Below are 131,538 nucleotides of genomic sequence, written 5' to 3'. Positions count from 1 at the left end.
CTTTCCATGATAGTTCCAAGATGTCCTTAGAATGATTATGACTCCCTTCGTTTCCAAAAGGGGATTAAGACAAATTTTGGATATATTCGAAATTGCCCATTTTTGGCAAAATTGCAAGAGGTTGGCTCATCGTTTTTGCCAAAAAATGAAAATTTTCAATCCTCTCTCGTTTTCTCATCATGATAGTCCCAAGATGTCCTTAGAATGATCATGACTCCCGTTCGTTTCCTAAAAGGGAGTAAAGGCAAATTTTGGATATATTCGAAATCGCCCATTTTTTGGCAAAAATTGGCAAGGGGTTAGCTCATCGTTTTTGCCAAAAAAATGAAAATTTTCAATCGTCTCCGTTTTCTCATCATGATAGTCCCAAGATGTCCTTAGAATGATTATGACTCCCGTTCGTTTCCAAAAGGGGATCAAGACAAATTTTGGATATATCCAAATTGCCCATTTTTGGCAAAAATGGCAAGGGGTTAGCTCATCGTTTTGCCAAAAAATGAAAATTTTTCAATCGTCTCCGTTTTCTCATCATGATAGTCCCAAGATGTCCTTAAATGATAATGACTCCCGTTTGTTCCTAAAGGGAGTAAAGGCAAATTTTGGATATATTCAAAATCGCCGCCCATTTTGGCAAAAATGGCAAGGGGTTAGCTCATCGTTTTTGCCAAAAAATGAAAATTTTCAATCCTCTCCGTTTTCTCATCATGATAGTCCCAAGATGTCCTTAGAATGATTATGACTCCCGTTCGTTTCCTAAAGGGGAGTAAGGCAAATTTTGGATATATTCGAAATCGCCATTTTTGGCAAAAATGGCAAGGGTTAGCTCATCGATTTTGCCAAAAAATGAAAATTATCAATCCTCTCCGTTTTCTCATCATGATAGTCCCAAGATGTCCTTAGAATGATTATGACTCCCGTTCGTTTCCTAAAGGGGAGTAAAGGCAAATTTTGGATATATTCGAATCGCCCCATTTTTGCAAAAATGGCAAGGGGTTAGCTCATCGTTTTTGCCAAAAAAATAAAAATTTCAATCGTCTCCGTTTTCTCATCATGATAGTTCCAAGATGTCCTTAGAATGATTATGACTCCCGTTCGTTTCCAAAGGGGATTAAGACAAATTTTGGATATATTCGAAATTGCCCATTTTTTGGCAAAAATGGCAAGGGGTTAGCTCATCGTTTTGCCAAAAATGAAAATTTTCAATCGTCTCCGTTTTCTCATCATGATAGTCCCAAGATGTCCTTAGAATGATTATGACTCCCGTTCGTTTCCTAAAGGGGAGTAAAGGCAAATTTTGGATATATTCCAAAATCGCCCATTTTTGGCAAAAATGGCAAGGGTAAGCTCATCGTTTTTGCCAAAAAATGAAAATTTTCAATCGTCTCCGTTTCTTTCCATGATAGTCCCAAGATGTCCTTAGAACGATTATGACTCCCGTTTGTTCCAAAAGGGGAGTAATAGGCAAATTTTGGATATATTCGAAATCGCCCATTTTTGGCAAAAATTGCAAGGGGTTAGCTCATCGTTTTTGCCAAAAATGAAAATTTATCAATCCTCTCCGTTTTCTCATCATGATATCCCCAAGATGTCCTTAGAATGATTATGACTCCCGTTCGTTTCCTAAGGGGAGTAAAGGCAAATTTTGGATATATTCGAAATCGCCCATTTTTGGCAAAATGGCAAGGGGTTAGCTCATCGTTTTTGCCAAAAAATGAAATTTTCAATCGTCTCCGTTTTCTCATCATGATAGTCCCAAGATGTCCTTAGAATGGTATGACTCCCGTTCGTTTCCAAAAGGGGATTAAGACAATTTTGGATATATTCGAAATTGCCTCTTTTTGGCAAAAATGGCAAGGGGTTAGCTCATCGTTTTTGCCAAAAAATGAAAATTTTCATTCGTCTCCGTTTCATTTCCATGATAGTCCCAAGATGTCCTTAGAACAATTCTGACTCCCGTTTGTTCTAAAAGGGGAGTAAAGGCAAATTTTGGCTATATTCGAAAATCCCTCTTTTTGGGAAAAATGGCTCATCGTTTTTGCCAAAAAATGAAAATTTTCAATCCTCTCCGTTTTCTCATCATGATAGTCCAAGATGTCCTTAGAACGATTATGACTCCCGTTTGTTCCAAAAGGGGAGTAAATAGGCAAATTTTGGATATATTCGAAATCGCCCATTTTTGGCAAAATTGCAAGGGGTTAGCTCATCGTTTTTGCCAAAAAATGAAAATTTTCAATCGTCTCCGTTTTCTCATCATGATAGTCCCAAGATGTCCTTAGAATGATTATGACTCCCGTTCGTTTCCAAAAGGGGATTAAGACAAATTTTGGATATATTCGAAATTGCCCCTTTTTGGCAAAAATGGCAAGGGGTTAGCTCATCGTTATTGCCAAAAAATGAAAATTTTCAATCGTCTCCGTTTTCTCATCATGATAGTCCCAAGATGTCCTTAAAATGATAATGACTCCCGTTTGTTCCTAAAGGGGAGTAAATAGGCAAATTTTGGATATATTCGAAATCGCCCATTTTTGGCAAAAATGGCAAGGGGTTAGCTCATCGTTTTTGCCAAAAAATAAAAATTTTCAATCGTCTCCGTTTTCTCATCATGATAGTCCCAAGATGTCCTTAGAATGATTATGACTCCCGTTCGTTTTCATAAGGGGATTAAGACAAATTTTGGATATATTCGAAATTGCCCATTTTTGGCAAAAATGGCAAGGGGTTAGCTCATCGTTTTTGCCAAAAAATGAAAATTTTCAATCGTCTCCGTTTTCTCATCATGATAGTCCCAAGATGTCCTTAGAATGATTATGACTCCCGTTCGTTTCCTAAAGGGGAGTAAAGGCAAATTTTGGATATATTCAAAAATCGCCCATTTTTGGCAAAAATGGCAAGGGGTAAGCTCATCGTTTTTGCCAAAAAATGAAAATTTTCAATCGTCTCCGTTTTCTTTCCATGATAGTCCCAAGATGTCCTTAGAACGATTTTGACTCCCGTTTGTTCAAAAGGGGAGTAAATAGGCAAATTTTGGATATATTCGAAATCGCCCATTTTGGCAAAAATTGCAAGGGGTTAGCTCATCGTTTTTGCCAAAAAATGAAAATTATCAATCCTCTCCGTTTTCTCATCATGATAGTCCCAAGATGTCCTTAGAATGATTATGACTCCCGTTCGTTTCCTAAAGGGGAGTAAAGGCAAATTTTGGATATATTCGAAATCGCCCATTTTTGGCAAAAATGGCAAGGGGTTAGCTCATCGTTTTTGCCAAAAATGAAAATTTTCAATCGTCTCCGTTTTCTCATCATGATAGTCCCAAGATGTCCTTAGAATGGTTATGACTCCCGTTCGTTTCCAAAAGGGGATTAAGACAAATTTTGGATATATTCGAAATTGCCTCTTTTTGGCAAAAATGGCAAGGGGTTAGCTCATCGTTTTTGCCAAAAAATGAAAATTTTGATTCGTCTCCGTTTTCTTTCCATGATAGTCCCAAGATGTCCTTAAAACAATTATGACTCCCGTTTGTTCCAAAAGGGGAGTAAAGGCAAATTTTGGCTATATTCGAAAATCCCTCTTTTTGGGAAAAATGGCTCATCGTTTTTGCCAAAAAATGAAAATTTTCAATCCTCTCCGTTTTCTCATCATGATAGTCCCAAGATGTCCTTAGAACGATTATGACTCCCGTTTGTTCCAAAAGGGGAGTAAATAGGCAAATTTTGGATATATTCGAAATCGCCCATTTTTGGCAAAATTGCAAGGGGTTAGCTCATCGTTTTTGCCAAAAAATGAAAATTTTCAATCGTCTCCGTTTTCTCATCATGATAGTCCCAAGATGTCCTTAGAATGATTATGACTCCCGTTCGTTTCCAAAAGGGGATTAAGACAAATTTTGGATATATTCGAAATTGCCCTTTTTGGCAAAAATGGCAAGGGGTTAGCTCATCGTTATTGCCAAAAATGAAAATTTTCAATCGTCTCCGTTTTCTCATCATGATAGTCCCAAGATGTCCTTAAAATGATAATGACTCCCGTTTGTTCCTAAAGGGGAGTAAATAGGCAAATTTTGGATATATTCGAAATCGCCCATTTTTGGCAAAAATGGCAAGGGGTTAGCTCATCGTTTTTGCCAAAAAATGAAAATTTTCAATCGTCTCCGTTTTCTCATCATGATAGTCCCAAGATGTCCTTAGAATGATTATGACTCCCGTTCGTTTCCTAAAGGGGAGTAAAGGCAAATTTTGGATATATTCGAAATCGCCCATTTTTGGCAAAAATGGCAAGGGGTTGGCTCATCGTTTTTGCCAAAAAATGAAAATTTTCAATCGTCTCCGTTTTCTCATCATGATAGTCCCAAGATGTCCTTAGAATGATTATGACTCCCGTTCGTTTCCTAAAGGGGAGTAAAGGCAAATTTTGGATATATTCGAAATCGCCCATTTTTGGCAAAAATGGCAAGGGGTTAGCTCATCGTTTTTGCCAAAAAATGAAAATTTTCAATCGTCTCCGTTTTCTCATCATGATAGTCCCAAGATGTCCTTAGAATGATTATGACTCCCGTTCGTTTCCAAAAGGGGATTAAGACAAATTTTGGATATATTCGAAATTGCCCCTTTTTGGCAAAAATGGCAAGGGGTTAGCTCATCGTTTTTGCCAAAAATGAAAATTTTCATTCGTCTCCGTTTTCTTTCCATGATAGTCCCAAGATGTCCTTAAAACGATTATGACTCCCGTTTGTTCCAAAAGGGGAGTAAAGGCAAATTTTGGCTATATTCGAAAATCCCCCTTTTTGGTAAAAATGGCTCATCGTTTTTTTGCCAAAAAATGAAAATTTTCAATCCTCTCCGTTTTCTCATCATGATAGTCCCAAGATGTCCTTAGAACGATTATGACTCCCGTTTGTTCCAAAAGGGGAGTAAATAGGCAAATTTTGGATATATTCGAAATCGCCCATTTTTGGCAAAAATGGCAAGGGGTTAGCTCATCGTTTTTGCCAAAAAATGAAAATTTTCAATCCTCTCCGTTTTCTCATCATGATAGTCCCAAGATGTCCTTAGAATGATAATGACTCCCGTTCGTTTCCTAAAGGGGATTAAGACAAATTTTGGATATATTCGAAATCGCCCATTCTTGGCAAAAATGGCAAGGGGTTAGCTCATCGTTTTTGCCAAAAAATGAAAATTTTCAATCGTCTCCGTTTTCTCATCATGATAGTCCCAAGATGTCCTTAGAATGATTATGACTCCCGTTCGTTTCCAAAAGGGATTAAGAAAAATTTTGGATATATTCGAAATTGCCTTTTTTGGCAAAAATGGCAAGGGGTTAGCTCATCGTTTTTGCCAAAAAATGAAAATTTTCAATCGTCTCCGTTTTCTCATCATGATAGTCCCAAGATGTCCTTAAAATGATAATGACTCCCGTTTGTTCCTAAAGGGGAGTAAATAGGCAAATTTTGGATATATTCGAAAATCGTCCCTTTTGGTAAAAATTGCAAAGGGTTAGCTCATCGTTTTTGCCAAAAAATGAAAATTTTCAATCGTCTCCGTTTTCTCATCATGATAGTCCCAAGATGTCCTTAGAATGATTATGACTCCCGTTCGTTTCCTAAAGGGGAGTAAAGGCAAATTTTGGATATATTCGAAATCGCCCATTTTTGGCAAAAATGGCAAGGGGTTGGCTCATCGTTTTTGCCAAAAAATGAAAATTTTCAATCCTCTCCGTTTTTCTCATAATGATAGTCCCAAGATGTCCTTAGAACGATTATGACTCCCGTTCGTTTCCTAAAGGGGAGTAAAGGCAAATTTTGGATATATTCGAAATCGCCCATTTTTGGCAAAAATGGCAAGGGGTTAGCTCATCGTTTTTGCCAAAAAATTAAAATTATCAATCCTCTCCGTTTTCTCATCATGATAGTCCCAAGATGTCCTTAGAATGATTATGACTCCCGTTCGTTTCCTAAAGGGGAGTAAAGGCAAATTTTGGATATATTCGAAATCGCCCATTTTTGGCAAAAATGGCAAGGGGTTAGCTCATCGTTTTTGCCAAAAAATGAAAATTTTCAATCGTCTCCGTTTTCTCATCATGATAGTCCCAAGATGTCCTTAGAATGGTTATGACTCCCGTTCGTTTCCAAAGGGGATTAAGACAAATTTTGGATATATTCGAAATTGCCCCTTTTTGGCAAAAATGGCAAGGGGTTAGCTCATCGTTTTTGCCAAAAAATGAAAATTTTCATTCGTCTCCGTTTTCTTTCCATGATAGTCCCAAGATGTCCTTAGAACGATTATGACTCCCGTTTGTTTCAAAAGGGGAGTAAAGGCAAATTTTGGCTATATTCGAAAATCCCCCTTTTTGGTATAAATGGCTCATCGTTTTTGCCAAAAAATGAAAATTTTCAATCGTCTCTGTTTTCTCATCATGATAGTCCCAAGATGTCCTTAGAATGATTATGACTCCCGTTCGTTTACTAAAGGGGAGTAAAGGCAAATTTTGGATATATTCGAAATCGCCCATTTTTGGCAAAAATGGCAAGGGGTTAGCTCATCGTTTTTGCCAAAAAATGAAAATTTTCAATCGTCTCCGTTTTCTCATCATGATAGTCCCAAGATGTCCTTAGAATGATTATGACTCCCGTTTGTTCCAAAAGGGGAGTAAAGGCAAATTTTGGCTATATTCGAAAATCCCCCTTTTTGGTAAAAATGGCTCATCGTTTTTGCCAAAAAATGAATATTTTCAATCCTCTCCGTTTTCTGATTGTGATAGTCCCAAGATGTCCTTAGAATGATTATGACTCCCGTTCGTTTCCTAAAGGGGAGTAAAGGCAAATTTTGGATATATTCGAAATTGCCCATTTTTGGCAAAAATGGCAAGGGGTTAGCTCATCGTTTTTGCCAAAAAATGAAAATTTTCAATCGTCTCCGTTTTCTCATCATGATAGTCCCAAGATGTCCTTAGAATGATTATGACTCCCGTTCGTTTCCAAAAGGGGATTAAGACAAATTTTGGATATATTCGAAATTGCCCCTTTTTGGCAAAAATGGCAAGGGGTTAGCTCATCGTTATTGCCAAAAAATGAAAATTTTCAATCGTCTCCGTTTTCTCATCATGATAGTCCCAAGATGTCCTTAAAATGATAATGACTCCCGTTTGTTCCTAAAGGGGAGTAAATAGGCAAATTTTGGATATATTCGAAATCGCCCATTTTTGGCAAAAATGGCAAGGGGTTAGCTCATCGTTTTTGCCAAAAAATGAAAATTTTCAATCGTCTCCGTTTTCTCATCATGATAGTCCCAAGATGTCCTTAGAATGATTATGACTCCCGTTCGTTTCCTAAAGGAGAGTAAAGGCAAATTTTGGATATATTCGAGATCGCCCATTTTTGGCAAAAATGGCAAGGGGTTGGCTCATCGTTATTGCCAAAAAATGAAAATTTTCAATCGTCTCCGTTTTCTCATCATGATAGTCCCAAGATGTCCTTAAAATGATAATGACTCCCGTTTGTTCCTAAAGGGGAGTAAATAGGCAAATTTTGGATATATTCGAAATCGCCCATTTTTGGCAAAAATGGCAAGGGGTTAGCTCATCGTTTTTGCCAAAAAATGAAAATTTTCAATCGTCTCCGTTTTCTCATCATGATAGTCCCAAGATGTCCTTAGAATGATTATGACTCCCGTTCGTTTCCTAAAGGGGAGTAAAGGCAAATTTTGGATATATTCGAAATCGCCCATTTTTGGCAAAAATGGCAAGGGGTTAGCTCATCGTTTTTGCCAAAAAATGAAAATTTTCAATCGTCTCCGTTTTCTTTCCATGATAGTCCCAAGATGTCCTTAGAACGATTATGACCCCCGTTCGTTTCCTAAAGGGGAGTAAATAGGCAAATTTTGGATATATTCGAAATCGCCCATTTTTGGCAAAAATGGCAAGGGGTTAGCTCATCGTTTTTGCCAAAAAATGAAAATTTTCAATCCTCTCCGTTTTCTCATCATGATAGTCCCAAGATGTCCTTAGAATGATAATGACTCCCGTTCGTTTCCAAAAGGGGAGTAAAGGCAAATTTTGGATATATTCGAAATCGCCCATTTTTGGCAAAAATGGCAAGGGGTTAGCTCATCGTTTTTGCCAAAAAATGAAAATTTTCAATCCTCTCCGTTTTCTCATCATGATAGTCCCAAGATGTCCTTAGAATGATTATGACTCCCGTTCGTTTCCTTAAGGGAGTAAAGGCAAATTTTGGATATATTCGAAATTGCCCATTTTTAGCAAAAATGGCAAGGGGTTAGCTCATCGTTTTTGCCAAAAAATGAAAATTGTCAATCCTCTCCTTTTTCTCTCCATGATAGTCCCAAGATGTCCTTAGAATTATTATGACTCCCGTTTGTTTCCTAAAGGGGAGTAAAGGCGAATTTTGGATATATTCGAAATCGCCCATTTTTGGCAAAAATGGCAAGGGGTTAGCTCATCGTTTTTGCCAAAAAATGAAAATTTTCAATCCTCTCCGTTTTCTCATCATGATAGTCCCAAGATGTCCTTAGAATGATAATGACTCCCGTTCGTTTCCAAAATGGGAGTAAAGGCAAATTTTGGATATATTCGAAATCGCCCATTTTTGGCAAAAATGGCAAGGGGTTAGCTCATCGTTTTTGCCAAAAAATGAAAATTTTCAATCCTCTCCGTTTTCTCATCATGATAGTCCCAAGATGTCCTTAGAATGATTATGACTCCCGTTCGTTTCCAAAAGGGGATTAAAGGCAAATTTTGGATATATTCGAAATCGCCCATTTTTGGCAAAAATGGCAAGGGGTTAGCTCATCGTTTTTGCCAAAAAATGAAAATTTTCAATCGTCTCCGTTTTCTTTCCATGATAGTCCCAAGATGTCCTTAGAACGATTATGACCCCCGTTCGTTTCCTAAAGGGGAGTAAATAGGCAAATTTTGGATATATTCGAAATCGCCCATTTTTGGCAAAAATGGCAAGGGGTTAGCTCATCGTTTTTGCCAAAAAATGAAAATTTTCAATCCTCTCCGTTTTCTCATCATGATAGTCCCAAGATGTCCTTAGAATGATAATGACTCCCGTTCGTTTCCAAAAGGGGAGTAAAGGCAAATTTTGGATGTATTCGAAATCGCCCATTTTTGGCAAAAATGGCAAGGGGTTGGCTCATCGTTTTTGCCAAAAAATGAAAATTTTCAATCCTCTCCGTTTTCTCATCATGATAGTCCCAAGATGTCCTTAGAATGATTATGACTCCCGTTCGTTTCCAAAAGGGGATTAAGACAAATTTTGGATATATTCGAAATTGCCCCTTTTTGGCAAAAATGGCAAGGGGTTAAACTCATCGTTATTGCCAAAAATGAAAATTTTCAATCGTCTCCGTTTTCTCATCATGATAGTCCCAAGATGTCCTTAAAATGATAATGACTCCCGTTTGTTCCTAAAGGGGAGTAAATAGGCAAATTTTGGATATATTCGAAATCGCCCATTTTTGGCAAAAATGGCAAGGGGTTAGCTCATCGTTTTTGCCAAAAAATGAAAATTTTCAATCGTCTCCGTTTTCTCATCATGATAGTCCCAAGATGTCCTTAGAATGATTATGACTCCCGTTCGTTTCCTAAAGGGGAGTAAAGGCAAATTTTGGATATATTCGAAATCGCCCATTTTTGGCAAAAATGGCAAGGGGTTAGCTCATCGTTTTTGCCAAAAAATGAAAATTTTCAATCCTCTCCGTTTTCTCATCATGATAGTCCCAAGATGTCCTTAAAATGATAATGACTCCCGTTTGTTCCTAAAGGGGAGTAAATAGGCAAATTTTGGATATATTCGAAATCGCCCATTTTTGGCAAAAAATGGCAAGGGGTTAGCTCATCGTTTTTGCCAAAAAATGAAAATTTTCAATCGTCTCCGTTTTCTCATCATGATAGTCCCAAGATGTCCTTAGAATGATTATGACTCCCGTTCGTTTCCTAAAGGGGAGTAAAGGCAAATTTTGGATATATTCGAAATCGCCCATTTTTGGCAAAAATGGCAAGGGGTTGGCTCATCGTTTTTGCCAAAAAATGAAAATTTTCAATCCTCTCCGTTTTCTCATCATGATAGTCCCAAGATGTCCTTAGAATGATTATGACTCCCGTTCGTTTCCAAAAGGGGATTAAGACAAATTTTGGATATATTCGAAATTGCCCCTTTTTGGCAAAAATGGCAAGGGGTTAGCTCATCGTTATTGCCAAAAAATGAAAATTTTCAATCGTCTCCGTTTTCTCATCATGATAGTCCCAAGATGTCCTTAAAATGATAATGACTCCCGTTTGTTCCTAAAGGGGAGTAAATAGGCAAATTTTGGATATATTCGAGATCGCCCATTTTTGGCAAAAATGGCAAGGGGTTGGCTCATCGTTATTGCCAAAAAATGAAAATTTTCAATCGTCTCCGTTTTCTCATCATGATAGTCCCAAGATGTCCTTAAAATGATAATGACTCCCGTTTGTTCCTAAAGGGGAGTAAATAGGCAAATTTTGGATATATTCGAAATCGCCCATTTTTGGCAAAAATGGCAAGGGGTTAGCTCATCGTTTTTGCCAAAAAATGAAAATTTTCAATCGTCTCCGTTTTCTCATCATGATAGTCCCAAGATGTCCTTAGAATGATTATGACTCCCGTTCGTTTCCTAAAGGGGAGTAAAGGCAAATTTTGGATATATTCGAAATCGCCCATTTTTGGCAAAAATGGCAAGGGGTTGGCTCATCGTTTTTGCCAAAAAATGAAAATTTTCAATCCTCTCCGTTTTCTCATCATGATAGTCCCAAGATGTCCTTAGAATGATTATGACTCCCGTTCGTTTCCAAAAGGGGATTAAGACAAATTTTGGATATATTCGAAATTGCCCCTTTTTGGCAAAAATGGCAAGGGGTTAAACTCATCGTTATTGCCAAAAAATGAAAATTTTCAATCGTCTCCGTTTTCTCATCATGATAGTCCCAAGATGTCCTTAAAATGATAATGACTCCCGTTTGTTCCTAAAGGGGAGTAAATAGGCAAATTTTGGATATATTCGAAATCGCCCATTTTTGGCAAAAATGGCAAGGGGTTAGCTCATCGTTTTTGCCAAAAAATGAAAATTTTCAATCGTCTCCGTTTTCTCATCATGATAGTCCCAAGATGTCCTTAGAATGATTATGACTCCCGTTCGTTTCCTAAAGGGGAGTAAAGGCAAATTTTGGATATATTCGAAATCGCCCATTTTTGGCAAAAATGGCAAGGGGTTAGCTCATCGTTTTTGCCAAAAATGAAAATTTTCAATCCTCTCCGTTTTCTCATCATGATAGTCCCAAGATGTCTGTAGTGACCAAACTCGTTTTTACCATTACAAAACTTGGTTTTTATTTAAGAACACCGTACAGCATATTGGGTGTGTCTAATTTAAAACATACGTGTCAGACCCGAAGCCTCATTACTTTAATGGTCACGTGGGTCTGTGTACTTACGTTAAGGACAAAGTAGTCCCTTGATTATTTATCTATAAATTGTTTATAGGTAAAGTTAAATGGACCGTAATGAAATTATGATATTTTCTCATGTATGTTTTATTGTTCTATCCTAAACTTGATCATTATACTTAGTTCAGAAGGATGTGCATTCATGCTCGAAAAGTAGTCCTTACGAATGCGCGCTATGTCAGGCAAGGCCCTGATGGGTATTTTATATAGCGGACATTCGTTCACTTGTTTTAAGCGATGCTGGTCTGTCTCCATTTACTCCGACACGCTTAAGTTTTGCCGTCAATGTAGCCTGTTTGTGTTGCACCATTTAAACAGGTATGTAGAGATAATTGAATATATTTGATGCTATTGAGTTTTACTTTGCTACCAGTGTTTATGATGCCGTAATATACGAGTCTGTTCATTAATTGTATATTATGTAATGAGATGTTTTATTCACTGTACGGTAGAAACGTACCGAGGCATGTTAAATGTATTCTTCTGTTATTTACGGGATTGATGAGTAGTCTGTAAGCATCAGACTCGGTTTATATATCATGGGGATTTTTACAACAAATACTGATTTAAATGTAAAAGTCCATAGTATATAATTGATGTTTCATGTTTTTTTTCTACTTTAGCCGCTGAGGCGTAAGTTGAGGTTACTGAGGTTACAAACTACGCTACAAAGCTACAATTGACGATGACGTATGATTTTTTCTTACCCGTGTGACATTTAGTCTAGGGTGAGTTGCGTAGGATTATTTATGTTGTGTATGCAATTTATTGTAGTTAAGACTATTTGATATCTATACATGCATTTACAGATAATATTGAATACTATGTATTTTATTTCTTGGTTTCTTAATTGCATTTCGATGTATATGAACTGAACTGAACTGTACTGCATTTTGTCTACAGAAATTTAATCCAAATGATGACTTGCATGATTTAATTATGTGATTATTGTACTTATGATGCTTTTGTTTTATTTTTCTGTACAATGCAGGGGTTTCCGTTTTCCGTTTTTATTTATAAACGAAATAAACTTCATTTGCACTTCACCATGGCGTCTCAACTTCTTCATTTTTGTTGGCTATAATTTAAACCGTGGACCACGCGTCCCACAAATTGGTGATCCCGACGTGATCGAAGACCCGGCACAATCCGGAGAGCCAACGAGCTTCGAAGAACTGATATCATAGCAGACTGACGTTATAGCATGATCACAGCGAGCAGAATCTACGTGATGAGCAACAGCTGCATGCAGATGAACTACACGTGGTGACAGAGCCCCCTACGGAATTCGACGAGAGTGACCAGACTGACTGCCTAGCTGATACCAAGTAACTCCAAGCTGATACCCAGCAACGGCAGATATACGATGGTTATGTAGAACTTTATTGACTGTTATTAGTGAGTGTGCTTATTGTGTTATACCTATTGTGTTAAATATTGATAATTTGTATTTTGTATCTTGAATTTTGGCATTATGACAGAGCCGGGGAAAGAGCAAGCCGGTACCGCGGGAGCGGCAGCGCAGCCCCTGGTAGGCGCGGTTGCAATTAAGCTCCCTCCCTTTTGGAAAGGGGACCCCTTAGTTTGGTTTGCTCAGGCGGAAGCGCAGTTTACTACACGTTCAATTTCTTCCGAAGCAACAAAGTATGCTTATGTTATTGCTGCACTTCCGCAGGAAGTGGCGCAAGATGTCCGTGATATTTTGATCAGTCCCCCGGAGAAGGATGAATATTCTACCCTTAAGGCTAAACTGATTGCGCGTGTGAGCGCGTCAGAACAGCGCAGGGTGCAAATGCTCCTCACGGAGGAAGAGTTAGGTGATCGAAAGCCATCGCAGCTCCTGCGAAGAATGGAACAGTTCTTAGGGGAACAGAAGTTGGAGAAGGGAATACTGAAACAACTTTTTCTCCAACGACTACCGGTTAATGTTCGGCTCATACTCGCTTCTACTAGTGAAGCATTGACGCTCAGCGATTTAGCAGAGTTGGCCGATCGAATTATAGAGGCACAGCCAGACTCTCCCGGCGTCATTTCAGCCATCGCACCGGCAACGGTTGAAAAGGCTAAACCTGCGAGCGCTCTCGAAAGTCAGGTGACCGATCTCGCCAGATTGGTCCGGGAGCTTACGACCGTTGTCGGGCACATGCAACGTAGTCAAAGCAGAAGTCGTAGTCGCAGCCGCCAGCGCAATGTAAATAAACGCGACACGCCATCTGACGCTACGACCGATAGTGACGAACTTTGTTGGTATCATAGCAAGTATGGTGATAACGCGCACCATTGCCGAGCACCTTGCACGCGACAGAACTCGGAAAACTAGTAGACCAGAGGGTTGGGGCGACAAACCCAACTGGTCAGCCAGATAGTCGTCTTTTCTATGTTGTTGACATAAACTCGCGCGTGAAATTTCTGGTTGACACCGGAGCGGCCGTCTCCGTATTCCCTCCTACGAAACAGCAGCGAACTTGTAGATCGACCATAACATTGAAGGCAGCCAATGGCTCCATCATTGCCACTTATGGGCGACGTTCGCTGACTTTGAACTTAGGTCTCCGTCGCAAATGTCAATGGGTATTTGTTATCGCCGATGTATCGGTACCAATACTTGGTGCAGATTTCTTACACCATTTTCGATTACTTGTAGATATGCACCGCCGTAAGTTAATCGACTGCATAACCGGATTACACGTAACGGGCAATCCTTCGAACTGTCCGCGTATTAGCCCCGTGTTTAATACAACCGATAATTCAGATCCGTTTTGCGAACTCCTTCGCACGGAGTATAATGACGTCACTGTACCTATCTACAAAGCGCAAGCATTAAAGCACGATGTAGTCCACTACATCGACACGCGCGGTCCGCCAATCAGCGCAAAGCCTCGCAGACTTTCCCCGGAAAAGTTCAAGATAGCGCGAGATGAATTTCAGCATATGCTCGATTTGGATATTATTCGCCCGTCCAGCAGCCAGTGGTCTTCCCCATTACACATGGTGCCCAAAAAGACGGAAGGGGACTGGCGCCCTTGCGGTGATTACAGAGCGTTGAACCGAGCAACAATTCCCGACCGTTACCCTGTGCCCCATATACAGGATTTCGCAGCGAGTCTCCACGGAATGCAGGTATTCTCGAAGGTAGATTTAGTTCGAGCATATCACCAAATTCCTGTCGCGCCCGATGATGTAAGGAAGACCGCGATATGTACTCCATTCGGTTTATTCGAATTTGTTCGGATGCCATTCGGTTTGAGAAATGCAGCGCAGTCATTTCAACGATTCATAGACGAAGTCATACGAGGTCTGCCGAATGTATACGCTTACATTGACGACCTGTTAGTAGCTAGTAGTAGTAGGGAGGAACATGAATTCCACCTGCGGCAACTATTTGACAGACTCAGAAAGTTTGGTGTCGTAGTTAATCTAAATAAGTGTTTGTTCGGTCAAACAGAGCTAGATTTCTTAGGTCATCGAATTAATGAGGCCGGAGTCAGTCCGCTTCCTGACAAAGTGGCAGCTATTCGCCAATGTAGCGTACCCACTTCCCTGAAAGGTCTACGCGCATTTCTAGGAGTTGTGAACTTTTATCGCAGGTTCATTCCCGACTGCGCACAGATCCTGACGCCGCTCACCGATCTTCTCCGATCTCATCCGAAACGTTCACGGAAACCGCTAGATTGGACACCGGTTTGCGACGCTGCATTTGTCGAGGTCAAGGACAAATTGGCAGAGATTACCCTGTTGGCCTACCCGAATGCCAAGTTTCCTCTTAGTTTGATGGTAGATGCGTCCGATCGCGCTATTGGCGGAGTTGTACAACAACTCAATAATGACGCATGGCAACCGCTAGCCTTTTTCTCGCGTAAACTCTCACCCGCAGAAACGAGATATAGTACATTCGGTCGTGAATTGCTAGCCGTGTACCTTACTATAAAGCACTTCCGCTATATGCTAGATGGTCGAGTTTTCTTTGTGTACACTGATCACAAGCCCTTGACATATTCATTCTTGGCACGGCCGGATCGCCATAGTCCTCGTGAGATTAGGCATCTTGACTTTATCTCGCAATTTACCACCGACCTTCGTTATGTAAAAGGGCAGGATAATGTAGTAGCCGACACATTGTCCAGACCTGATATCAGTGCATTGCATATTGATACTCAGATTGACTTAGATCTTCTTGCTAACGCGCAGGGAGCAGATCCGGAGTTGCAAGCTTTCCTTAAATCCGGATCCGATACTTCTATGGTTCTCGAAACCGTACCGATCTTGATCACCGGTGGCAAAATCATTTGTGATACTTCACACGGTCTCACGCGTCCTTTCGTTCCACAGGATCATAGGCGGGCCGTGTTCAACGCCATTCACGGATTGTCTCACCCAGGTGTACGCGCTACACAGCGTGCTATTGCTTCGCGTTTTATTTGGCCTGGGATGAACAAAACAGTCCGTAAATGGGCTCAGGAATGTCTTCCTTGCCAAAAGTCGAAGATAGTTCGACATGTGAAGGCGCCCCTTGGAACCTTCAGTACGCCCGACGCACGATTTTCGCACGTGCACATTGATCTGGTGGGTCCGTTACCTACTTCGAACGGTAACAAGTATTTACTCACCTGCGTTGACCGATACACGAGATGGCCTGAAGCTATACCGATTGCCGACATCACCGCCGAAACGGTCGCCAAAGCTTTCGTTGACAGATGGATCGCAGTGTTCGGAGCGCCCGACACTATCACCACTGACCGCGGCCGTCAATTCGAATCTCGACTCTTTGCGGAGTTAACCAAACTTTTGGGAACAACCCGCATTCGAACTACCGCATACCACCCAGCTGCAAATGGTTTGGTCGAAAGGTTCCACCGACAACTCAAGGGTTCTTTGAAGGCCCATGAGGATCCGACACATTGGACCGAATATTTGCCTTTGACACTTCTTGGTATTCGTACCACGGTTAAAGAAGACTTGTCATGCTCGCCAGCAGAGTTAGTCTACGGGACTACTCTCCGATTGCCCGGACAATTCGTAGCACCAAAGCGCGTTGAAGTTGACCCTTCCGATTATGTTTCGCGTTTGCGTCAGCACATGTCCTCTTGTACGGCCACACCGACTAGGGCGAGACAAGGCCGAAGTTACGTCCCTCGTGACCTGTTTAAGTGCTCGCATGTTTTCGTTAGAGTAGACGCTGTCCGCAAGCCCTTGCAGCAACCCTACAAAGGGCCATATATGGTGTTGAAGCGCAATGAAAAGTTCTTTACCATCGGTCTTAACGGGAAGCGCGATCAAGTAAGCATTGACCGGTTAAAGGTCGCATATGTGGAAGAGCGCGCTAACCACGAGGTTGTGCAGGAAGACAAGGTCGTTCCACCAGTTCGCCAAACTAGATCTGGACGACACGTCCATTTTCCCAAGCGGTATATTGCAGTATGTTGTTAGATTGGTTAATGTTTTATCTCACTGGTTAGTGATACATGTATTGTAATAAGTATTGTATTGTAATAAGTATTGTATTGTAATATTATATTGTAATAAGTAACACCTGGTTTGAATGCACCCCAGGGAGTAGAGGTTGTACATAATAGTGTGTGCTGGAAAGCACTGAATCCAATGACCAGAATTAATATTTTGTCAAAGATATGTGAGATATAATAAGTGCTATATACAAGCTGAATATTGTTAGTATTATTGTTGATATGTATTGATCGTAAGTAAGTGATTTTTCATGACTTCCTTACTAAGGGGGGATTTAATGTAGTGACCAAACTCGTTTTTACCATTACAAAACTTGGTTTTTTATTTAAGAACACCGTACAGCATATTGGGTGTGTCTAATTTAAAACATACGTGTCAGACCCGAAGCCTCATTACTTTAATGGTCACGTGGGTCTGTGTACTTACGTTAAGGACAAAGTAGTCCCTTGATTATTTATCTATAAATTGTTTGTAGGTAAAGTTAAATGGACCGTAATGAAATTATGATATTTTCTCATGTATGTTTTATTGTTCTATCCTAAACTTGATCATTATACTTAGTTCAGAAGGATGTGCATTCATGCTCGAAAAGTAGTCCTTACGAATGCGCGCTATGTCAGGCAAGGCCCTGATGGGTATTTTATATAGCGGACATTCGTTCACTTGTTTTAAGCGATGCTGGTCTGTCTCCATTTACTCCGACACGCTTAAGTTTTGCCGTCAATGTAGCCTGTTTGTGTTGCACCATTTAAACAGGTATGTAGAGATAATTGAATATATTTGATGCTATTGAGTTTTACTTTGCTACCAGTGTTTATGATGCCGTAATATACGAGTCTGTTCATTAATTGTATATTATGTAATGAGATGTTTTATTCACTGTACGGTAGAAACGTACCGAGGCATGTTAAATGTATTCTTCTGTTATTTACGGGATTGATGAGTAGTCTGTAAGCATCAGACTCGGTTTATATATCATGGGGATTTTTACAACAAATACTGATTTAAATGTAAAAGTCCATAGTATATAATTGATGTTTCATGTTTTTTTTCTACTTTAGCCGCTGAGGCGTAAGTTGAGGTTACTGAGGTTACAAACTACGCTACAAAGCTACAATTGACGATGACGTATGATTTTTTCTTACCCGTGTGACATTTAGTCTAGGGTGAGTTGCGTAGGATTATTTATGTTGTGTATGCAATTTATTGTAGTTAAGACTATTTGATATCTATACATGCATTTACAGATAATATTGAATACTATGTATTTTATTTCTTGGTTTCTTAATTGCATTTCGATGTATATGAACTGAACTGAACTGTACTGCATTTTGTCTACAGAAATTTAATCCAAATGATGACTTGCATGATTTAATTATGTGATTATTGTACTTATGATGCTTTTGTTTTATTTTTCTGTACAATGCAGGGGTTTCCGTTTTCCGTTTTTATTTATAAACGAAATAAACTTCATTTGCACTTCACCATGGCGTCTCAACTTCTTCATTTTTGTTGGCTATAATTTAAACCGTGGACCACGCGTCCCACATGTCCTTAAAATGATAATGACTCCCGTTTGTTCCTAAAGGGGAGTAAATAGGCAAATTTTGGATATATTCGAAATCGCCCATTTTTGGCAAAAAATGGCAAGGGGTTAGCTCATCGTTTTTGCCAAAAATGAAAATTTTCAATCGTCTCCGTTTTCTCATCATGATAGTCCCAAGATGTCCTTAGAATGATTATGACTCCCGTTCGTTTCCTAAAGGGGAGTAAAGGCAAATTTTGGATATATTCGAAATCGCCCATTTTTGGCAAAAATGGCAAGGGGTTGGCTCATCGTTTTTGCCAAAAAATGAAAATTTTCAATCCTCTCCGTTTTCTCATCATGATAGTCCCAAGATGTCCTTAGAATGATTATGACTCCCGTTCGTTTCCAAAAGGGGATTAAGACAAATTTTGGATATATTCGAAATTGCCCCTTTTTGGCAAAAATGGCAAGGGGTTAGCTCATCGTTATTGCCAAAAAATGAAAATTTTCAATCGTCTCCGTTTTCTCATCATGATAGTCCCAAGATGTCCTTAAAATGATAATGACTCCCGTTTGTTCCTAAAGGGGAGTAAATAGGCAAATTTTGGATATATTCGAAATCGCCCATTTTTGGCAAAAATGGCAAGGGGTTAGCTCATCGTTTTTGCCAAAAAATGAAAATTTTCAATCGTCTCCGTTTTCTCACCATGATAGTCCCAAGATGTCCTTAGAATGATTATGACTCCCGTTCGTTTCCTAAAGGGGAGTAAAGGCAAATTTTGGATATATTCGAAATCGCCCATTTTTGGCAAAAATGGCAAGGGGATAGCTCATCGTTTTTGCCAAAAAATGAAAATTATCAATCCTCTCCGTTTTCTCATCATGATAGTCCCAAGATGTCCTTAGAATGATTATGACTCCCGTTCGTTTCCTAAGGGAGTAAAGGCAAATTTTGGATATATTCGAAATCGCCCATTTTTGGCAAAAATGGCTCATCGTTTTTGCCAAAAAATGAATATTTTCAATCCTCTCTGTTTTCTGATTGTGATAGTCCCACCATGTCCTTAGATTTATTATGACTCCCGCTTATTCCCAAAAAGGGCAAATATTGGAGTTTTCGAAAATCCCCACTTCATTTTCTTCAGCAACAAACTTGGGTTTCCTTTTTTCAGGGACATTCTGGTTGGGAATGTAAACAGTAAACAGTAAATTCAGAATTGTAATGGTTATAGTGAACAATGTACTGTAATAAAGGTTACTCTGAAATACAGAGATGCACATTTTGTGTTTTTATTTAATGACTTGGTTGTTACATACAATTTAAACTATCACATTGAAAAAGAATTACATGACTTGAAACCCAACCTTCTGAAGATGGACAGTACATGGCATACCGACAATGTTAACAAATTCCTCTATAATTCCTCAGTTGTAAAGTTAAATTTGAGGATGGACTTAGAAACTCAAGTGCTTTTCATTAAATTCCTTTGTAGGAGGGAGTAACATCAGTTATACAAATGATAATTGATGAATAAATTGAGTTTGAATTAGAATGTTGGTAATGCAGCTAGGGGACATCCAAAGAATATACTACCCAATCAAGAGTGTTTACTTTGTACCAGAAGACCACTGCTCTATTCACTGAACTACTTACTGTTTGTGCAACCACATTTTGAAGAAAATACATGTTATTCCTTTATTCATTATGCTGGAGCATACAAAAAAATGTATATCTTTCCCGAAGGTAAAAACGCATGACCTGATTAAAATATGATCAATGTTACATGTACACCCAGCCTACCCCCCCCCCCCCCCCCTCACCCATAATAGTGACAGAAAATGATTACAGCCTTATGCATAAATAAAAATGTCATGTATCTAGGATGATTTTAAAGATGTGTAAGCCTGTATCATTTTTCTCTTGCTACTATGCTTAATTGCATACTCATTTTGAGATGGTTTGCTATTTTGTCAGGTGTCATTCTGTAATGTTATTCCCAATGTGAATACTTTATCTTCCAAGTAGAAAAGGTCATTCCTATTCCCTTGTGCTTTGGCCTCTAACACTATACTTATTGCCTAATCTAGGTGGAATTAAAATACACGAATGACATGACATAGTTACATAGAGTCTAATATGCAGGGTTCATTTCTTGACACCTGTAACAAGAAATAATTTTGAAATTTTTTGTGGGGAAAAAAATTAATTAACAGGACAGGGTGCTATCTATCTCAACCATAGATGTGTGTTACAGGTTCCCAAACAGAACCTTGTAATTATGATGAGAAAAAGTAATCATATGCTTGATTTCTAAGGTTTCTAAGCAAGGGCAACAATAGCACAGTCCAGGGCACTATGTGGTTGTTGGACACACTGCATCATTTTAATAAGTTAACATGTATGGGTTAACCATACTCCACCCCCCCCCCCCCCCCCAACCCTTCCCCACACCATCCCCCTCTCCTCCTCTCCCATTCAACTAAGATTTTTTTTTGTTAAAACTTTAAAGGTAGAGTCCTTCTGGGGTGCCTTCTGTCTTTCGGTACAAGACATTCTCTTTTGACTTCTTGAAGTCTTCATTGTTCACCTTCATCCTACGCTCACGTAATGCCATGAGACCGGCCTCTGTACATATAGCCTGAAGAAAGATATAAAACAAGATAAAAGCATGTGGGTATGACTGCAAATTTGCAAAATAATACATGACATACAATCCTTTGCTCTGGGAACATTAACATACACATTTTTAATAAATGGAGTAGTTTGTCATTTGAATCAAGTACATTTGAGACACAATAGAACATGCTAGAATATGACAGACAAGGATACACTTCAGATGTTTACACACACAAAGAGATGAATGAAACCTAGTTAGTTGAATGTTCAAAATCTTAAAGACTTCCACAAGGAATTATATGCAATTTTGTGAGTTGCTTAGAGCAAAATACACCATTTAGCAACAAAATACCAAAGCCTCTTTTGGCATTTGATTGAAGTTCACGGCACAGTTTCATTCACAGCATATTCATAAAGAATTCTTTTCTTCATTCATGGATTCTGATGTAAAGAATAGTACCCAGATAAACTAACCTTAATATCAGCTCCTGATAGATCATCCTTGGAGGTGATATACTCATCAAGGTTAACATCGTTAGATAGCGTCATGCGGCTGGTGTGGATGTTGAAAATTCTCCTCTTTGTCTTCTCATCGGGGAGGGGAAATTCGATCTTACGGTCGATACGACCTGACGGGACAAAGAGATAAGGAAGTTTATTAAAGCTGTTCATTGCTGAAAATGTTCAAGCTTTCGGAGGGATAAAAGCCAAAGTTGTCATTAAAATCAAAGATATTAACAAAAATAAGGTACTTCCATGAGAGAAAATGACATTACAGATGAGAAAATTATTAATTATCCTCTACTATTTTTATAATCTGAACTAAAAAAACAACAACAACATTTTGAGACAATTTTTGTTTACATGATGTTAAGGATAAACAGACATATAATGACTTATACTGCTTGAAATTGGGGATATTTTGTTTATTTGTTTACCTGGTCTAATGAGAGCAGGGTCAAGTGTCTCAATCCTATTGGTTGCCATGATGACCTTGACATCACCTCTAGAATCGAACCCATCCAACTGATTGAGTAGTTCTAACATGGTCCTCTGGATTTCACGCTCTCCTCCAGAGTTGGACTCGTACCTGTAGAGATTACAACAATAAAAGTTTCAAGTCTAATTCCAATGCCTTAAAAAACCTATCTATGAGGTTCCTGTAATGAAACTTGGACTCAATTTTCGAATAGTCATTTTGATAACATCATTTTTCAATTAAAAACATTCACATCAGAATTACACATTTGAAGGTAGAACTAATTTTCTCCAACTAACCTGTAATATATATGGTATGACAATTTCTATGATAAACCACATACCGGTATCAAGACTGTTGGCCTCAGATTGGTTGGAACCACAGGCATGAAATTCACTACAGACTGTACATAGTTATAACAACACATAAATAAATGCTGTATAACAATGGGTCAGTTGATATAATAGAAAGACCCGACGACACATGAAGGGTTTCATACCTCTTTGTTCCAATAGCATCGATCTCATCAATGAAGACTATTGATGGAGCATGCTCTTCAGCCACTCTGAACAGCTCCCTTACAAGCTTCGGTCCGTCACCCTAGGAATAATTAAAAAACAAATATTTACAAGATCATGTTCTAATTATTGCCCACATTCGACTGTCTAGCTTTCTCTCTAAGATTTTCGACTTAGAATTTACTTGGAGAAAATGACAAGTAGTTTGTATTTGGAAGTTAATAATTTATTCATGTATTTCGAAAACCTATAACAATAATTGTGATTACAAAGAAAGTAAAATTTAAAAAATAGGGTATGAAACAAGAGCAAAACAAGCACATTTCAGTGATCCGTTAATCATAAGATCTATATATTTTCACTATAATTTGCTAAGACTTACCAAGTATTTCTGGATGAGTTCTGAGCCTACAACACGAAGGAATGTGGCTGATGTTTGATTGGCAACAGCTTTAGCAAGGAGAGTTTTACCTGAAATAATGGGTAGAAAAACAATGTATGAATAACAAAAAGATAGCACTATGCAAACATATCTTGATCAGAAGTTCCTCAGGATGTGTATGTGGGGTATAACTCTTAAATGGATACATATTTATAATTACCTATACATTTCACATACCTTTGCATGGTTTATAAGAACAGGCAATTCCTACTATAATCCTACTATGTTGAATAAACTTTGAATTTCAAAATTTGAACAAGATCAAATGGATCATGTAAAAAAATAATGTTTTACTAGATCAGAACATTGTAAAACAATGGAATATTTAAAGATCACTCAGCACGATATCTTTGTTCCAATCAATATCTTTGTTAGATGCCAAAATTTGTTTACATGTTACTGAATCAATACACATGTGTTATTTTAACGTTGAGGTTGTAATCATATCTTTATACACCATTTGTTGCACACCCATCTTTTAATGGAATAGATATTCAATTACTATTCAGAGTAAACAGGACTATAGCCTGTATATTGAAATGTGGACAAAGTTGAAGATTATCTCACCTGTTCCAGGAGCACCATATAGAATGACACCCTTGGGAGGTCTGATGCCCATCTCTTCATAATACTCAGGATGGGTTAGTGGTAGCTCAACAGATTCCTGCAAAATACAAATAATTCTTCAATTTTCAGTTTTATTGTCGAGTTACTAATCATTCATTAATACCAATTTGATTTATGTATTAAGAAATTTCAGTTTAATCAATAGCAGTATATCAAACAAGTAAAGAAACATACATTTATTAGAGCATGTGAAAGGCAAAGGGATCTACAAAATAATTTAAACGATTCACTAATATGGAAATCCCGTTATACATTACTTTATAGGTCATCAATACATAATAAAATGAGAAATTTCCAATTTAAACTTATTCATAGAAAAATTGCAACACAAAGTTTTCTTTATAAGATAGGTGTAAGTACTTCTTCAATGTGTACTTTACGCGAAAATCATGAACAGACGTTGTCTCATTTATTTGTAAATTGTGAAAAAGTACGATCTTTCTGGAATGTTATATGTGCATGGTTAAAAGAAAAGAACATACAAAAAATTTTGTTCACAGATGAAGAATATTTTTTGGGTACTCTTATAATCAATAATGTTTATTTCGTCAATACAGTTATTATTTTTGCAAAATATTTTATATTCACTTGTAAAATGCAAAACATTATTCCAATATTTCCTTCTTTTCAACGAGCTCTCAAACATTTAGAAAATATGGAACGTATAATTGCTTTCAAGAGAAATTGTCTCGATCTTCATAATAAGAAATGGCAGATATTTTGTTAACTTTTTTTTTTATTGCTGATGAGTTAGCTATTACACTATATTTTTATTATACATATTCTATGTCTATACGAACATGTTATTATTACTATTATTATTATCATGTACTATTACTATTATGAATGAGATTTGTTTTCAATAAATACTTTGAAAAAAAAAAAAAAGAGCATGTGAAATGCACATCTAATGAAATATCCAGATGATTCTGCATATTTCATAGAAAAATATATCAGAAATTTAATCACAAGTTATTACACTGACACAATATACAATGTAATAGAGACAGAAAGGGATTCCTACGACAACTGTACAAACGTACCTTGATCTCTTGAATTTGGGTGTCGAGACCTCCTATGTCCGCGTAGGACTCTTGAGGCGCCTTCTCCAGCTTCATGACAGACACCATGGGGTCTGTGTCATCCCCTAGCACTCCAACAATAGCTAACACCTGCAAAGAAGATAAACATAGAACATTTAGTGCCATGAGCAAGTTGTGTCAGCTAACAAGGGATTCTGATAGCTTCAAAGGAGAATCTTGTAAACATCTGTTAACTCCTTTTATTCTACAAGTGCAAACTATAAAAATTTCTAGATGTCCATCATGATACTTTATCTAGCATTACGACAGAGATATCCAGTAAGAAAACGAGAGTTAAACATTTTATAATTCTGTATCAAACCCACAATGGAGGATTTATGTAATTCAATGTTAAATACCTGTAACAAAAGTCGGGGGCCAACTGGTGTTCACAATCAAACACTACAACTAACTAAATGAATATTAGATACAATCACAAATGAGGGAGAATATAAAATGGTATACTGTAAGCTGTTTAAAACAATATTAAGTAGGTGTCTTATTCACAGGTCAGGGTAAATTAGTAAAAAAAAAGTATGCATTACTATATGAGCAATATCCTTCAGTTCAATGGAATAAGTCTATCTATCTTACCTTGTGATTTAGTAAGACGGTGCAGCCTGGCTCCAACTGATCCTTGTCAACGAAAGACAGGATACTGACGTAGTATTCTGAGCCTACTGAGGCCGAGACAATGGCATGGTTATCATCGATGATCTCCTCCAGAGAACCTACTGACATAGGGGTCCCTCTAAGATCATCCACCTTAGAACGCTCTTCCTGCAAACACAGAACAATACAATACATCTCATTTGCATTCTTGACTCAATTGGTGCCTATCACCAGCTGATATTAATCTACTGCAAAAAATGAACTTAGTGTTGTTTCTTTGGCTGTCCATTTCCATTTTTGTTTGAAAGCGATGGGTGCATGTATACCATTTTCACATTTGTGACCTTTAAAATCATTTCATGCTGGCTATAAAGCCAATGGTCATTATTTGACCCAATGTCTTGAGTTTTGAATGACAAATTTACACTAGCGCCATGTTCAAGATAATTTTACTTTACTTCTAAATACCAGTACTAACAAAAATATATGAATTAACAAAATAAAAATAAAAAGTACCCTCATGTCAACATCCTGGTAACATGCATGGTTATATATATTCAAATTGCAAATATGTATCAAAAAGCTTAAGGAAGCATGAAATCATTTCACTATCAGAAACTTGTTGCAACCAATACCTTTTGAAATCTTATCTGAAAAAGGAATTTTTATCAACTAATTCAACTGCAAATGAACTAGGTGCAGTTACTAACCTCATCTTTCTCTTCTTGTGGCTTGAGTCTCTCCTGATTGCGGATGAATTCTTCCTCCATCAACAAATAATCCTTGATGCGCTCCATCTTGAGAAGGCGAAGTCTGCATTTTGTGTGTGGTGTGACTGCAAACAAGAGAGAATGTAAAGCAAATTAATTATCCTTTCTACAGGTCTTATTCAATCCCTTGCCAAGGAGCATGTACATGTATGACACAAAAGCCTTTTAACATTCTCCACAAACAATGCATGAATCAAAAAGGGGGGAAGGGGGGGCGGGTGATCAAATTAAATGTCATTAAATTAAATGTCATTCATGTCCTGGGCACAGAAATGTCCTCCTACTAATCCACATTATCACCAAATACATGAACTCCAATGGGCAATTTGTCCGACATGAAACAATGTAAGTGTGTACCTTGTGGTAGCTTGCTTGCTGTGTCAGGTCCTTTCGTCCTCCTCTTCTTCTTGCCAACACGGGTGGGAACTGGAGGCTCATACTTCTTCTTCTTGTCCTAGAGAGCCACAAGATTGAAATTCAATAGAAACTGGAGAAACATGCATAAATTGTTTCCTGGTTTATACAACAATAATATCAAATGTACCAATGTGACCTCAAAATTATCTCCCACATTCAAGAACAAAATGAAAAATAGAATTTGTATGATTTTTATTATCTAATTTGGCGGAAACTGGACAAAAGTCCACTGAAATATAGGATAGCAATGAAAAATAGAACAATATTAAACTAACAACTGCAATGGAAAAACGACACTTACCTTGTCATCTTTCTTGTCCCCATTCCTTCCACCCCCGCCAGGTCCTCCTGACTGGTTTTGACCCTGAAAGAGAAAAGTATTGATATTTATCATTTTACCATACCACTCTATATGTCTTAACCATGGTTGTATAACTCTCTTCCTCACTTACTCTATTCCAGATTCAAATGATATGCATGTACCAATTATATTGGTGTATGAAGTCCATTTTTCTATCCCTACGATATCCAGCTGTTTTCTAAACATGTTAAACGACTGACTGAGCTGAGAGTGCCATTTATTGGAGATATAGATTTGGAGTATCTTTCTGCCCAAACAAACCACTGACTAGGGGGATGGTACTTGGTTGGGTAATCCCTTTGGCAGCTCACTCAGGAAGCTATACTGGGATGGTACATGTAGGTGAGGCGAGTAACTACAAGGAGTGTCATGAATTGCAGGAATGGTGTGTGGACAAAGCACTCGTTAATTTACAGTAAAATATGCTAAGTCCAGTGCAATTAAAAACCAAGCTAATAAGCTTATATGACGTGGGAACCAACAGGGGGCTGCATCATTCTGATGGAGGGTAGAGCAGCCTCCTTGAAGTTGGTTATTCCTGTTGCATTAACTGCTGAGCCTGGCAGAGGATTCCAGTTCCTTATTGCTCTTGGGTAGTATGAGAACTTGAAGGAGTCAATAGTTGCAACAGGAATTACATATTTCGGGTTATTGTCGTATCTTCCGAAGTATGTGGTGTGGGAGCCTGTCCCATTAACTTTGTTTCATGTCGTCTTCCCCCTCTCCCTCTCTTTTTTTCTGGCTCTCTGACTTTTTCTTATTCATTCCCCATTTTTTGCCTTTTGATTAAAGAGGGCACACGCATCCTTTCCCATTTGTAGTAATGACACATTATAATATCATTATAGTCACAAGGGTCAAAACTATATTTTTCGCTGTTTTTTTCTTTCTTTAGTACACTAAGGCTGCGACGAGTACTTAAGTAACTGCTACACGATACAATTGCATGTTTTCTGTACTGACGGTGGGGTGCAAGCGCGCGTGTTAAGTTAGCGACTGTAATCTACATGTAAGCAATTCATCATTACGGTCGCCAACTTAACACACGCGCGCACCCGTACCCCCGACAGTCAGTACAGTATGCAATTGTATGGTGCAGCAGAATGCTGTTAATCCCGTGAGGAAGTGTATATTATAAATCTAAGTTTTTAGGAAAAATACTTCAAAAAAGATGAGAAAACTGACACGAAATAGGTAAGAAACGTGACAACTTTTAAATCATGATCATTATTTGAATGATTGGTGAAGATTTAGTCGATTATCGGTATGTTTTAGTAGGGTATCTCCACGCCGAAGATACGGGTCAAAGTCTTGATAGACTTCTGAACTAGTCTAACGCCAAAAAATCAGGTAAAAATTTAAAAATTTTGTTATTGTTAAGTTAGGCACATTCATGGGGCACTAGAGGGCGCTTCGGTCGCGTACGAAAATCTGAATGGCCTTGCTGCGGTGGGTCGGCAATAATCAGCCCAAAACTTGGATATGGGGGGTTGGAAGGATATATCTTTTTTATAATGTTATCCGGTCTTACCCTTAACCATCCTATGTTTAATCTATGTAGGAATAACATGCGAGTATGATAAGAGAAACATCGGGACCATTACTGAAGTAACTTTTAAAATATTAGCCTAGAAATGACCACCAAACGGAAAAAATTGACATTTTTTCCCGACAAATCTTCATATAATCTGATTTATAAACAAGTCACATCTAGGTACACTAATACAAATACGATTTTCAGAAAATTCAGGTATTATTTTTTAAGTTTCTTTCAAGTATATTTCTGCGCATTGCAGCGCCAATGTTCTTCACTGCTTCAAAATCACCCTTGATTTTTTTTTTTGCAACGAATTTGATACGAGGTCCGCGAGTGTTCCCCGTTCCTTGCGTGTTGAAAGTTTGGTAATACATAGTTTGCATTGACTCGCGCACGAAAAAATGGTCAAAAACAAAATGTCAAATGAAGAAATAAACAAGCTTTTGTATAGTTAAAAGAGTTCTACCGAGGTTTCTTTGTCGATTTAATTTATTATATAGTCTCAATTAGAATTCAGAATTATCTCACTGAAAAGTTAAGAAACCGACGATGTTCTCGATCGTAGTTATTTTCATTTTGCCAGCAGCCGATCTAGCGTTGTTTGGGCAAAAAGCTAGGCCGCTGCCTTCCCACCGCGAACCTTTCCGAGTCCCGCTAAAATGGCGCGCTGCGGAGCTCCGAAGCTGCGTTGGTATCGCTGCAAACTCTCAGCCGGCTTGCTCCCCACGACGGACCATTCGCGGTATGGTGAGAGTGTGTGTGTGTACCTATGATTTTGGATTCGAGAACGCACGTAACGCAACCGAGCGCGTCATTAAGAGCTGTCGAATGTGTACGACCAATTTTACATGTACGATTTTTAGTACAGATACTTGGTCAGTTTTCTTCTTATATCTTTGGTTTTACAACATTTAAAAATATAATTTCTTCAAATCTGCTCCTGACTCGGTTCAGACTAATTGTCTGATGTGTTTTCAAGTCAATTTTTTGAATATATTTTTTTGCATGAATTTGCCTAGAGTAAAGTACCCGGTTTTCGGCCACTTAAGACAAAATCCTATTTATTGGACTCTTTACTTCCTATTTATTATCATTTCTTTTTCAAATCATGAAGCAAATATTATTATTATTTAAACAAAAAAAGAATCCCAAAAAAAAATCACGAATTGCCATGACAATATTCATTTCAATTTTCACTGTTTTGGAGCCGGTTATCGGCCGAGCGTTTCAGTTTACGGCCGCATGTACAAAGTCAATAGGAAGCGCTCGCGCGCGCCGTGCGTTTCTGCGCTGATGTATAGCACAAGCGGGCGGAGCAGGTATCCCACGCCGGAGCTCCCGGGTGCTCGCCTGGCCGAATACAGGCACAGCGGTGATCGGAAGTTGGAATCTGAATTAGACAGACATATCGTGTGTGCGTCGCGGTGTGCGGCTGCATTGATTTAATACATGCGATGAGATACTTTTGAGCTTGCGACCAGCACAAAATCGGGCTCTATATCTGAAAAATACTTGAAATAAAGCTCATTTTATGGTACCCATATTTCTTACATACACGCGTAAGAAACTCGATTTTTCAGATTTGGGTAGCGGGACCGCCGATTACATCGCTAAAATGTGATATTTTAGGATATATTTTTCATTGCAAATGTGGTTCTTCAGTGACACTGGCATGGTATGGTATGTGTGGGATATGTGTTATGCTATTATGCGATGTATTTTAAAGTGATTTTACCATGTATCCAACCAATTGGCCGAAAACCGGAGCTGACCGATTACCGGGTACTTTACTCTAGTTAAGTGGCTGAAAACACCACTCTTGCTCTGCTCTGGCCTCTTCAACTCAAGTATTAGTAACCATACCATGTCATATATTCATATTGCATCTTCTCTATAGATATATGTCTATCTTGATTTACACTGTTTTACTAATAAACAGATGAAAACTGAAATCCAGATTCTTCGTCAATTTAATCTCCCTCCGGCTAACATGATTCTGGATAGATGGGACTGACGTCATGTGAGACTGGTAAGTGATAGACTCTAGATGCTCTTCAATAAATTGAACGAATAGACGACTAAACAAAATTACAAAGATAATTACAGATTAAACATTAAAGAATAAATAAAGGCGAAGCATTTTAACAAGTCCATTATTCTTACCATGATTTACACTATTTACTTCTAGCTTGACTTAGCGCTTAGCAGTACCAACGATGACTTCGCCGAATTGTGTTTGCTGGTTCTTTGTCATGCGCTGTGACAGCTCATATCGGGCTAATTTGCTCTTTCTAGGAGCAGCGAAAAATATGCACAAACAAACGTAAACCCAAATCTCGCGGAAGGAGGGGGGGAGCACGGGGAGGAAGAGAAGAAGAAGAAGAAGAAGAAGAAGAAGAAGAAGAAGAAGAAGAAGAAGAAGAAGAAGAAGAAGAAGAAGAAGAAGAAGAAGAAGAAGAAGAAGAAGAAGAAGGAGGAGGAGAAGGAGAAGGAGAAGAAGAAGAAGAAGAAGAAGAAGAAGAAGAAGAAGAAGAACTGAAGAAGAAGAAGAAAAAGATTTTTATAAATTTTAAAACGTTTAACCCTCAAAATCAAGATTGTGATTTCTTTAATTTTTAATTGTTTTGTCATGTAGAAAATAGGCCCAAGTTTTACCTTTGAGTTTAGGCCCTATATTATGCATTCCTGTTTGAGCCATATGAACAATTTCTACAATAGTACAAGACGTAAATTGTATAACATCGATTTTCAGTCCAGTTTAAGCTGGATGGAAACTGAAAAGGTAATCCATATTTTCCGAATTAAGCCCCACTGCACTACTTATGCTGCGTATATAGTGCGCCCTTTATACAGCCAAACAATGCCTAAGCGGTACCACTTGATCCCCGAAGCCCTTTTTCTCATGTTAGTCGTGACCCGTGCAGGGAAGTCTAATCCCTCCACCGTAGTGCAGAGGGGCTTTAAAACAGAACACACCGGAATTAGGGTGGGGGGGGGGGGGTGTTTTCAAAAGGAGGGAATATGCATATGCGTACCCTGAATAACACTGATTTGGGGGGGGGGGTGAGGCTCACTTTATCTATCTTTTCTTGATACATTTTTTTTCAGAGAGGGAAGACGTTGGAAGACGTCTTTGTTTTTGATGAAACTATACTTGCTATTGTGTTGTTCTTCTTTTCAAAATGCTTGATTTTTCTGATTGGAGGGGTCCGGATATTCCACCTTGTTTTTTTTCAATGGAGGATAAAAGTGGTGTGAGTTGTTCAGTACATTTACAAATTTGCAATCAAGGTTATGGTCGTCATATTTGTATGTTTTGTTACACCCTCACGCCATGATAAGATTGATCTTCTGTATATATAGATAGCCTTTCATTGGATTTTTTTTCTTTTATACGTCACTCCGTTCCCTCGAGCATAAAGGGACATACCCACAAGAGCGCACTCTTCAGTAGCGACATCTCTTGACCGTTTCAAAATGCATCAACATATTTTTTGTCCGGCTGAATCTTGTCTGAGTCGTTAAAAAGAATTACATATATATAATTAGCAAAATTGTATCCACTCAGAAAAGTTTCTTTTCTTGAGAGCCCGATGATCTTAAACCTGCATCTGGAGGGGAATTGGTAAGTTGGTCACAAGGGCGCATTTAGGGGGGGGGGATGTTTTAGAAGTTTAAAGACACACTTTATCTGTGTTTTTTCTATGACCCCCCCCCCCCCCCCCGCTTATTCACCGGCTGGCTGATTCGCCGCTAAATATTTTCTCACGAATTGGGCTGCAAAAGGGATAAACTATCTTTAACTAGAGCGGCAAATCAAACAACAACGTTCCATAACTGAAACTGTTCATAAATTCACCATTATATAATAAAAAATATTCAATCACGAGTACATAACTGAAGTGTAAACCACAAAGTTTGTGGTTTACACTTCAGTTATGTACTCATTATATAGTTACAATAACTGCTGAAACATGAGCTTGACTGCGTTATTATAACTGATTTATGTTGACCAATCAAGCGTTGCACGCACCTACCAGAATAAACAACATCATTTATCATGAGGAGAAATTTTTTAGAAAAAATGGACAGTGTAATGTTAGTTGATTGTACAAGCAAAACAACTTTGTTTGAAAGAATGTTTTATACATTATGTACATGATACCAAGTGTGTCTAATTTAAAGACACCCTTAAATGTGTTTTTACTATGCCCCCCCCCCCCCCCGCTTATTCACCGGCTGGCTGATTCAATGCTGAATATTTTCTCACGAATTAAGCAACAACAAAAAAAGTGCTCCTTACCCCCCCCCTACCCCCACCCCCTAACCCCACCCCTTACCCCCACCCCCGCTTATTCACCGGCTGGCTATACATGATTCGCCGCTCAATATTTTCTCTTTAGTTGAAAAAAAAAAAAAATCCTCGATACGCCCTTGGTTGGTCGAAGTCAACAGTAGACGGAGGTGTGAAATTCACAAAATTTAAAAAAAAAAATAAAGGAGGAAGATTGCACTCTCAAAGCTTGATTGATTGCACGTTTCCAGTTTGGACGTGCAGTGATGATGTATAAATCAATGCATGACATGGCACCTACACTGTCGCTCATAAAGTTGGAATATTTTTGTTTTACCCAATTTATTGAATTATTTATTTTAAAAAATTAAAAATGATAGATCTAGATAAAAGTATACATTCTCAGATTTTATTGAATCATAATTTGCCAATGTGTGTTTTGCGTGACTGATAAAGCATGTTTATGGTACTATGCTTATCAAATAGGGGACCTACGCCCTTAAGTCATAAATGACAGTAATGAGGATTAACGCCCCACAAAAGGGCACTAATATAGCAAATTGACCCGGTTTTGATCCTGGGGCCAGTGGCGGATCCAGGGGGGCCCGCCCCCCCCCCCCTTGAGAAAAAAAATCATGTAAATACACGTGATTTTTATCTTTTTGGGGGGTTGGGCCCCCACCCCCTGGCGCTCAAGGGGGGGGGAGTGCAAATTTTAAAATTTTGGAGGACCAAAAAAAAAATGTGCTCACTACCCCCAACTTTTGGTGGGAGTCGTGCGAAGGTAACCATTTTTTCCTATTTGCAAAACTATGAAATTTGGTTGACATGGTTATCGTTATCATGTATTCATACATGTAATGTATCCATTTTTAGCTATCTTGTAAACAACCTAAGTGTATTAGTTAAAGAGCAATTGAATGTAAATATGTATATAACAATTTTGGTAACCCGTGCGTTAGGCTATATCCGATTATTAAATGAACGTTTTTAAAAGTTTGTATTTAATTTGAAAATTCCATTCACCTATTTCTTGTAAATGATCAAGGATGATTCTTGAATGATCAGTTATTTCAAGTGGATACCAATTAATTTGTATTTTACCTATTTATATGCTTGTGTATTAATATCTATTTTGTTTTTGATGCTGTTACTTGTTTTTATTATTACCAAACAGGGCCTCATGGAAGACAACCAAATTGGTGATATGTGCCACCCTGTATAAATATCAGAAATAAATAGAATAAATTAATAAATTTTTAAAAAAGATTAAAAAAAAGCATGATTAATTGCTTCTTGTCTATACGTGACACAGTGTCAGCCGCAGTGCCTCTTCCTCTCAGAGTATAACAAAAAAACATAGTTATATACAAATTAAAAGGAAACTATTTTCATCTTTTATAAGACTTTTGTCCATCTTTTATCTGGTCATCTTAATTCATCTTCACAATTTTCGCTCCTGCGACCTTTTAATCCGGGGTTAATTATAATTTGGATGTGTGTAAAGGTTGCCATTGCATTGGGATATAGTTTAGGTTAGATTTGGGTTGATGTACATCTAGCCTAGTGGTTCCATAGTTGAAGTTGGAAATTCGGTTAGAGTTCAAAAGTGATCGAGTCGATGGGTATGAGTTGCATTAAAAATGGTGGTTAAATTTGACGGTGATTGACTGTTTTTTTTTTTAGGGGGAGGCCGGGGGGGGGGGGGGGGAATTATATTGGGCCCAAAATCAGGGAGGGTGTAGGCCTATACGCCGGTTCTGTCATTTTTTAAGATGCAAATTGACATACCAAAAGAGTTATGGGAACCAAGATGAGATCTTTATGTGAGTGAAGATAAAAAGCAGGTCCATGTAAAAAGGCGCCCAATTTTTTAATTCTATTTTTCTAAAATTAATCTATTATTATTTTTCATCCGAAACCATATAACCCGTTACCTGAGGAATTAAAAAGGGTTTTGGTATCCATGTAAACAATACCAAAATATTGAATTACTAATACTTGCTTAATGTGAGAGCACTGAGAAGAATGATTATGATTGCATCATAGGGCAATTCCACGGTAACGGAAGGACACTCAGACAAGATTTTTGAACTTCAGGTTCATACTAAAAGAACTGTTTTATTAGTATAAGATGTGAAACAGTACAGATATAATACCTATATAAGTGCCTTTAATTCTCCCCCAAAAAATTGTCATTATAGTTAAGTAGTTTAAGAATGTGCATATTAATTATCTCGGTAACGGAAGGACATAAAAATGGACATGGTTTTTCCAGTTAATTAGTGTTTATCCAAACTTTGTGAAGTTGATGAAGCTTTCCACTTGACTGAAACACATTTTGTTCCCCATAGTTTAATACATACTAATAAAACATTTCTTTTAGTATGAACCTGAAGTTCAAAAATCTTGTCTGAGTGTCCTTCCGTTACCGTGGAATTGCCCCATAGTCAAAACATAGTCACGCCCTACAATGTGAAGTATAAGTATTCCACAAAAAAAGGAAACGAGATAACAACAAAGCATTGAGCATGACTCAAACTATTTGCATTTTGGTCGATATCAAATCCGATCAAATGTTTATTCGATCGAGTATCAGGTATCGTTGCTCGCTTGGCCGTCGCGTCGTCGTTACACAGAAACTGTTGTAGGATCTCATAAAAAAATACCAAGAAATTGGAGTTATAAAGTGAGAAGTCAAAGCATAAAATACTGGATAATTTACAGAGGAAGACGTACCGAAGAGTTTCGGTGAATGACGGTAAGTTCAAACCCATTTGTCGCCGTGTTTTGCGGCAGTGTATCGCGTCATAATAATATTTTGAAACAAGTGGTCTGCCATAGTGTACGTGCATGGTTGCTCTCATCACGACGCCGGAGTCTTAGCGGGAGAAGAAGGTGAGTTACAAGTCATCGTTACGCTGGGCTTGGTGCAGGCCAGGTGCATCTGGTGTTTTATGAAATATGAATTATGATATTGATACCAAGCCTTACTTGACGTGCATTTGCCTGTGTGGAGAGCCATGCAAATAAAAATACAATCATGAACGTAATCACATGTTCCCACACAACAAACCTTGCATAGATTCTACATTACAGAAACAGCTTCAGTCAGAGAGTAGTAGAATCCTGGAATAGTCTTCCTAAAATAAGTTACATCTGTCATCTCCTCATCCTCAATCACTTCTTTCAAGATTAGATTGGACAAGCACTGGTCCTCTCAGCACCAAATGCTTCCATAAAATTTATTTGTGCGTCCACCCGCCATGCGAGCAAAAATAGTTAAGGTTCTTTTTCGAACGAAGCACCACTCAATGAAACGACCGGAAGTTTCAACAGGATCACCTCACACTTCCGTATACTGATGCTGATGCTGATGCTGATTACTGCCTTTGTTTGCTGGACTCCTAGCTCCTTGACTTGAGAAAGTTGAGCCTGAGGAGTCTTTTTTCTAATTCTAAATATCTAACTGCGAGTCTTGACTGGAGTGTTATGACACACGTCAAAATCGGTCAAGAATTTAACTAAAAAAAGTAAAAATGTGGAAATTTGTTATCGGAGTGTCAGACCTACCTTTACTTACCATCCACGTGTTTTTGATGATAATGAATTGACGGACACATGTGATTTACATTACATGATAAAAACGATCACCTCGGCTCTGCCGAGAGTTCGCGAAGTTGATCATTGCCTGAAGTGAAATACATAAAATAATTATCAGTGTACGAAAAAGGCTGATTTGGCATTACCTATTTGATGTTGACTTTACGACAGTCATGATTAGTGCAGTAGTGTTGCTAAACTCCTCATGTGTCAATTGGAACATTTTAATTTTAAACTTTTTATTATAAATTTTAAAAAAAAATTCTTCAATTGAAATTGAAAATAATGTTTAGATCTATAAATCACTATTTGTTCAGTAAAATATAAAAATAGAGAAAATTTGAGAATGTTTTTAAAAAACCGTGATATAGAATCTAGATCTAGTCTAGTTCTTTATGGTAATTTTTATTATCTTGAGTTCTGTGAACATTTTTAACAATACTTTTGTCAGGTGTAAATATGTGATATAAAGGAAATCATTGTTAAATTGACACAATGATGGAATTTGCATTTTTGTGCTTTGTAACCATGTAACAAATAATTATGTATGTAATTACAGTGAATATAATTCAAGTAACAAGAACAAAAATGTTAATAGTTTCAATATTTTGAAACATGTACCAAATTTGTGTCCAAAATTAGGGGTGCCCCTCATAGACATGTAGACTATACAGTGTACAGGGGGTGTACTTGATTTTATGTTTTTTTCCCTCAGATAGTCAGATTTATGTGAATAATTGTTCTCAAACATGATATCAGTCATTAAACATGACAATGATGAGTCATGACAACATCTCATCTCATCATTAACAATATATATACAAGAACCCACTATTATTATTATTATTATTTCTTGGGATATTTTCTTGACCAAAAGCCTGGTAATTTCAACTGCGGCTGATGAAGACGCAATTTAACTGGATAATTTGCGATCGGGGTAGTTAAAATAGGTTATTTGGCAAACTAAAGCTTATGAAGACAGGCCTTCTGGAACCTCATAGGAATAAGCTATATGCTATCATTACCTACTTGTCTTTACCAGCGAAACTTATACAAACAAACAAACATCGCAGAGTCACTTCATTGAGGATGATCACTTTATAAAAAAAATGTTGCATGGAATACGATGACAAAAAATGTAGTACAGTTTATGGATTGTAACTTGTTGTGTTTACAAAAATGTACATCTTGTACAGTACATTGGCCTATGTTTTAGGCCTACAGTATGTGTATATTGAATACTGATACCGGTACTTTAAATTCACACATGCAGCCATTGTGTACCGCTTGTATTAAATGCCTGTAAGGGGGTCCAGGATCAATACAGCTGTTATTGATTTCTTTCAATATACGGGTGTGGAATGCCATTGTTAGATTTTTGCAATCATTTGGAGGGATGTACGTAATCATTCTACGTACTAATTTGTAAACCTGTAAAAAATTGTTTTAATTTATTTTAATTTGTTAAAAGATGTTTTGTTTTAATTGATTTTAAAATGAAAATGGAGAATTTGGAACCATATGTTACACATTTCGCATTTAAATAGAACTTTGCTTTTACAATGATCTACAGTGTAAGTACAAAAACATCAGTAGTTTCATGTGAAATGCAAACTAAACCAAGTTTTTGACCAATCATTGAGATGAATTTCAAGGTCGATATTATTATTTGAGTTCAAGGCTATTTAGTTATAATTCAGTGCTTTTTGGCAGAATGCCCATTTGAAATACAGCAAGTGGTAGAACATAAGTTTTAAATATGAGATGAATGGCACCCTTGGATCTAGGAGGAATGAAATGTTGAATTGTTGCATATTCAAATGGACTGTCATACATGCAGGACTTCATGTAAATTTCATCTGAAATGTTGACTTGTGCATGTTGTAGAGATTGGTCTGACCACTTTGTGTATGTTTCAAAGGTCAAACTAAGACTAAGAGGCCTTCAAAAAGGCTTCAATGATTTGATTGATCATGACCTACAAAATGTAATGTTGGTTTATGATTTGAGTCATTCTTGTTTCCAGAATATTAACAATATTGCTTATGATTACTCTGTTTGCTTATTTTCAGATAAAGGTATCCAGAGTCATTGGCAGATAAACATTCTCTGAGGAAAAGAAACAGGAGAGGAGTTGTTATTGTTAACACGGAGAATATAAGGGACCCCTATCTGAGCCATCTCTGCATTTAGGAATTTATATAGTGGATACCTAGCATAGCTGAGCCTGTAAAAGATGAGTGTCTGATAATTGACAAGGAAGTTTTAACGTTCAACCATGGCATGTAATCATCTGCCATTCTCTGCAAAGAACAACACTCAATAGTTTTAGTGCCTTGAATGAGGAGAAGGATAAACAGACTCTAGTGAACTCACAGTTTGTTGTCCATTTCTAGCAAAATGCCTTTTGGTCTTCGACTGAAGAAAACTCGGAGGTATAATGTGTCTGGAAAGAATTCATTTGTTGCCAGGATACAGTTACTAGACAGTGCTGTTTTGGAAATAACCTTAACACCAGAAAGTTTGGGACAGGATTGTCTGGACACCATTGCTCAGAAACTGCAACTGGAAGAGGTAAAGTGATTACAATCATTCATTGTTTGTTTTAAAAGAGAACTCATGTAAAGAATGTTTAATGTTGTAGTTGATAGATATTTTAGATAAAAGATGATAGATATAAATAGATAATGAACACATATTATTTATCTCACTGATAATTCTGACTTCCTGTCAAATTTAAAGAATACTGCATTTCATTTTTGAGTCGTAGATCATTTCACAGACGTACAGTATTAAATGCAACAATCATGCCTTTGTGTACATGTATCTATAGGCCTACTAATATGCATTGGACAACGCTATGTACAAGGTTAAACAAAATTGTTAATCAAGGCAGAAGCCTTGATGTGCATGTATGAATCAGATCACACGCCCACTGCTATTTTTTGTTCTGACTGGTGGAGGTGGGGCTATTTGATGGAATTCCTCATGACATCATCCATAATCAATAGGCCTACATGATGAGCGTAAACTCTATTGTGTAGGTGTACATGTAGGTAAATTGTATGTACTACCGGTACCATATAGTTTTATGTACAGGTACATTGTAGTAGGGCTCTTTCATGCCAATGCTTTAAAATTGTATGCCAAATTGCCAATTAGTGCAAGTAGCTTTCAATTGACAGTGTTTTCCAAAAAGAAATTTTGATTCTCTTTGCTGGCTGAATTGCCCTTGTATTTTTTGGTATTCATCATGTTGTAACTTATGTGTTGATGAAACATCATGTTGCACATAATTCAGTAGATCATTTCATTTCATAAACCCAAGAGAGTAATTTTATCACTCTATCAATGTTCCATTTTACTTACAGGAATAGGAATCATTTTGTATAGCGCAGAAGAAAAAACCGAGGGGGAAAGAGAGAGAGAGAGAGAGGGGGGGGGATGAAGAATATGAGCAATATGGATGAGGGATGATTTATTGTAGAGCACTTTCCACTTGCAAGCATCCTTGTGCCCTCCTTGTATTGTTTGATGCCAAACTCATTCCATTCCTGACCTCAGGGCACCCCTCAACATTCCAGCAGGTTTTCCTGGTAGGCTGCGCGATAATGCCTCTAGTTTTGGGGCATGCAGTGCAGTGCCAGTGGGCAAGTCGGGTTTTTTTTTTTTTTTAAAGGACCAGTGCTCCTACTGCAGTCAAGCATGCTTCCTTCCTTCTGTGAAATCGATCCAAGTCTGGATACCTTAAATCCATAAATACCTTAAATCCATAAATACCTGTCAGTGTCAGGCTGTCTCTATTGTTTATTTAGTATCTTTCTGTGATAGTGTTTTCTGCATTGTAAGCTTTTACATGTACTGTATGTACATGTACTGGGGGCCCGTTTCTCGAAACCGTCATAACTACAAGATCAACGACATCTCGACACTGTCAGCTAAGTGTTTCACGAAGCCGTCTTTGCCAAGATGAGCAACAACTTCCGCGACAATGAGTTGTCTCTGCTCCGAACCCGTCATATCTTTTTAATTGCTGTTAAGCGCCATCACAAGGCAGTTTGTTGCTATTTCATGGGCCGCGAAATGTACGATTAGTTTCACTATCATTTTGAGAAAAATATAGACGAGTTCGGTACGTAATTCTCTGGGATGCGAAATGCAAATGTAAAGAAGTGATAATACAAATTATACAGAAATTTTAAAAAGCTGAATATAAACATTAAATCACAAATCATTAAACTATAACATATAAATAAAAGAGATAAGAATGTTACACACCGTTGTCCATAGTCGATTCATAGTCTTTCTTACAATGTAGGATACCATCATACCTTTGGGGCCTACATGTATGTGCATTATTATTCCCTCTCTAATTACTTCTTCCAAATTATATTTTCAATATCAAATCAATTATATAACGAGTATTTATGAGACTCTAGAATAAAAACTGGCTGAGAAAAGGTATTTTGCCTAAAATTTCTCGTCACAATAAACAAAAAAAGTATGTATTGATAAACTATCACATTACGGTATCCTTCAACTACTTTTGATTTGATTTCCAAGAAAAAAACACTCACCGGTTTTTCTTCAATTTAAGAATCTTTACAGAAATATGCAAATCGTTTGATGATGTACGTTTGATAATGACACTATTTGTTATTTATTTTAGGAGAGTTTATATGTAATTATGTATATGTTTCTTTTTTAACAATTTTAGCCCCAAAACTTGTTTTGGGTTATTCGTGATAAATCAAATGGATTGTGACAAAGACTATGTTCTTGAGCTGCTAGTATCGCGATATATCGATTTCATGTCTGTCATGGCTTTGTGAAACGGTTTATCCACTTCATGACATCTCCGTAGGTCGCCGACAAAGATATGACTGTCATGGAGTTGGTTTCGAGAAACGGCCCCCTGGTGTACATGATTGCTTTACATGCATGTACAATCACAACGCTTTGAGTATATAGACAAGTAGGCTGTACAATGTGGGGCTATACAATTTATAGTTAAAATACACGTTACAGTTACCCTTGCCCCCCCCCCCCCAAAAAAAAAAAACAAAAAAACAACAACAACAACAATGAACAACAAACAAACAAACAAACAAAACAAAACAACAATTTATACAAAAAATACAAAAATAAATAGAAAATATCAAAAAATGATAATAATACTAATTATGATAACAATGTTCACAACATAGAGAAATGTAAATAATAAATAAATGAGTAAATGGATAAATAAATAAAGTTATATATACATGTACATGTACATTGTAAATATTAATTCAAAGTAAAATTTATTAATGTGAATGGGAACCAGAGGCTCCTAAGTACAGGTGTGACACGTATACATTTGTAGGTCTACCATAGATGTACCTACTTGAACATGTACCGTACCTTTATTAATTTATTATTATTATTATTATTACATTTGAAGGTCTACATGTACATATTTTATGTACAGTAGTGAGTAGGGCCTATACAAAATAAAAAATTATGCAGGATTGCAGGTGAAGTAATTTATATTATTATATGTGAACTTTTGTCTTGTGTAGAATATCTACTTTGGCCTCCAGTACAGCAACAAGAATTACAAGCTACGATGGGTGGACCTCGAGAAACCGCTAAAGAAACAATTGGACAAGAATGCCCATGACTCTATGCTCCGTCTAGGTGTCATGCTCTATACAACCAACATACAAACGCTCCGGCATGAAATGACAAGGTAAGGGTGAAAATGAGGCAATCTATTGTGTTGGTATTATGCTCTCATATCTTCTGGCCAATTGGGTTCAATGGGACTGTTGGAGAATTGGTCTGAATTGTTTTTATAATATTTTTCTTACGACCGCAAGTTATAAACTGAATCTGGTTTCATTAACATGTCGTCCCTGATACCAAGATATCCAATACTTCCCTTTTCCATGAAAACCAAAATGAACAACTTCAAGAAGTACATTTGTATGTTGGGGGATGATACATGCATGGACTTTGAACTAATAGATGCGTAGGCCTGAAGTATAGATTTTTGCATGCGATTATGATGAGTCACTAGTAAATCTTGGAAAACGAGGGCATACCATATGGTGAATGTCGTAATGTGTGAATTTGTTGTAGACTTGTCTGTTGACATACAGTGCTAGAATGCATGATCAATAACTTAGGTATGCATGAAGGCGTAGTGCGAACGTTCCATTTTCATATGAATGTGGGAACGTACAATGTACACTGCAGTAATTTTGAAAGTGGTGGGAGAGGAAGTTTTGAACAGTTTGATGGTCTTTGGAAATTAAAAACAAGTAAATTGTACTCCTTATGTAAAACTGAGTTTTTGTTATAATAGCAAACAAAAAGCATTGCAGATTTTGGTACTGTAAAACCAAAAACTTTGAGATAATGGCCCTTGCCTGTGTATTTAGGAAATATTGTCTTAAAATTTGCAAATTAGTATACCTAATGTAGGCCTACACATGGTTGATAGACTAGATTTATATTTATATGAGATTAGCCACGTGAAGCCTACTAGTAGTAGTCAATTAATGATGATAAAAGCATGTTCAGAAATATCATATTTATTATTGATAACATTCCTATTTTCATGAGTACATCATGTACATGAGCAGAATGGAATGCTATGGTCTGCATGCGCTTGTCCTTGAACCATTTACAAAGGCTCAGAACTACATGTAGAAAGTTTTGTTGTGAAATGAGAGGGGAGAAAGGTTAATCGTTGTGCATGCCAGCTGCTTAGCTGTTGAATGTCCTCAAGCTTTCCAGTTCATGGCATTGCAGTCCAGCGTCCGAGTTCCCACACTGATTCAATTTCACCAGAAATATGTGATGAACTTTCTCGGAATTCGGAAAGGCTTGAAGCCTTTGTCAATGAAGAACTTCTTTTCACGCTTTCCTTAAATGACAGAATCATTCTGTTTGGTGATAACTACTGATTTTCTCCCTCTCTATATTTTCATCACTGCAATATTTCATGAAGTACATGTACATGTACATGTAATATAAGTGGGTAGATACGAAACAAATCCATTTTAGTTTTAACTCAGAATTATTTTTAAAAAAACATAAAAGGAGGTTTGTTTTGAGATTTCTTCAACTTGAACAATGGGTGACATATTTTTTGTTGTTGATATCACGTGAATAGCACTTCATGTGGTGTTATTATAAATTTTTATCTTTATTTGTTGGTCTTTCTTCTATTGAGGTTGTACCAAATTATGTAGTAAATTACAACTCAAGTGTATGTTTTTGTAATATGTTTTGTCCCAATGTCTTCATCTATTATGTACATGTACATGCACTTTTGTAGTACTTAGCTAAGTACAGATGATTGTTGAATACAAAATGTATAAGCTCCTTTACCTTGTCCTGCCAGGTTAGATGTATGCTAGGATTATTTCCTTGAAAAGTAATGAAAAGAGTCAACTGTCCATTGCATACCAATCTTTTATTGACGACTCGGGTCACATTCCTTCCTCACAGGTCATTGTGTTCTATCAAGAAGTATTATGTACACGTCAAATCCTGCCCAAAGCACTAATGCACCAAGTGGTGGTAGCATATTACATTGTAGCTTACTGCATTCCTCACTGGTTAGTGGGACCATGGATCTACTATTTGTGCGTTAGTCAAGGAAATATTACATTGACCATCACTACAGTTTGGTGTGTTTTTATTTGTCTATAGTTTTCTTCTTTCCATGAAGAAATGTGCATTTACTCTGGTACTTTATAGGAGGAACTTGAGGAAGGTTCATGTATTCTGTGAAAACTTAGAAATTCAAATAAAAAGCGATAAGCTTCAACACTATCCTACTCAACACTGGAAAAGCCGATTAGAGAATGTAGAATGTAGGTCTTACAATTACTGTTCTCTTTTCATCTCACTATGAAAGTGGATGTGTACAGTACATACATGTATGACCATGTTACTGTACATTATGTACAGGTAGGCCCAAACAATAACATAGATTGCAGTATTGCCAAACATGAATTAAAAATTGCCAAGCGATTTAGAATTTAGATTACAGAGACTTGCTTTTGTTTGAGGCAGTTATTCATACCCTTCTGATGAAGTACATGTAGGACTCACACATTTGGAGGAAAAAGAGAATATGAATGTGAAAACTCTATTAGTTATTGCAGAGCACCTCAGCAATGTTTGTATTTGACAACTAAACCTAACTAAACCTACATGTACATTGTTAACATGTTAGAGATTTAGTGGGAGAAATAAGAACAAACTGTATCTGCATGTACAATGTATTGTTAAGTATGAAAATGTTGTATTCTTACAAGTACGGTATACACACCACATTCCTTCATGTTCTGGTATCATTACAGTGCTCATATACTGAGACAAATGTTTGTTTGAGTAATTTATGAAGAAGTAAAAAGTGCAAAAATGCAAGTTCATTAGGATAAGTTCAAGTTCAAGAATTCAAGTCATATTTTCCAGTTGAAACAATGCAATGTAACTATTCACAGGGGTCATATATATGTCATAAAGTTATACAGTGTGCCTGTTATTATTTGATTCGTATGTGTTGTCTTTATTTCAGATATATGTACTTTTTGCAGTTGAAGAGTGATTTCATAGAGGGTATTTTACCATGCAATGAGGAACAAGCAGTGACTCTAGCCAGCTTTGCATTACAAGGTTTGTAATTTTGTATGTCTCAGTTATGTTTAAAATGATTTATAAATCTTCTACATTTACTTTGCATGCATATACATGTAGCATGAATATAAGAACAGGCATGAATATAAGAACAGGCAGGGAGTGTACAAGCAGAAGATCATTATCTACATGTACATATATGTGTGTAAAATACAAAATACTAGTACATGTATGTATGTACTGTAAAGCTTTGTCAGAAGTCAGAGAACTTTTGGTAAACCTATGTTGGTTTTTGACAAAGTGATATGAAATTTCTTGAACTTTGGCCTTGATAACTCTAACGTATGAATACTTTGTAGCTCCATTATCTTCTTGCATATAGTGTATATTGTGGTAAAAGCAGATTGCTTTGATAAATCAAAATCACACCAAATCAAGACCTTATTCATCAAATTCTCTTAGATTTTAAATTTGAGGGCATTTCAATTCATGTGTCCCCCCGTGAGTCACGATTGGGTTTGCCTTCTCAGTGAAAGTGGTCACAAAATCACCCAAAATATCTAAAAATACTAGACCAAGAACAACATTCCTTCCTGAAAATTAAAACCACTATTCCTTGTCCGATGTGGACTCTTGCTGTGACCTTATTTTGGTGAATGCTATTGCTTTCTAGGGAATGTCTTTCTTGCATGTGACTTAACTTTTATTTTTCTTTCTATCTCTCCCGCTTTCTCTTTCCCCAATGACAGCTGAGATTGGGAATTCTGACCCTGCCAAGCACACTGTGGAATTCTACCAGAATGAGTATGTTCTGCTGCCTAAGGTGAGTTGACCTTAGCTTTGACCTTGATAGTGTCAGGCAATTTATCTGTGTCTCCAGTCCTGTAGGGATAGACCATATGATGAGGAGATGGAGGGAGTGAGGGAGATGGATGGAGCTGTGGGGATGAAAAGTGGTAGATTTTCATCACAATTTATAGATGGGGAAAGTACATGGATGTTGATGTCTTCTCAGTTGTTCATGATCTTCAAGTGCATTCCATAAGTTTGATGTTCATATTTGTCCAGTACCCTTTCCCCATTTCTCTATGTCCCATCTGTTTGTCTGTCTGTAATTTTCTGTTTTCTTCCCCACCCCCCTCTCTCTCTCTCTCTCTCTCTTTTTTCTCTCTCTTTTTTCATTATCGATGTTTCTGTGCCTCTCTGTCTCAGAACTTGAAGTTTTCCCCACATATTTGTATATGTCTGGGTTTCCTCATAGGGGTATAGGTTTCTCTGTCTGTCTGCCTTTTTACTCCTCCGATTCCTGCTCCCTCGGTCCCTCATCCTTTCTCTTTTTTTCTCCCCATTACTGTTCCAATCCGTGACAGGTTGAAGGTTCACAGGTCATCAACTGCTTGTTTTTGCAGCCAGAATGCAAGCAGCTCAATGTAGCACTGAGTTCATGGCATCATGGGTATTATATGGAAATGTATGTGGGGCCTACTGTACATTCGCACAAAAATACATAGGACCTACATGTACTTGCTCAATAGGTATTGTTTTATTAGTGTAATGTGGTTTACCATATTTTCTTTTTCTTTAGCTGAATCAGAAATGTCACCAACCATCGATATTCACTATGAAAATGTATTTAGGTAGGGCTATGTTATAGAGCATAGCATAAACATAGCTTGTCTATTATCACTGGAATAGCATGATGAGCCCATCCACCACCCTTCCCCTTCTTCTGTATGAGTAGACAATGTATTGTACAGTTGTACCTTGGTCCATCTGTTGGCAGATCCATCTCTCTTAAACCATTTTCTCTATTTTAGGTCTTCTCAAAAACTTTTGTTTAAATTTTCGATTTTTAAACAGTGTTTGATTTAAGCTAACTATTGTTGAGTTAATACATGTTGCTCTTGAATTCCAAATTTCTTTGGAGAAATTACTTTGGTGCTTGTAAATCAAGATCTTTATCCCAACAAGGATAATGGGTCAATCAGTACACCGAAAAAGAAGCGAAAGAAAATAATTTGATTTCTTCCTTCCAAAATCCCTTTCTTTGAAGGAATGTTAATATGCTCTTTGAGAGCTATGAAAGTGTAAGATGTCATGTTCTTGTATTCTAAGAAAACTTGATTTGGTATGCTCAATAAATCTGATGGATTTTGGGTAGTGACATTAAAATACAGGCATGTGGATTGCACGTGATTTGCAGAACATCTGTAGGAATAGGAGTCTCTGTAGGCCTGTCATCATCAGCTCAAGTTTGCCAAATAGCCTGCTATTTCTGATTCGGGGAGTTACAAATCGTGTTTTCATCAGCTTGAAACTCTAGGGCTATTCGGCAAACTCAAGCTGATGGGGACTGATGAGGACAGGCCTTGTGAGTAGTAGGATGTAACCCAAGACACGCGTCAGTGTAGGCTAGCAGCACAAGCAGCCAGTGGTTTCCATAGGGAGGCTTGGATTACACGGCTGTGAAACAAAGAAATTAACATAAACCTGGCTGAAACATTCTACCCCAATTTGTTTCTTTCCATACATGTATGCATGCACATAGAAATGTACACATCGGATTACGGGGTGCATAAAGGGTGAGGGATTCTTCCAGAGTGTGTATTGTACAACTTTTGTTATTGTTTTGTTCTATATCTGGGCCAAGACAATACCGGTAAATACCATCTGTTCACCCAACCTCATCCATGATGTAAGGCAAGAGAGTGTTTGTGATTGTTCACCCATCCTACTCATCCTAATCACCTTATCATCAGAGGCTATTTCAAACTTTTATTTGATAATTTTGTTGAATGTAAGGTTTATACCCCTTATTTGTGAGGGGATAAGTTTCCTTAATCTTTTTCAACACAAAAGAGCTGTTTCCTATTCTTTGTACAGTACTGTACATGAAGTTTGGGTTATTATAAAAAGTCCCTCTGTAGAAAAATGTGGAAAAAGTATTTTGTATACAGTAGTAGTATTTGAAGCAGATATCTTTAGTATGACATATTGAGCAAAATATGATTCTATAATTGCTCATGTACTCCCCCTTAAAATATCATTATTTATGTTATCTTTTTCTACAGAACATGACCACAGAAAACGTGAGTTTGTCGGAGTTGCTTCTCAAGGTTATGAATGCACATCAGGCCAAGGTTGGCATGTCAACATGTCAGAGTGAACTTGGGTACATTGAACAGGCTGCTAAACTACAAGGTTATGGACAAGAGAGCTTCCCAGCTAAAGTAAGTCTATTGTGCTTAGAACAATCTTTCCAAAGAGTAATCATTTATTTTTTTGAATAATAACATTTATTTTTAGCAGCCTCTATAGTTCTTACAAGTTTATAAACATGTAAGGTTGCATAAGACATGGTTTTAGTATTGTAGTCATGCTTTGTTTTTCCCCCATTGTTCATTGTGAGAAGAAAACAAATTGTTTTCATAAAAAAATATCACTCTTCACAGTCATGACCCTGTTTTGAATTTCATGGGAAAAAGACTTGCTTTTTTCTTGGTTCAAAAATATAATATACACAGTACAATACTACATGTACAATGTCAACATTTTGGCTGTTGACATAACCTGTGGCAATTAAGAGATAATCCATTTACATTATGACTTGTATCTCTATTTCTTATTAATTATCATTTTGAAGAATTTTTTATCATTCCATTTATTCCATTATTGATTTGTTGCTCTTACACGAAACTAGAAATGTATACATTATCAGATTTTTTTTGTTCAGTATTATTCTTCTGTCGTTAAAATACAGCCTTCTTGCGCAATTTGAATGAGTAATTTTCATGGATTTTTCTATGACATCATATATCCAGCTATGCAATACAAGTGTAATCATTTGTGGTGACTGCATAGTTCTGTATGTATGCAATGCCATTCTTTGTCATGCTACTGCACATCTAAACCACATGTGTTTCTTTCATTGTATTAGGGGATAATTGTTAGAAAAAATATTTAATTTGTTTGGTATTCAACCACAAAATATATGCTAAGAATGTATAGTTGTTGCTACCCATTGCGTTACCAAGTCACTGCATAGTAACGAGAATTGCGTAGATAGAATTCTAGGCCTATTGTTTAATTTTTCAGCCCTGTAATAACATAGTTTTACGCTTGATAATTTCCACTTAACCCTAATTGTTTTACCTAGCTAGCCTCGACTGCAGTTTTGCGTGTAGCATTTTTTTATTGTTCAGAAATTAATGGGTTTTAGGCTTATACAGTTATATTTTTTAAAGTTTATATTTGGTACATCTATCAAACAAAAGTCCAAGAAATACTTGATGGGAGCTGTTCTATGATGACTCAAAACCTAAATACAAATTTAAAAACAGGTATTTTTTAGCTGAAGTAGTAGAAGATGGAGGAAGTTACGTACTGTGTAGTTTGCTATAAACTTTCCCACTGTTTCATTGTGATTTATAAAACTTTGTCTCAGATGTCAAAATCTCTTAGTTTAGAGTTTAACATTTTCAGGGACTCTTGTTGAAGATATGTGATTTGACAATGCCGGAAGTGAAGCTCTTTCAAAAGACCTGTTTTAAAGGATCCTATAAAACTGAACCATTCTATGCTTTTTCCCCCTCCTCCTTCAATATTTAGAGGAACAAAAATAACCAAAATATATTTCTGAAAAGGGCAATGCTTCATTGGTTACCAAATATGCTAAATTATGCTTTATTTAGATTTACTTTGCATTCATGCATTGCATCATTAAGATTACGAAGTGTAATGAAAATAATAATGACCTTGTAATATGGTGTGAGTGTAGTATTTATTTAAGGGATGGTTACACAATTCATTGATTTATTTGTATTACCTGAAATAAATGAATGCATGATTAAAATTGGGGTAATATGACAACACTTTTGTGTATAATTTAGGGACATACATGTAGTATACATAGGGACTTGTCCCTGGTATACACACCAGCATAACACACGCAATTAACATAACAACCAACTCAAACATGAACACCTTTTAACTTGACACCTGTGTGCTGGCCTTGTTTATTAGTAGTATTTATGCCGTAGTAGTTTTCCTACTGGCTTAAATCTAATAAGAATTGCAATTGTGGTCCTGTGAGCTGCATTTCGCCCCAAAAGCAGTTTTGATATCAATGGACCCTTTAGAGTTAATGTAGTGGAACCTGTGCTATTAATATAGCAAAATGTATGTTGATACGTACTGTACACTACAGCCTTCCTCCCCTCACATACAACCTTCATAGATCCATAATGCTTGGACAATGGGTCATGTTGTTTTAATTTTTTCAATATCCATTGTTAAACACAGGCTAAACAAACAATTCAGCAGTGGGGAATGGTCATCCTTGAAAATACTAATTATTATCAAACGATGTTTCCATTGTTTCCAAATACTAGCTTGATAGATTGTGTCAAGCTTGCATTCTCTTTTCCAATATTTATGATTTCTTTCTTGGTAATTTATGACATCATTTGAAGGCAATATTTGTGCAGCCCTAGTAGAAGTCCTCTCTATTAGGGACTTACTGTATTACCCAAGTTAATGCAAAATAATTCAAAGAGCAAATAATTCACATTTGATGGTAAATAAAGTAGTATGTTGTAAATACCGCCTACTGTACATAAATGTAAATGCTTGATTTTCTTCCCATTTCAGGATGATTCCGGAAATGAATTGTTCATCAGTGCATCCTTCTCAGGCCTGAGTGTAAAACATCTGAATAGACAAGAAACCGTTCATTTTGAGTGAGTAAATATTTATTATAGTTATAGGTCACTTCCCCTAGAAAATTCATCAAATGGAGTTTTAAAGTGAGGGATGAAATTTGCAAAATTCTCTCTTGCCACAAGTCATGATAATAAAGCAATAGCATTTTTCACTAATATGTGTATCATTTGAAGTTATTTCAACTACATGTAGATTCAAGTTTCCCATTTAAACATAGTATGAGATATGAATAGTACCTTTAACTGGCTTTAAGTACTTGTAACTAGAAGAGGAAGTTTGTCTGATTCATTTGTTGATTGTTAGCCATTCCAGAGCAGAGTTCACAGTCAATACTGATTGATTTTGTTTAGTGTACCACCATTGCATACCTCTGAGGACAATGAGAGGTGTCAGAGAGGGTCAAAGTCTAAAGCATTCTTCAAGTTTTCAGATCAGACCAAAAGGTTATCCAGACTTTGAGCTGTTTGTCAACAGGGTTGTTGTAAATGAAAGAGAGTCGGGAGAGATGGAATGTAAAGTGATTGTGCAGAGAGTTCTAAAGTGTAAACATATTCTGTATTTTGACATGTCACATCTGTAATGCCGTGAGATAGTGTGTGCAAATAAAGTGCATGCCTTATCTTTAGTGTTGTATGAGTGATAATGTAAACACATGACCAAATTTAGAGATGAGATGATTGTCAATTCGGGTGATAATGTCTGTCTCAAGTTTAAGGTTATTCTTGATGATGTAGGCAAGAAATTCCTTCTTTTCCCCCCTTTATTTGTCTACCCAATGCATTCAATGATGAGTAGTCCTACAACCATTTGTGATTTGAAAATGTCTGGTCGTAAACCGGATATTTTGGTGTGTCATATTTTACAGGTGGAAATGATGATTAAATTCTGTTATAAAATAAAAATGTGTATCCCGGTATATGGGTTGTATGTGGCCACACATTTCTTGGTTGTCTCTCGCCATAATAATGATATTCATACCTATCCCACAAAACAAGCAAGTAATATACATAGATCAAATCCTTGTACAGTGTTGGCTCATAAATCTATTAGACATAATGGCCCGAATTCACAAAGGATGTTTGTCGACAAACCGAGGTATATGTACGTCATATGGCGTTTTTTACAAACCTGGTTTGTAAATAACAAAAGGAGGTTTGTCGACAAACCTCCTTTGTGAATTCGGGCCAATAGCTCTGATGTTTGGAATTTTCTACCTTCTGACATTAGAAATGTATTGACCGTGCATTCCTTCAAAAGGGCAGTTAAGCACCTGCTTATCTCAAAGATGTATTTACTGTATTACATTCAGGAGGTGGTGGGGGAGGGGGGAGGGTAGAGGATAGAGTAGACATTCTGTGGTGATTTTACCTCCTAAGAATTTTTTTTTTTTTTTTTGGGGGGGGGGGGGGGTAGGAGATAGAGTAGACATTCTGTGGTGTTTTTTTCTCCTAAAAATTACTGTAAGTAACACCTTCATAATTCTTATATTTACTCTGATTTTTTTGTTTTTTTTGTTTGAGTCTTTGAGATGCCTAAATCTCTGAACTTGCAAATTCCTAATTCCCAATGTCTATGTTACTCTAAACATTGCTAATGTATATTCATTACTCTTGAAATCCTTATCCTGTTTAGGTGGCATGAGGTTGTCAGCATGGGCCACAATCGGCGTGCCTTTGGAGTGGGGACATCCCGCTCTCACGATGTCCTGCAATTCCAGATGGAAGACGCTGAGACGGCCAAGTATGTGTGCAGGATATGCAGACTCCAGCAGCAGTTCCACAAGTATACTGTTGAAACAGTCAAGTGAGTAAAAAAAAAAAAAAACAATCTCTGTGCATCCTACAGGGCATTCACATGAGAAGAATTTTATTGCAGAAGAGATGGACATGTAGAATGGATTACAATATATAAAGGAATAATTTACAAAGAAATCTTGGAGAGGTCAGCTTTATAGTACACCATATATGTTTATTGTCAGCTAGGGCAAATTTAGATGTTGAGATGAGACAAAATATGTTTTTTATTTGTTATACAATAATTTTTGCTAGTGCAAATGGGGCTATTCCTGTTTATTCACTGAAGTCATGTTTCCTTTGTTGTTGTTGAGGACATGATATTGACCTCTCTTTGACCTCTCCATTTAACTGTAATCAACATTTCATCATGAATTTTCGGAATGCTAGGAATTCTTAATGTTTATTTAAATCACTTTAATCCATCCCTTGGGCTATGACTGAAGAGAATGGATCAAGATATGTAGAAGTTTGTGAGCATGTTATTATTCTGATCCAGTATTGTGGTTGTAAATTCTATTGTGTCATCAGCCACAGTTCTCATACAGGTGTGTACCATAATTGCTTTATTTTGGCACATGTTTTTGTGCAAATATGTTCACTGCACATGCTTGCTTATTCAGGAGTCTGATAATGTTAGGCTCTGAGAGGGCAGGGAATTTGTCATTATTATGATAATTAGGTACTAGATAGAGGTTCCACTGCTCTTTAATTTATTCTGCTTTTAGTTGAATAGAGGGTGCATTGCTAGGAATGCTCCCAGATGTTTTTCTCTTTGCATGTACTGAGCCATGCTGAGTGTGCAGCCACTGCCAGCTCTTGTATGGAGAAGATATACTGAGGGTTAGGCAGCCCTGGGTAAAAACCACACCCAATATCATTACCAAAAGCTAGAAGTGTACACATGTACATTGTACATGGCTGTTTTCCACAGATTCTTCAGTCTTCATACTTTTAGCAACCTGAATATTCATTATCATGATTTTCATTCTCATATATTAGGCTTGGTAGCAGAGAGGTTCTCGTCGATGGCTTTCCGGCAGACAAGCTAATCACTGTGGTAGACCCAGAAAGAAGGCTGTCAATGGATGGACAGCAGATGTCTGGCAAGATGAGGAATAGAGATAGTCTCATATTAGGAGAAGGAGCTTCATCTGAAGGTAAGATGGAAGCAACAATAGCTCAAATTTCACATTGGGGTTGGGCTTAACTTATGATTCAGTTCCAATTCAGTGGGATTAAAAAGGGAATGTTATTTATGGTTTTCAATTTTTTTGGTGGACAGTTGCTAAAAACGATTTTGATTTATCATTATTGATTTACCAATTAGGCTTCTATTGGTAAATAGAACGGCTTCTATTGGTAAATCAATAATGATAAATCAAAATGTTAATGTTATTTATGGTTTCAAAACAGAAAAAGCAAATGATAACTAGTGAGGAAATGACATCACAAAAAGTTCAAGATTGTATAGTGAATTTCATAGTTTTCCATAGTTTTGGTTTTTCATGTCAATTCATAAATCTGATTTTCCTCATTTTTGAAAATATTTTAGTTTGTTGTATCTGCTTTTAAATAATGCAGCTTGTTGTTGGATTGGACCTGCCCTATAAGGCTTTGTTATTTTTGCTTTTGTGTTGACGTTTATTTTGCTATTATGAGCCCTAGCAGATTATTTGCAAGTGGTTTCATCTGACTGGGCATGTAGACAATTACCAATTACAGAGCTGCCAACCTTTCCGTTTTTTCCTCCAAATTCGTTCTTTCTCTTTTTTCTGGTTGTAAGTTTCGTTTTAATGAATTCCTTTTTTTGCTTGAAATTCCTTTTTTTGGGGCCATCATAATGATCATGGTTCCTTTTTTTGGGTCGCACAAGGTTGGCAGCTCTGCAACTAAGTTTGGGTTCCTCAAATAACCGATCACTAGCTTCTGCATCGTATCTGAAATTCACGTTTGGCAGTTCATTTTATATAAAGTGGTGAGATGATAGAGAGAGAGAGAGAGAGAGAGAGAGAGAGAGAGTGAGAGAGAGAGAGAGAGAGAGAGATGAATTTAAATAAGAATTAACTGAAATTGAAATTAGAATATAGCCATGGATGGAAAAAATTATGAATCTCATATTTAATTAAATCATCTCATGATCATTGGTATGAAAACTTAAATTATGTATTTTTTCTTTCCGTGAACAGAGAACCTTCCTCATCACATGATGGCAGATGGCCAGCTTGGTAACCAGCAGTTCATCATCGGCCAAACAGGGAATACCAACTTCACCACATCTCAATTGAGTCTTGACAACCAGCATGCCTATGACATGGGTCCTTTCACTACCTCCCAGCTCAGTCTGGACAGACCTCCCACCGACTACAGCTACTCCAATGGCAACCTGGTCATGCTGGATCAGAACGGCAGTGTGTACAGTGCCCCCAGTGTGAACTCGCTCAATTACGGACTGCACAACCAGGTGTCACCAAACTCTTCCAACCCCAGCCTAACAAACAATGAGAAAGTGCGTGCCCATCTGCAAGCATCGTTGCCAGCATATAGGCAGAGTCCTGACTATGAGGCATTTATCCAGGCCAGGCTGCAGCAGAGGTTGTTAACTGTGAGTGAGCAGAGCCAGAGTGTGGGCAATCTGGGGAAGCAGAATGGGTATGGACATATGGAAAGTGTGCTCTATCCTCAGCCAGAACTGAGGCAACATAATCATAACAATCACTACAGGCAGCAGTTCAGACTCAGCTATGGAGGCACGCCTAACAATTACTACACCGGCAACAACATGGACTACTCTCTGGAATCACTGCAGCATGGCCTGTTGATAAAGACTCCCCATGGGAACATTGTACATACCATTAGTGTGCCTGAGTTGACGTCAGAGCACATTCAAACCACAGAGGAGTATATCACGGCAAAACTGTTGAAAAACAAGTACAAACCACCACCGCCTTATCCAAGAGGAAGTGCTAGTACCCCTAACCTTGCCAGGCAGAGTAATAATTATTTAGTGAGCAGTAGTAGCCCTGATCTGGTGAGTAGGAGGTTACAAGCCATTGAAGCTATGCATGAGGTGAATCTCCATGGAAGCGGGAATGTCAATATTGATGCAGACTTGTCCCAGTCATTACCCATAGAAGCATTCCAACAGATGAGGATACAGGACTATCACGCGCAGGTCGGCATGTACAGCAGACATGTTTCGCAAGGTTATCAACAGCAGTACAGTCCTCAGCAACGGGAGTTCAAACCAGCATTGACTCTAAATCTCACGGACAAAGCCCAACCGTCTGATCTGTCTATGATAGCTGTACCCACAGGGTACGAGGACAATCTGCCTACCCCACCAGACAAGTCGAGGATCATGAGTCCATTCCAGGAATATGCAGGGCCTTTGGTCAGCCCACCAAGTGAATTTGCAGATCACAGTGACATTGACTCTAACATGTCTCCAGGTAGTGTTGGGAGTCCTACGCGCCACTTCCATCTACCTCCTCATGGCATGGGAGACATCTACAACTCGCAACCATCGCTTCCAGAGAACCACTTGACCTATGTGACGGGTGGCTTTGGACAGATGAACGGTACTGGTCAGCTTGGCTCACCCACAAGGGTATACTCAATGCCTCAGCTCCACCCAGAGATGAGGGAAGTCAACCCCAGTCACTACGCCATGCTTCATGTCGATCAGGCCAACTATGTCAATACTGTACAGGGCTTCCATGGGCAACAGCAGCAGCAGCATCACACATCAGAAATAGAAACAATACTGGCAGAGAGGAAAACTAATCAGTCACAAGGCTTTGCCACCTCTATGCATGCTAACCCCAAGGACAATATCACTCAGGAAACTCCTCTGAACGATCACACAACTCAGTCATCCTCCCCCACTCCAGCTCTTCCACAGTCAACAGATGACGTCCACAGCCACAAGCCTAAGCAACCTGAACTAAAAGCCAGTTCTGTATCCTCCAAACCATCCACCAATCCTCCAAGTACTACACAGCAACCTTCCACATCTAAAGCCTCATCCACTCCACCAGCCACTAGCAGCAGCAATCACAAACAAACCGTAGCATCAAAGTCACCCACACTGCCATTGTCTCCTGATTCCGAAGGGAGCGAAGTGCTGGAGGATCTAGGGACTGATAATGGAGGATACATTGGTCCTCTCAAGTTGGCTGCCATGAGTGGGTTAACACTTCTCAGACCAAGGGACATGCCTGCTCAACCAGAGGAAGAAACCAAACATCCCAGAGATGCAAGGGTAAGTACCTCATGCATTGGAATTTTTACCTTAAATAGAATATATGTATATTTGTAGTTTTGTACCCTAATCCTAACCTTATATCATAACTCGATAAAACGTGGAACAAATTTTTCTGGATGTGTTGGGTCACCTATGTACATGTACCTAGTGAGCAGAACCAATTATATCATTTATTGAAGATGATTTATAAAATTTTATCCAGTTAAACTTTAACTTATGTGTATTTACTTTCTTTCTTGAATCACTTGATGGTCGTATGCCCACAATCATACAATTTCCACACAACTGCGCCAGGAGTGTCATTTTGACAGACATGGCGCATTATAAATGTTCACTATTATTATTATATTTAAACCCAATATTCAAAATTGTGTTGGAAAAAAAAATCTTCCATCTCCTCTATTATGTGTAGATCAGTCTTTTTAGTGTCACATCAGTTGATTTGTTTATGCTTAAATTTTTTTCAGGTTTTTTTGATTGGCAGAACTTTTGTTCAAATATTCATCTGCATATGCTGTCATAATATTTGGATAACACTTTATTGAGTTTTGAAAGTAAATTATTTTTTCTTTGATTTAGAAAGAAAATATGGATGAAAGCCAGTTCATTGTTATCATTTTATTCATTTGTCATTTTGTTTATTTAATTTCCAGGAATGTGAACATGAAGATAATATTTACATTGGCAATAGTAAACATGTGAAAATGAAAGCATAACAATAATCAACATGTGGGTAGATTGTTTCAAGAAATATATCTATTTTTAAACGTTCTGAACGTTCATCTCAATACCATGATTAATTGATGTTTCCTTGTGTTTTCTTTTGTAGCGAAAGATCCTTGAGAAGCAACTGAGAGAAGGTCAGGTGTTCACAGAGTATGAGCAGATTACGAAGAAGAGAGAAGGAGCAGTGTGCTATACATCTAAACTACCAGAGAATGTCAGCAGAAACAGATTCAAAGATGTTCTACCGTATGAGGTAACGATCAGTCCTTAAAACTACAACAGATTTCCCAATGCGTATTACAGTTGGTTTTCAAAGGAATGTTCTAGTATGAATGATATTTCTGTAAGGTGTATTGAAATTGCCTATATATGACTTAATATTTCTGAATTGTATCCAAAAGCAGACTTCCTTAATGTTTGTGTATTTTAGATTATATATTTCAAAGTTACAAGAAAGATACTTAATTTACCCAACTTCGCATGATAAATTCTGATAAATCAAAGTGCAATTTTTTCTCTGTGTGATACGTGTACCGGTATATGTTTTAGAAATGTGAAGCTATGACTTTGTAAGTAATCTTTCTATTGGACATCAGGAGGTATGATACTTGTCTGGGGCAAGTGAGAATCAATGCCAATTCTTTCTGCTTTTGCCAAATTGTTGAATTGTTCAATTACCTTGAGTGCATCTGGCAAATGAAAAATATTAATGAAATTAACCACCTGTCTACTTTGATTGACATTGATTGACAGGACTGTAGAGTAGAGCTGTCATCATCCCATCATAACAGCGGAGGCTACATCAACGCCTCGCGAGTCAAGGTACCCGTCGCTGGTGAGCTGCTGCACTACATCGCTGCTCAGGGCCCTATGGAGAACACTGTACAGGACTGGTGGAGGATGGTTTGGGAGAGTGGAACACAGGTCATTGCTATGCTCACTAAACTCAAGGTATGCTTAAAGCCCCACTGTACTACTTGTAGCTACTTGCTACCTCTATATAGAAAACATTGGTGCCTGTTGTTCCCCCATGATCCTCATATTAATTGAGAGCCGAGTTGATGAGATAACGACCTGTCAGTGACCAGCAGGGTGGGCTAATCCCTCCTGGCCAAACTAGTGCAGACGGGCTTTGAATGAGGTGTTTGATATCTCTACTTTGATCTAAAAGGGATCAGACACTCACCCCAAAAATATCTTGCCTTGTGTGTTTGAGATTCCCTGCTGAATATACTTAATTCCAATTATTAGTTTCTTAAACTGTAAAGAGATATTACAAATATGTTTAAAGCGACTGAGTATGAAAGTGTCAAGTGTGCTAACTCTTTCTCAATATAGTACAGAAAGCTTTTTGCTGAGGCAAGAATGCTTCTGCAAAACCAATTTGTTTTAGATGTGTTATGTGTTAAATTTCATTCCCTTTGTTGTGTCTATATTTAGAATACCAACAGACATGGGCCATTGCACATACTCAATTTACCTCAATTAATCATTCATTCATGTACAAGGAAGTTGTTGGGGCATGAATTTGTTATTACTAATTCTGCATTGTTTCCTACATGGAATGTTGTTATTCCAGTTCTAACAAACAACCTTAATTATTAATGATTTTATTTTCAGGAGGATGGCAAAGAGAAGTGCTTCAAATACTGGCCTGATTGTACTTCACCCAAGAAGAATACAGCAGAATTTGGACCAGTAAGCGTGCTCATGTCTTTTGTTTATGACAGTAGCTTAGCTCTTGTTGACAATACTAATTGTTTCACAGCAATGTAGCAAGCATTTTTCTTAAATGATTGTGATGTGAAAGAGAAACACTCAATTACATTTTCATTGTTCTGATAATTGAACTATTTATCTTTTTATTATTTTTTTTTTAAATATTATTTTTTATTTATTTTTTATTTATTAGTTTAATTTTTATTATTATTTTTATTATTATTATTATTATATATATATATATTTTTTTTTTTTTTTTTGGGGGGGGGGGAGGGGGGCTACAGGATGGTCCACATATATTCCCCAATTGCTGACAAAAAAAGATAGCTACATTGCCTCTTTGCATCAGTGCTCATGCAATAAAATTGTGCAATGTAAATTATTAGTCATGAATAGGGGGAAATGGGAAGTAGTAATCAATATTCTCGGTTTGTAATGCCATTCATTTTAACATGGCCTTTTCAAAGTTTATTTACTTTATAGCCCTTATTTATTCACTGAATTCATGTGATCAACTCAGACTAATATTTGACCATTGTTTTTGTATAGTTCCGTGTGATAGCACAGTTCAGCAACGACTCCGGATGTTACATCACCAGTGGACTGACATTACGGCACGTCCCATCAGGTGAACAGAGGACTGTGTGGCATCTACAGTACAATGATTGGCCCAACCAAGGATGCCCCGATGATGTACATGGATTCCTATGTAAGTCTCCCCCATTCCTCTCTAGCATAAAAACAAATTATGGAAAAAGATGTTTTAGATATAGGGGATCCAAATTATGGAATGTAATCGGGAAATCATCATCTGTATACACACTCACAGCTCAACAATTTAAGAAGTACATTATCTCCCTTGACTGGAAACATATCTTTACCCAAATGTACCCATACTGAATTTTTTTTGTTGTTGTATATCTCATGTATTTAATTAATGTAATTGTTTATTTGCTTATTTTTTTGTTGTTGTATATTTCATGTATCTAATTGTTTATTTCTTTGCTTGTTTGTTGATATGATTTGTAACCGTTTTTAAATGTGTGTGGACTCCTTTGAAAATCAACTTAAGTTGAAAGGGCAATCCACCCCACATGTGGAAATAAATAAATTTAAAAAAAAAAAAAGTTTGTAAGATGGTGTGTGGCTAGTTGGTACTCCAGAGACAATAGAGTACCGAAGCTGTGACATCATAAAAATCTATTTTTAGAATTTCTCAGCTAATACTTAACATATTCAATTGGCTTTCGACATTTGGACATGATTTTTAAGCTCTTTTGGAAAATGAAGAAAAAAAATGAGAAATTCTAAAAATGGATTTTTGATGACCTCACATTTCACCACTCAATTGCTCTGTGGTCAGGTTCACTAGGCAAATTCCTAACGTCCACCTTTAGACCCAACACTACACCAAATCTAATCAAACACCCAATTGCAATCTGAACCATATGTAACTTGCCAAAGCAAGTGTAGGATCACCTTCTTTATTGTTCATCCTGGGGACCTGGCAATTGTAGGGGGGAAATTATGTGCTTCATGGTTTTGACTTGTATATCAGGCCTGATAAAAACCCGATTTAAATCGGTTTCCCGATTTTTTTTATTTTTCCCGATTTTTTCCCAATTTTTTTTTTCTTCCTGATTTAAAAAAAAAAAAAAAAAAAAAAAAAAAAAAAAAAAATCCAGATTTTTTTTTTTTTTTTTTTTTTTTTTACCAATTTTTTTTCTTCTTCCCTATTTTATCCTGGTTTCCCGATTTCCCTCTTGTTTTTTCTATTCTTCCCTATTTTGCCCTTTTTTTTTCCTAATTTTGTCCCAATTTTCTTACTCGAAAGGGGGGAATGTTGTTAGATGCCGTTTTTTCCCCGCGAATCCTCTTTTTTTTTTTTACTCAAGGGGGGCGTGGTGGACGGGAAAACAAAAAACCTATTTTTTTTTTAGTGCTCACTATCACCCCTGTATATACTAAGCACATACCTCCCAACCCCTTACGAATAATCCAGAATGTTCTGATTTTCTGGATATTTAGGACCTGAAAATTCAGAATTTGTATTCGCTTTTTGGTGCATTATGACTTCATTATATTTTTTTTGCTATTGAACTGCATGAAATCAATGTGATTTGTGAGAAATCGCAAGGTCTGTCAGAAATAAAGTGCTTAAGACTTTTGTTTTCATTAATCACGCTTTGTGTTTGTTTATGGTGGTCTGCTTCAGTCATATATCGTTTAACGTGAAAATTTATAAAATATTCCACCCTATATTTTTGTCTCATCAGCTTTCCTGGAGGAGTTTCAGTCAGTGTGTCGCCATGCTAACAGCATGAATGAGGTAGAAGTGGGTCCTCCTCCCATCGTACACTGCAGCGCTGGGGTAGGGCGGACTGGAGTCTTACTGCTGGTTGATATCATGATTAGCAGTCTGGAGCACAATGAGGTAGGTTTTGTACAATATGACATTCCAAATAGTATGGCAATGTTTGGGTTTGAATTATTCATGTGAACTAGAATTGGATATTAATACTACCATAATACCCTTGGCATTTTGGCCGAAAAAAGTGGTGTTTAAAAAAATAAAATTTGCCCCTATGCCCCCTTTCATAGCCAGATCTGGTCATTCATTTCGAGGATAAATAGGCTATTCAAATATTTGGGCCAAATGGTGGCGTTTTTCGATTTTTTTTTTTTTTTTTCTTTTCTTCTTGCCGTTTTTGCCAAAAAGTAAGGTTTTTCGAATTTCTATTTAATTTGCCCCTATGCCCCTTTTGATGCCAGATTTGTTCATTACTGATCTCATGGCATAACCCAATCTGGCTTCAAAAGGGGCATCGGGGCAAATTAAATAGAAATTCGAAAAACCCTACTTTTTGGCAAAAACGACAAGGGTATAGTTCAGCTTTTTTGTGAAAAAATTGTAAATATTCGAATTGCCTAATATCCTCGAAATGGATGTGCATATATGCCATGAGATCAGTAATGACCCAATCTGGCTTCAAAAGGGGCATAGGGGCAAATTAAATAGAAATTCGAAAAAACCCTACTTTTTGGCAAAAACGACAAGGGTATATATAGTTCAGCTTTTTTGTGAAAAAAATGTAAATATTCGAATTGCCTTATATCCTCGAAATGAATGTGCATATATGCCATGAGATCAGTCATGAACAAATCTGGCATCAAAAGGGTCATAGGGGCAAATTAAATAGAAATTCGAAAAACGCTACTTTTTGGCAAAAACGGCAAGGGTATAGTTCAGCTTTTTTGTGAAAAAATTGTAAATATTCGAATTGCCTAATATCCTCGAAATGGATGTGCATATATGCCATGAGATCAGTCATGACCAAATCTGGCATCAAAAGGGGCATAGGGGCAAATTAAATAGAAATTCGAAAAACCCTACTTTTTGGCAAAAATGACAAGGGTATAGTTCAGCTTTTTTGTGAAAAAAATGTAAATATTCGAATTGCCTAATATCCTCGAAATGAATGTGCATATATGCCATGAGATCAGTCATGACCAAATCTGGCTTCAAAAGGGGCATAGGGGCAAATTAAATAGAAATTCGAAAAAACCCTACTTTTGGCAAAAAACGGCAAGGGTATAGTTCAGCTTTTTTGTGAAAAAAATGTAAATATTTGAATTGCCTAATAACCTCGAAATGAATTTGCATATATGCCATGAGATCAGTCATGACCAAATCTGGCATCAAAAGGGGCATAGGGGCAAATTAAATAGAAATTCGAAAAACCCTACTTTTTGGCAAAAATGACAAGGGTATAGTTCAGCTTTTTTGTTAAAAAATAGTAAATATTCGAATTGCCTAATATCCTCGAAATGAATGTGCATATATGTCATGAGATCAGTCATGACCAAATCTGGCATCAAAAGGGGCATAGGGGCAAATTAAATAGAAATTAGAAAAACCCTACTTTTTGGCAAAAATGACAAGGGTATAGTTCAGCTTTTTTGTCAAAAAAATGTAAATATTCGAATTGCCTAATATCTTCGAAATGAATGTGCATATATGCCATGAGATCAGTCATGACCAAATCTGGCATCAAAAGGGGCATAGGGGCAAATTAAATAGAAATTAGAAAAACCCTACTTTTTGGCAAAAATGACAAGGGTATAGTTCAGCTTTTTTGTCAAAAAAATGTAAATATTCGAATTGCCTAATATCCTCGAAATGAATGTGCATATATGCCATGAGATCAGTCATGACCAAATCTGGCATCAAAAGGGGCATAGGGGCAAATTAAATAGAAATTCGAAAAACGCTACTTTTTGGCAAAAATGACACGGGTATAGTTCAGCTTTTTTGTTAAAAAATAGTAAATATTCGAATTGCCTAATATCCTCGAAATGAATGTGCATATATGCCATGAGATCAGTCATGACCAAATCTGGCATCAAAAGGGGCATAGGGGCAAATTAAATAGAAATTCGAAAAACCCTACTTTTTGGCAAAAATGACAAGGGTATAGTTCAGCTTTTTTGTCAAAAAAATGTAAATATTCGAATTGCCTAATATCCTCGAAATGAATGTGCATATATGCCATGAGATCAGTCATGACCAAATCTGGCATCAAAAGGGGCATAGGGGCAAATTAAATAGAAATTCGAAAAACGCTACTTTTTGGCAAAAATGACAAGGGTATAGTTCAGCTTTTTTGTCAAAAAAATGTAAATATTCGAATTGCCTAATATCCTCGAAATGAATGTGCATATATGCCATGAGATCAGTCATGACCAAATCTGGCATCAAAAGGGGCATAGGGGCAAATTAAATAGAAATTCGAAAAACGCTACTTTTTGGCAAAAATGACAAGGGTATAGTTCAGCTTTTTTGTCAAAAAAATGTAAATATTCGAATTGCCTAATATCCTCGAAATGAATGTGCATATATGCCATGAGATCAGTCATGACCAAATCTGGCATCAAAAGGGGCATAGGGGCAAATTAAATAGAAATTCGAAAAACCCTACTTTTTGGCAAAAATGACAAGGGTATAGTTCAGCTTTTTTGTTAAAAAATAGTAAATATTCGAATTGCCTAATATCCTCGAAATGAATGTGCATATATGCCATGAGATCAGTCATGGCCAAATCTGGCATCAAAAGGGGCATAGGGGCAAATTAAATAGAAATTCGAAAAACGCTACTTTTTGGCAAAAATGACAAGGGTATAGTTCAGCTTTTTTGTCAAAAAAATGTAAATATTCGAATTGCCTAATATCCTCGAAATGAATGTGCATATATGCCATGAGATCAGTCATGACCAAATCTGGCATCAAAAGGGGCATAGGGGCAAATTAAATAGAAATTCGAAAAACCCTACTTTTTGGCAAAAATGACAAGGGTATAGTTCAGCTTTTTTGTCAAAAAAATGTAAATATTCGAATTGCCTAATATCCTCGAAATGAATGTGCATATATGCAATGAGATCAGTCATGACCAAATCTGGCATCAAAAGGGGCATAGGGGCAAATTAAATAGAAATTCGAAAAACGCTACTTTTTGGCAAAAATGACAAGGGTATATAGTTCAGCTTTTTTGTCAAAAAAATGTAAATATTCGAATTGCCTAATATCCTCGAAATGAATGTGCATATATGCCATGAGATCAGTCATGACCAAATCTGGCATCAAAAGGGGCATAGGGGCAAATTAAATAGAAATTCGAAAAACCCTACTTTTTGGCAAAAATGACAAGGGTATAGTTCAGCTTTTTTGTTAAAAAATAGTAAATATTCGAATTGCCTAATATCCTCGAAATGAATGTGCATATATGCCATGAGATCAGTCATGACCAAATCTGGCATCAAAAGGGGCATAGGGGCAAATTAAATAGAAATTCGAAAAACCCTACTTTTTGGCAAAAATGACAAGGGTATAGTTCAGCTTTTTTGTCAAAAAAATGTAAATATTCGAATTGCCTAATATCTTCGAAATGAATGTGCATATATGCCATGAGATCAGTCATGACCAAATCTGGCATCAAAAGGGGCATAGGGGCAAATTAAATAGAAATTAGAAAAACCCTACTTTTTGGCAAAAATGACAAGGGTATAGTTCAGCTTTTTTGTCAAAAAAATGTAAATATTCGAATTGCCTAATATCCTCGAAATGAATGTGCATATATGCCATGAGATCAGTCATGACCAAATCTGGCATCAAAAGGGGCATAGGGGCAAATTAAATAGAAATTCGAAAAACGCTACTTTTTGGCAAAAATGACATGGGTATAGTTCAGCTTTTTTGTTAAAAAATAGTAAATATTCGAATTGCCTAATATCCTCGAAATGAATGTGCATATATGCCATGAGATCAGTCATGACCAAATCTGGCATCAAAAGGGGCATAGGGGCAAATTAAATAGAAATTCGAAAAACCCTACTTTTTGGCAAAAATGACAAGGGTATAGTTCAGCTTTTTTGTCAAAAAAATGTAAATATTCGAATTGCCTAATATCCTCGAAATGAATGTGCATATATGCCATGAGATCAGTCATGACCAAATCTGGCATCAAAAGGGGCATAGGGGCAAATTAAATAGAAATTCGAAAAACCCTACTTTTTGGCAAAAACGGCAAGGGTATAGTTCAGCTTTTTTGTGAAAAAAATGTAAATATTCGAATTGCCTAATAACCTCGAAATGAATGTGCATATATGCCATGAGATCAGTCATGACCAAATCTGGCACCAAAAGGGGCATAGGGGCAAATTAAATAGAAATTCGAAAAACCCTACTTTTTGGCAAAAATGACAAGGGTATAGTTCAGCTTTTTTGTGAAAAAAATGTAAATATTCGAATTGCCTAATATCCTCGAAATGAATGTGCATATATGCCATGAGATCAGTCATGACCAAATCTGGCATCAAAAGGGGCATAGGGGCAAATTAAATAGAAATTCGAAAAACGCTACTTTTTGGCAAAAATGACAAGGGTATATAGTTCAGCTTTTTTGTCAAAAAAATGTAAATATTCGAATTGCCTAATATCCTCGAAATGAATGTGCATATATGCCATGAGATCAGTCATGACCAAATCTGGCATCAAAAGGGGCATAGGGGCAAATTAAATAGAAATTCGAAAAACCCTACTTTTTGGCAAAAATGACAAGGGTATAGTTCAGCTTTTTTGTTAAAAAATAGTAAATATTCGAATTGCCTAATATCCTCGAAATGAATGTGCATATATGCCATGAGATCAGTCATGACCAAATCTGGCATCAAAAGGGGCATAGGGGCAAATTAAATAGAAATTCGAAAAACCCTACTTTTTGGCAAAAATGACAAGGGTATAGTTCAGCTTTTTTGTTAAAAAATAGTAAATATTCGAATTGCCTAATATCCTCGAAATGAATGTGCATATATGCCATGAGATCAGTCATGACCAAATCTGGCATCAAAAGGGGCATAGGGGCAAATTAAATAGAAATTCGAAAAACCCTACTTTTTGGCAAAAATGACAAGGGTATAGTTCAGCTTTTTTGTTAAAAAATAGTAAATATTCGAATTGCCTAATATCCTCGAAATGAATGTGCATATATGCCATGAGATCAGTCATGACCAAATCTGGCATCAAAAGGGGCATAGGGGCAAATTAAATAGAAATTCGAAAAACCCTACTTTTTGGCAAAAATGACAAGGGTATAGTTCAGCTTTTTTGTTAAAAAATAGTAAATATTCGAATTGCCTAATATCCTCGAAATGAATGTGCATATATGCCATGAGATCAGTCATGACCAAATCTGGCATCAAAAGGGGCATAGGGGCAAATTAAATAGAAATTCGAAAAACCCTACTTTTTGGCAAAAATGACAAGGGTATAGTTCAGCTTTTTTGTTAAAAAATAGTAAATATTCGAATTGCCTAATATCCTCGAAATGAATGTGCATATATGCCATGAGATCAGTCATGACCAAATCTGGCATCAAAAGGGGCATAGGGGCAAATTAAATAGAAATTCGAAAAACCCTACTTTTTGGCAAAAATGACAAGGGTATAGTTCAGCTTTTTTGTTAAAAAATAGTAAATATTCGAATTGCCTAATATCCTCGAAATGAATGTGCATATATGTAGGGGCTCATTTTTTTTGCACATGTTTAGACCCATCTCATGGAATATAGGGACATTTATTTTCAGGATATTAGGCTATTCTAATATTTTTCTTGTCTTGCTTTCTTTGTTACAGGAAATCAACATTCCCAAGATGATGGGTATCTTACGTCAGCAGCGAATGCTGATGGTTCAGACGGTGGGACAGTACACATTTGTTTACAAGGCTCTCATCCAGTCTCTCAAGAACACTCGGCTCATCTGAAGCTCTACCACAACATCTCTTCACCCTGTCCTCTCTTGCTTCTCATTCGACTCTCTGTATACATTCTTAAGGGATGGTCAGACCTTGCTCATAAGGATGAATCACTCCTTTGTATGTAATCAATTGTCAGTCAGAACGACACCAAAATAAAAGACACCCAAAATTGGGGCCCCCATCATCAAGTTCTGACCAAGCCCTTTCGCTGTTCTCTTGCTCATGTATCTCAGTTTTCTCTGCATGGTCACACATTCCACGACTTACTTAATTTTGTATTGAACTTCACCGTCTATCATGCTGTAAACTTAACATATTGGCTGAAGTGCTTGTTCGGATATTTCATGTGCTAAATTTGTGAGGTTCTTTTTCAGAGGAATGAAAGAAGCTCAACTCTGCTGGACAGATTATACAGTTTTATCAAATTATGTATAGTATTCTGAAGTAAACAATTTGTATTCGTTCATGTATCATTTGCTTCTTTTAACTTTGTATTCAAACAAAATGTTCAGTGTTGTCATGTATCAAGTTTGTATTTTCATAAAAGGGATGCATTGATTTCAATTGCAATTCTATAAAATATTGCTGCCATTTTTTAATACTAACTAAGATGGCATCATGAATTCAAGTGCCTCATAGTAGGAAACCAGCCTGTAGGTCCCGTGACCAATCTCTGGGAACAAAGGTTTGAAAGTTTTTTTTGTGTTCCCTGATGAATACCGAACAATTTCGACTTGGGCTGCCTCCTTGAAAATCCCGAGCATTTTCGTGAGGGGTCAAACGGGGGTCGAAATTCATATATATTCAAATCGTGTAGATATGCATGACTGATGGTCAAATTCACCAACACGTCCGATTCTAATGTCTAATAATATGTTTTCTGACATGGCAAATTCAACTATACAACTTTCAAAAGTAAAAGTGCTTACCTTGACCATGAACATTCAAAATGGCTGCCATTTTGGTGACAAACATTTAACAACTTCTTATCCATGGGGGAAATTTCAATGTTATGGCAACCACTTTTGATTTTAAAAGTTGCTTAGTTGAATTTGTAATGTCAGAAAACATATTAGACACTAAAATCATGAGAATCGGACGTCATTGAAGGTCGGAAGTATAGCAAACTATATATATTTGATAAGCATGTCGACACGATTTGAATTTCGAACCCTGTTTGACCCTCACGAAAATGCCCGAGATTTTCAAGGGGACATCCCAAGTCAAAATTGTTCGGTATTCATCAGGGAACACAAAAACACTTTCAAACCTTTGTTCCCAGAGATTGGTCACAGGACCTAGCTGGTCTCCTACTACTCAATATGTAGATGGAACTGCCCATTTCAAGGCCACCAAAACAGTAGATTCCATCCTCGCTCGAATGCCGTTAAGCAGTATTTCACTGAGGGAATATTATGTTTATTACTTTAGGCTTCTTTGCTTTATAAAACCTCTGCAAAGAAACAACTCTGTTCAAAAGATTATTAAATTTCAACTCAATATTGTAAATCTTCTGTATATAAATAAAAACTAATGCAATACATCATACAAAATGTCTCGTATTTTCTTCTATCATTTTATGAGCAAACTTGCAATACAGAGTGCGTCCAAGAATTATCGATGTATCATAACTAATAAATGACACATATTTGTAAAGCTTGGATTCTCTTTCATTTGATGCATGAGTGATTAAAATCAATTTGAAGAAAGGGTACCAAAAAGTCATTTGGCGGACAGTATCTGAATTTCAAAGAGTTCATTTTCTGCCCTTTCAATCAGGAAAAATAAAGTTCTGTTTGTTTAAAGTAATGCTTGCATTTCCATAATTTTATTAAACGAATTTGTTTTTAAACAAACAAAACTTCATTTTTCCTGATTGAAAGGGCAGAAAATGAACTCTTTGAAATTCAGATACTGTCTGCCAAATGACCTTTTGGTACCCTTTCTTCAAATTGATTTTAATGACTCGTGCATGAAATATGCATCATATGGGTTGCATCAAATGAAACAGGAGGATCTCAGCTTTACAAATACGTGTCATTTATCAATCATTATCATGATTAAGTTATGATATAACATTGACTTTTCTGGGACGCACTGTATAGCTGAAGAGGAATGTATATTATCGAGTTGAAAACATAATTGTGCACCACAAAACAAATTACAATTCAAGGTGAATTCCATTTAAAACATAAATAAGAACTTCTTGGTTAATACAGATTTGAATTAAAAAAAACAATTAATCTATCCTGATAATCTTTTTACTGTTTATCTAATCTAATACTGAGGACAAATGAAAGTCACTTGAATTTTCTTATTTATGAAAGTATCCATGATCAACACAAATTTCAAGACTTAATTAACATACTTTGTTTTAAAAAATGGCAATAATCAATATTGCCTTGACATAAAACATAATTTGATGAAATATTTCAATCTAAACAAAAGAAGATCAATTATTCCATTTGATAATTAAAAATACATCTCATCTGATAAGAGTACAAAATAAAATTACTCCTGGTTTTTATATAAAATTGAAAGCATTGGTTAAATCTCGTGTCACTGTTGCTATCATTCTGAAAGACACAAAACCTAAAAGGCATTCATACGCAAAAGAAAGTATATATATTTAGATTATATATGTACATGTATAAATATAAAAAATTGCAGCATTTACATTATATGTACAGCTATACAATTTACAAATCTAGAACAGTATTTTGTCTATTCGTTTACATACAAAAAATACATAATTTGTATAAATATGTAGAATATATGTGCTTATAACTATGTCAAGACAGACATTAGGCAATGATCACCTTATTTTTCAACATGACCATGCTATTAGTTGACGGGAAGGTGACGTCTTGCTGTTCTCCATCATCTGGAAGCATTCCCTGAGCAATCAATCTCCTCTAACAGCTAACTATGATGGTGTCTCGTGATCAAGAGCATATGAGCAGTTAGATTGGACCTTGTCCTAATCGGAACAAGTAGGAATGGTACTCCAAGGCAACCCTGCATAGATCTTCCTCTGATGTACAGGTGTTCTTCGGAATGTTCAGCTATGATTAATGCTGCGCAGATCTCTGCTTCTTCTAATCTATGAGCCATTTTTCACATGGTTGCAGGACAGAAGTGCAGCTCATCTCTGCATAGAGTTTTCTTTACTTTTAAACAGCTGTTGTACAGATGTTTTTTTGAATGTTTAGATAAGCTTGATTTTTCTCCATCAGTTTTTGACAGTTCCACTCATGATTCCATAGATTTTCCTCCAACGTCTCAGGATCGCCATTCACACCGCTGCAGAACAAACTTCTTTCAGAATGTTCCCGTAAACTCCTTCTTGGGACAGTTCCATTCCTCAGTCTGCTGTCTTTCCTTGAGAATGTTCAGGTACGCCTCTATGAGGTTTGACAGTTTAGTCAGCTCATATTCACACAGCTGCAGGACACACCTTCTTCAGAATGTTCCTGTAAACTTCTCCTTGGGACAGTTCCATTCCACAGTCTGCTGTCTTTCCTTGAGAATGTTCAGGTACGCCTCTATGAGGTTTTAAAAGTTCAGTCAGCTCATATTCACACAGCTGCTGGACACACCTCCTTTCAGAATTTTCCCCAAAACTCCTCCTTGGAACGGTTCCATTCGGCAGTCTGCTGTCTTTCCTCGAGAATGTTTAGGTATGCCTCTATGAGGTTTTGAAAGCTTGGCCAGCTCATATTCACACAGCTTCAGAATGTTCCGGTAAACTCCTCCTTGGGACGGTTCCATTTGGCAGTCTGCTGTCTTGCCTCTATGAGGTTTTGAAAGTTCAGTCAGCTCATATTCACACAGCTACTGGACACACCTCCTTTCAGAATGTTCCCGTAAACTCCTCCTTGGGACGGTTCCGTTCCGCAGTCTGCTGTCTTTCCTCGAGAATATTCAGGTATGCCTCTCTATGAGGTTTGGAAAGTTCAGTCCGCTCACATTCACACAGCTGCAGGACACACCTTCTTCAGAATGTTTAGATAAGCTTGATTTTTCTCCACCAGATTGTGACAGTTTCTCTCTGCCGTCTTCTGTCTTTCCTCGGTCAGCTGCAGGGTCCTCTGTAGCTTGGAGTTCTCCACATACAACTCCTTGAGAAGCACGTCATGACGAGTAGTTTTAGCAAGCTGAGGAGGATGAAAAAATGAATTTGTTAATATCACTTTCAAATGCAGAGACTTGATTAGTGTGTAAAAAGTAAATATTTAGTGGAAGAAATACTAAAAAAATATCTGATTATTAATCACTATTGCTTTGAAATGATTTCCTTTATATGGAACAAAAACCAAAAAAAATCAAAATAGGAATCCATAGCAAATACATACAATTCATAAATGTGACGAAAAATGGTGGCATATCAGTATAGTGCAACATTTGACTTTCATCTGGAGGTTATATACAAATTTACTAGGTGTAAAATGTACCTGGTAAGACCTTTTGTTGTACAGTGTATGCTGATACTGCCTGCAGAAGCTAAAGCTAAAGCCCAAGTAATGATATCATCATGAATATTGTTTGTTATGCAATAGCTTTTATCTATAAAAGGCTTTTTCTTTTGAGAAAGCCCCAGAATACAAACAACTTTTATCAGACAATAGCATTACAAACATCATTTAATGAATATTGAAAGCTCACCTGATCTTTGAGTTTCTTCATGTACTCCTCCAACATGGCTCTCATCTTCCTGTACTTCTTCTCTGCCTCCTCCTTCCCTCTCCTCATCTTCCTGACATCTGACCCCTCTGTCTCCTTACCGATGGACAGCGCCCTCTTGAGTTCCTCTGCTTTCTCCTTCATCTGTCTGTTGAGCTCCGCGAGCCTGCCGTCTCTCTGGGCAAGCTCCTCTCTGAGGTGGCCCAGTTCTCCCTGGAACTCTAGAGCCTGCGCCTGTCTGACCCGTTCCATCTCTCTCGAGTGCTGGGAGCTTGCTACGGATATCTGCATCTGCATGTTGATGTACTTTGGTGGAAATGGAAAGCAAGAAAGAAGCACATTACTCATCAATCTTCATTATAAGGGAAACACACTTCCTTGATTTGAGGTTCTTGTGATGTGTTAAGTCATATGCGTGTAATAGTTGTCTCATTTCAATCTATGTACTCGCCATGATCAACTCATTGTTTTATCCTTCAAAAACAAAAAAGTTCTTGAGATATATTGATTTGAAGTGTAATAGGTTTTTCTTGCCATTTTGAAAGATTAAGTAAAGCAAAATAAGACCTCATTTGGAAGTATCAAGTACAACATGCTAAACACAGAGAGAGAGATCATGGCATTGACCCTATGATATGTTTATCAAGGGCTAATTAAATTACGGTTAAGGGATGGGTCAAGGAAACATAAACATACAGAAATGGAATAGCCTTGAAGGCTTGCATGATGGGGAAACCTACCTTTTTGTTGAGATCTTCTAGCTCCCTCTGGAGGTGAGATTTCTCCGTCGCCAGAGCCATAAGCTTCGTCTGCACAGAAAATAAAGAGAAAAGACTTTGTTCCACTTCTACAACCTATGTACTTTTCCTGTGAAAACACCATCACAATTATGTTACAAGACCTACCATTTGAAAAAGTTGTGTGTTCTTTGGACATGTATATATTATTAACCATTTTCAGATATCACAAAAACAGTTTTTCCAAATTATCAATTTGCAGAACACATGTAATGTCTGATTTTACATGTATTTATTGTAATGTTTTTATCAATTTGTAAAAAGTCACTCAATTCAGCATTCGGGCTGCGAGATGATTTTTAATAAAACAAACCATTTATATATATTTATATATATATATACAAGTTGTTGATTTACATATTTCTTCTAGAAAAAGTTCAAAAGCAAACACTTTTAGTCAATTACCAATCCTAGAGCACATAACAGTGTATGTACAAACAAAGCAAACGCTATACTACAGGCAGAAAAGAATAAGACTGCTTGCATAGGATAAGAGATTGTAATTTTTTGCAGAAAGAGAGCCAACCTCAAAGGTATGTAGCTCCTGATTGGCTGAATCTGCCTTTTCTGTCATCATCCGCAACTTCTCCTCCAATCCAGAAAGAGATAGCTTGAGAAGGTCACGCTCAGTAGAAAGTGCATCATAAGAAGCCTAAACACACATAGGGACAGTGAAAGAGAGTGCAAAGAAAGAGACACTAGTTGAAGGGCACAGCAAATGGAAATAATGCTAACATATCATCGTTGCAGAAGGTAGTATACCAGAAACACACAACAAAAGTGAAAAATAACTATAAACAAATATTTTCAAGCACATTAAAATATACATTAAGTATCACAGCAAACAGAATTAGGTTAGAAAATAATCTTAATCATAGCAACGAGTACATGATCAAAAGATAAAGTAAATGTAGTTACCATCCAGGGCCCTGTAGCATTGAACAAAGGTTTGTGATTTAATTTGAATTTGGTGATTGAAAACAATGATTCTGATTGGTCAATATTGAACAATATGTGCAAGAAATGATGACCTTGATTGGCCACTGACATTTTGCAATTGATTGCACACCTTTGTGTTACAGTACGCAGATGATTTCTGAAACAGATAATTATCACCTTGCTTCATATTCTCTTAAAACCATACAAAGATATTAAACAAGTACTTAGTTTCACTTTTTTAAACAGTAATAATATTTTCCCAGTACCGGTATTAGGTACAATAGCATATGTATCATAAACCACAGTTTAATAATCTACCATTACCGGTAAAAACAATTTCAGTTCCACAAACCCTGTTGACTAAAAGCCGTTCCTCTGCCTTCAATATGCGAAATCCTGCCCCGGCCCCCTGTTGAAGCTGTGTATGTCCAAAAGATGTGGGTCCTGACTAAATTCTGTTTTATATTGTTTTTCTACATCATGCATCAGCTATAATCTACATGTATTGCCCAATTGATTTCATGCATGTCTCGAACCATTACAACTACAAAGCCGACAGTAACAAACACCAGGGGGGCGTTTCACAAAGCCTTTGTTCAATGACATATAACAACGAATTGACAAATCTGTTGATAACCGATCATAAGCAAGGATTTCAATAGCTTATAAAAAAAACTGTCATTTGTCACTGATGACAAGTTTTGTGAAACGCCCCCCAGGAACCCATCTTATAAAGAGTTGATATTAAACAACTTATTTGCGATTGATATGAATCGTAACTATGTACATAAGAGATTGGAGGACTTGCAATTGGTTTGGATCAATCGTAACTCTTTATAAGACGGGGCCCAGGAGAGCATGGTGGAGAGTAAAGTCTCATCATGAAAACACCTCCTTTGATCAGAGTCCTTCACAATCCATTGTTACAAAATAGATTACCTCCATCTTCACTAAGAAAATTCATAATTTCACTGGGTAAAAAAAAGTCTAACAATAGCATCTATACTAGGAAGAAATTTACAGCACTTTACAGAGCAGAAAACAGACATGCAGACACAAGAGCATATAGCTATAACTGAGCATTTAAAAAAAAAAAAAAAATTTTGTTGGGGGGTGGGGGGGGGGGGGTACAAATTTTGATCTATCCCACATACCAAAATCTATTACTATACAGTACGTCCCAGAAAAAACGAAACCGAGAATTACCAATGTTTTATCATAACTTAATCACAATTGCAGGAAGTCTTTCGTCTACGGCCGATTGTTAACGAAACGGAGTTAAGTCTTTTGTTAATTCCGTTTGTTGAAATGCAAGCACTACTTTAAACAAACAGAACTTTTTTATTCCTAGCTCATTTTTCCTGATTGAAGTGTCATATGAAAGGGCAGAAACTCAACTTTCTAGAAATGTGATTTTCTCTTTGAAATTCAGATACCGTCCGCCAAATGAATTTTTGGTTTCCTCTCTTCAAATTCATTTAAATCACTCATGCGTGAAATATGCATTATATGAGTTGCATCAAATGAAAGAGGAGAGTCTAAGCTTTCCAAATATGTGTCATTTATTAATTATAATTGTGAATAAGTTATGATAAAACATCGATAATTCTCGGTTTCATTTTTTCTGGGACGCACTGTATAACAAGAGGGTAAACTATATAGGCAGATAATCTACATAGAAATCATTTCTACACTAAATTTCTTCTAATTACATGAAAGAGGTTGAATGTGATTCCAAATATTTGGTAAACTAAATGTAGCACGGTATTCTCCATCATGCAGTAAATTTTTATAAAAAGGACAGAATGAAAGAATAAATTTTGATCATTGAAACAACATAAGATAAACAGTCAACTCATCACTGAATATTAAAAGATATTTGTTAACAAAAAATCTTTCATTCTGAAGTGGATAAATATAGATCAGCATCATAACTAGGCTAATGTTCAAGTTCCTTTAAGGAGCAAACTGTAGATATATATGTATACAGCAGAAATCACACAAAATCACAGCACTGCAAACTCAATAGGGGAAACACAAAGGTGAGAAGTTGCGCTCATTAATAGATACCACATAAACATAAGTGCAGAGAGCTATCAACTTTGCCAAGAAAATATTTTTATCCTTGGTAAAAACATTGATATTTTCTATCTCATCAATGTGCTATTACATAAAGTGCAAGTCAGTCTGACATAACTCTGTCCAGGCACCGCAAAACCACTAAAAAGTTGCATGATTTTCAGTAAGAGCTCAATACAACTTTAAAAAACAGAGTAACATTTTGTATTAATACTTTAGACAAAATCAAGAACATAATGTGCTTAATTTCTATGTAAATTTGATAATCCCGTCACAGAAATTCCAAAAGAGTTCTAATCCTCCATTTGTAATTTTGCACAATACCTATAGAGTAAGAGTAAATAGACTACCATGTTAAATCCATAGTCCCTCTGGCTGTTGGCTTCTTTCTTGTGCATTCACTCTTGCTATTTCAGTCTTTAAATGCCTTTTTCTCTAAAGTAATATTTGGGGGGACTGGATATTCTTCCGTTTTTTGGAATATCCAATTATGATGAGTAATATATTATTTTAAAGCTGAGAGTCTCCTCTATCTATATTAGAAATCATGGTAACTTGTTGGTGGTTTTGTGTTGCTGGGTCACATTTGATGTCTTACAGCTGAAATTTGGAACTTGATTGGCCGATATTTGCAAAGCTTCATTTGATTATGCCAGACATGAAACGGTTGTTAAATGATTCATCCATGTTTGACTACACTACTACTACTACTTACCCTATCTGGCCTTGCTTGCTGCAATGCTGCTTCCTGGGTCTGCATTTGAATCGCTACTACAGCCTCCTCTTTGGCTACTTCAGCCTGTCAATAAAAATTGATTCAAGAAGTTCATTCATTTTTTTTTAAAGATAATATTTCATCCTGAAATCGAAACTACAGAGTTAAATTGAGAATTAAATGACTGTCAAAGGCCTTGTGATACTACAGGTTTTTAAAAACTATATCAAATTCTTGGCAAGAATGAACTGTAGAATGATGGTCAAATATAGTACTCGTCAAGTTCAGAATAAACAACTGATTTTTGGATTATTATTAATTTGGCGTCACCTGTGTCTGACTGATTTATTTAACTTTAACATCAATTTTTTTATTTTTTTTTACTAAAAACCTAGATAGGAGGGGTGAAATATTAGGGTATCCTTCCTTACTTTCAATTGAAAGAAATCAACAAAAATGGGAAATGGAGACAGTAAAATAATTCTTTTCAAAATGATTTCATTGGATACATAACTGATTTCCAAATCAAAAAGAATAGCTTCAGTTCAAGAATCAATGTATGTTGCATGGAAAGATATAGTCATACCATTCTTAGTTTGTTTTGCAGCATTTCATTCTCTGCTATGATCTCTGCTTTTTCATCCTCAAATTCCGTCTTGACTTGGTCCATCTTCTCCTCATACTCCTCAGTTACCTCCTTCTGCAGATGATAGAGAAAACAGAAAACCATGAAACTTCTTACCTGCCAACCTTCCATAGAAACAAAGAAGAATCTCTAAAGGATAAATTAGGACTGCAATCTATTTTAGATGCTAAAAGAGATACATTTAGGGTTCCTAGTATGTAGGCCAAACAATAAGGATCATTCCTCCAAAAAAAGGGGAATGGTTGGCAGCAAGTAAATTTTGTAGTATTAATGTGTTTTTTTCGCTCCATAATATATTCAAATCAAGAGATCAAACACTGGATATACATTAAAATAAAATCAACATTATTTTTTCCTTATTTCAATCCGCCAAAAGATGTTGCGTATACTTCATTTGGCTAGAGATTGGTGAAAAATTTCCTTTGCCTTCCAATAACAGGGAACTTGAATGCAATCCCTAGTATATATATATATATATATATAGTAACTAGCAATTTTCTCAGTAAAATAGCAAACATACTGTCTCCTCACTGTGTCTAAGTCTACAATCTACTTAAAACAAATTGTTTTGCTTGCTCCTCCGGAATTCCTTGCAAGTGGAATCTCACCTCGACATTTCTCTGGACCTCTACCCTGACGGCCATCTCCATCATGTCCCTCTCCCTCTCTGCCTCCTCCGCTGCCTGCTGGAGCTCCTGCTCATGACGACGCTTCAGTTTGGCATTCTCCTCCTCCCATCGCTCCTTGTCCGTCTTCATACGCTCCTCCAGCTTCCTCTTCTCCTTCTCCAGCTTCTCCTCCAGTTTACTCTTCTCCTTCTGGAGTTTATCAATGGCCTGCATGACAGAAAGAAAGCAGGAATAGAAGAAAGTTAATATCGAGGGTTCAGTGACACAAATGCCAAAATGAGTATTTGATATCAAAATGTTCAGAAAAATGTGGGCTTTCCAGGAAACACAAAGACTTAACTCCACCCAACACCCCATTAAAGTCAATGGCTAGTGAAACATTGACTTAACTATTAAGGCCCAAGTGCTCAGTGCTCAAATAAAGCACTTTTTCTCAAAATGGCCAAAATGGAGTTACATCTTTGTGTCACTGACCCCTTGATATACAAAAACAGGTTAAATGAAATAGATTTAACCTTTTAGCTTACTCATGGCATACTATTTATGTGATATGTGATATAGAAAAAGTAACCAATAAGTCTTTACTTGTCTACGTCTTGAACCGGTTTGAATAAGTTACAGATTAACCTGAACTAGAAATAAGGTCATGACCATCAGACAGTAAATGAGTTTCTCTTAATTTGAAGTTGGAAATAAATTTCCAAGGGATACTCCTGTTTTTAATGCAAAAACAGTAGCAATTACCTTTGCATGTTGTTTCTTCAAGTCATCTATGGTTTCCTCATTCATCCTCATCAGATCATCAATCTCTTTACGATGTTTATCAGCCATCTTATTCCTATCTGCCTTGAATCTCTCTTCGGCTTCCTTCCTCTCTCTTTGATGCTTCTCAATCATCTCATCCGTCTCTCTCTGGAAGTGCTCCAGGAGATCAGACTTCTCTCCACTGACAGCGTCTGAAAGTTCGTACTTCTCCCTGTCAAACTCATCCTGCATCCCCTGCCTCTCCTCCTGCAACTGGAGGCTCAGGGCTTCCTTCTCCACCTCCAACTTCTCCAGGAAGTCATTCTCAGTCACCTGCTTGTGCTTGTCGAGGAGGTCAATGAAGTCCTCTTTGAGCTGGCCTTTCAATCCCGCTTCTCCGTACTCCAGGATGCCATCCAGCTCGTTCTGTTTCTCCCGGAGCTGAAGACGGAGATCCTCCCTCGCCTCATCAAACTTGGACTCGATCTCCTCTTTCTCCTCCAGGTGCTGTACTTCCAGCTCCATCTTGAGATTCCTCAGCTTAGACTCACTGTCCTCTCTCACCTGCTGGATATCAGTCACCAACTTGGACTTATCATCTGTGAGGGCGCCCTCTAGAGACAACCTCTCTTCATCAAACCTTGCTGCCTGCTCTGCAAGCCGATCGGCCAACTCTTCTGCAAATTCAGTCTTCAGAGTTTCATCAAGCTCTACTTTCACAATCTCAAAGGCTTGCTCAAGGGCAGCCTTCTCTCCCTCAAACTCTTCCATCAGTTGTCCTTTCTCCTCTTCAAACTGCATTGCAAGTGATAGCTTGTCCTCTTCAGACTCCTTCTCTTTCTCCTGCAGTTCCCTGGCCATCTTTTCACTCTCCTGCTCAAACCTGTTCTCCATCTCCTTCATCTCCTGTCTGTATCGCTTTTCAATCTCTTTGATTTCTGTCTCAAAAGTTTCCTTGGTTTCCTCTATTTCTTCAAGATGTTGCTCCTTTAGAGACTCAATTTTGGCTTCCAGCTTGGCTTCTGCACAATAGACAAGAGGGAGACATTTTTTAGAAAGTAATTAGAAAGTAAAAGCACTGACAAATGAAAATTGAAATAAAGATGGGATCTAGACCATGTATGCGAAATTAATCGTTTTGATTAACAATTATTTTCAATATCAACAACTGCACATAACTAAATATGCTCAGAAGCAACATATTAAGCCAAATAGTAAAAGCTTCTTTGTTTATTCAAGTAACATTTGCCTGCAATAAAATGCACTCCTAGGGAGCACAACAAATATGGTACCCGCATTCTGTGACTGTTGCACAAGATGAAGGTCTATTCTTCCCAGTTGTTTACTTGGGACGTTGACTTACTCTCTTCTTCCAGTCTTTTCTGTATCTCTCCACTGAGCTCATCCTCTTCTTCTTCCTCTGGGATGCCAGTCACATTGGGAAGATGTCTTTTAGACTTGGGATCCAATTCATCTAGCTCAGAATCATTATCTGCAATATAAACAACATTTACTTGATGATTAATTAATATTGTTATGATTAAAGATCCAAACGCTTATACTAGCATACTATCACTATAAATAAACACCACATCATTTTCTTCACATGCAACTTTGATGAGCCATAAATTTATTGTTGCCGAAGGCTCGAGGATTCATCACTTCATTTATATTTTCTTTATGACCAACCATGATAATCATTATTTCATCATACATTTATGATGAGACAAACCAGTGTTCTACTACCATCTTTATTACCCATTCCTTCCTTCCTCCATCACTCACCTGATGAATCGTTGAGGTTCCTCTTCATGACATTTGGTTTATCGGTGTAGTCTGAGAGGACCGAGCCTCCTCTTTTAGGTCCACCCTGTATCTTGCTTCCTTTCCTCCTTACTTTCCTCTCTGATACCTGGTGCTTCAGCAGCTCATTCTCTTGGCTCATCTCGTCCATTTGGTCTTGCATTATCTACAAGAAAGACAAACCATGATTTTTTTTATTGACCTGTTATATCTTACACCAACATTACAACTTTACGCCAAAGATAGCAAATAATCACACATTTTTCATTACTTTTCTGCCCATAATGAAAGAAAGAGGTTGCTCAAGAAAATATCAAGGACAAAATGGCATAGTATTTAAATAAGTTTTATTAGTTTAGGGAACATAATTATAAGTGAGGCTAATGTTTTTACCCATTTTATTTTTTGTGAGGAATATTGTTATTTATAAGAATGATATTATTTTTGGAAGAGAGTAACACATAAATGAGAACTTCACATGGATATCAGAAATGTCCTCATCAGCTAGGATCATGGCGTGAAATATATACTACATGCAACAATTTGAGTTATGCTTTAGTACAGTACAGCACGATTCCGTTTGGGTACATTATGAAGTACAATGACACAGCTAATTAATAAATAAATACTGTTATTTTTTGCCTAGTTGTCTAGGGCTATGTAATCACAACGTAACACTCGTCCTGTAATCATGAAAACTCCAGAATAAGACTTACCCGTTTTTCTTCCTCCATGTCCCTACGTCTTTGTTCATAGAAGACCTCCTGCTGCTTGGAAACCCCGTCTTTGCTCGTCTCCAAATCCGCCAACTACACAAATACAAGAAAGCAATAGGTGAAATTTCCTGATCTATAGATGGCACATTCTCATCATTTCTCATAACATGTTCTCTACATCCTATCCACTTCTTTAAATAATGATTACCAGAAGAAAGTAAAATAAAGTGTTTCAGATATTTAATATGAGAGAACAAGGGAAACACTGTCGGCGGTCTCGCCGGGATTAGGCAATTCGATATGATGAAAAATTGAGATTGGGACATTATTTATATAGGCAAGAAGTCCCATTAGCAAGCCCCCAGAAATGAAATCCTCTCAATATAATCAGCATTTTGAAGTGAATCGGAAGAATTATTTACTATTATTTGTACCAAGATTGATAACTTTAATAAAATATGAAAAAAATAAAAGGGGAAAGGGGGAGGGGGGCTGTGATCCAGACGATACAATGGTCCAAACCTTGAACAGACTATGTGAGAAGGTTGACTGCATGTTTCTTACCCTTTCCTCCAGCTCTGAGAAGCCATCGAGATCTCTCTGTTGTTTGGTGATGGTCTTCTCATACTCCAGGAGCTTCTCCATAGCTTCATTCAGATCTTGCTCAAGGTTATTGTTATCCTGTAGGGATTCAAAAGAGTAGAATTGGGTAAGGATATTTGTGGGTATGTAGAGAACAAAACTTAGTTGGGAGGTTGTGAAGGAAAGAAAAGAAACACTGGGAAAAGGTTTAACAATTAGTTGTGCAGTAAGTTTTGCTTACATGATTGTAGTAGTGAATGTTGTTATTGCCCCTAAATATCAAATTTGTTCACTAATAGTAAACAAAAAATATACAGCAAAATGACCCCGGCGAAAGTTAACTCACTGAAAACTGCTTCTAATTTTCACAGGAGATTGCCTATTGGTCATTTAAAATACATGAAGTTCTTCATATATTTTAGCTTTGTTCCGAATTCCTTCTTGGCAATGAGATTAAACTGACACACACTAACAACACCAAATGAGAATTGACTCGCTAAAATCCCAACATCCTCTCATACATCAATTGCTTTAAAACATCATTTTCCATCAATGACCTATCACAATTAACGTTCAAGTGAACCAAACCTACCTCTACAAGGTTCTGTAACCTCTCTTTGGATAGTGCATCATCACCCCTGAGTTGATCCATCTCATCTAGAAGCTTGGTGGTCTGGTTAGATGCTTGTGATGAGATCATCTCGCGTTCTTTCTCTATCTGAGCCTGGAGTGAGTTGATCTTATCCTGGTACTTCCTCTCCATGTCCCTGCACACACAAAATGGAGGATTTTATTTTCTCAATTTTGGAAGCTTGTATTTTATACGGTAATCGCAAGAAAACTGCACATGAGAATAATTTTTTTTGCTCATGATTGCATGCACTGAAAGAAGTGTTCGTCTGAAAATCACCTTCCTGAGATATTTTGTATTGTACCTGATTGATTGAATAGAGCAAGTGGATTCTGAATTCATGAAACAATCCAGAATTTTTGTCCTGGCAACTTTGGAAACCTACTGACCTACCCTTAAAAACTTCAGTGTCATAATTAACATTTCTTTTTAGAAGTTCTTTCAATTCACAAATATGATTGTAACTGAAAAAAATCAACACTGGGAGTCTTGAGAAATGTATTCCTATGCTGCAAAACCACTACTTGGGCATTGTAAATATTCAAAATGTCAAAATCCTCAACCAAATCTGTAGTTCCCATTGATAGATCTAAAAGATATGCTTGCCCATCAATCCTTCAGCTTACCGCAATTTGTTTTCATTTGTCTTCTCAATGTTGGCATGACGATCATCAATCTCCTGGACTAGAGCTGAGTTCTGACGGTTTGCTTCTGTGATGTCCATCTTGAATTTGTCTCGCTCTGCTGTTAGCTGATCGTTTAAAGATCTGATGCAGACAAACATAAGGAGAGATTATATCAGTTTCTGAACAAAAACTGCAAAAAGTGAATGATGTACATTACAGCATATATAAACTCGAAAAATTTGAATTGAATGGATAAGATCACAATAAAGGATAACATCCATCCAGTGCAGAAGCAGCAATCTGAATGAAGTGTTATCTTTTCTCTCTTCAGCTGCTGGACTTTGAATACAGAGAAAGTCCTTGAATCTTTTACCTTTACATCATTTCTAATTCATAACAAGATTTATCAATGGACATATCGTCAATCGCTGCCAAGAGGACACATGCCTGCATTAAACTTGGTACCTATTTGTGTGCTGGAGGATGAAGGGTTAAATATAGAAAGGTGGAGTGTTTGGTCAATGCTTAGCAAGGTGTAGAACTCCCAACAGAGAGTGGGGAGAGAGAGCGAGAGAAAGAGAGAGAGAGAGAGAGAGAGAGAGAGAGAGAGAGAAAAGAAGAGAGATGAAGGAAAACAATAACGTATGAGGGAAGAGAGGATAAGAGGAAAGGTGAAGAGGTAGTTCATAAATGACTGGTTGATAATTTGTCACCATTGATAGCTTTCTTCCAAATATGAAACCCACGGTGAGCAGGTGACAATTATTGATTCCAGACTGACCTATAGGAAGTGGCATCCATGTATGGGCAACAACTAGATTATTCATACCCATCCATCAATTGCACTTGCAAAGGCTATGGAGACAATAGGACAGGTGATTGCAAACTACATTCTCTCTCACTCTTATTTTTTTTTTCTCTTGCTCTCTTTTCTATCGCTCTCTCTCTCTCTTTTATTTCTCTCTCTCTTTAATTTCTCTCTCTGTATCTGTCAATCTCCATTTCACATTCCTCCCCCCCCCCCCCTCTCTCTCTTATTTTGTTTTTCTATTTTTCTCATCAACTGCACAAGTAAAATTAACAGGAAAAGCACAAAAGGCAATTACAAAATAAATCCTCTCTTGCCTTCTCTTTCCCTTCATTTCTCATTTCTTCTCTCATCCTCTCTCATTCTTGCTCATTCCTCTCATCCTTGCTCATTCCTCTCTCAAATCTCGCTCATTCCTCGCTCATTCCTCCTCCCTCCCTCTCTCTCTCTCTTTCTCTCTCTCTCTCCTTCTCTTTGACTGAAATAAAGTCAGGAGGATACTGGATATCTAAAGAAAGATGTTCTTCTTCCAATATAAATGTCGTACCTGAGGTGTTTGAGTTCACTTTGGTATGAGGTAAGAGCGGCCTGGTAGACACCGTTATTCTCTCCTGTTGTCATCAGGACATTATCCAGGGCCAAGGAAAGATCCTGGAGACTAATCCGCCCACCAGCATCAGGGTACATATCTAAGGCCTGTAAAACAATTAAAACACAGATAAAAGCAACAGTGATAACAACACCTATTCATACCACACTTGATACTAATAAATGGTCTCAAACCACTATACAACATTATATTGGCTGAAAAATTAATGAGTAATTTAATGTTTTCCAAAGCTAAAAAGTATTTTTTTTTAAGTAGAGTACTTATAGAGTACTATTTGTTATCTATATTAGGAAGTTGTATTGTTGAGAAATCTGTCACTGGAAAATGTAAATAATGTATATTTTCTGGATGATGCTGATGCCTGTTTAAAATTTTGGATGGACCAAATTACAAGATCATAAATTTACACACTAAAGTAAACGGATGCAAAGTTCATTTTGAATCTCATTAATTTGGAATTTACTCCAATTTAAATTAAGTATAATACCAAAATAGATGATAATTTCTCAATCTTTACAGCAATCCTCTTATAAGTTTTGGCCATCCTACATAATACATTCCGTGTGATGTTTTACTCAAGAAAATGATAGGGTAAGAATTCTTGGTAGATTTTTGTGTCGATTCTGTATATAAAAGACATATCGACTGCTTTGTTATTCGAGACCTGGCTGTTGGCTCTCAGGGATGTTGCATCCTGCCATGACCCATGGCAGGATGTGCACATTCCCTTGAGCCTATAAAACAGCCAGGCCTCCCCTAGCAGTCGATATCACTATACTATTGATTGCCTACCTCCAATACTTCCTGAGGGTTATAGATGCCTTGTTCCATCAGCTGCTCACTAGCAGCATCCATGGTGGTGAAACTGAAAGATGATTAACAACAATTCATATCAAAATAAGTTACATTCAACACAAACATTGATATCATGAAATAGATCAACATATTTGTCATTGTAGAAAGCAACTAAACCGTCATGTCTTCACTAGACTTCCTATTAACCTTAGTTTAAAAGTTTGATGTCTCAAATTTATAGCAATCACAAATTTTTAAAGTTTGGATTCATGGAAGCATGTAGAATACAGTGTAGTATCCATTATGAATATATTATTTAACTGCGAGTCAACCCCACCATTTCCAAACCTTCCTCATAAATGAAAAAAATAAGTTATTAAAAGGTATGAGAATTTCTTTCGTTCTTTTTTTTGTCATGGGGGGAGGGGCAAATAATATTGCATTTGCTGAAGAAGTTTCAACAATTTTCAAGTTCAACAAATTTACGAGAACAAACATTAGAGGCATTTCTTTCTCACCCTGCATTATTTGGATCTAGTACGCTGAAGAGCTTTGTGATGGGTTGGGCCATGAGGATGGAAGGAGTGGCTGTCCTGTACATGGGCTCATCCATGGCACTACTCATCCCCTGCATGCGTCTCTTAGCTATCTGGGAGGAAAGGAGGCTGGGGGTGGGGGCAAGAGGGGTGAGGGGGGCAGGGGTACGGATACCAGCCGTCCGGAAGAGTCCGTCCAGGAACTCCTCGAACCCCACCTTCCCGTCTTCGTCCCGGTCGAGCTTGATGAACAGATTACCCAGCTCCTGAAGAGGAAAGATAAAGATACCAATTTGATTTTCCATCCCCCAAAATCAAGCTTGAATAGTACAATGAAATCTTTGCTACTTCCAATATTTCAATATTCACCTCCCTGAACAATTATTTAGTGCAAGCATGAAACCTTTGCCAACATTTTCCTTCCTTTAAAAAAAAAAATATTTCAGATACTTCTCTAATACCTGTACCATTTATATTTCCCTATCTAATAACTGGAGGTCAAATAAAATCAGCTAATAAAGTGCCCTTCTACCTCTTCACCCCACCCCAAATGCTATATGTTAATATGTTCATTTGTTTGTAATACTATTGAAATCAGTGTTTCAAAAATAGTGATTCTTCCACTTACATAGAAATTACTGCAGTTTACTTCAAAAATTATCTATATTAACTGCATTGTGAGAGCCAGTATTGAATTTTGAATTAAAAAAAGAATGACAGCAATTACTGAAGCTAATTACTTACTGTTCTATCCATGTCTTCCATGCCAATGTGTTCACACACAACGGCTAGCTCATTGATGTTGAGGAACCCATCCTTGCCTACCCCTACCTCCTCCCAGATGGCCTGTACCTGCTCTGCTTCTGATGGGCCCTGTTCATACACACTCATTGATGCATTCATCTGACCTGTGGGAGAGAGAGAGAGGAGATCATCAAAATATGTCAGGAATGATGCAATCTTGTATTCTACAATGTAAATTCTACTGTATTTAAAGCCCCACTGCACTACTTATAGCTACTTGCGCCCTCCATATAGCAGACAGTGCCTAATCGGTGCCTGTTGGTCCCCATGACCCCCTTTTTCTTATGTTAATTGAGAGCTGGTTTGATGAGATAACCACCTGTCAGCGACCTTGCAGGGAGGTCTAATCCCCCTGGCCAAACTAGTACAGACAGGCTTTAATATGGAAGGTGCAAAGATGTCTTGGTTTGGTTAATTGCAAGTAGTAGACAAATACAGGTTTCCTCTCTCAGCAACTAGAGGGCAGCACATAATATAGTCATCATGTCTTACCAGAAAAAAATTAAAGACAAAAAAATTGCCAGGCTAAACCTAGGCCCGTTGCATAAAACTTACCATTGATGGTAAACTTTGCCATCAATGGCGACCACCATGGTAACAGGGCTCAACAGCCAATCAAAATCAAGGTTTCGATGGTAGTTACCATCAATGGTAAGTTTTGTGCAATGGGGCCCTAGTGTTTTAAATGCCAAATTTCCTGAGTTTCTAATTAAGCTGATCACCAAGCGTTCAGAGAAGCGTTCTTACCTTCTGCTTCAAATGTCTCATTTCGTAATGGTTCAGGTTGGTTAGATTTGTGAGATGCTGAATGTGAGTGAGAGTGAGAGTGAGACCGTCGTTGATCATCATGATCAATGTCTGGAACCTGCAAAATATATGAGAAAGAAGGGTGAAAATATCAGAATAAGCATTTGATATTTTACATACAGGTTTTAAGTGATTATTTTCTTATCTGACTGAAATTCACCTATATGCAATATTCTAGAATCATGCCAAGTTGAAATAATGTAAAAAAATCCAACATCAGCACATGTGTGAAATACATGTGAATATTCTTCACATCTTGCTATGTGGTCAAGACAATATATATATATATATATATATATATTTGTTTAAACCTACCAGATCAACCACTGGTCCATTATGAGCAAGCTATCTGCAAGAGGTCTAAGTCCCCCTGATTAACAATATATTCATTTCTTTGCATAAAGGGGCATCACTAGGCCATCTGGATTGGGATGTGTCGGTCCTCATTTGCAAAAAAATCTGCATGAATTTTCAAACAAAGGAAAGATTACTAGATTTAAAAAACTGCCACACCCAATTTCTAGTGATGCCCTAGCTGTCTATCCTCTACAAAAACTCTAAATCACTTTCACAGAAAGGAGACTCTAAAGTCTACTCACCTCAACTCTCTCATCTGCATAAGACCTGGTCCGCCTATTATCACTCTGCTCAGTACTCTCATGGTACGATTTCATAGGACCTAGCTCTTCGGCCAGGGACTTGGGCTCGTTACTAGTGAGGTCATCGTCCACTTCAGAGAAGTCTGCCGTCGCATCAAAGTCAATCCTGGATCTTCTGCCGTACCGCTTCCCATCCTTGACAAATTTGGGGGATACTTCCTCGATGAGGTCAGCTGAAGAAAAAAAAAAGATTTCGCTTAAACTTCCACTTGAATGCTGTATTCAACTGAATAATTTGTTCCCCCTCATGAGCTGCACTAATGAGGCATTTAGTTTATCTGGTCAAATATTTGAGTAACTTCTTTGTCATGCAACATTTGACATGCATTAGCTTTTGAGTTTGACAATACAGGTAGGCCATTTTTAATACATTCAAATTAGTAGGGCATACCTGTTTGTCAAATGCCCAGTAACAGATTACTGCATTCACCTGTTGTAATTGATTTCAATAGTTGGAATGCAAATTGCATAAATTGGGTGTTGTTGAATGGATAAAATGTTTGCCTGACCTGGCAATATCTAATGTACATTTGCAATATGCAAATATGCATTCTGACTATGGAATCCAATTACTTGTAACAGGTGACACAGCAACAGTTCCTCACTAGGCAAATGTGCATGTACCGGTACATAAATTTGTATACATAGCGACTTAGCATATTCTTCATAATTGACAGAGCTAATAGGCCATTTTCGTAATGTAACCAAATTTGTGAAGTGCCTCAATACAAATTATTTCATTCACCTGATAAGAATAATAGTATTTCAATAGACAGAATCCAAACTGCATACATTAGTTGTTGCCAGGTAGGACAAACATTATGGCTTGACCTACCTAGCAACACTTAATATATGCAGTTTGCATTCTGACTATGGAATTCTATTATTCTTATCAGGTGAATGAAATAACTTGTATTGAGGCAATTAACAAAGGCTTATGCAATAAAATTGGTTACATTAAGAAAATGGCCTATTGCACACATCATTCATGATAATCACCTGTGTGAGATGCCAGGATCACAAGAAGGCAACCATTTTGCAAAGGTGCGTTTGAATTACAATAGCCAATCATCATGCAATACCACATCCCTTGTATACAGGGTTAAATACAGGATATATGCCACTCTAGGCCATTTTTGGAATTCAAATTTGATTCATGCCCCCTTAATTGTTAAATGCCTAGTAAAGACCCTTTGATATTCTATTTGTAATGGGTTTCCATTGTCAGAATGCAGATTACACACATTACATGCAAGTGTTGCTACGTTAGACAAGCTAAAATGTTTACCACACCCTACAATGCCTAAAGTATGCAATCAACCTTCTGATTACTGAGCTACAATCATTCTCATCAAGTGAATGCACATGTAATTGCTTGCCACTAGGCAGACTTGTACAACTTTAAATACATTAAAAAACTGGCACATCCTATGAACATGGTGACCCCTTCCCACTATAGAAGGATGTCAAGAGCAAGGGAAAGGCAAAAGTTCAGAGACATTGTTTCTCTTGTTGAAAACTCAAAAAAGGAAGAGTTTCAAAACTTTTAAAAATAGACTCTCTGTTTTGTATTAGATCTCCCCCCCTCCTTTTCCTTTGTAATTGTTGTTAAAAGGGAACTTCTTAAAGCATCAAAATAGCACATTTTTTTCAACCTCAGAGTTTTTTATTACAATGTTGAATATATACGAGAGATTCTTTTTCAAACTTAGCGATTCAAATGAAGAACATCAAATGGCCTAACTGAGAGGCAAAGGTAAAAGAGGGAAACATTTCGGTCTTGATAGAATTGTCTTCAGCAAAATTACCTGAATCTTGGAAGCTTCCCATACTATACTCCTGATCAATATCAGTCCCTACTTCTACACCATCTAGATCAACAGTAGATGATAGCACCATCACAAAGGCTTCTTTGAAGGTGTCAAAGTCAACCTGTATCAAGTAAAGGTGAACATGAAAAATGATGACTTCATTAAAGGTTCCTGTTAATTCTTGTTTTATTTGGGAGAAGGGGGGGGATAGAGAAGAAACACCTTGGTTTTTACTGTTTTTACTAAGTGTACTTGGGTTTTATCTCACAATTTAATTTAATTAACACCTTGCAAAAATATTACTGAAGAAAGTCTTCCAACTTGATTCATTCATATCTCATTTATACATCTATATGGGACTTGGGTGAAATAACCTGAGTTTGCAGTAACAACATTATAGCTTTACATGAATCATGATAATTTACAACAAAGCAGAGTTTGAAGTCCTACTGATTCCTGTTCCTATATAATTAAACCAGCTGCCCACTAATAAAGACAGGTCTACACTACAAATACATGTATGTTTCCTATGAATGACCATACTGAATCCAACATATCCGGGTTCATTACGTGACACAAAGACGTAACTCCATATTTTGCCAAAAAGAGTATTTGGGCTTTCCAGGAAAGACAAATACTTAACTCGACCCAACACCCCATTGAAGTCAATGGCTAGTGAAACATAGACTTGTCTCCTTAAGGCCCAAGTGCTCAGTGACAAATAAACCACTTTTTCTCAAAATGGCCAAAATGGAGTTCCGTCTTTGTGTCACTGACCCCTCTGGTGTCTTCTTTTTTTACTACATTCTTAATTCATCTACCATTGTTTCTACCATTCACTCACAGTTTTTGAGGTATCATTGCCAAGGAGGTGCTCCAGCAGGAGATCCACCTGCCCCTCCAGCTGGAGCTTGGAGCACAGGTCTGTCAGGGCCGCTGCACCAATGCGACCAGCGCCCTTGGTATCAACACTGGCAAAGAGCTCCTTGAGTTGCGACACATAAACATCCTCATCCGACTCATCCATGGTGGTGATAGATAGTGGAGGTGATGGTGGTGGTGTTGGTGGTGGTGTTGGTGGTAGTGGTGGTAGGGGTGAATCCTTGTACCCTCTTCCAGTAGTGATTTCTTATCTAGAGAGAGAAAAAAATGGTATGAAAGAAAGAAACTTATACAAAAAAAATGAAAGTCACTTTCATATCAAATCCAAGAAGATATAAATACACATTGCATCACCATTCAAATATCTCTATCACTTTTCTACACAAGGAAATTTCATTTTACATGCATGGTTTAGGGTAAGTTTGAAATATGATTGCACTGGTCATTAACAATAAAATTCATAACATAATGTAGATAGCTGGTGCTGAAGTTGTATCACAAAATAGAGCTTTTCCAAACTATCAGACAGCAGTTATGGTGGTTGAAGATTCATATTTACAGATAACAATGTTTGTTACAATGAAACAATCACACAGGGGTCGATCTCTTAAACAAGATACTTGATGCTATCTAACAGACACAAACTTGTGTGGGGCAGAAGAGGCTTGGTTTCTCACTTCTTGTAGATCAATAAATCATTGACCATAGCTTAAGATTGACAAGCATGATTAGGCATTGCTTCTCACAGGAATGCCCCTTTTGTACATTGCAGGATTGCTTTGAGAGTGTTTCTTGTGAACAGCCAAGGGCAGATCAATACATTCATCAAACTCTACTCAAGATTACAATCTAGTTTTTCAATTACAGATTGATCAAGCGATCTATTTAATGGGTGTAAGCTACAAATATGTTTAAACAATTGAAATTTCTCCAAGGGAGCATTAAACAAAATTAAAAAATATGTATTTTATTATTATGTTTAGCATCATGTTTGGGCATATTTAGCCATTTTTGTCACAACACTCAATATCTTACAAGCAATGTCTTAACACTTGATTGAGATTGAGATCAAGCTTGCTTGACTGATCAGAGTAGCATTCTTAAGGCTGAAACTGAGTATGTTCTTTGAACTAGCTTCCATTGATGAATAATAGATGGTGTCTAAACAGCCAATCAATGCAAGGATGTCCTGATCTTAACACACCTATTATACCATCCAGCGTCTATTCAAGGAATATATTGATTGATTTCAGGTGTTTTGTGTACTGAGTCTTTGTTGGATTCATCACAGCGTCTCCTTTAAAATGACTTCTGTTCCAACAACTGAGTTGGTAAATATGTTATCACAACCTAAACTGGAACACCAAGGGGCATCTCATATACATTATTAATGAAAGGAATTCTGTTGTATTTTGATATATCAAAGTAAAACCCTAGCCACAGATTAATTACCAAAAAAGCACAAATTAAAAAAAATATTGTAAGATGTACTCTAAATAAAATTGAAGTACTAGTACATGTAATAACGTGTACAGTTTATGTAATACTGCCAATCCTGGCATTTTCAGTGGAGGGGAAAAAATGGTTAAAAAGGAAAAGAGTTATACTAAGGTAACCATGGCAATTCTTTGCACTTCAGAATGCAGCTACATACCAATTTTATTGTCTGGTGGTAGATCTTCAAAGATCATAAATCACATTTCAAATCACAAACAGTAGATCTCCCTTTGTGAAAGAAATTCACATTATGCTCTGTTGACCAAGATTCGGAGCAGTATCATGGGAAGGGAAAGCAGGGGACCATCTACATGGATCTATTTTCCTTCTGTGCTGCATTCAGTGCTAGTAACAGGAAACAAAAACCAGGACAAGGTTGAGCATCTATTGTGTCGACGTACAGGTATATTCAATTCAGCCCTTAATACAACCTTTTTCACACCAAAGGTATAATGGTAAAGGGATTAATGGTAAAGGGATTAATGGTAAAGGGATTAATAGGGGATTACACTTGAATTATACAGGTAACAGGATGCGCAGGGTCTGGGATTAATGGGATTAAAAAAAGAAGTTTCTACATCCTGTTCAATCAGAGATATGAATGTCTTTTCTCAGGACATGTACATGGATTGAAATGCCATGCATACCATGAGAATCTTTTAATGGTTTAATTAAATCTGACTTTAAACAAGTAGCAATAACCAAGAAGCCCACTTTACAAGTCTGTATAAAATAATATAGCCAGTGCTTTGCAGATTAAAAATTGAATTTGTTAAAAAAAATGAATACATCAATAACCACTGTTTGTTCCGAGAATGATAACATCAGTTTTATAAAACTATTTGAACTATTCAAAAGCTGAAAATGTAATCAATTATTGATTTTTCCTTCTTCATTACCATAAACAAGGCATGGATGCATTATTATGACATGTATACATTTAGTTTCTCTGCTTACTGATACATGTACACTGTACTTTAGAAGCTTATCTACTCTACATCCTCTCCACCCTATTTGAAAGGTTTCCATACTGACCTTGTTGTATATTGAATAATGCTGTTGATAAAAAATCGATTGATTCCAAGGGGGTTGTTTAAATATTTATTCTTCTATGGATTCTTTTCTCTCCGGACAAATGTTTAACAGAGTGTATCCAAAGCTTTCAGTATTTGCACTTTGCTGGTTTTCTTTGCAATATCATGAAGAAGTCAATGAAGTTAACACCTTTCCTCTCTGATCAAGCAAACTAGCCCCTACAGTGTACATGTAAATGCATTAATTGAAACATAGATAAGGTTATCAACAACAGAGAGTGCAGAGAGTTACTGGTATAATAAATCATGTGTGTCCTCAGAAATATGTGATTCACAATTTTTTTTAAATATTATTTTCTTAAGAAATATATAAATCAATAGTCCTTTATTTATAGGTGTAGGAGGAAAATACTTGAATATGATATGCCTATAATATAGATGATTGAGAATAAAAACAAAAATACAAGGAAGGAACTTTTACAGGAAAAGATAATGGTATTACTTTACAAAGAGCTTAAGATTGGACTTTAAAACATAACATAAAATCTTTTGTGAAGCCTCGATATGCTTCTGAACAAACAACACGACTGATATCGGATATTGCTTGGATTTCATGGCTGGGTCCCAAGGATAACTTACAGGTGCTTGGTCATGTGATCACTTTTATGTGCCGATCAGTGAAACATGATCGCCCACCTGAGAAGGTGCTATTGGAAGATGTCAACACCAAGCATCTGATTGCCATGGTGACCAAAAGTCTGACTGGACCACATCTGTGATCTATCCACACACAATTTGGCTAGTTATTTTGTGTTGTTTGAAGTTTTGAAATGAAATATCACAGAAAGCTCTATATTGTCTTTACTCTTTACCTTCATACTGATAACAAAATAGATGTGCATTAAAACATTGTTTGTTGCTAGGATTCTAAATTCTATGCTTACAAAATATAATAAACTGTGCAATTAACTACAAATAAACAATGAGTGGCTTATTAAAAGCTAACAAAAAATGATGATCCTTTGTGTGAATTAAGAGTAAAACATTAGACTTGATTAATATCACTGTACTAGCAATCTCACCTACAGTGTATGAAGCTATATCACCAATTATACAACACCTACGTGGATCCCTGTCATTCGATTGGAGGATTGTTGGTCACATGATATTAAATAGATGGTATATTGCACGGTCGTGCATTTTTGGTTATATGCAGACTGCGTACCTCTCTGCCGTGCGCGCGCGTATCCCTGCGTGTATCTGACGCGAAGGCAATCTGAATGTAATCGAGAAGGCTTGAATCCAACTTGAATTTATCTTTAATATAAGGAGTAAAGCATAATTTGTTGATTAACGTTCTATTAGATCTTCTTCGATATGTTGTATAAAACAAATAATGAATGTTTTTCATTCGTTCAATGGTGCGAATATTTTCATTCGTTGAAAGATTAACATTAATTCTATTCAACTCGGCTGACGCCTCGTTGAATAGAATGTTAATCTTTCAACTCATGAAAATATTCGCACTATTGAACTCATAACCATTCATTATTTGTATACTAACAAGTCCTACTCCACATGGATTCACCCTTGGCTGCATGTGGATATTCAAGTTGAGGATGAAATGCAATAAACTACACATACTCCACAAGTACTCTCACATCCCTTGAAATTGCTTGAACACAAACAACACACACAACCTAATTTCTCAAAACCAAACAAAAGAACACACACACCTGGTTTAAGAACTTTGGTTATTGCCCATTCTATTTGCTGCCTAACTATATCAGACCTGCCAACCTCTGGATTCCAAAACTGTATTTCTTTAATCCCAAAAGTTGTATTTTACTGACAACAATAGGCCATGTTCATAATGTAACCAAATTTAATGCATACATCTTTGTGAAGTGCCTCAATACAAATTATTTCATTCACCTGATAAGAATAATAGTATTTCAATAGACAGAATCCAAACTGCATACATTAGTTGTTGTCAGGTGGGACAAGCATTATGTCTTGACCTACCTAGCAACACTTAATATATACAGTTGCATTCTGACTATTGAAATACTATTATTCCTGTCAGGTGAATGAAATCATTTGTATTGAGGCACTTCACAAACACTTATGCATTAAATTTGGTTACATTACGAAAATGGCCTATTGTATTTTTAAAAAACACAGATCAATGCCTTGAACAGTTCCTACATACAGGAATACATTTTTTTTATGGATCATTGGTTGAATATGCATGAATTCGTCATGACTGGTGTATTCGATGAACCAATGAACATCCCCAAATTGTAAGATGCTTGTAGGATACTTTACAGGACAGAACCATTTGAGATCAAGAGATCTCCAGAGAAGTGAAACATACAACAAGAAACTCATACACTAAATATATTGATAATCTAGCTATGATGTCTGCTGAGAACCCTAAAAGATTTTGGTCATTTGTCAAAGTTAAACAACAAAATTCTAGCACGTGTCGCTTTAATTATAATAGTACTCCTTCATACCCCTTCCAAAACAGCTTACAGTTTGAATAAGTTCTTTTATAACAACTTCTCCACATCGGTAGAGCCATTTACCGATCTAACAAATTTATAAATAATTGTTCTAATCACAAATCACCATTTCATCCCCTTACACACATTAAGATTCAACCCTCAGATGTTCATTAGCGATTAAACACCTTCAGGTATCAAAACCACCTTGCCCAGACAGAATCTCTCCTGCCATCTTAAAATTAGCAGATAAAGCAATTGTCCCTAATCTTACTAAATTGTTTAAAATGAGTACATGTATACAATCTGGGACTGTCCCGCGTGAATGGAAACTGGCTCATGTTATTCCTTTGCACAAAAATGGGGAACAAAGTTCAATCACTATAGGCCTATTTCATTAACCTCTATTCCTTGCAAAATGTTGGAAAGACTCATTGTTAAACGATTACTGTAATTTTCCCAACAAATAAGATAATTCCTGACAGCCAGCATGGATTTGTTCCCAAACGATTGTGCACCACACAATCCACACCTCGGTGCTATATTACACATTGGCAAAAGTTTTAGATTGAACTTTACCTCTCTGCATTGAGACAATATTTTTAGGCAGGGCAAAGGCCTTTAACAAGGTTAATCATTCACTGTTAGTTAAGAAACTACACTATTTGGTATACCGGTATGTATAAATATATTAAAATGAATTAGTTCATTTATCCCAGATCGTAATCAATGTGTCCTTTTTGAAGGGGCTAAGTCAGATTGGTTTCCAGTAACCTCAGGTGTGGCTCAAGGGACTGTTATTGGCCTGGCCCTTTTTGATTTATTAACTGCTGATTTAGAAAATGTTATTTCCCCTCTCGACTCAGCCTTACCTCAATCTTGTATCGCATGATTAAGATTCTTCTGGATAGTTGAAATTTTAGAAATAATCTTGTTTCAACCAGAACCGTTGGAAATCAACGTTAAAGCAAAAAAGTGCTTTCTGTGTATATCGTGCTGGATAAAGATGGTCTCGTTTTTCTCAGAATAGCAACAGCCATTGTATGCAAGAAAACAGTTGCTTAATGTAGAGATGGTTGATTCATGCATTTCAATCCAGTAGCAGAGGATTTCCATAACAAGTACACTCCAAGACATTAGAATGCCATTACCAAATCAAGCATGCCCAAGTCTTGCCAGTATCATTCTTTGAGTATTTAAATAGAGGAACAGCTGAAAAGTCTTTTATCTACTCACACATTGAAAAGTGATTGATAGAACTTCACTGATTGTGCATATATTAAGATGCATGGTGGGAAATCAATTGTTCAGGCAATGATTATTTATCAACTCGTCATGTTTATGCATGAGTCACAAGAAATGTTGGTGAGGAGGGGATAAGTTGTGCTAACTGTCATAAAAACTGTTGGTAAGGTATATTTGGAGGAGACTGCATCTAAACTAAATGTGATGCCATATTCACACGCGGGGCCAAATTATCAGTTGGAGGGTAAATGGGTAGGGTTAAATGGGGTTAAATTATGCTGTATATCTGGCCCTGTTGTCACAGTTGTCTACATAATATATGTAGGTCTTTCTGTCTATATTTCTTTAATATACTTTTTCAAAAAAGTGGGGGGGGGGGGGGGGGGGGGGGGGGGCCCCTGAGCCCTGCCGTTCTGTGGGCCCTGACACGTAGGCCTCTAATTAAGCAGATTTCTTGCCTGACTGTAAATAAAGGAATTTGTCATTTTCAAAAAAACGCAAACAAAAGTATAACTTACTAAATATTGAGAAATATTTTTTGAAAAATATGTCATCTCAGCAACATTTGTAAATCATTAGAAATAAACCATGATCAAATTTTATTTCAGGGAGGGGGCAACTGCCCCCCCCCCCCCCGATTTCCTTCCTTTTTTTTTCTTTCTTTCCTCTTTCCCTTCCCTTCCTTCTCTCTCTTTAAGGTTTGCTTGGGGGACGGCAAGGGCCTTTCGCCCCCCGATCCTAGCGTTGTTGGCAAGATTAATCGCAACTGATATCCCCATCTTTTCACCCTTTGCTTGGCCTCTTTAGCTCTCCTCTTTCCCATTTCCTTCCTTCTCTGTCTTCTTTTTGGCAAGGGCCTTTTGCCCCCCCCCCCCCCCCCCCCCCCCCCCCCCGATCCACATCTTGTTGCCGGAAAAACTGCAACTGATATCCCCCTTCTTTTCTTCTTTATTTTCTTCCCTTTATCTCCTCTGTTACATTTTTCTTTCCCTTTCCTTCCTTCTCTCTTATTTTTTTGATGGGGGGGGGGGGGAGGGGGATGTAACAGCCTGGGGTCAAGGCCCTTTTGCCCCCCCCCCCTCCCCTGATCTCCTCATTTTCTTATATTTCTTTTCTTCCCCTTTCTCTCCTCTTTTCCGTTTCCTTCTTTTCCTTCTCTCTCTCTCTCTTTTTTGCAATGGGGGGGGGGGGTGGGGGTGGAGGGTCCAAGGCCTGCTGGGCCTTCCCTCGATCTGCGCTTGCCTAATTCCCTGTCCTTTTTTCATTTTTTATGCAGATAGAGTCTTTCCACCAATAATACCTTTGACTCTATGCAAGTATTCAGTCCATCTTTTAACACATGCCCCAGGCATAACTTGGTGTATGAATCAAGGAAATAAAATCAATAACAATTATGTGCTTCATGCTTCATGGAAGCCCCCAAAAAGACACATGACCAAACTTAAAATCAATGTATTGGGAGATGCTACACAAAAAACTACACTGAGGTACAAATGAATTATTCCGAAACAAAATACCATTTCTCAGACGAGAATGTTTTCAGTATTGAAGGAAGGAAACCAGAATTAGGTTCTGTATACTTCAAAAGAGAATTTTATTGTTAGGATTTGATTCACTCTATATTTATCAGCATTACTTCAAAGTTCAAGTCCAACACATTAATAGAATACAGACTTGAGCAATTTTTGATATTGGCCAATTAATTGCTGGGTCAACTTTTTTCATTTTTACAAAACTTTTCAAATTACATCAATATTCAATTAAAAGTTACTGAAAATACTATCAGTGTACCGCACTCTCTTTATAAATGTTCACTTGGAGTCATTCATCATTTATGTTGGGGTGAAATAAATGGAAATGTGGTGTAGAGTCTACTTTTATGTTGTGAATATCATCTCTGTATCCAAAGCACTCATGTCTAGTCTCACTCTCAGCAGAAATTACCCCCCGACGAAATAGACTAGATTTTTCTGTGTCCAACCCTTAAACCTTGGCCTGGTCATGGGAGTACAGTAGATTTACAATACATTATCATTATGCACTAAAAATAATCGATGGAGAACATGCCGATTCTTTAGTAGAATCAGTTGTAAAAAAAGCAAATTCTCGTCTGAAATTTTTGTACAGATATCAAAGTTGTATGGATTTAAAAGCAAGACGTACACTCTGTTTTGCTCTTATTCAATGTTTATTTGACTATGCTAACCCTGCATGGTATAGTAACATAAACAAGTCAGATCAAAAGAAGTTGAAGATTATACAGAACAAAATGGTGAGATTTATCAACTGTTCTGGTCCAAGAACTCATGTTGGCTACAGCGAACTTTCTAAAGCTGGTTTTCTTGAAGTCGACCAAAGATCAAAACAACTCGTATTGCATCATGTGCATAAAATATACCATACTAGGTCGAATCATTATATTCGATCCAACTTCGATCTTGTTACTGACGTACATGATTATAATACAAGAAATAGACGATTCAACTTTAACTTACCTGAAAGAGTAGGTAGTATTGGAAATTCGTTTTATTACAATGCCATAAAACATTGGAATTCCCTTCCCAATGGTGTAAAAGAAATAGGAAACTATGATCATTTTAAGAGGAAATTAAAGGAATACCTAATACTTGACAGTCAGAGAAGAGAAGTGAATGACATGTTATATGATTGAAATTTTTATTCTTCTGTCGGTTCATACTTTTTCATGTTGTATATACTTATGTTTTCGTACGTTATAGAATTTCTACAAATTCATCATTATTTTCCTCTTCTTCCTTCTCCTCTTTTTCTTCTTCTCCTTCTTCTTTTTCTTCTTGTACTTAATATCATTTCTATCATCAGTTTAAATGTTGTTATTATTATCTTTAATAAGTAGTTCTTTTAATTTTCTTATCTGTCTGTAAATATTACTATTTTAACTTATTAATTTTATACATGTCTGTAAGGGACCCCACTGGAAATAAGCTCTCGAGCTTTCGTGGGTTATCCTGTTCAAGCTGACTTTTTTTGATCTGTTATTATTGTATATTGTTGTATGTTGGAAGCTTGTCGAATAAAAATCAATCAATCAATCGATGCCTTGGTGGTGGTCACAGGCCAAACCGCTCTACTGTATGCCTCACTCGTACCGCACACATTGCAATGGTTAATCGCTCAAGTCCGCTGTTATCGGAGAAAATTCACACAGTTTACACACTGCAAAAACAAGTTAAAATAGCATAATTTACAAAACTTACCACACAGCTGGATTATTGTTGTTTCAATCCACGGTAATTTGGCGTTTTTTGTTCATTCATATAGCAAGTTTTCCATGTTTCCTAGTATTTTACTGCTCAGACTGTCGCAGTCGTGGTATGTCCATTGGTTGGATGATTCATAGCGTCTGTAGATATTGTTGTTGGCATAGGTCACGTGACAGGGGTCATTGAATAGGCCGTGCACCCAAGCGTAGCTCGATGATGATTTGAAAAGAACACTTCAATGAATGGGATCAGCCCGGGGGATAAGCTCAAGAAGTCCTGGTTTTGTTTGTTACCGTTAGTCTGCACGAGAGGATGTCATGTTCCTTTTCTTGCTTCATAAAATGATGTTCTTCGTACTACTGTAATTAACTAAACTAAAAATGCGTCTTTGGAGGATTTGTATGTTTTTTTAAAAGATGACACTCTTCTGTTTGTATTTTGTATTCATTCATGTTATCATTACTGTCATCACTGTTTGAGGGGGGTGGGTGGGGGGGGGGGGCGGGCGAGGGGAACATAATCTTTCATATCATGGCAACACTACCAGAAGAAGGGTCGATAACAGACTAATTAACAACAAAGTGTGTATCTATATTTATGAACAATTTATGTAAAACAATTTGGGAGGGGTACGTTGGTCGAAAATTGTATATGAATTTGTGATTTGGCCTATAAATATTATCAATAAAAACAAGCACCTGGTAATATATTTGTTATCAAATTCTTTAATTGCTATATCCGCCCTCCCTTGTGCAGCGCACTCACAGTCAAGTTGATTTATTTGTCAATTTTGTCAGGTTTTAACGTTTGATCGAGTGTGAGATAGATTTCAATTCCCAAATGATGCAGTTCAACCACTTTTAACTGGAACATTTTAGTTTCTTTCTCTGATAAAGATTGACAGGGTCTGTACCTTAACTAATCATGTAGACATGCCTGTGTAGATACCTTAGAACAGGGTCAAACATTTTCGCTGACGGTCAGGATCTGAAGGCCATGAAGGTACGAAGCATGGGATGCCATATTCGCGCCAAAATTCTTTGCACCATTCGTATACATGTACTTAAAATGAATTAGAACAATGTACTATTAATTGCTGAAAAGCCGTACACATCTCAAACATTATTCAATTTTGTTTCAGACACAATCTACTCCTAATATTTACAGTACTGATAGTTGTAATACTGAAGAAAATTAAGCTTGTTTTGGGTCTATGTCTGACGTGACCCAAGGAAAAAAGAGTTACAATTAAACAAAAAAAGCAGAGCCTACCAGCCGGTCCGGACTTGGAGAAGCCCTGACCTAGAATAAGGTTTCCCTTTTCCCACTCTATCTCTCCCCTTTCCCTCTCTCTTCTCTACCTCACTCTCTCTCCCTCTCTCTCTCACTCCTTTTTTTCCTTCTCTCTCTTTTTCTCTCCCCTCTCTCTCCCTCTCCTGCTTTCTTCCTCTCTCTTTCTTCCTCTCCCGCTCCTCATCATCCCTTCAGCTCAACTTCCTTCTAATAAAGATGAAATATCAACAACAAATTCTTTTCTTTTTAAAGAAATATGCCCTAATACAAAACAATGTGTGACTACTAACATCAAAATAAAGATTCATAAAATTTCAACTCCAGGTCACCATGCATTTTCAAACTGCAAATTCCATAAAAGGGAGGTTTCCTCGTATTTTACACAATTTAAGGATTTTTGTTAAATGAATAATTGCTTTTAATGAGAGACATTTCTAAAAGCTGTGGGCATGGAGTTACAGACACGATAATGATTTAGGAAGCTTAACAAAATGTTTTGGCGTGAAAAGAAGAGTCTAAAAACGGAAAATGCACAATTATGCAGAAAATCATAATTGTATGGCATAGAGAAAATAAACAAAACATTGGGACATGGAACTGGTTTAAAAGTGTATTAAAAAAACTAGAAAAACTAACTGAATAGTCCAAAATATCATCAAAACTTCAATTATGACTTCTAATTAACCGACAACTATTATGTCTTTTGTGTTCTAGATGCACCTTTTTGTGCCACTATATTCTCCTAAGTTACCTTATTATCATACCGGTACTCATATATAGGATGTTTCAATTGCAAACACCAACCTCAAAGAACAGAAGAAGGGTACCGATAGGTGCAATGTGGTCAAAATAAACTCTTTTTGTTGTTGTAGCTTCCTAATTACTTACATGAGTTATATGTTTAAAAAAGTCCACTGTCCACTTGTACAAGGTATCAACTTCATCAAAGTAAATTCATATTCTAATAGCTTAAAATCAGTTTATGTTGAATCAACATTTCTTAAATGATACAAATCACAAATGACACAGAAGACAAAGTATTCCTTCAGTTTATCAACCAAGTGTTTATTCCCCAGTGAATGAGTAGATAAACAAATTGTGACTTAAGCTGTTCAACATGTATGAGCATTGCAAAAATGTCAACAATACAGGCTTCATAAAACAAAATCAAAATATAAATATCCTGTAAAATTAGTTTTAAAATACCGTTACTGGCAATACTCTGTGCTGCTAATGATTCCCTTTGAATCATACTCAAGGAGAGCCTTAAAACAAGTCTAGGGTACAATTTCCTTATGCATTAAGCTCAAGGGGGGGGGGGGGGAATGACATAGCCCAGCAACAGCAAAGTCCAGTAAATATATTGATCCTTCTGATATGTATGTTTAATAAACAGTACATGAAATTGCAAATGAAAGAAATGATAAAGTGAGCAATTGGGCTTACTTTAAATAAATACTGAACGTTATGACCATTGTTACAGAAGTGAAAGAGCAGATGAGCAAGAATTTTATGATAGACAAGGCCCTCACATGGTAACAGCCTTCTCACTTGCTGCCATTAATAGGAAGTCAGTTATCAAGAAGTGAGCAAACTACTTTTATTGTTTCCCACACAGCAATCCACCAGACCAGCCACAGTATGAAATGAAACTAGGTCAGTGTTTACACATTATGCTATGTCAAAAATCTAAAGAATATATGATTTATTTACAATCTAAATATATAACATACGGGTCATAATGCAAATTGTAAAATAAAAATTCCACTCAAACGTATGTTCAAGTCAGAGTGAGCATTATGAGACTTAAGTGGTATATTAAAGTGGTAGCAACACAGGTGGCAAAATCTTGAAATTTGAACAAATTATATCAAAGTCCATCCATTTATTGACAGTCTGTAAACAGACTAATATAGAGACTAATCCTTGTGTAGGTCAGTAGCATGATTTGAACCTTTTATATTGCACTCTACAGTCTGCTAGCTGGCTTGTAGCACATTTTCCAGCCCAATTATTTTGATACTGGTCGTCTTCCTCATAACTTCATGCCCAATTAAACAACTATTGGTGCAGTGTCCATGTGCTGACTTCAACCACATAAAAACATGTTGTATTCTATTTAAGGCATATCATAGAAAAGTCACAATAAGCTTTAGAAATACTGGGTGGCTTTAGCAAAGCTGCACTATATAATAAAGCATTCCAGGAACCACGCCCTCCCCCCCCCCCCCCCCACTCCGGGAACGGATGGACCGCATTCATGTTCCCAACATCTCTGGTAAAGGGGTACTTTCATGCAAGAAAGTCCAGCTCGTAATACACAAAAAATCGAACCGTATTGACTTTACACACCAGACTTAGGGAGGTGCTTTCAAAGGGAGGGAACATGCATACGCCTACCCTAAAGAACACTGAGTGGGAGACCGGACCAGGAACCTCTTCTGACCAGTTACCTATTCACACCATATACACCATGAGCATGCAGATATTATGCCTCTCTGCAGGCATTTGTTCCGAGCCAGCACAACTTAGAAACCAACCATTTCAACATTGCCTGCACATCCAGTACCACAGTCTTGTCTGGTTGGGCAAGTCAAAATTCATGTTAAGTCATTGGCCTCTCGGCATTTGCTATCTTGAGATATGTTGATATGCTATATGCTATATGATATGCACACATTGAGGAAGACAAATGCAGTGATCACTGTCCACTGCACTTGCTACCTGAAGACAAGTTGTTGTTGTCATCTTGCACATATCCAGATAGACGATAGCAACATGATGATTGATAATATCAATGGCCATGGCATCCAGGAAGATGGTTCAAACAAGAACAGCCATGATGATTAATGTCCGTGTCCATAAAGCATGCTATCTTGTGAGATGCTGATACGCTATCCTGCACACATCCAGGAAGGCAACTGCAATAAGAACAGCCATGATGATTGATACCCAGGGCAAAGGTGCTTTGATTGGTGATGATGATTCTCTGGAAGACAGCTTCTGCATCAAAAGGCATAATAAAGAATGTAGTGTTAAAGAAAGAATTCCAGAAGGAAATATACTAGAAAATAAACTTTATGATAGGGAAATAAATCTTAGCTTAAAGCGCCACTGCACTACTTATAGCTACTTGTGCCCTCTATATAGCAAACAATGCCTAATCAGTGGCTGATGGTCCCCCATGATCCTCTTTTTCTTATGTTAATTGAGAGCTGAGTTGATGAGATCTTTAGCCATCTGTCAGTGACCAACCTGGGTGGTCTAATCCCTCCTGGCCAAACTAGTACAGACGGCCTTGAATAGGAGAACCTACCTGAAAACATACACTACAAACATGGGTCCTTAAATTTGGTTGAGATTTAATTGATCTTATGATGTCAGTGTAACATCCAGCATATAGTTGAATAGAGTGACTATAGCTGCATGAATGTTCCCCCTCAAACTTATGTACTACTGCATTGCATACATAAAACACATCAATGTAAATAATATAGTACATACCTTCGCTGAAGCTCTGTGTATTGATCCTGCTTGTTGGTTCTGTACAGGGATACTTCGAGCAGGCCCGACATCCAGAACTCTACCCATCAAGAAATGCTTTCCAACCGAATCTATCTCTACTTTCAATATCCTACCCAGATACTCCTTGTTATGAGGCACCAGCACCTGCAGCAAAGGAAAGCAAAGAAAATAAGGGGGTCTATTGCATAAAAAGCTGCGTTTAAATCCAACTAAAAAATTAAAGATTTTTCACCAGTCAGGAACACATATTAGAATGACTTGTATGAAAATTCACTATTTTTTAAAGGACCATTAATATGGAATAGTATACCTCAGGAAATTAAAAAATGCGAAACTCTCAATCTTTTTAAAATTAAATATAAACAATTTCTGTTAAACAAGTATAATAATCAGTATCAATAGTATGGGCAAATTTTTTTTATACTCTGATCGTGCATGATAGTAAGTTTTAATATGTTCTTTGTTTTTGTTCTGTTCTTTTGTTCTCGTTTTCCTGTATGTGTGTTTTTAGGGGTAGGCTTTTATATAAGGAACTTCCCTCCTTTCTGCCTATACCAAATGCTCTTATAAATTGCCATTGTATTTGTTATCACTTTCTTGTGTTTTTTTTAAATATTTTTTGATAACTCCATTCTGTATTTGTATATTTTAAATGTTTTTATGAAGAGTGTTGAATAAACTTTGAATTGAATATCTTTGACTGATTGTCAAAAGTACTTGGTACAATAACAAATGGGACAATAATGCACTGAATTGGGAAATACAAAAACTTGGACTTTTACTTATTGTAGTGTAATGAAAAATTACTAAATTATATATGAATCCTTATCAAAACAAATTGTTTGGACAATAGCCCCAAGGAAGAGAAAGTATGACAAAAGAGAACTGTTTTAAAGTGCAATTCACAATTTTTCTATTTTTGCAGTTTAAAATATAATCACCTCTAATATTCTCAATTGAATTGAATTACATTTTGTCTACACATATCTTTATTTCATGTAAATACTGAATACACATATGCCATTCAAGAACAATGCATAAACATTGTTTACTTTCAAACTGACAGAAAATGCATCAAAAGATGAGCAATGAATGAAAGCTCAGATTAAATATACCAACCTGGTCATAAAACTTGTTATGAGCTACTAGATACTGCTTGTCATGTGACACCTCTGTGACAAGAACATCAAACCTCTCGCCCACCTTGTCATCGTATGTCTGGTAGCTCTTGAACAGTACCGTCAGAGCTTTGGTCCGACGCTTTTTCTGTGAACAAAAAGAAATATTCCATTTGGTCAAAGAAACTGTTATAGTCTGTCTGTACTAGTTTGGCCAGGGGGCATTAGACCTCCCTGCAAGGTCACTGATGGGAGGTTGTCTCTTTAAATCAGCTCTCAATTAACATAAGAAAAAGGGGATCATTGGGGTCCAACAGGCACCGATAAGGCATTGTTTGCTTTATAGAGGGCGCAAGTAGCTATAAGTAGTGCAGTGGGGTTAATTGCATAATTTTCTTTGTTGTGAGAACATCGAATACCAGATAACATATGATGAATAATTCTCAATAGCAAAGATGTTGAAATTATAATGTGCTTAAGTACGTAAAATAAAGTTAGTGAAAACAGCAACTTCAGGTGTACATAGATATAATGTGCAAATTGTTGTCTGCTTGTCATAAGGATGCATGTGGATGCAAAGATAACAAATGTATATTTACAGAAATACACATACCAAGGTTTTGACAGTTCTTTTACCACATCTATGTGAAACATTTCGGTCTTAAAATCATCAAATCATTAACAGTGATAGATTATTACTTCAGCATCAAAACTGAAATATTTGGAAGTCTAGATAAAAGAAGCTGTTTATGAAGATTTGACAACAAATTTGTGCTCTGGTTCTTCGGCAGGCACACAACAAAATATGTTGATTGAAAGACTTCAATAAAAATAAAATTTCAATAAACAATATGGTAGAAGTGCCTGTAAGATTCATTGTGAGAGGGGACCCATTACCTCTTGCGCTGGGACTTGAGGCCACTTGGCTGCTGGTGTACCTGGACGAGGGAAGTACTGATTGATGAAGACACTGGGGAATTTGAACTCCTCTATCAAACTCAGAGTTTCCTCAAAGTCCTGAAAAGCAACAATTGTAACAGATAAAATAAAATAATTGAAAATAAAATAATATAATTGAAAACTGATTGATGAAAACACTGGAGAACCAGAACTAATCTCTGAAACTCTGAGTTTTCTCAAAGCTTTGGTTCTTGAAGCAATAAAATCGTAACATAACCCTGTATGACTCAAAAATCTATAAAGGACCAAAGCTAGATAGCTTTTAAAGTGTTAAACTGTGCTTTGCCAGGAATGTTATACTGGGAATGAACAGTACTCTATCAAGCTCAGAGTTTCCTCAAAGTCTTGAAAAGCAACACATTCAAACTTGTATTCTTATAACGTCATGTAAAAGGATGTATGCTTAGAGAACTTGGCATATCTTTTTAATTACTGGGATAGTACTGTATCTCAAATATTAACAAAGAAAACTACTAATTTTTAGACTTCAATGAAGAATTCAGCAGCAATATAGCCCTGTATTCTGGATACTTGCAATGAAATATTAGCATTGTATTGTAGGCCTATATGGGAAAAGATACCTCACCTTTTCACTCTCATGTGGAAATCCGCATATAATGTCTGTTGCTATGGTAACACGAGGCACTCTGAATGGAAAACACAGAAATGCATATATATGGAAATGTTAACCAGCTAGTTTTATCATGGATATTTCAACAGTGCTAAAAAAAGATGGGCCTGTAAGGTTGAACAATCGTAAGATAAATGACAACTAATTTTACCAAAGACAGCAAATAATATTATTCTGCATTATATTTTGATGTATTACTTGTCAACAATATACCTGTTAGTACTGACTGTCAAAAGGCCAATTTATTTTGTCTATTCATGTACATCGTATACGAAAACAGGTTCTCATTTTAATAGACAGTACCAAATCCAAAAACAGCATACCTGGTAATCGTGAATGTCAGATGTTTTAAATACATACACGACAAGTTTAAATGCACTTCTGAGTAGCCAACTAGATGTCGGTCCTAAACTATATCCGACTATGAATGCTAGTTATAATCTTCAAAATCAGGGATTCACTGGAAAGTTTAAATGAGTTAATCTAGCTCTGATTTTAATAGTAAATAGCTGATAAGGATGAGGTACTACCATGAAAATATTCACATTCTCGCCAAAAATAACTCACTCTTTTCTGAGGAACTCTACAATTTTCCTGAAGTCAGCAGTACAGTACTCTCTCTTCATGTCCATAAGAACTGAATCTGAACCCGATTGGATTGGAATGTGAAGGAAGGAGTAAACCCTAGGGTGACGCAGTATCCTGGCAATGCCCTGTGGAAAGATTATATCAATGAAAAAGAGGTGTTACTGTAATACGCGACGTAACACTATCTAAGAAACATATAAATATACTAAGACATAATAACAATATAAAAAATAATAACACTCAGATAATCCTGTTAATAGATATACATTTTTCCATTCATCCTCAGATTTAACAGCAGAAGATCGGATCCCCATACAATTGTTTGAGGTATAGGGTTTGGATTACATGTGTGGTGGGTATTCTGCAGTTGTTCCCATCCTTGTTTCTGCTTGTCAAACCTACCTCTAAATGGTCAAGGATGTAAGGCGGATTGGTCATGCCTATTCTCATCATGCATCCCTCAGGGATGACCTCTACCAGCTGGTCTAAGAGTTCCACAATGGTCACTCCAATATCGATACCATATGCCCCTGTGTCTTCACTGGTCAGCCAAATCTCACATACGCCCTCTGTTGGCAAGATGACAATTGAGAAGGACAATTAAACCACCTACTTACCGGTACGAAATCACAAATCAAATTATCTTTATATATGGTACTGAAAAAACAGTACTTTGAGAAGCAAAATACAACATGCAAACATATTGATAGTAGAAACCTCTCTTTAAACAGGAATACAAATTGTTTTTCCCAATGAGCCTGAAAAGAATCCCAAACTTGTTGGACCACCAAATGTTATGTACAATATGAAGCCCAAAGTAGCCTCAAACAGAGAGGTGAATGGGCCTGAAATCAAGGAAAGTCAAAAACTGGAATTCCTGGTATTGAATGGGAAGGCATGCTGTCCCTATGAGTTAATGTACCCCAAAGAGAAAATAGAGTAACCTGACAGTTTCTATGGGATATAGTTCCTCAAGGACAGAGGGTTAATGGTCATTGGGTTTAGGGTTAGGTATATTGTTTGGTCAAGGTTTGAAGTGAGGAATTCGATTTGTGAAGAAAATAGACTGCAAAGGTATTGTCACAGGACTTCAAAGGACTGGAAATATATCTCTGAGAAGCTGCTCAGCAAGACGATCTGGATGGTGTCTTGGTTGTCATGTGTAAAATCATTTGATTCTGCCACAACATTCCTATCTAAAAACATTTTCAATCTTTGCGCTCTCCTTATACTGAGTTTAAGTAAGATACTGTATTCATAAGCTTACCATCAAAAGACTGTTTCGCTCTGGCAACAAGTTCTTCTGGTGGATAACTACCAAGTTCTCCCCGTGCATGTTTCGTCTTGCAATAGGTGCACTGGTTTAGGCAGCTGGTGCAATAAAGAAAAACAAGATTTGAATTTATATCAATTAAAAATTGGTATGTTACATATACATTATACAAATAGCTTTTAGTGCTCTCATGCATGACAAGATAGCACAAATGGCTTTCAAAAGACAATGACTTTCAAGCATTCCCCTCTCATTTTGGTAGGTAACAAAGAGTATATAAACAAATAAGATATAACTAAGAGTCAACAAAACATATGAACAGCTGATAATTATGTCCCATTTTTGTTATATTCTTATAACTTGACATTTGAGCAGACACTGTCGGCCATTTACAAACCATATTAAACTAAAGATCACCTTGCACCTTGTAGTATACTGTGAATGTACAATATGTAACACAAAATGAGACAATCTCACCATTTCTATTCATAGATCTTCTGTTCATCCACTTCTAAAGTTTAGGGCTTCAATTTAGACAACACACATGTATCATGGAGTAATAACATGAATTAGTGAAATATTTACATTTTGTGAGTTAGCTTGGTGTTAAGTACTTACCCTGTATTGATTGCAAGGATTTCCACAAGCGGGTTTCTCCTAATCTTAGGCAGGTCTAAACTAGCTCCACCAATCTTCTTTCCTCCCTGCTTCTTCTGTCCAAATAATCTCACTGTATTCCCTAGAACATAATAATAAAAAAGTGTGGTATTGTAAATCTGATTACCGGTGACAGGGGTTTATATTTGATTTTGACCAATTCATGTAACTTAGTTTGAAAATCTAATGTAAAATGCTTTACATGTAGATTACTGTGCTACCAGTAATCAAATTCAGCTAAGTAAACTACCCAGTTTCAGCACCTTCTTATGTAAACCTTAGAGGGAAAACACAAATTCAAGTTTCTAAATTTGCTCTGTTAAAAAAAAATCAAATTAAAATGACCCAATCAATAATTTCTTTAATTAAATCTTAGAACTCATTCCTGTTTGCTCGAACTAGGCGTTGTGGCGTGCGCCTGTAATCCAGCTTAAAGTGGAAGTTACAAACTGATTCAGCCGAGGACGCAGGTTCGAAACTGAGTCACGTCTTTCGGATGGTGACGTTTAAAGGTCGGTCCCCAGACGTAAAATAATCATATTTGATTGATACACATCTGTAAAAACCTAATACACACACACTGTTTGCTCTATAGATCCTGGCATTATTTCTTGGGGGGGAGGGGGGAAGGAGTAATACAATTTTACTGAGAAAATTGAGACGAGATACATTACCTTTTACAGTCTCCTCCACAACTTCCACCACCCTGTCTATCTGCTGCACCCCGATGACACTGACGCCTTGCATGTACTTGGCCTTGGGCTGGCCCTGGGGTACGCAACCAGCTAGGACCAGTGCCTTGCCCTGCTGCTGGGCCTTCTGGATCTCATTCCTGAAGTGATCCTCGGCCGGGTTCTTGACCGTACAGCTGTTGAGCAGCCAGACGTCTGCCCCGCTTGAATCGTCTTGAAGTTGTAAAGAATCAATAACATCGATCCATCATTATCATCATTATCATCATCATTATTGTCATCATTATCAACATCATCATCGACATTATTTGATGAGAGTGCATGATCAGTAAGCGATGCACAAACAATTTATCATTGCTCTTATTATCGTCATGATCATCATCCAATTCGAGCCTGAATTGTCCGTAAATTTATGAAATAATGACACCATCGTCATTACGATTCATAAAAATTAAACTCCAATTAAGATTTTTTACCCAAACAACCCTTTGATTTTAAGTTGGCAAAATTCAGGCTTATATTAGTAGACTTTTTATTCACATGTTAACCAAGGCACACACTTACTGAGCCACTTAAATCTCAATACCGGTATTCAATTTTAGGGTAATTTAATCATGCTCCATTCTAAAAAACAGAGAGTCCTTAACAAAATCTCAGAGGTTTTGTTTTAAATGCATTTCAGGTTGTTTGTTACAGATGTTATGTCATAAATAAGCAAATGTGGAATGGTGAAGCTGCTGTCTCCCTTAAACCTACCAGTAATAGAATACCCATAGCTTGCTAGCTGACCTGCCATGTACTCTCCATCAGAATTATTATGAGAGCATCCCCATGTCTTCACAAAGACTTTCTGAGTCCCTGGGATAATGCTGCAAACAAACAAACAACATATTTTAAATGTGAGTTTATATTCCATTGTAAGCTACAACATGTTGACATAAAAGCACCATAATAAACTTGAAAGAATAAATTTGATAACATGAAAATATATACTTCAATATACAGTAAAAATCTAAAACCAGTCAAAACCAAAGAATCATTGAAGTAGTCATTAAATACTTTAAATACTATATAGTGTATAAGTACTGCATGATAATAAATTAACTTGGAAAACTTTAAAGGGTAAGAAGAGTTTCCAATATTGAAAATGTAAAAGCACATGGTAAGCAGGTGTACAAAAGATATATCTGTAGATATTTCATATAAAAAATACATCCCTTTTCTAGGCAAAAAATACATCCCTTTTCTAGGCCAAAAATATTAGGTCATGTAAACACAGCAGTCTGGCCTCCCAAAATCTTTAAAAGTGTACATAGGGCTGATATATAAAGAAATTAAAAACTCGAATCCAGACCCCCTATAAAAAGAGTTGATGTAAAGCCCTGCAATACCTGTCTGCTTTAATGTCTTCCCCGTTTTTTCTTCTGTCCTTCTTCCGATTTAAAACTTTGGGCATCACATCTTGTTTGTTAGCATAGCGTTCCTTCGGTGTGACATCCCCAGCTGATATGATGTCTTCAATGTCATCAATTCCAATCTCACTAGCAGATGGCATCTTGATTCTATGGAAGTGCAAATACATATTTATGCAAAAAAAAAAAAATATATGGCTGTTTCCACTTTGATAGTCTTTTAATAGATATTTTGAGGGAATAATCATTTCTAAACAAAATCAGTTGGAATTTTGTGGGGTACAATTTCAAAGTCTGATATGAAATAAATCTCCTGTATCAAAATGTGAATTAAACAATTAAAAACAAAACCACACAATAGCAATGGCTGTTTGTACATTATCATTATCAAACTGTTCCCCAATACCTTCAATACTTAATTTCACACACCTGAACATGAAAGCACATTGAATCCTTTTAAAACAGGTTTATTAGAACTTATTATCTTAATAAAATCTTGCAGCAATACTTGACCTGGGTTGGTATTTTGAAATCCTCCAACTTTGAGGTGGCCTTGCAGGTCCACTGATATTTGGTTTGATTTAAATTACCCCTCCCTCTTATTACACCCGTAAGCACATAGACCGAAAATTTCTTACAGCCGTATTTTAAACTGTTACTGCGCATGAAGGAAGACGACGTAGTCTATTGATAATAACATTTTAAAATACGGCTGCAAGAATTTCAACACAGAGTTCAATTTCGACGAAGAAAATCTGGAAAAAAGACCCTTAAATGCATTACGCATCATACAGTAAATCTGGTAAGTGGAACCGCAGAGCTACCAAGTGTCACGTATTTCGAGGGTCTGGAAATGCTCTCACGCACGGCGCGCGCGCTAGATTTTGAAAAAACGCTATACCTTATACGTGTTATACCGAAAAATGAAAATGTCACGCATTGCTGATCTTTGAACTTTGCGTCTCTGGAACCGATGTATATTAGCCTAGGCCTAATATTCAAGAATAAAAGCATCGGATCTGAATCCGCTAAATTAAAATGACATTTTTATAGATCTAGAAGTCCAAAGTTTGGTGGCACTTTTGCCGTTTTGGTGGCATTATTATCGTGCCATGCCACTAACTTCTGACAGCAGACCCTATGGCCCGCTTCTGTCTCTACTTAGAAGAGCCAACCCTACCCAAATAAGAGGCTAACGAACGAAATAGACTTTTGGTCTAGTATCATGCACCTAGCTGTACCTGGGGCTGTGCTGACTGCTGGATTCTTTCATTCTTCTTCTTCTTCGGGGGTACTCCTCAACGTTCCGTAAGGAACCAAGCGAGGAGGAATGAGGGGGTGCGCACTGTGCTTGTTTAGTTCTTATTGCTTGGGTCTTGGTTGCGGAAAAAGTTGGTTGCTTGGAGTTTGAAGGTGTCAATGTTCGTGGTCCTTTGGATGTCGGAGGGTAGTGAGTTCCAGTCCTTGATGGTACGTGGAATGTAGGAGTGTTTAAAACAATTGGTGCGGGTGGAGTATTGGATGAAGGAGTTTCCTGAGGTACGTCTGGTAGCTGGACGCAGGTAGTCCGACACCGGCAGGGCCAAGTGCCCCCCCAAGGCTTTGTGCAATATACAGACCCTCGAAACTTTCCTTCGAATAGAAAGCAAGTCCCATCCTAACCCTACCATTAGTTTTGTCGCGCTGGTAGTTTGCCTGTAGTCATTGCATACCATTCTGGCTGCCCTTCTTTGGACCTTGCCAATTTCCTGTGTATGTTCTTTGGTATATGGGTCCCAGACACTAGAACTATATTCTACAATTGGACGGACTAGGGTTGTGTAAGCTAAGGATTTAGTTTGTTTAGTACATGATATAAGGTTTCTACGGATGAATCCATTGACCTTATTTGCAGATGATGTTATGTTAGAAATGTGTTTATCCCACTTTAGATCATTGGAGATCTCTACCCCTAGGTACGAGTGAGAGGGGGTTTCCTGTAATACAGTACCTCCGATGGTGTACTTGGTTGTTACAGGGGATCTAGAAGCGTTAAATCTAAGAACATGACATTTTTGGGGGTTGAGTTGCATTTGCCACTTATCCACCCATGCAGAAAGTCTGTCAAGGTCGTCCTGTAGTCTGGTAGCGTCAAGTTGAGTTTTTATGCCAGAGTATAAGATACAGTCGTCTGCGTATAGTCGTACGGTCGAGGATAACTCGTCAGGTATGTCGTTAACGTAGATTAGAAAGAGTAAAGGTCCGAGCACTGTCCCTTGAGGAACGCCCGACTTAACCCTAATCCACTGTGAATGTTCTCCCCCAATACTACCCGTTGGTGCCTGTCTTGTAAGAAGGATGAGATCCACCTGTTGGTTTTCCCATTGATACCGTACTGATTAAGTTTAAGGATGAGACGATGATGGGGCACAGTGTCGAACGCTTTAGAAAAGTCAGTAACGATCATGTCAGTCTGGGTCCGTTTGTCGAGAGAAAGGGTAAGGTCGTGCATGGTTTGGATTAGCTGTGATTCACAGGAATGACCTTTCCTAAATCCATGTTGGTATTTACTGAGTATGTTGTACGACTCAAGATGGTTCATTATATGAGAGTGTACAACATGTTCTAGTAGTTTACAGCATACAGAAGTGAGAGATATTGGTCTGTAGTTTTCTGGTTTAGTTCTATCACCCTTTTTATGGATAGGTGTGATGTTGGCTTTACGCCAGTCTTCAGGTAAATAGCCTGTATCAAAAGATGCTTGGAAGATTTTGGAAAGAAGTGGTGCCAATTCTTGAGAAAACTCTTTTAGTATACAGGGGGAAATCTCGTCGACCCCGGAAGCTTTTTTTGGATCTAAGTTCTTCAAGAGTTTCTCGATCCCTGGAGTATGAATGATTATATTATTTATACCAGAGATATTAGATTGAGGAATGTTGGGAAGGGTTTGTAGATTTTCTGTAGTGAAGACTGAACGGAAGTATTCATTGAGTATTTCGGCCTTCTGGCTATCCTCTGATGTGAGGACACCCTTTTCTTTTAAGGCGGGTACTCCAGAGGAGTCCTTCCTGAGGCTTTTGACGAAAGACCAGAACTGTTTTTTTGATTGCAAGCAAAAATCTCTAATGTGTTTTCTGTAAGCAGATCTGGTCAACTTATGGGTCTCTTTTCTGATTTCTCTAAAACTCGCCCAGTCGCAATCGTTTCCTGAATTTCTGGCCTTGTTATAGGCCCGTTGTTTCCGTCTATGCATTCGCTTGATTTTGGGGTTATCCAAGGGGTTTTGTTCTGATTACTAATAACCTTGGTGGGAATGAAAATATCCATAATGTTCTTCAGTCGAGTCTTGAAGACATTCCATAATTGCTCAACAGACTCAGTGTTTGATGTTGTAGCACAAAATTCCTTGCCAAAATTGTTCAATTCTGTTTTCATTCCTGTTTTGTCTGCTTTGGCATACAGGTAAACACGACGTGGTTTAGGTTTGGAGATTTTTGGTGATGTGTTTATAACAAGCATGGGAATTCCGTCATGATCACTTATCCCAGGTAAGATGGTAGATTTTTCGACTAGGGTAGGATTGTTGGTGAAGAAAAGATCGAGTATGTTTGATTGTCTAGTAGGATCAGTAACTATTTGTTGTAAGTTATGATCATTTGCCAAGTCAATCATTTGATGACATACTTTCGTAACCTGTGGGTTAGGACGTACGTTTTGGGAGTCCCATTGTAGATCTATATCACCTAGATTGAAGTCACCACCAATCCAGATGTTGTCATTGTGTTTACCTTTAATTCTAGACAGGGAAGTTTGCAACTCATTCAAATACTGATAGTCCCTTTTATCTGGTGGTATGTAAAAGGCACCTACCAATAATGACTTACATCCTACCAACTGAAACTGGACCCAAACAATGCAATTTCCCAAACTATAATATAACATAGACTAAATGACAAAATATCGAACATGTGGGGCTTAACGCATCAGGAGTTTTTCACACACGCTCAGCTCAGGCCACAGCTCAAAATACACCAAATAGGTCTAGATCTAGTCATCTATTCTTTTAAGCTCTTGACAAAATTCAATTCATGAATCTTTTTTTATGTTAGAGTTTAAGAAATAAGAATTAATACACAAAAATATACCTGAAACGTGAAAAACTTGGCTGCTGTGGGCTGTAGCTGGACGGTCTTTGTGTAGTCTTATTTCGATACCGTGTGTTGTTGTGTTGTAAATGTAGTTCCAATGCATGTGAACCACTGATCTCTACGGAAAAATCATTCGCCCTAAACCGGGCCCAAAACTAACAAGAAAGACAATAAAATGTCAATAAAAATGGGGGGGGGGGGGGGGGGAGAGAGAAAATGGCCAAGTTGGAAATTACCATTTGAAAAATGGGAATATTCAATAACTTTAGCTTCTCCTTCCTCTCAAAAAGTGGGGTGGGGGTGAGGGTCTAATTGTGTTTGAAGTTGATTGCAACTCCAAAAATTCATCTCATTCTTATTTTTAATCAGAATTTGCTCAAACTTTCACTGAATGGTTCCTCTCATGTTTCTGCTTCTATCAAAACCAAATTTATATCAGGGTGGGATAATTATATCATCTTGATTTTTTGTTAATGGCAAAAAACCCTAGAAATTAAGGTATATATTCAAATTAGAAAACATGAGCATCATAAACTGTCATCCATGAAAATTTGACAATCTTTTGTTTTACAATTTGCTAAATTTAGCTTGATATGAGGTGTCAATTTGACCCATTACCGATGATTATTTTTTTCAACACCTAGAGAAGTAAAAAGACTTTATTCAGCAGTGACACATGTCATGCCAACCATATGATTGTATTTTGACCAAACCAAATTTATTTTGTCCAGTATGTGCACACAATTCTGTGCACAAACCGAGTTGCCCTTCATCTCTCTTACTGACATTGAAATTCTCATTTATTCTGGTGATATGAGACATGTACATATTGCTCTCATCTCCCACTCTATATCATACTTGACAACAAGTCTATTTTAGATTTGTCTTTATATATTGTTTAATCAACCAAGAAACAGATGTTGTACTCTCTTTCAATCATTATTATGAACATTCACCACACACTTTTCTCAAATACATAACCAGCAAAGTCACCAGATGAAAACACAAAATCTAAAGATTTTTTTTTTTAAACATTGAATTATAAAGAAAGAATTCTTCAGAGCCTCTTTCAATATAAGCCCATGACTATTAAAGTAGTCAGTAAATCCATGTGAATCCATTGTCTTTTTAATTGATTTGCATCCAAGACTATATTTTAAAATGATAAGTTTGGAAGTTAAGAGTCTTTAGAAGTTTAGACAATATCAAGAAGTCCATTATATCAATGAAAATCAAGCAGAATTTAAAACGCAATCTACATGTAACCCTTATGAGAAGTTCATTTGCATGAAAGCAGAAAAAACAAGAGAAACAGAATGGTGAATCCAGGAAAATCTCAAATTGGCAATTTGGACAGTGGATTGTGAAGTTAGTCTTGGACAACTGTCTCGTTTGTCGTGTACACAAATATTTTAGATTTCTGTTTTTTCTCATAAATGCCTTCTTTCTTAGGACACTGCTCAAACTACTTTATGGATTACATATTATTACAAGTCTCTTAAATACAAAAGACCCCTCCAAGCCATATTAAAAAAAGAAAACAATAATTGTCCAGCACTACATCACAGAGACATCATTGATTCAGCAAATTTGAAGTTCCTATACATATAGTGATTATAGGTTTAACAAAGTGATCACTCTCTTACTTTTGTCCAATTTTCACTAGTCTGCTTCTCTGATTTTTTTCTCTCTGAATTAAAATGAACAAAATATTTATATTTATCCTACACACCTGGTACAAAAATCATTTCCACTGAACACAACACAGACATAATGAAGCAAAATGGCCATTCTGTATATATCACATTAATTTAATTTTAAGTCCACAAGGTGGATACACAATATATAACTTTCACATCAGAAATATTCATTTTGTACACATGTTCACCTCAAGAAAAGACAAGTGGATTCCCTGCTTGATGAATTATTGATCCCAAATGTTCAACCTAAATCTTTTGAATAACATTGCTTCCAAAGAGGCATTACAGAATGTGATTTTATTTTTTAAGAGAAATATTTTGTGTTATGTTTAAACAGAATATTCATTATGCTACAGTTAGAGTTATAGATGTCCCAAATGCTTGTCGATGGCACAAATATGCTGCAAAATGACGGTTGTTTATGATAGCTTAATAGTGTGCATAGCCAATGGTGTTTCAAACTTCATCAAATTGCTATACTCTGTACAATGCAGTCATTTTCACACACAGATAAGCAGTTCAAAGCAAAGTGATAGACATCTATTCTGTGCACAATTGGTATTGCAGTATCCTGAAGAGTGCTGCTTCCTATTTCTTGGGCATGGCGTACTGGAAGAGAGCGAAACAGCTCCATAAAGTGCCCACTGCCGTCAAACCCATCGTCATGGAGTAGACGGCGTAGTCCATCCCTCCCTTCTTCAGATGGATGGGGTTGCCATCAGGCGCCTGGTAAAAAATAGAACAAAGGATTACAGTAAAACTATGAAATGTTGGCCAGTGATACTGAGGGCAGGGATCCAACGTTTGCTCATGTCACATATCCTAACCAGGTTTTTGTAATTTTTTAAAGTACTGTTTATTTATGTATAAAATTTATTAGTGCCGATTAATTTTTCCTTAGAATGAAATATATTAAGGCTTACATCTAAAAGTAATTAACAGAGGCCCTTTCATTCTTGAGGTACGAAAAACACAAAATACATAAAATTTAAAAGGGGTATGAATAATTCAGTCGTTAACCCCATGTACCTCTGACTGGTTTAAAGATAAAGTGAGGAAGTCTACTGGTCCTGCAATTACATTGAAGAAAGAAAAGAAAAGAAAAAAACTGTTTGAAAATAAGATAATAAATTAATGTATACCATGAGGTATTGAAATCATTGAAATGCACAAAATTTGACAAATTTTTGCTAAAAACCACATACATTGCACACAGAAATTGGTACATACTGGTACTGGTGGCATTAAAGTTTGGTTGAAACTTTTTACCCATTTCTCATCATATAATTTAAATATGAGGACAATTAAAAAGGCAGTACATTTCAGTGACATTCCTACTATGATATTCTCTCAAACTAATACAGTACAAGTATAAATAGAAAAAGAATGAAAAGCCTCACATTATTCACATATCATTTTCACCCTGATTTTTTTATTTTTTAAATAGCAGTATTTATGAAGTAAAAAAAATGTTTTAAAGTTTTATTTCCAAAATTGGAATAACATGATATACTACACATGCATCTTCTTCAAAGCATACCTGGAATTTTGATTGAGATTCTTTCAATTTATTTTCAACTTGTGTCCTTGCTGAGGTAGAGAAAGTTTTGCCTGCCCTTGGGACAAGACTTCGTATAGCCTGTAAGCAGTAAAAAAAAAAAAGTACATAGAAGCAAATTAAAATTTGTTCAAATATTTAAGTTCAATTTAATATCTAATTTTTAGCAGTAAGGCAATAAGCACCAAATTCTTCACATGGGTAAATGTAATTGAGGTTGTATAGCAATCAAGTGAAAAATAGTTTGGGAATCTGAGATTATTAAGATATAGTAGAGTGGGTTAGGAATATTTTTTTTTGTGATTATCATGATGCAGCAGAAAAAATTACCTAATGTTTTGTAGATTAACTGAAATTCCACTCAAAACCACTCTCTCATGAAAAAGAATTAGGGTCTATGTACATGTACAAGAACTAACAACAACATCTTATTGAGGTCTTAACTGGCTTGCTGCCATCTTTTCCTACTGGTATGTAAAATATTTGTGCATACTTTGCGAATTGCGAGTCATATACAGGGTGCCATACAATTGCTGCTTACAGCTCATCATATAGTATTTCATGCAAATTTGTTGATTTTTTTTTTTTGGATATCATATTGGCATTCAAATTTTAACTCTTAAAGATTCTTATACATATCCTTCTCCCTCCAATATATTAAACTTCTTATGCATTTAGCTGTCACTGGGCATACATTGGTGTTGATATTCTACCTCTCAAAAAATTTTTTGTGGAATATGTATCCATTCATACTCACTAAGTTACCATAATATCTAGAATTTTTTCTCAACAAAACATACTATATGATATAAATCAAAGATAATCTTCATACTTCATAGTATGAAAAATCATGTACATTCTATAAATTAACTTAAAGTTAGGGTTAAAAGCATCGTTTAACAATGTACTTAAATCTCAGATGCATGTACGTGTTATCAGTTTGATAAATTCTTATTTTTGTCATATTTTAGGTACAAACTTGCAAGTTGTAGTTGTTGTACTGAAATGTTTGTTGATTTTTCTATTGTAAGTTTGTACCTATGCTTAGTGTGCGTCAGTTATGTATGAAGTGTGTCACCTGTATAATTATGAAGCATGACATGTCAATGTGTTTGGTACGATTTTGTATGGTCAACACCACTGCGATCTCTGCTTGTGGGACCTCTCCTACTTCAAGTCAAAACTGCTCAAGAGCCTAGAGGTCAGCCAGTGGGGGCGCTCAGTGCGTAAAGTTCTACGTGTCCATGGGCATGACCATGTTTTTTTTAAACAGTAAGATTTTGAAAATCTGATATCACCAATCGAAAGAGGAACATGGAATTTACCAAGACTCCCAAGTAACAAAACTTTATTGGAATTTGGGTGTGAAATAAATTATGACATTATGGACAAAAGATCAGCAAATTTTAAATGTCCGCCAACTTTGGTTAGTTTGGACACTCATCATGACAAACAATGAAACAATACAATGTCAATAATAATGAGCTAGGCCGTCTCGTAACTCTAGTTCCAAATTTATTGAATTATATTTTCTCAACAAAATAAAATAAGCAAGGGGAAGGGGGATGGAGGGGGAAAATTCCTAAAAAATAGTCAATTATGACATGTAATTGTACATATGCATATAAATATATGTGAATAAATATTTCATAAAATATTTAACTGTGACTTATTGCCAAACAAAATCAAATCAAGAAAGAAAGAAAGAAAGAAGGATCATGATCTAAAACAGTAAAAATCATCTACAGTCTACCCTTTGCACTTGCAGTTTCGGCTTCGCCTTCGGATTTAACAGAAAATATTCATCAAATAGCACTAACCATCAGGACTATTTGTACTTTATAATATCATGCAATTTATTTATTTATATTGCTTGTAAACTTCTTCAAATTGCTGTTTAAAAATCCGGAAAAACAACCCGGGCGTCACGCGTCATCTGTCTGTGTGGCCGGTATACCGGCAGGCAGTAGGCCTATTCCTTAGCGGGCGACAAGCCACCGGAGACGGCCCATATCCATCCATCGAGTTCACTGATGCCAGCTCCAGCGAGTACGAAGTTGTTAATCAATGGAAGCAAGTGGCATATTGCAAACAAAACAGCAAATTTATCAAAGAAACGAGGGGAAATAGATTTTAAAGTAATGAGTGAGCTTCTTACCAATATTCTGTTCATGTTTCTTGAGACAATCTTCTACAATTTCACTTTAGAAAAGGGCAATCGCGTAGGGAATCTCGAAGGTAATGGCTGACAGTTGTGAATGCGCATGCGCAACTGAAAGATAGCTGAGAGAGAGCTTTAGCTAGCTTTGTGGCGTCGTGTTGAGAAATGTGTAAAAGATAAAGATAAATGTAAAACAGGTTTTGAAAAATCATGTAAGAATATATTTAGAAGTAAAATTGTGATAATTTTAATTGTTTCAATATTTCTCATATATTTTAGGGTTTTTCAAATGGCAAATGTATAATGAAAAAAGTGATCAGATCATTTCAGTGCTCTGGGCATGGAAGGGGGACGGGGGGGGGGGGGGGGTCTGCGTTGTCTGGGGAAGTTGTCCCGAAGAGGTATCCGTCCGTGGTCAATAAAGATTGTAACAAGCATTATGAGTAATGTAATTTATTTTAATCTCTACACAGTGATGGTGATGATGATGATGTTTATTTTTTTTACCTGACTGCTAAGAAAGCATAAATGCTTGTTAGTATAGGCAACCAGAAGACCGACGGCTTTAGGTCCTCTTCGACGGACCTGGTAATGAGGATTAATGCCTTACCAAAGGGCACTAGCGCATCGACTTGGATTCGAACCCGGGTCGCCGAATTACGATGTAAATAATAAATGTGATATTATAAATGTAATATTTTAGAAGAGCCATGTCGTAGTACGTTAATTTTCGCCATTCCTGGTTATTGTAATTTTGACGTTTACACTCAATTTTCTTTGTTACACTATAATTTTGGTTTAAAAACAAAACAAAAGACTTTTGAATCCTACTTGAATTATAATATCTGAGGGTGGGGGGGGGGGTGTCCAGGGGCGGATCAAGTCGGCGGCAAGAGGGGGGGGGGGGGCAATTCGTGAGAAAATATTTAGTGGCGACTCAGTCAGCCGGTGAATAAGCGGGGGGGGGGGGGGGGGGTGGAGGGAAAGTAACACTATTTTTGGGGCTAGCATACATGCCAACATTTGAAAATCAGAAATCTGTACAAATTATGCTATTTAAAAAAAAAGAGGAACAATCCTAACCCTCCTATTCAATACTACAGGCAAATTTGTACAGGAAGAGGAACACCTGCATTAAAATGATAATTATCTTCTCCCAAAAAGAGGAATGTTCCTCTTTAATCTGAACAGTTGGCATGTATTGGCTAGGGGGAGGGGCCGCTTTACTTTTTTGTTTATAAAAGGTACAATTTACGTAACCATTTTAACTTTTTACCTGTTTTTTGCTTGGGCGGAGGGCCCCGCTCCTGGGCGTGTTGTCCAAAAGGAGTAGGTCTATAGTTGTCCGAATGGTCGACCCACGTCCTACAGAAAAGGGTTAGTTTTCTGCGGGATATATGCAGGTATGAAGTCGTTACATTCGAATACGGTATTTGGATTAGAAATGTGAGTGCAACTCGATCGGCGTCGTAGTTACGAGCAATCTGCCTATAGCTCAGGGCCAAGGCGCGTACGCAGGATTTTTTCAAGGGGGGGGGGGTTAACATTTTTAAAATAACCACCCAGCCAGCCGCTGAATAAGCAGGGGGGGGGGTAAGAGTACACTTTTTTTGGGGGGTCTCGAAATTTGACATTTTGCTCCGTTGGGGGGGGGGGGGGTAAGGTCAACTTTTTTAGGTCAGCTATTGGTATTTTTTTTTTTTTTAATTAAAAAAAAACAAAAATTGCAAAAGGGGGAGGGGGTTTTTCTCCAAAATACACACATAAAAAATACCAAAGGGGGTTTAACCCCCAACCCTCCCCCCCCCCCCCTTCGTATGCGCCTGTCAGGGCCTAGCCCCCCCCCCCCCCCCCCCCCCCGCCCGGACAACTTGAAGCGGCAAAATAGCATCTAATCACTATCATGTAAGGCAATTAGTATAATCATAAATTGCTCTTGAAACCCGGACACGTGGGAATATTCTAATTGGGCAGTAATTGCCTCATGAAACCAAAAATGAAATGAAGTTAGAAGTGGAATATAAAAATAATTCATTATGAATTTAAGGGGAAAAAACTGCAATATTCCCAGAAATAAAGGCCTACGTAATTATGCTTTTTCATTTGTTCATCACTTCTGCTGCTGCTGCTAATATATTTGCGGATCCAGGGGGAGGGCCGGGGTACTAATCAGAAGGAAAAGGGGACTTATGTTAAAGGAAAAGGGTCAATAATCATAGGTAAAGGGGCCCTCTAAATTAGCATATTTCTTGCCTGACTGTTAATTTAGGAACTTTGTCATTTTTCAACAAACGCAAAAAAAAGAGGAAAATTTACTAAAAAGTGAGGAAAAATTTCGGAAAATTATGTCATTTCAGCAACATTTGTAAATCACCGGTATCGAATTAGAAATAAACCACGTTTGAATTATATTGGGGGGGGAGAAAACTGCCCCCCCCCCCCCCCCCCATCGCCGCGAGTGGGGCCCCTCCCCCGATCTACACCTTGTTGGCGGGAAAAACCTTTTTTCTTTCTCTTTTTTTCTTCTTCTATTTCCTTTTTCTCTCCTCTTTCCCTTTTCCATCCCTTCCTTCTCTCTCTCTGTTACGTTTGCTTTGGGGAGGCAAGGGCCTTCCGCCCCCCCCCCCCCGATACACGTTGTTGGCGGGATTTATCGCAACTGATCTTCCCTTCTTTTCACCATTTTCTTTTCTTCTTCCTATTTTTTGGTTCCCTTTTAGCTCTCCTCTTTCCCTTTCCCTTCCTACTCTCTTTTTTTTTGACGAGGGGGATAGGCAAGGGCCCTTTTGGCCCGGCTCGCCGATCCACAACTTGTTTGCGGGGAAAATGATATCCCATTTCTTTTCTTTTCTTTTTCCTCTTTTTCCCCCTTCCTTTTATCTCTTCTTTTCCTTTTTCCTTTCCTTCCCTTCCTTCCTTCTTTCTTATTTTTTATTGGGGGGGGGGAGAGGTAACAGCCTGGGAGACAAGGCCCTTTCGGCCCCGACCCCTAAGCTTCCCCCTTTCTTTTCTTCTTTCTCTTCCACCATATCTGATCGAAGTAAAAGGGGGGACACTTTTGTTATATAAACAACAAGGGCACTTCAGGGGGTATCTGCATGTGGGCACTGTGCTCCCCTTGCTCCCCTCACCCCCCCCCCCCCCCCCCCCCCCCCCCCCCACATCACCGCCTCTGACTCCTATAACAAAGCCCCTAAAAACAGAGCAATCTTTTCTGTGATCCTACCATTTCTCTCTCTTATTTAATCGCTAATTTTAGTATGATCGGCCACGCGTAAATCGTTTGTGTTTACTTTCACTAGCCAAATTATATTTTTCGCATGCACACTACTTTTGCACAGCTATCCGCGATCGACCCGGTCTATCCGCGGGTGATTTGACTCACCCGGCAACAGGTTTGTTTACACACAATCTTACCACCGAACACCTGAATTACCAGATGTATTTAAAAACATTTATACTCCTTGTGGCATCACTGTCCTATGCCAGCATACATCATCTGGGTAAGTTTGTAATGAAGCAGACTAATTTGGTCTGCGGCGCGACCTGCGCTAGCATACCGGGCCGAGCCTAGCCGATGGCGCGGCCGGCCGACCGCCCTAAAGGCCCAATAGCTAACTACTAGATCTACTTACTTGATACTTGATGAGGTAATCCCTGAAGTAGCTTTTCCAAGCTATACTGGGATGGGATGTGTTGTGATAGCAGGTGAAGGTGCAGACAATAAAAGGGTGTAGGTCTATTTACTACTACTAGACTAGTACTAGACTCTAGATCTAGTACTAGGCATTTATTGTGACTAATAGCCGCAAGCCATTTGACAAATGTTACTGGACATTGGACATGTTGGACAAGCCACGAAAGACCTCAATTCACCAGGCGCGTAGCCGGGGGGGGGGGGGGGGGGGGGGGGGGGGGGTGGGGGCGGTCGCCCCCCTCCAAAAACGCCGGCCAAAAAAAAAAAAGAAGAAAGGAAGAGGACGTAGGAAGAAAAAGGATTAAAAGTTGAAAACGGTACAACGAATCGTCTTCTTTCTTTAATGAATTAATGAAACGTCAAAGCTTCCGCGCTTCACGTGGAAGGTGAGCGGGGAACTGAATTCAGATAAGGATTGAGAGTCGAGAACGGTACAACAAATCATCTTCTTTCTCTAATAATTTATGAAACGTCAAAGCTTTCACGCTTCGCGCGGGAGAGGGGGAGGGGGGAACTGAATTCAGACAAGGATTAAGAGCCGTGAATGGTACAACGAATCGTCTTCTTTTCTTTAATAATCTAGTAATAAAACTTCAGAACTTCCACGCTACGCGCCAAGGAAGGGGAACTTGATTCAAACAAAGATTAAGAGTCGAGAACGGTCCAATGTATCGTCTTCTTTCTCTTCTAGTTTGATGAAACCTCAAAGCTTCCGCGCTTCGCGAGGGAGGGGGGAAACTCCCCCCTCTCTGCACCCACCCCCCTAGGGAGCGGGCTTTGCGCGCTCTGTAAGTGATTCGCACGCTTCACGTGCTCACTACCGCCCCCCCTAAAAGGAAATCCTAGCTACGCGCTTGCAATTAACCATCCCATAAATCTGAAATGTATAAAAATAGAAGGTTCAAGGTCTAGATCTACAATTGTAGATTCTAGATAGAGCCTTAAGAATGTAATATCAATAAGGCAGCATGGCATGGTATTGGTAAACTTAATTAAAGTTAATCATTAAACTAAGTTAAGGGGAGATCTAAACTTTGCCTTTCTTTGAAGTTTGACTTTGCATATTGCCATTATTGGCAAATTCAATGCTAGTCAAGTCATTTTCCTCGACCCTGTCCTTCATGCACATGTCACATGCAATCAAAGATAAAAAAGGCAGAACCAGAAATGCAAAATGTCTAATTGCTAGCATGGTCATGATTCGAAGTAGGAGTAGGACTAAAGTTAGGTCTTGAAGTGCAATCTTGACCATGTTCACTCTAACTTAACATAGATCTTGTCTATTAAAGTTACAAGTTAGGGCTGGGAATGTAGAATGATTTACTGTCTATGACCAAGTCTGTGAGTTCTGTTGCAATCTGTGCAGTGTGACATACAGGTATGTGTGTGTGTGTAATAATTTGATTTGTGTGTGTTATGATATCTTTGTAAAATATTAATTTGATTTTAACATCTTAATAACAAATCATGACGCTGTACAAATCCAAGGCAATCAGATTATCAAGGACAAAGGAAGGAAAAGGCCAGGGTGGATTTTTAATGGAAAAATAGCAATAATACTTTCTTTATTTGGGAATTGCCAAATGTGTATGCTTGCTCGAGCCTGTACTCTGCAGTCCTTTTTTGTTTAAACTCCCAGCTAAAATATCTATGTTTTATGTCCTCCCCTTCTTCCCTCTATCTATCCCTCCTTCCTTGTCTTCTCTCTCTCTCTCTCTCTCTCTCTCTCTCTCTCTTTCTAGCTGAAGGGCTGCAGTGTTACAGCTGTTCTGGTGAGGACACCAATGATAACTGCATTGGATCCAACAACATCCAGACTTGCTCCATCACCCAAGACAGATGCCTTACACGAGTTACTTACTCAAGTAAGCCACTAGAATAGAGTAGTTTAGGTGTTGTGTCTTATTTTTTTCACAAGTAGCCTATTATGCATCATTTGTTATTGTTTAGACTGTAAAAAGAACTGGATCAATCAATATAATTCCAATTTCAGTTGGTACACATGTACATTTCTTTTAGATTACTTTGATTGAGTGTCAAGTGCACTTTTTAAAAAAAAGTTCTATTTAAATTACCTTCTTCTATCATGTGAGTTTATCTCTTTAAACCTTATCTGTATCCACACAATATTTAATCTTTTTGAGGTTTTAGGATTTGAAGAGGGTTACAAGTTCACCATAATGCAATTAAAACAACCTTAAGCAGCATGCAATGTTTTCTATTCTTTTCTCTATGCTTTTTTTTATGAAGAGGAGCGAGGAAAATTGGGAATAGATAAATCTTGTGCCTCTGTGGAAGGATGCACAGCGGCTACTTTACAACTGTCCAAGTACTACTTCTGCGCTAAGAAAAGAGCTGGATGGGGATGTGTAGAATGCTGCCCAGAAGACAGATGCAATGAGAGTCGAGGGGTCAACATACATCAAAGATCATGGATACCATTGATAATAATTAGCATGGGTCTCATTTTCTTTCATGAGATGTGTAGCTGAAGGAAATTTTTATTCCTCCCACCTTTTTTATGAAGTAAAAGTAAAGGAAAGGCTGGAGCATGCATACTCTTTCCCTTCTTATTGCCTTCAATGGAGAAGCAATTTACCAGTCTTTTAGTGTACATGCTCTAAAATCAAGACCAAATTCAGCAGCATCTTTTTTGAAAGGAAGGGGGGGGGGGGGAGGGGAAATCATTCAACTTGGATGCAAGCCTTGCAAGGCTACCCTCCTATCATGTAAACATACTTTGACACATAGAGACAAACATACAATTTGTTTCATGCTCAGAGGAGGGTGGGTTGTGATCAAGGACCTGCCTTTATATTTCTACATTTTTTAATGTATAAAAGCTTACTGTGATTCAATCACCGCATTAGTCATTTAAGTATAAGATTCAAGTTCAAGGGCCTGTTCTTGCCTTCTTTCAATACCCAGAATTGATTGGGTTGTATACAAGTGTAACCATAATGAAAAGTGACATCAAGGTAGTACGGTAGGTACTAGTAGTTTGATTTGTCTATTATAAGAAACATTAAGACAAACATGAAGTTTCATTTTACATTAGGCTTGAGTTAAAGAAAGCTTCCCGTAAGGAACAGTCACAGCTTATGGTGTAAAAAAAAATGTACAGTTTACTCTGCTAAAAATAGAAGTTGCACAAAACAAATTTTCCCTAGGTTGTATTAAATCTTGTTGACCAAACTATGCAAAACACATGTTATTTACACTTCCTAAGTTAAATTTTGCATGAGTCAAACTGTTTTTTGCAGTCCCAACAGGTTTGACCTAAGCAGAGTTCACTGTAATGTGTAGTAATTATAAACGATGTGACTGCAGTATTAACTGTTTTTATGCAATACGTTCCAGTATAGTCTGGCATGTCTTCCTTTTAAGTGATATAGGATATGAAAAACACCCACCATATGATTTTGTCCGCATGAATTTAAAACAATGCTAATTAATGTATGTAGTAATGATTAAAGGTATTACAAAGTTTTGGTATGAGGTCATAAATTTGGTTCAAATGAACATATTAGAAGCATATGCGATTTTACAGTTGTCGCGGTTGAAATCGAGTCTAAAGAGGTAAAATTGTAAATAAAAAAACTCTTTATGCTGTATAGTGCCCTCTCAAGACTGATATTTCTTTAGCTTCAAAACGATGTTGTTGTTTTTTTACTACAATCGACCAATTTGCTATTCCCATTTGGAAATTATATACTGGTATCAGAACTGCATATTCTGAGATTTTCATGGTCGCAGCTTTCATGGAATGGCCTTAGGCGCTATTTGAAATATTTGAAATTTACCAGCGGTAAATTTTTGATTATTCAATTTCTCGAAAGCAGAAGTGTTTTAGGGGCTAATTTTTCTAGTTCTATAATACATCCACAGGGGCATCCAAATATATCAACATTTTAAAAAATTACTATCAATCCAATTTTCAAAATTTCCCAAAACTTTGCATTACCTTTAAGCAATAAAAACATTTCTATTAAGCTTGTGTGGTGTTACAAAAGCTACGGTCTGAATTATATGAACACTCTGTCTTGGGTTCTTTTACTCTGTGCCATATAAAATCATGTCTACATCATAGCCTTAAATAGAATTATATATTATATACCGGTATATATATATATATATATAATATATGGCGATAATATATAATCAGCAAACTTTTCTGAAGTTTCCTACATGGTATTTCTTGTCAGTTTTATCCTTTGGATTGTGCTATGTATATTAACAAAATATTATTAATTTTTAAAAAGCTTTACTTATTTACTCTCTTCTCTACCTCCATAGTATTCTAAAATCATCCGTTTGACTTCTTCAAAACATTCCTTTTGATATTGAAAATGCAAATATCTTGTTGTGCTTGATCCAATTAACACATGTTGCTTTATAATGTAAATATAAAAAGATAGCATATTTAACATATTTAATGACATGTTATTTGTTTCAAATTGTGGTATTGGTATTCAATATTTTATCTTTAAATTCATTCATGTTATGTAATATATGGAACATCTGTGTACATATTTGGGTGTGAACAAAAATCATCTGCTTTGCATGTATAAGTGTAAAATGTAAAACTGCAATTGTGATGGATATGTCATATTTGAGATATGAAGCATAAAGTTTTCATTATTTTTCTTTTCTTTTTCCAGTGCATATGTCCATTGTCAAGATGAAAGTCCCCTTTTTTCTTAAAATGGCAGCATTTGGTAGTACATGTATTCAAAGCTAATGTTAATGAAAAAGAAATGTTCAGATATGAACGTTATCCAGATATTTACAAGATGATAGACATGAACAGATTTTTAGACGGACTTGCCTTGAATAATTGTAGAATGCTGTAGAAATACTTGTTCATATTTTGTTGTTGTTGTGGTTATAATGATTGTAATATTCCCCTCGCTCAAGACATAATAAAGAGTAAAGTTTAACCTACCGGTATTGTTTATTTGTGATAAATAATAAGGTTCAAAGTACTAGTAACTAGTTATAATATCACGTGCTATGTAGGTGACTTTAGAATGTCATTATTGTGCTATATGACTATTATGCAAGAAAATTAAACAAGCAAATGTTTAGGTTATGAAGACGTGAACATTTTCTGAACAATGGTTATCACAGAAAGTGAACAGAAACAATATCTTTGACATGTTTGATGTGTGCAACTGTGCATTAACGAAGAAATTATACTAGATTCAGTTTTAATAAATTTGAGATATATGTAATTATTAGGCCTATATGACATTGACAACAAGTCCGTCCCTGTATTTTTACAAGTTGTATATCATTTTTTCTTAGTGATTGTGAAATCGATCGGGAAATCAATTAAGAAAAAGAGTGAGTTGTTTGATACCATGTGTTCCTAGCATTTTTGGTACAATTATATTAAATACGTTATTGTCCGTTTGCATTCCATTTCTGTATGCATATACATTAATAAAAATTGAATTATTGCCAAAATAAGTATTATATTATTATTATTATTTATCTAATGGTATTTCTAATATTGCATGATAGCGTTGTTTGTGATAATGATCTAATCTATCTTGTCACAAAAGGGAAAGAAATTAAAGAGAAGGTCGAGTTCTGGTAAAGGTGAAATACAATTTGTGAACTTTCTTATTAAGATTTGGAAGAATATCATAAGAGCTATGCCCCATCGTATTTGGTAAATGACGAGAAATAAGGCCTAACTGAAATGTACTTTGGACAAAACTTTCATGTCACATGTATGTGAGTCAACTTGTCAATTGAGTCCATTTCTTATCACTTCGGTGATGCCAGAAATGCACACTATTCACCAGT

The 131,538-nt window shown here is 37.1% G+C and overlaps 5 protein-coding genes and 2 long non-coding RNA genes across 11 annotated transcripts; 3 read left to right on the top strand and 4 right to left on the bottom strand.

Annotated features, from left to right (window-relative positions):
* Positions 1-16,913: 16,913 nt before the first annotated feature.
* On the top strand, positions 16,914-18,428 carry LOC115929702. Its single transcript, XR_004066682.1, has 3 exons — positions 16,914-17,700; positions 18,006-18,110; positions 18,374-18,428. It is a non-coding gene; the product is annotated as an uncharacterized LOC115929702 (long non-coding RNA).
* A 2,548-nt stretch (positions 18,429-20,976) lies between these two features.
* LOC591581 (proteasome 26S subunit subunit 4 ATPase-like) lies at positions 20,977-26,901 on the bottom strand (the record flags this gene model as incomplete). Its single annotated transcript, NM_001242687.1, is given in 11 exon segments — positions 20,977-21,111; positions 21,564-21,718; positions 22,028-22,179; positions 22,568-22,668; positions 22,969-23,057; positions 23,596-23,692; positions 24,699-24,827; positions 25,332-25,517; positions 26,060-26,184; positions 26,477-26,573; positions 26,838-26,901. Coding segments are annotated over 11 exon segments (1,330 nt in total), but the record flags the coding sequence as incomplete, so codon positions are not given.
* Positions 26,902-35,323: 8,422 nt separating this feature from the next.
* LOC591564 (tyrosine-protein phosphatase non-receptor type 21) lies at positions 35,324-68,193 on the top strand. Its single transcript, XM_011663185.2, has 16 exons — positions 35,324-35,489; positions 38,404-38,905; positions 41,893-42,062; positions 44,910-45,007; positions 45,718-45,791; positions 48,040-48,198; positions 50,618-50,706; positions 52,322-52,492; positions 53,485-53,642; positions 54,672-56,746; positions 57,579-57,728; positions 58,229-58,426; positions 59,096-59,173; positions 59,744-59,903; positions 61,471-61,628; positions 67,383-68,193. The coding sequence occupies exons 2-16, from the start codon at positions 38,732-38,734 to the stop codon at positions 67,509-67,511; spliced, it is 4,041 nt and encodes a 1,346-aa protein (XP_011661487.1). The 5' UTR covers positions 35,324-35,489; positions 38,404-38,731; the 3' UTR covers positions 67,512-68,193.
* Positions 68,194-69,588: 1,395 nt separating this feature from the next.
* LOC583607 (ninein-like protein) lies at positions 69,589-100,477 on the bottom strand. Of its 4 annotated transcripts, XM_030999244.1 has the most exons (25): positions 100,327-100,477; positions 90,770-91,058; positions 89,923-90,046; positions 88,055-88,287; positions 87,396-87,513; positions 86,589-86,752; positions 85,827-86,110; positions 85,306-85,378; positions 84,451-84,599; positions 83,096-83,236; positions 82,431-82,605; positions 81,821-81,937; positions 81,257-81,349; positions 80,523-80,706; positions 80,101-80,229; positions 78,738-79,759; positions 77,973-78,200; positions 77,305-77,418; positions 76,719-76,802; positions 73,512-73,637; positions 72,929-72,997; positions 72,171-72,494; positions 71,498-71,662; positions 71,297-71,352; positions 69,589-71,048 (listed from the first exon to the last, which is right to left on the bottom strand). In XM_030999244.1, the coding sequence occupies exons 2-24, from the start codon at positions 90,950-90,952 to the stop codon at positions 71,332-71,334; spliced, it is 4,320 nt and encodes a 1,439-aa protein (XP_030855104.1). In that variant the 5' UTR covers positions 90,953-91,058; positions 100,327-100,477; the 3' UTR covers positions 69,589-71,048; positions 71,297-71,331. The 4 variants fall into 4 exon arrangements, with proteins under 4 accessions (XP_030855104.1, XP_030855103.1, XP_030855102.1 ...); XM_030999243.1 differs by having other exon boundaries at positions 69,589-71,352; XM_030999242.1 differs by having other exon boundaries at positions 69,589-71,662.
* A 3,443-nt stretch (positions 100,478-103,920) lies between these two features.
* On the bottom strand, positions 103,921-116,706 carry LOC587594 (threonylcarbamoyladenosine tRNA methylthiotransferase). Of its 2 annotated transcripts, none has more exons than XM_787311.5 (13): positions 116,606-116,706; positions 112,461-112,631; positions 111,826-111,938; positions 111,052-111,282; positions 110,339-110,459; positions 109,715-109,818; positions 108,850-109,016; positions 108,427-108,572; positions 107,815-107,875; positions 107,166-107,285; positions 106,270-106,416; positions 105,130-105,294; positions 103,921-104,628 (listed from the first exon to the last, which is right to left on the bottom strand). In XM_787311.5, the coding sequence occupies exons 2-13, from the start codon at positions 112,622-112,624 to the stop codon at positions 104,497-104,499; spliced, it is 1,671 nt and encodes a 556-aa protein (XP_792404.3). In that variant the 5' UTR covers positions 112,625-112,631; positions 116,606-116,706; the 3' UTR covers positions 103,921-104,496. The 2 variants fall into 2 exon arrangements, with proteins under 2 accessions (XP_792404.3, XP_011663334.2); XM_011665032.2 differs by having other exon boundaries at positions 103,921-104,625.
* A 1,692-nt stretch (positions 116,707-118,398) lies between these two features.
* On the bottom strand, positions 118,399-122,150 carry LOC587578 (cytochrome c oxidase subunit 7A1, mitochondrial). Its single transcript, XM_787297.5, has 3 exons — positions 122,025-122,150; positions 119,849-119,947; positions 118,399-119,034 (listed from the first exon to the last, which is right to left on the bottom strand). The coding sequence occupies exons 1-3, from the start codon at positions 122,037-122,039 to the stop codon at positions 118,897-118,899; spliced, it is 252 nt and encodes an 83-aa protein (XP_792390.1). The 5' UTR covers positions 122,040-122,150; the 3' UTR covers positions 118,399-118,896.
* Positions 122,151-125,343: 3,193 nt separating this feature from the next.
* Positions 125,344-128,383, top strand: LOC105437888. Its single transcript, XR_004066715.1, has 3 exons — positions 125,344-125,530; positions 127,467-127,589; positions 127,975-128,383. It is a non-coding gene; the product is annotated as an uncharacterized LOC105437888 (long non-coding RNA).
* The last annotated feature ends 3,155 nt before the right edge of the window (positions 128,384-131,538 follow it).

The sequence above is a fragment of the Strongylocentrotus purpuratus genome, unplaced genomic scaffold (genome assembly GCF_000002235.5).
Source record: "Strongylocentrotus purpuratus isolate Spur 01 unplaced genomic scaffold, Spur_5.0 spur5_scaffold_5, whole genome shotgun sequence".
Lineage (NCBI taxonomy): Eukaryota > Metazoa > Echinodermata > Echinoidea > Camarodonta > Strongylocentrotidae > Strongylocentrotus > Strongylocentrotus purpuratus.
This window is presented reverse-complemented; position numbering and strand designations above follow the sequence as displayed.

Excerpts from the sequence above, each read along its gene's own strand:
- LOC587594 (XM_787311.5), bottom strand. The coding sequence starts at position 112,624 with ATGCCATCTGCTAGTGAGATTGGAATTGATGACATTGAAGACATCATA. Across the intron at positions 110,460-111,051 it reads TGTGGAGGAGACTGTAAAAG|GGAATACAGTGAGATTATTT; the intron begins GTAATGTATCTC and ends ATTATGTTCTAG. Across the intron at positions 106,417-107,165 it reads CTCAAGTCCCAGCGCAAGAG|AAAAAGCGTCGGACCAAAGC; the intron begins GTAATGGGTCCC and ends TTTTGTTCACAG.
- LOC583607 (XM_030999242.1), bottom strand. The coding sequence starts at position 90,952 with ATGGATGAGTCGGATGAGGATGTTTATGTGTCGCAACTCAAGGAGCTC. Across the intron at positions 88,288-89,922 it reads GGGAAGCTTCCAAGATTCAG|CTGACCTCATCGAGGAAGTA; the intron begins GTAATTTTGCTG and ends TTTTTTCTTCAG. Across the intron at positions 86,111-86,588 it reads TGGAAGACATGGATAGAACA|GAGCTGGGTAATCTGTTCAT; the intron begins GTAAGTAATTAG and ends TTTCCTCTTCAG.
- LOC587578 (XM_787297.5), bottom strand. Across the intron at positions 119,035-119,848 it reads AATCTCAATCAAAATTCCAG|GCGCCTGATGGCAACCCCAT; the intron begins GTATGCTTTGAA and ends ATTTTTTACCAG.
- LOC591564 (XM_011663185.2), top strand. The coding sequence starts at position 38,732 with ATGCCTTTTGGTCTTCGACTGAAGAAAACTCGGAGGTATAATGTGTCT. Across the intron at positions 38,906-41,892 it reads AGAAACTGCAACTGGAAGAG|AATATCTACTTTGGCCTCCA; the intron begins GTAAAGTGATTA and ends TGTCTTGTGTAG. Across the intron at positions 53,643-54,671 it reads AGAAGGAGCTTCATCTGAAG|AGAACCTTCCTCATCACATG; the intron begins GTAAGATGGAAG and ends TTCCGTGAACAG.